This window comes from Spea bombifrons, chromosome 1 (genome assembly GCF_027358695.1).
Source record: "Spea bombifrons isolate aSpeBom1 chromosome 1, aSpeBom1.2.pri, whole genome shotgun sequence".
Classification (NCBI taxonomy): Eukaryota; Metazoa; Chordata; class Amphibia; order Anura; family Pelobatidae; genus Spea; species Spea bombifrons.
In genome coordinates, this window is record NC_071087.1 from 124,694,642 (window position 1) to 124,811,523 (window position 116,882).

The following is a 116,882-nucleotide window of genomic DNA, read 5'->3' on the forward strand; positions in this document are numbered from 1 at the left end:
ATAACAGCTATCCAAAAGCAAGCTACATGAGCACAAAATCTGCAGAAACCAGATACACAAGCTGAAGCCTAAGACAAGAGTATCCAGAGGTCAAAAACAATAAGTTTCGATCTGATGAGGGAACAGAGCTGTGTACCACATCATTTCTGTCAAGCCAAGCATACAGAGCATTGCATACACAACATGAGCTTTAGCCATGTGACATCCTGCGTTTGTTTCTTAGCAGCCTCACGTATCCAACCCGGTCCATCGTGTGCATGGATGTAGCCATACCACTTAGCCTGGGAACAGTTGTGCGTGCATGACCACTCTGATGGGTCAGTAGGCCAGGGCCATGACAGTGAGTCATTTAAAATTATACCATACAGGTGAATGGTCTTCTAGACAGATGCAGGAAACTAAAGTTAGTTAGCTAGATATAAACATAACTTACTATATGTCTACAGTTAAAAATGGGGTACTTCAAGGATCAGAATTAGGTCCACTTCGTTCACCTCTGTAATTCCAGAATGTGTGGCAAGTATTTAATCTAAGAACCTATTCTGGAAAGTGCTGTCTTTATGCACTGGCTTTTCTTCACCATAGAAAGTTTTGAAATCCTGTTTCTGTCTTTAAATTAAGAAATCTAATGTATTTATAATGATATTTTAAGTGTTAATATTAATAGTAATATAGTATTTTATTCTAGCCAAATCTTTTTCTTTCTTGAAATTACGATTCTTTTGTTTTTATAGAACTAATCTTCTCAGTTGTGTCAAGTTGATTTTGGCTCTAAACAGATTTTTTCCATCTGTTTTTCTAGACCATGTCATTTGATGCTTGAAAATTGTATACTTTCTCATTTCTGGTGTCTTGAAAAGAACCCCATCTCTCCTTGGTACAGAATTTTGACCTTGGACGGGCGCAGTGTATAATAAGATCCATTTTTATCTGTTTAAAATACTGTGGTTTATAGAATGGATTCTGGTTGATGGTGGAATGCCAACTTAATTATGGTTGTACAAAAAATGCTTGTGAAGATTCAGGAAGCACTAAGCTAAACACAGGGGGGATTGTATTAGTAATTGAAAAACAAGCAGATTTTTAATCAGGAAAATGTACCTAGTTAATAAAATGGAATTCAATGATTTTTTCCCAATGTAAACGGGTCTCAACACAATTTCAATCATTAATTTATACATACTTCTCTTACATATTGTGTTCCCATTTATAAACTGTTTGGTGTAAATTTAGGTTGTTCTTATGCATCACTGATTAACACCCCAGGGACCAAAGTTTGTATGCCATTTTTACAGTATGTTTGTTCAATCACAATTTATATTTAGTCTGAACACATTATTTCTACATTAAACCTTTCTTTCTTTATGCTATCTTTGTATGTATGGTCCGTCATTTATTATTACGGTATTATTATCTTCAAAAAATAAACAAAAAAATTCTACTTAATATTTTTCCGCAAGTTAGGTGCCCCTGATGAAAACATTCAGCAACATCCTTAACATCGTAGGTTTCTGTAATTTTATAAAATACTCCTTTACATACTATACTATTTTTTATTATTTTTGAATGTGTGGTTTGTGTGGCAAGTTTTTTTTTATTTAGATTTTGTATTGGAAGGGACATGAAGTGTTTTTAGATTATTTAACCTTTTTTTTTTGCCTTTTTTCATTTCTTATTATTTTTATAATTTATATTTCTAATGAAAGCGATATGAGGTGTTCGGGACCTATATTAAATTTTTTACTTTTTTCCCATTTTTATTATTATTATTTTTATATTACTGACACTATAATGAAACATAGATTTTAAAATATATTTTTTTTCCTAGAACCTATCATTGAAACCAGTGACACCCAATCTATACATCTGGTATTGACGCCTGCTAGGGTCATTGGGTTAGAAAAGCGGAAGGGTTTAGCAGCTTATATGTAAATCTTTGCCATCTGATTGAGCTGTACAGTGATTGACATATAACAGTGTGAATGTCATAGATGAGACTAAAACTGTTTCTACTTCTATATATTCACTAAAATATGGGAACGCCTTCCCCCCTTTATACTTCATTTTGGTGATAATAATTGACTATACTTCTTTTTCTCACCATGTACAGTAAGTGAAAGCTATGCACATGTTCTCTCTTAAAGGACCTTACGATTTATAATGTTCCCATCAGTCTCATAAACCTCTGCCAACATTCTTCAAAGTCTTTCTAAACCTAACATATGAAATATTTCTGAACAGATATTATAATTAACAACCAGACCATGACATTTCACGCCTATATGGCATCTCTGCACAGCTACAAATGAAGAACACTTCATATAGGCTCTCGCGTTTTTGGATTATATTTGTGAATAGCTACCATTAGTAAGTAGTCTTACACAAATAGCTTGACAGACTCCAAAAGCCTCTTCAAAGTGAGATATATTCCATTAAAACATCATGCTGTAGTGTAGAATTCTTTAAACTTCATGTGGGATAGACAGACCCAGAACATGAAAATATACACTGTAAGCCAGATAATCAGGTGTAAGAATAAATCAATGTCACTGCATAAAAAGAGTTTGCAGAAAACCTAGTTTGGTGAAGTCTACATTCTGTTAGATTATGAAGCTGCTGTTCCACTCAGAAGTAGTTATTTGGCATATAGTTTTTATTATGAATCTGTGATAACTTTGCAGTGAAGTCACAACAATGCTGGAACTGGGGCAGAGAAGAAATTTCCCATGGCGGTGCTCAGATTTAAACAATTTGGTCTAAAAACATTTAGGAAATCATAACAATGGGTACTGTTTGTAGACAGATCTTTATGAAGAATTTGTTATCTGGCTATATCCTCATCATGCAGTCCTTAGATTATTGCATTTTTGCCATTAAGGGAATCAGGGGACTGTAGCGGAGATTCCCTGGCTGTGATTTCCTTACGGTTCTCAGGCTCTCTGGTTCCAGATTGCTTTTACAAAAGTGTTTCAGCACAGTTTTACAGCTCCCTTCATCGACATGTTCCCTGCTTTTCCCACACATTGGACTCCCAGTACTGCTGGGCCAGTGGCTAATAGGGTTGCATACTGCCACTCTAGTACATAGCTAGCCCACAGCTGCACGTGGATTATTTGGTGATAGCAACTCATACCAGGGCTGTTTAGTCAACCCCTGATTGGTATCAATTAAAATCTGGGGTGAGTGATGGGTGTTAATGAGTTGCATTATACAGTGACCAGATTTCCAATTAATACTTCTTTTAATAACAGTATATTATATAATATAATATATTCATAATTAATATATTTGATTCTAATACCAAATATAAATTGCAAACATACACAGAAAAACACTGCTGCCATACATTACCTATTTTCCAAAAGCCATTGACTACTTTGCAGTATTTTTAGGCTTCATTGTCTTGTGTATATAAACTTTAATGCAGAGCATTCTACATTCTGCCTGCATCTTCCAAACATTCGTTTTTCTCAGGGCGGAACAGACACCTGCCAGGTACAATAGAGCTCTTTGTACAGCACACACTGGTATAATTTCGCTGTATTTAATCGTGGTCACAGCTGTTTGCTCTCCTCCAGACCTGTCCTTCTAAATTTGCATTAGATTTCCAGAGCCAGCAGTTTTGAAATCAATGCTTGTCCTTGTTACATTCACACTCGGCATACAGTGCACCTTGTTTTTGTAGCAGCGTGTTGTAGAAATCACTTGAAAATTATTTTCAGGCACACGTTAATTAAATATTCTTGTTTTCTCTTGGTTATAATGCTTATTAGGGTCTGGGCATATTATTACATCATGTTTTTTTTCCACAAATGTTCTGTTTTTATATTTTCTTTCAGGGTATGATGTGTAACATACACAGAAGTTTCTTTAAAAAGATACTCATTTGATTTATTGATGGAAATAGGCTAGACTGGCTTAACATGTGACTTTTGTTCCAAGATCAAGGTAACGCTATGGGGCATATAAAAACAACTCACCTGTACACAGCTAGAGTGGAACACTGACATATTTTTCCTTAGGCTGATTCATATGATATATTGTTTTGTGCTCAGTTGGACCTTTCAAAAAGTTTAAGATGTTTAATGACATCTTGTCTAACAGCATATTCTTGTCTTCATATGCAGTCCTACGGGTGAAAAAATACAAGGGTAAAAGTGGCAATAAATACTATAGTGTATAGTATTATATATTTAGCATATACCGTATATCATAGCATATATTATTCACTATAGCAAATAGTATCTACTAGAAATGCAAAATATACAATTGTTCTTTCAGAGTTGTAAAAACTATAGTGCTAAGAATTAGAAAGTCAGTTTAATATATACTTCACAGAAATTGGAGAACTTTGATGTAACGGCGGGCATAATATGGCCATATATTGTGACTGAATCCAAAATATTTATGCCTCAGATAGGTGTTTTTGCTGGGTATGTGTTTATTTCTTGTTCTGTTTTGTATACATTGGTTGGTCATTATTATTTTAGCAGCAACCCGTTATCTGGGTGTGCTTCCCGCTCTGTTTATATTAAATTCGCTAACAACTCAAATCTATATGTATCTACTTCAGTGGCTACTTTATTAGATCTAGTTCATAGCTGACATGAGTGGAACCTGTCATGGTCTTCAGCTGCCTTGACATGTTGTGCATGTAGAGCTGTCTTTTTGTCAGGTGTTCCAAAGAGTAATTGAGTGCTTGTGGCATTGCCAGCGCATGGTCAGAGCATGGTCAATGTTGCTTAAATCCATGGGTGTCTCCAGGATTTTTTCCAGGGAGGGGGCAAAATATCCTCTCCAGCTTTCCACTCCCCCACCCCAGTACCTCCTTACTTTATGCACATTGCCTACCATTGTTGGCTCAGGAAAAAGGTTAGCCAATGTTAGTTAATAGGAAAAATTATATGACCATGGAAGTAGTAGCCAGAAGACCAGCCGCACAACCTGAGAACTTTAGTTTACAATATCTGGGGTGGTAAATATTACTACCCCAGTAATGGCTGACTGTATATCATGGGTGTAGGCCACCACAACCCCCATCTGTAACTACAATTCCCATGAAGTTCAGCCAGCAATATGGCTGATAAATATTACTGTTGATGCAGTCAACACAAGTTAGTGTTTGTACTGAAGACTTATTGTACCCCAGAAAGGTTGGAGACCAGAAAAGTTAATGTTGTGTTGTGTATTAAAAAAAGGGAAGTAAAAAAAGGCTTGGAACCAAGGCCACTTGGTAGTTTTTCAGCAGTTGTAGCTGAAGTGCTGTTATTACTTATTGTGATGTTCAACCAACCAAATGGATGAATCACGAGATGTGCGTTCTACAGCTGTTGCAGTGTCAATCCATAATTATATAACTAGGCTTTAGCACTCCAATGGCTGAGTACTTTCCCATGATGCTTAAGACTGGCAGAGAGCAATGGGAGCTGGAGTATTAGCTAACCTTAGCTGCTATACATGAAATACAACTACCTCGTGTCTGCAGCCTGCAGAAATGTGCTCCCTCTTGCTCCCCCACCCCTAATTGACCTTCTTAAATCATGCATCTTCCCCATTCTAAGGTTTAATCAAAGACAACAGAGCCACAGAACCACTTGACCATGTCTAAAATCTTTACATAGTCAACTGCAACTACATTATTCATTCTTTCTTTCTCTAATTTTACCAAGCAAGTGTACCTAATGTAGCAGCCAATCAGAATACATGACCTTAATGTAAACAGGCTTTATGGGTCTTGACCTAGGAAGACCTCAATGGCTTAATGCTAGTAGTAGTCTTCAGCTTTGGTACTTGATAGCTCAAAATAATTTCTCTAGAACTGTACATTTTCTGAAAAAAGCAGATAATTTTATGTTTTGGAGATAAAAGCAGAGCATTGTCCAATTTTAACTTAAACACAAACATGTGTGAATTTTGTTTTTTTTTCTGCAATTCAGTTTGAGAAACTGGAAATGAATTTGAGTAATCTATTAGTCACACCAAGAGAAGATGCATAATTGACTGGCTTCCGTATTAATTATTTCCATGCCACTGGCTCATTATCAAAGGGCAAGTAGTAACTTCAAAGGATCCCAACTTTGTCTTTGTAACCATTTTAAAAATAGGAAGTCTGAGCATCAGCATTCTAATGGAAATAGCAACAATGATCTTAAAATGGATTTACCTAAACATGACCTTATGTCTTTGTGAATTAACAAAAGTTGCTCGTTGTTAAAGTACATTTGGTAGTTAAAAGCAGAGATGGGTATATATGAGCTGAAAGAAGTAACTACTTTGGGATAATAGTACATACACTTGTATGAAGGGGGGTTAAAAAAAGCAAAGCAGCAGCAGTCGAGGTAGGGGCATTTAAGGAAGGATTAGGGGAAATCAGATACTGCCTGTGGTCTTCAGCTATTAGAGAACAAGCTGATTAAAGAGAAAAACCATCATAGGTGCTCTATAGACCTATTTGAAGTAGTCAAAATATAATACCTGGGGTAAAAATATGTACTTTTTCAGGGTTGTCTTCTAATCTGGTGTGGTAATAGGTATTTCAATGTTAACAAAAAAGATTCTAAGCTTGCGGGCAGGTCCCTCTCTATATAATGTATCAGTTTGTCTTAATCTTGTCATTTGTTTTACTGTTAATTATTTTTCTTACATTTTTCTTAACACAGCAATAGTTGAAATGGTCAAGACAAGTATAAGGATTCCACTATTTAAGAAAAGCATTTTTAGCAAGCATTCAAGGTTACAGACTGTGACATATTTGCCCTTTGGCCAGGATAACAGGATAATAATGTCTCACAATTGCTAGGTCAATATTGAGTTTCCTGAGTTACTCTGACTACGAGCACATTATTCCATCACCAATAGCCAGTAATTACAACTTCAACCTATAATTCATCCCATAACAAATCTTTGGAAAACATAATAAATACAAAACATCCAACATATTCAGGATAAAATTATATTTACAAAAATGATTTAAACCTGATCCAACATGACAAGCTTGGGTATTGGAGGACGGGGACCAATTTAACGTAGGCCTTCAGTATATATTTGGTTGTGTTCCAGGTTAAATGATCAATCTGCTTGTTCTCTTCTAATGCATGCATTTGTATTTAAATAAAATAATACGGAACATGCAAGCAGGAAGCTGGGTTGTATAGTTAGAGGTATTAGTAACAGAAAGTGTTTGTGACAGTGTACATTAGTCACGCTGTGGTCAGACCTCACCTACAGTATTGTGTACCCTCCTGGTGACCAGGGCTACTAAAATGATAAATGGGTTGAGATAAAAAATAGCCAGGGAAGACTAGGGGATCTCTGTATGTATAGCTTGGAGGAGAGGAGAGAGAAGGGATATGTGATAGGAACATATTAATACGTAAACAGTTTTAACAAAACATAGGAGGGATGTTTGTTCCACTGGAGAAATGGTAGAACAAGAGGTCATAATCTAAAACTAGAGGGTCAGAGGTTTAGATAAAATGTAAGGAAGTTTTACTTTACAGAGAGAATGGCAGATAAATGGAAAAGGAGATAGGAATAAAGCTATCCCGAATGATTCAAGGCATTCACATTAGGGCAGCCCAGGGAATAACTGCCCCCACTGCCATACATCTCCTGTTCCACTGTAATTCAGTTGCTGAGTTGGAAGCCTACTCCTCATTTTGGTGTGAATTGTTACTTACTCATATATATCTATTCATGCAGAATCTGAATCACTACAGTGACATGCTTCCAGTTACAAACAGATGCGCTAGAATCGGCCCTGGCCTGGATAACCGCAGGTTTTAACCTGTTCTAGTATCCCCATAGCTTCTAGAGCAGTTTGCAACACCTTGGGCAACTGACTATAGAAGGAAAAAAAAGTATTGCTGTAATTGGGACCTCTGTGTTGAACCCAGCTACAAGGTAAATGATTATGAAGAAAGGCAGTTTTCCCCAGTCTGCAGCTGAAACTGAATATTTCTCTGAAATTCCTAGCAAGTGGCGACAGGCTCTGCACGAGCCCTGCTGGAAAAACACTATGCAAGGAATTCATTGTATCTACAAGGGATGAGCTGCTCCGCATTATGTGTGAATGGAGGAGCCTCTGCCAAATATACCAGTTAATTATAGCCAACAGTAAGGTAATAAAGTGTACCATGCCATTTATTGCTCTCCCAATATTCCTGAATCCAGTTGACATTTTCCGGCTGTCTACTCACAATAGCATATTTTATACTATTGCTTTCATTTAAATCTGTCCGGCATTTAGATTTCTTCTATAAATAAATGCTTAGGCTGCAGTTGCATTATAAACTGCGGGACAGTTCTTTACAAAGATCCTTGTAAATAATTCAATAATAATATAGTTAAATAATAGTTTAAATAGCTTAAATAAATTTAGCTTAACAAAAGAAACCTCACTGTTAACTCTAAAAATACATTGCTGACGTATGTCCACTAAATTCCTAGTCATATTGCAAATTAGTATTTTAATGGGTATTTCTTTATATATAAACTGCACAATGTTAGGGGGGGGGGATTTACTGCAAAAATAAAAGCATTAGCAATCACAAGGGATGAAGTGGGAGGAATTCTACCAACACCATAAAAGCAACTGTAAGGGACATTTTGAAGAAGAAAGGAAGGAAGGGAGGCAGGAAGGGAAGAAAGAAAAGAAAGAAAGATGGAATGAGGGGAAAAAAGGAAAGAGAAAGAAATGGAATAGATATAATCTGGTGCCCATTTAAACTGTTGAGAAGTTCACATAAGAAATCACTATGGTAGGCTTTGAATTTTCTCTCAAGCAGAAGAAAAGCAACAGGAAATATTGGGTTACTGATTAAAGTAATATTTCTCATTACCAATGTTGATAGGTAAACTTCTCCCACATTAAATGTAGTATCGTACGACAGGAGCTGTGGCAGTGTAGTGTCTTGATTGGAAACTTGAAGAAGAGTACAAGCTTCCTTTATTATTATTACTAACAAAAGTTATGGTGGGTAAAGGTGATGGAAAACCCTTCCACTTAAAATTAAGGGGGTAGTAGAAGCATTATTAAACAATCATCTACAGACACCAGAAAAGCCAGAAGGCTTGTTTTTTTGCCTCAGAAATCTCATGGCGCTGCCACAACCACAAGGGGTTCTGGGTAGGTGCATGCAAATAAGATCAACAATGATCACCTTTTGCCTCTATAGCCACGTATTAATTTTAAGTTGAAGGGTTTTCCCATCACCTTTTGTTATTGGTATTTCTCGTGCTTCCTCAAGCCTCAAGTATTAAGCCAGTATCACAACTTCACGCTGGCGAGTCCCATTAAGGATGAAACAGCTGTCCATGAGCGATGATCTGGCTACTGCACCTCTTCTCGAGTTTTGTCTAAAGGCTGTCTTGTACAGCGGGCAATAACTTTCAAGGGATCCATGTATAAAGTGGATATAGAGGCAAAAGGTGATCATTGTTGACCTTATTTGCATGGGCTTACCCAGAATCCCTTGTGGTTGTGAAAGCACTATGAGATTTCTGAGGGAAAAAACAAGCCTTCTGGCTTTTCTGGTGTCTGTAGATGAGTGTTTAATAATGCTTCTACTACCCCCTTATTAATATTAAGAAAGAAAGAAAAGAAACCTCCCAACAACCTCATATTGATGTTATTGACAGCTTCAAAATAAGGCTGGAGGCCAAGCGCCTTTAATAAAATTAATTTATCTTGGGATATGATTTATAGTTAAAATATGTTTATAATTAACATCGATGTATGGCTTTTTGCCATCCTGAAACAGTGGCGACTCTAGAAACAATATATAGGGGGGGCACACAAGATACCACAGTCAAACTGGGGGGCATTAATAATTTCCACCATTAAATCATACCACTGAAAAAACACACACACATATATATATATATATTGCCAAAAGTAATGTGCTATGGAATGATACTTTTGTTATTGGACAATACAATACTTGATCATTCAACATGGGAAGCCTGAAGCCACAATTTAGTACGACTAATCCTTGAAATCCTTTAAACAACACAATACCTTAACTTTTGCACTAAATGATTTAAGGGCCTAATATTAGATCCTGCTGCTGATATATATATATATTAGCCCCTGCTGCCCAAATATATTAATATTAGCCCCAGTTGCCGATATATAAATTAATATTAGTCCCTGCTGCCGATATATATATAAATATTAGACCCTGTTGCCGATAGCAGGTATAGATCAACACATTAACACACAAACCCAGCTTTGCATGTATAGATCAATTGAAATTCACTTGTGATCTCAGCACTGAAGGTATATATCAAATAAACAGAATCAGACATACAAATCCTGTATTTGCAGGTATACAATAATAATATATGAAACGTAGCATCGCAGGTATAGATCAAATAAATACATGGAAACAGCATTGCAGGTATTAATCAACTGAACAAGACATACAAACCCTGTATTTGCAGGTATACATAAATAATGTATGGAAACATAGCATAGCAGATATGGATCTACAGAAGAACACACAAACCCAGCTTTGCAGGTATAGATCAATTGGAATTCACATAAAAACACGGCATTAATGGTATATTTAAAACCCCCTAAATTACAGGGATAGATCACAGGTTGCACACCCAGATAACACACATACGATTTGCCATCTTTGTCCCATATACACCCTGCCTGTGCCATCTTGGTCCCCAAGGCTCAAACATCCTGCTAGTGCCATATTTGCCCTTCCACAATTATACATCTATGATACGCACAATCACATTAACTCATGTTCTCCCTCATTCAGACAAATCATCCACATATTAACACATGCTCTTCCTCATTCAGACAATTCATCCACATATTAACTCATGCTCTCCCTCATTCAGACAATTCATCCACATATTAACTCATGCTCTCCCTCATTCAGACAATTCATCCATTTTAAGAAACTACGCCCCTTGGAGCTTCAAATGAGGGGCTACATGTATTTCTAGGACAAAAGTTGAGTGCACAAATAATGATGGAATATGTCGCTTTGGCTAGAAAATATGTTTTTTCTATCCATAGCGACATGTTCATTTGTGTCTAGCGCACTCCATGTTTGTACTAGAAACACATGCAGCCCCTCATTTGATGCGCCAAGGGATGTCGTTTTTGCAAATGTGTACTTTTTGTGCCATAATTTAACTTCCTACGTGAGCAGTAATGCCACGTCAAAGTAAAAATGCAAGGCGCTCCAGGGATGATATGGTTACTCACGTACCGCACAGGCTAAATGGCTGATTTTAATAATATTTGCAGTTCATCAGGATTTCAAAAATTGCCTCCCTCTACCGTTGGCTAAATTTAACCCCATGATCAAAGGGATCATAGGATTAAAAATTAGTATCAGCCATTTTTAAAAAGGGAATGTGACTTTTTATAGCTATATGATCGCTGTGGTAACATTGGCTACCACAGTGATCATTTAGCTAGAATACTTAAACTTTTTTTTTTTTTAAGTTAAACTACTTTGTTTAAATAATTTAATTTGGGGGTCTCTAGGCAATTTTGATCTTTTTTTATCTGCCTTTAGAGACCCCCAAATCATTTTTTTTACATTTTTATTTTTTTAACTTAATATTTTTTATTATTTTTTTACAAGCTATATACCGTTGGAAAGGCGATTACCTTTCCAATGGTATATGTTGGGGGTATGTAGCTGCTTAGATGCCTGAGATACAGGCATCTAAGCAGCATGCCCCCATACCTCTTTAACTGACAATTGTCAGTTGTTAATAAAGTTGCGCGGTGACGTCATCGCGTCATTGCGCGAGACGTCACCGGGCAGATCGGGTGGCTCCGGTGATGCCCTTCACCGGGGTAAGGTAGTGCTAGTGACGGCATGGTGCCGTCATTAGCACCTGACTGGGACTGCTAGCGACGGCACGATGCCGTCGTTAGCAGTCAAGGGGTTACAAATTCGGCGGGGGGGGGCAACAGGGGGGGCAAGGAATAACGTAGGGGGGGCAATTGCCCCCCCTTGCCCCCCTGTAGCGACGCCACTGTCCTGAAACATGCCTTCGGTCTCTATTTAGAGTACAGTGAGGCTTGTCATCAGCCATACACAAGACTATCTAAAGATCATTTTATTGTACTTTAGAGAACTTGAGAATGGTAATACTGCCCCTAGCAGGTGAAACAAAGAAGTGTCCATACTAAATTAAAGTTTGAAAGACCAACCCTTATTAATGCAATTAGTTTATATTTGTTTCAAAGATGTGCAAATAAAGTGTGTAAATATCTCCTGACTTTAGGGTGCGACGCTCGCTCCCCTCCCCCCTTGTCGCTGGGTACGGTTTACCAATGGCAGCTTTCCACCAGTTTGATGTGATTTGGTTTACAATTCCATTTCATTGGCACTGTTTCCATATTTTTTTTGCTTTCTGTTAATCATTAGTGATATCGGATTTGTATGACCTGTTTATTATGCTGTTACCATATTCGACTTATTTGTACTAGATATTTTCCTGCTGCACCAGGAGCTTGACGTGTCATTTTCCCACCTTCCTTTTCTATCCTCTTTTCCTCCCGCCTTTTCCCTCCCAACCCCATTTTCACTCCCCTGTTTTTCCCTTTTCACGTGTACCTATATTTTGTTGAAACAATAACCTTTGATTCACAAGAAAATAAAGAAATATTTTTAAAAAAAAAGTGTATAAATATGTGATATGCAGAACTCATGTTTCATATAACCAAAATTCCCTAGTGGACTAGTAATAGAACTCAAAATATATTAATGCTTAATAAAAAAAAACATTATAATGAAATAACATTTTTACAAAATGTGAAATGGTTGCTTGTTTAATTATAGAATTAAAGTGGCTCCATGAATACGGTTAAATACTTGATTTTTTTAACTGAGATAGCAAGCAGAAGGGTCAAGGGAACATTTTGTGGTATGGTCCATCCATAACACCTTCTTCCATTAGCAGGCAAACTCATTAAGTGGGCTCCACACAAATCATTTACCAAAAAGTTGATCGCAGACTGATGAATCACCAGGGGGTGTTTTAATATTTAACTACCCCCTCATTCCAGCTTTCTTGCTAACTTGCACCCATCAGAGGAGAACTAGCAAGAGGGCAGGGGAGGCTCTTCCCCTGCTCGCCAGGAGACCTCATTGATTTTTGAGTACTTTCCTATGCATCTATGATTTAGGGGGCTTCCTGGGAGACTGGATTGTATCTTTAATGTGCATACAAAATCACATTTTTTGTCAGCTCTCAAAAGCAGAACAATTTTTGAATTGTATTGCTGTGGTCCTGTTGGAGGAAAAATACTGAAGCCTTTTAACGTCTTTTTCCCTAGTAATTAAGAACTGGCTTAAATACATACATTATTTAAGATTTAATAAGAAATGCAATATACAAGTGGTGGATATTTGCTGTAAATGCTACAATTGCCATGAATATTTAAAAGGTAAGCAGCCTAAAATAGTCTCAATCATAGGTTACCTTGAGAATTGCTACAGAAATAAGTGGCAATAAATTTCACAGTACCTTGCACTTGAACCAAAAAGCAATCTAATTGTAGGGCACGTTATGCACCTTTAGCGCCATCTACTGTTTACCTTTATAAGTACATTTTGCGCAATGTTAGTGTATTTTCCAAAGTTCAGATAAGAAAATAATTGCTGGTTATAGATTTACAGGTTTATAATGTTGAACGTGCTGTTTGGTACAACAAACTCTATTTAAATGGGGAAAAAATCACATTAGATTAAAAATTGCATTATTTCCAGGGTAATATATGCAATTATGGGAAGGGCCCTCATCAGCCCACTATTTAACACAATTTAATAATGTCCAGGTAATTATATGCAGTATAAAATATCAACCTTTTCAACGGCCTACCTAAATACAGGCCGATAATTAAATAGTTATTTTAAATCAGTTCTATATGGCTCTAAATCTAGCAAGAGGATTTCCTTTAAATCTTCCATAGGTCTCCACAGAGGTGTTGCTAGGTCTCCAAAACATCTGGGGCTGGAGCTTATGGCAGATTTGATAGAACTGGAGTAAAGAAGATCACATGCTTGGCTGTGTATATAAAGGATATATATAATGCCAATGAGCAATAGGTACATAAACAATGAGCAATAAATACATATAAAGGATTAATATTAAGCCAGTGAGCAGTAACTTTATATGCAAGGTTTTATGCCAATAGAAATATCTAAATTATGTATATGATGCCAAAGAGCAGTGAATGCAGGGCCGGCCCTATAATGGGGCAGACTGGGGCAGAGAGAGAGGGGAGAGAGAGAGGGGCACCGAGTGGTTTTCGCTTACCCGCTCGGCGCCCCTCCCTCTCTCCTCTGCGGCGAGTCTCCCTGTTCGGTCCCGGTGCCGGCTTGTAATGCAGAGCGCCGGAAGTGACGTCAATTTCCGGCGCTCAGCATTACAAGCCGGCACCGTGGCAGAGCAGGGAGACTCGCCGCAGGACTGTTTAAAGGTAAGTACCGGGGGGGAATCTTAGATTATGGCGTCGGCGAAGTTTAAAATACCGCCCCCCCCGGCGTCGGCGGGGGGGTGGCGTTTTAAACTTCGCCCCAGGCGGCGTTAAGTCTTCGGCCGGCCCTGAGTGAATGCATAAATGAAATGCATAAATAAACTTTGTATGGGATGCCAATGAGCAGTAAGTGTATAAACGTTGTATATGATTTCAATGAGACATCTTTGCCCCAAACAGCCTGACTGTGACATCGGTGGCCCCAAACAGTCTGGCTGTACCATATTTGCCATGAAACTGCTTGCCACTGCTCCCAAGCAGCCTGCATCTGCTATCTTTGCCACCAAACAGCTTGTCAGTGCCCCAAACAGCTTGCCTGTCCAAAGTCTCTTGACTTAGGGCTTTCGCCAAGGTAGCCCCTCCCCTAGCGATGCCTCTGGGTCTCCACATCATCCAGCTGCCTCCACACCTATTTTGTAAAATCTTCTCTATCTGAGTTAGCAATCACATTGGTTCCACTTTACTTTTTTGAGGGGGCCTCTACTAGATTCTCAGAAAGAAGCTCTAGTTTGGCCTCCACTATCTTTTGAAATATATTAATAATTTGTCCCCTGTAATGTACTGAGTAAAAGGTAGATTTAGATTTAAAGTATTGGGTTGGTTTGCTTGAACCAGCCATTTCTTCTCTACCATGTATAGAGTTTAAAGCCTATTTAAAGACTATTGAAATGCTGGATACAACATAAATCCCTAAAGCCCATTTCAATTGATGGTCACTCATACATATATCATATAGATGCAATGCTTGAAAAAACTTTTTTTAAGGTCAGTTCTTGTACAAATTTATTAACATCATAGTAAGTGTAAAATAGGTTAAAGTGACCTGTTGGTGCATAGCCTAATCCTGAAGATATCGGTTTGGTGTCTGCAGGAGATAATGGAAAACCAGGGAAACCAGATTACTGGTTTCCTGTTTCTTCTGTCCGGATACCTCCGTTTCACACCTTCCATTATTCCCACGACTCTTAGATTTCTTTTGCGCCCTCATTTTTGGATGGATGATGTGTTTTTTGAAGGTGCAATACTGGAGGCAACCCTTGTATTGGTACCGTGACAAATAATGTAAAAGGTAAATCCTCATTAAATGCTATCCTTTTATTATCAGAGGAGCTCATGTGGAATTACAATAATCTTGAACGGGACCTGCGGAAAGACCATGATACATCCCCTTGCCAGTAGCAAACTATTTTAAGTCCTTCTTGTGCACAGGAAGCGCTTTATCCACTATAGTCACGTATTCCTGAAATTTAATGCCCAACTCTTTAAATTATGATTGATCTTTCAGAGACATTAATTCCAGCTGCACCTCTATAATCTATGTTTTGTAGTATCACATGTTCTTTTTGTTTGTAGTCCAATATGATACAGATTAATTTAAGGAAAACATTGGAAAATAGTTTCATTCCAGTTTAGTGTAAATTCTAGGTCAGTCATTTCAAACGTTGGAAACTTTTTTATTCGAAGACCACTGGGAATCCATCCTTGTTGTAAATACTTTTCAAATGCAACTTTATCCCATAAAGCTTGCCATTCTTTTATCATCACTTTATTAAGCAGTTTTCCCATATTCTGATTTCTGGTAACCTCAGGAATGTTGTCGACATTGACATCCATGCTTGCCATCCTTTGTGAGGCATCACTAAATGCATACAATCCATCCATAAGCTCTGCCATAGTTGCCACAATATGTCACACCTCTTTACACGTTAGACAATTAAGGCATGCCTATGTACTTGATAATTTTGCATCTTATGGTTGTGACTGAAACCTATGGCAAATTGTATTTTTCTTTTGCCTGGCTGACCTCATTGTTCGCAAACACGCCTGGAACTTTAGATATCCATGCTTGAACTCAGGTGGTTCAATCAAAATAATACAAAAACACTTAATTTACCCAGTGTACCCAAAATATTTGTGTAGTCACGGTCCTTGAGTACTGAAAATATGAATCACTATTAAAAATGTAAACATTTAGACCGGTAGCAAGCAGCAGAAAGAGACTTTCATTATTATTATTATCATTATTATTATTATTGTTTTACCAATGAGAGGTGATTTAGAGAGAGAAGCCGAGTCATTTTAAACCGCCTTTCCTGTTTTGCTGTCATGACAGGTGTTAATATTCCTGTCACAGACATTTTGACAGCTATTCCTGTCCAGACATGTTTGTTACACACACTCTGTTCAAGCTATTAATCACAGCTTATTAGGCAGGAACCCTCCGCTTATGATGCCCTTTTCCAGGCGTTATTGGTCTCTCTATCCGTATGAGCTATTACATGTAAATACCCAGTGTGTCCTCTCACAAGCTGGGCATGTTCAACCAATGTACAAATAAGGCCTTAGTTGGAAAGGTGTTTTTAAAAGCCAACTTTACTGAGGGGGTAGTATTGGACAAGCAGATTGTTATCCTAAATCTAAACCGAGTCCAAGGACTGATAAAGGTTTGTGGCTTTGCATCAGGAAAAACGGTCAGATCTTTAGCAGATCTGTAATTTTAATCTTTCCTCTAAAGTGACACTAAAACTCTTAAGCTCTTGCAGTTTCTATGGCAACATGCTATCAGTGCCTACTTTTGTGTCACCTGACAATTTGGGTGTTTCTGTCAAAAATTACAAATGAACCGTTTTCTATGATTAAGTATTTATTACTGTGAAGGGTTTATATATGTGCTAGTATTAAGAATGATGTTTCCAAGGCTGGGAAAAAATGGTTAATCTTCTTGTTTACAAGGCATGTGGTCTCTTTGCAGACCACCCACCAAGCTCAGTGGAGTCACATGGTACATCGTTATGTTACATAGTTACATAGTTACATAGTTACATAGTTCATAAGGTTGAAAAAAGACCTAAGTCCATCAAGTTCAACCAACCCTTCTACCTAACCTTTCTATTATTGATCCAAAAGAAGGCAAAAAACCCTAATTAAGCTACTTCGAATTCTGCCATCAGGGGAAAAAATTCCTTCTTGACTCCAAGAGGCAATCGGATTTCTCCTTGGATCAAGAAGCTCTAAAATATTATTATTATTATATTTATATCCCTGTATATCGTGTCTTTCTAAGAAAATACCGAGGCCCCTTTTGAAGGTATCTAATGTATTGGATAACACTACCTCCCTTGGAAGTGAATTCCATATCTTAATTGTCCTCACTGTGAAGAGGGTGACCTCTTGTTCTTTGTATATTTCTGTTAATGAACAGGTCACTGAAGAGCTCTTTATATTGGCCTATGTAAACTGGTGGTAGTAGTAGTAGTAGCAGCGAGGCAGCTATCTCCTAGCTAGATATAAATCACCAGACACAATGAACAGCATGGCCAGACTGGGGATGACTTGGTGGCCTTGGCACTTTAAGGCCAACGGTCACCAAATTAAGGACATGCAGGCACCAGCTGGATACACACGGCTGCAAATTAAGTTTTTACACTCGGCCGCAGCCGCACACTGCAGAGCCTTATCTTTTGCCAGAGCAGCAGTATTTGTAAGTATGCTCTGGTCAACCATTTGTCCAGTCTGCTAGTTTTATTAGTGGATCAGAGATTTTGGTCCATATGGACATGATGGCATCACACAGTTGCAGATTTGTCGGCTGCACATTCATGATGCGAATCTCCCGTTCCACCACATCCCAAAGGTGCTCTATTGGATTGAGATCTGGTGATTGTGGAGGCCATTGGAGGACAGTGAACTCATTGTCATGTTCAAGAAGCCAGTTTGAGATGATGTGAGCTTTGTGACATGGTGCATTATCCTGCTGGAAGTAGCCATCAGAAGATGGGTACACTGTGGTCATAAAGGAATGGACATGGTCAGCAACAATACTCAGGTAGGCTGTCGCGTTTAAACGATGCTCAATTGGTACTAAGGGGTCCAAAGTGTACCGAGAAAATGTCTCCCACACCGTTACACCACCACCTCCAGCCTAAACCGTTGATACAAGGGCCAATGACCCTGCCATCTGAATGTCCCAGCTGGAATCGAGACTCAACCAGGCAACATTGTTCCAGTCTTCCATTGTCCAATTTTGGTCAGCCTGTGTGAAGTTGTAGCCTCAGTTTCCTGTTCTTTCCTGTTCTGCTTCAATGTTCGACATGTGCGTTCAGAGATTCTGCATACCTTGGTTGTACCGAGTGGTTATTTGAGTTACTGTTGCCTTTCTGTCATCTCGAACCAGTCTGCCCATTCTCCTCTGACCTCTGACATCAACAAGACATTTTCGTCACACAGCCGCCGCTTTCTGGATATTTTCTCTTTTTCAGACCATTCTCTGTAAACCCTAGAGATGGTTGTGCGTGAAAATCCCAGTAGATCAGCAGTTTCTGAAATACTCAGACCAGCCCGTCAAAGTCACTTAAATTATTATTTATTGTTTTATATATTGCGCCATCAAATTCCGTAGCGCTGTACAATGGGTCCCCTTTCTTTCCCGTTCTGATGCTTGATTTGAACTTCAGCAAGTTGTCTTGAGCACGTCTACATGCCTAAATGTATTGAGCTGCTGCCATGCTGCTGATTAGCTATTTGTATTAACAAGCAATTGAACAGGTGTACCTAATAAAGTGTCCAGTGAGTGTATATATATATATATATATATATGCTGCTGTATATAGAGGCTTTTTGAGACAGTTTTGTATGCATTCACAATGTACTATACTGTAGTCTGTTTCACAGCAAACATTCTATAAATTGCTCTGTGACAAGTGGAATACATAAAACAAAAAGAAACCATTCAATGTTAAAATATAACCAAGAATAGACACGGCCACAGTTCATGATGGGCATATTTAAATTGATTGGACTCTTATCAGTGTTTTTTACTCATTTGCCTGCCCATACACATGCCCTCACACACAAGCATCCTAGCATACACTAGCAATTACACAGACATGCCTCCCTAACATTCATGCACTTTAAACATATGCACATTCTCTCTTCCCACTCTCTCTCTTCTTTGTTTCTTTCTCCCTTCCCTTTCTATCTCTCCCCTATTCTTTCTTTTTCTCTGATTTGACCAAGGTGGTCCTGTGTGTGATATAACTTTTATTCCACACGATGCCAACATGTGTGCAAATACAGCGATGACCTGATGCATTTCATTATCAAGACATAGGCAAAGCAAATTCTTTAATTGCTTTAATCTACTCTATCTATGACTCTTTCCTGACTGTCTAGTTACCACCTGACCCATTGTGTGACAGATCACACAACCTGTTAGTCTCTCCCAAAGAAAATAACAACCTAAGGAAGAAGGAGAAGTAAAATGGTGCTTAACATCAGGTGAGTAAATTAGTAGATACATCAACAATGCATGCATAGTTTCCCGAGGCAGGGCTCAGTGGAGAATAAGGTGGTAGTACAGGTTTTGTGTAATTTTGTAATGATCTTACAATTCTCTGTTGTTATGGAGGGACTAGGGGTCTGTTTTTAAGGGAAATAGTGTTTAAAGGGGGACATCTTCAATATCGTTGTGCAATTAAGTTATTTTCCTATATGGTTGTAATTTTATGTAATCATTGCAAAAAGTAGGTTTAATAATTTATCTTTACGTTTCACTCAATTACTCACCTACTCAAGATCTTATGCTATTTGAAAAGCTAGTTCTCACAGCCTGGAACCATCTTGAAGATTGCAACATGGCACCCGATTGTGTCACACATGATGCAGCATGTCACAAATCACATTAATATTTATGCCACAAATGGTGTCAAATATCTTACTCAAACCACATATGGTAGCAAAAGTAACAACAGAATGGCCAGGCTTCATGTGCAGGGTATTTGGCGTCGCCTTAGGCTACTTCTTCCCTTTAATGTCTGAAGTAGCGCTAAGAAAAGACAATACAAATGGCTGTAGTAAACACTGGATATACTACCTCTAAATCATACTGGGGATAGAGAACTAAGGCAGGAGGCAATCATGTGATGTTTAGGTTTTCATTCCACAGTGTATAATCACTATGGTAATTTAAAATGTGGACAGAGAAGAACTACTTGCATAAGCCTATAATTACATTGAGGCTGACAGGTGACATCATTGTTTAACAGACTATTTAAGAATGAATAGCCCTCCATGTGTAAAGCGACAAGCCACCAAGGAACACGATTTATTGATGCTTTTACTAACTCTGGTTTAGTGTCCATGATGTGCTGCAGATCACTGGCCCTACGCCACTAAGTTAGCAAACGTTCTAGCAAAAGGGTTAACATATGTAATAATGGGGATATCTTCAGTACCATGGACAGGAGCTGCAACATATAGGAGTGATAATTCTGATATCAAAATATGGAATATTTAAATGATTAGACTGCAGGGGATACTAGTTTACTACACTACTGTAAGATGCTGCAATTGCCACTTTTTAGTGAAGTTCTGCAGCCACCATTTTTAACAAGAAATTACTTACTGTACGGCAGACGGTATGTTTAATCTATTGAAGAAGGCTGTACTAAATGTTCTGCAGTAAAAGAAAATTGTACGCTTCCCAGAACATGCACTATTTGGAAAAACAGACTAATGTTACATATAACGGCCCTCGTTCCTCAAGTATAGTGTTCAAAAGTGCTGGCGGCTTCCTGGACTCAGCGGCACCTAGAGAGGGATGTAGAGCTACGAGTGAATATGCTAAATGCCTATATATAGCATACTGTCCAATGAGTGGCACGCAGAATTCTATCACAAACGATAATACAGTCCAAGTTCAGGGCAGGCAGAGTACTTTCATAGGTCAAAATCACAGGAAATCAGAATTGGTGCACTCAGAATGAAGAGCAAAACGGGCACAATAACGAGGCTATTGCAAAAGGCTATTTATACACAAATAACGGGAAGTGTTTGTCTAAAGCCCCCCGAGAGACCAGCCGCCAGTCACAGGGCATTGCTCATGAGAGGGAACATGGCGGAAGCTGTATTCAAATACAATATTTTCTCCATTTGAAGCACGGATAGAGCATCTCTTGGCATACAAATAATTCAATGAATGAACCCAGTGAGCCAAGAGAACTAGTTTGCATACGAATGCCCAGCCATCCCCTGGCAGTTTCATTAAGATCCCACTCAGCTGGCAATCTCTACACTCACATGCTTGTTAGAAAGACATCTGCGCCATTTATTTTTGCTTCAATCACTGGACATACGCTAATCAAACCCAAACATGGCTGAAATTTCCAAATAATATTGTTTTGAAAGATAGGAAAACACGGTGTATAACAGCAGTATTTATTGTGTTTGTCGGTCAATGTAAGCACCTGCGTATAAACTGGAGCATTCACTCGCTAATAAATAACTGAGCCACATATTTATTTCATTGTCCTGACTACTCATCATTAAAAAGTACACATATGATAGATTCATTGGATTCACGTCAGTCTGTTCAGCAAGCTAGTGAGCCAGCGGCACTGCGTAAGAACCCAAACACAGTAACTGTTAAGACATTCAAGACCACAATCCCAGGGTCTGTAAGGCTAAAGATTTTTATGACAAAATCAATTCTTTTTTTTGTTGTTGTTTATGTACTTCGGAGCGCTATACACACGCTGGTGTGTTTGATACAAATACCGTATGATTTATTTCTGCACTCAGAAAAGTTATTTGCCATCACTAATGGCAAAGTAAAGACACTTAACAATTGTCACAAACTTGAGGATGAGAATCTGTTAGATAAGTGGAGGCCTGGGAGGAAACGTGGCCCTGGCGCTTAAAGCCACCTTCTGCACACTAGGTGACTGGCAGTAATGGTAAGTGTGCACCACTGTTGGCTTGCCAAAGAGCCAGTCCGTGCCTCATAGGAGCTAACACACTGCAATTACAGCCATAGTCCCGCTGAACAATGGGCTGGTTACAGGGGAGGTCTTTGCTCTCTCCACCCGGCCTTCTTATGCTATAGATGTTGTGCCAGTCCAGCAAACCTCCCTAGACATTCCCTGCCGGGATATGACATCATATCTTGGTGCGCCTTGTCTTAAATGCAAACATGGTAACCACTGGGTAGGGGGAGGCTGGTTCAGCTCCCAAAGTAAATACACGACTGGTCTCGTGTTAGCTTTATGCCTATCCCATGCATTGGATATTTAAGTTCTCTCACTAAATTAGCCTCTACCACCTCTGATGAGAGGCTGCTCCACTTATTTATCACACTCTTGGTAAAGTAAAACTTCCTTACAATATACAGCCAGGTGATGCAAAAATAAATAATAATTATTGATGCATGGAATTTGACCTTTCTGGTTCAGCCCTAGTCTGCCCTTTTCACCAGTATACTCTCTTCTCTCATATCTGAATTACGTCACTTTATAATCCACATCCGCCACTTTACTATGCCCTTTTTTTCACCCATTCACCGCTTTGCCAGAGAAGTAACAGCTCCGGTAAGCGGAATACTCATACTAAAAGCACAAAGAACACGGGCGATTTATTAGGTAACGACCTCTCCTGTATCGGTGCTCGTGCGCACCCTAGCGGATGTCCCAGTCACTGCACATCCCGACTTCGCTTCCTGGTTGAACCCGTTGCCATAGTGACCGCATTGCACCTGAGCCCTGCGCCTGCGTGTTCGCCGAGAAACAACAACGAACCGGCGGAAACCGGGAGCCCGTGAGACCGAGAGAACGCGTCTGCGTATTGGGAACGTGACAGCCAACGCTCTAGAAGCTGGTTATTTCCTAGGACCGGTGCGAACTACAATAAACCGGGAGATCTCCCATCATGCATCGCTTTATTGTGACCAGTCGCCCAGGGAGATAAGGAGAAAGGCAGGCTGGACAGGGCCAGGCCAGCAGACGCGCTGATCCCGGGGGCAAGAGGGCATGACACCGATACCCAGGGACCTGTACAACCCATGTAAGCCAAGGCAGGGTGCATGTCAGTAATGCGCATCTCTTAATACACGTGTGTGTGTGTACAGCAATGATAGAAACCTACATGCATACATACATAAACTGGATATTAGGTAGACATATAAATTTGATAATAAATTAACTGCTAGACACATAGATATACATATACAGATACACTGGATGTTATATATACAATACAGTGGATGTTAGCAATACATAGATATACATGTACAGATACATTGGATGTTAGACACTTAGATATACATATACAGATACATAGGATGTTAGATATATGTATAGATTGAATGTGAGACACATATTACATTACATATATCTATATAGCACCAGTAGATTATATAGCACTGTTACAATCAGTGGTATGTTAACACAATAACAAACTGGAACAAAAGGAGAAGAGGGTCCTGCTCTTGCAAGCTTACGATCTACATATACATTGGATGTAAGATATATGTATACATTGAATGTAAGATATATATATATGTATACATTGGATGTTAGATACATAGAAATGCATATACAGGTACATTGGTTGTTAGATGGATATATTGTATGTATATGTTATATGCTAGCTGTGTGATCTGTTACATGTAGTCATGGAGCCGCTCTTGTATGCATTTGCCTTGAAAATAGTTTAATGTCTCTCAGCATACACTATATACCCCTGCAGTTTTCACATACAGTGAATTTATTGACTTTCACACATGCTGGGGCATTCATAAATGTGTAGATTTGGGGTTTTGGAATCATAGTGACTCCAATGTATGCATTTTAGCTCCTAAATTCAGCAGGAAATGAAATCCACTGCATTAAATTGTAATAAAAATACCAACAATGTATATTATTATATAGTAATATTCAGTGAAATCGTTTGCATTGGCTTAAAAACAAAACCCAGAAATAGACCAACTCAGTTGGCTGTGGCAATAAGTGGCAAGGTCTACAGAAGCAGAGGTGCAAGGGGTTCGTTCTTCATTGAGGATTGAAGATTCTTACGATATTATGTTACATATTCAATAACTTTATTATAGCCAAATAATGCATAGTTTAACATGTCCCACAATCCATATAGTATAGGTCTAGAAAACTCTTGGAGACAGTTTGCTGTGGCACCCATTTACTTGACTATATGGATTTTACTTTCCTTTAAAGGAACAGTTACAAGAAATGTCTTTTTTATTATGATGATGTAAAGAATTTGACATGGTTAACCATTTGTATAGTGGCATTGAAACGTTGAGCTTTAGAATTGACCAGTCCGATACTGGTTTATACTTGAAGTGAAGTCCTTGGTGTGACTGTTTCTAAAAGTATTGTTTTTTTGTAAAAGAACCAGATATCTAAACCTTTCTATCCAAATAGATTTATTCAGCGGTAATATTGCTGTTGTATCCGTTATAAATATTAATAAAGATAAGTAAGGATAATGTTATGGAATTGGAAACCAATACAATAATGAGACAATAGCTGGATAGAAGAACGCATCCAGTTCTGGAACTACATAGGGTATTAGGGGTTGTACAGTGAAAATAAAATCCATTCAGAGGGCTTTCATTGTAGACTTAACAAAGTGTATATTATCCATACTGGAAAACATTTAGAAAGCTCATGAATAATTACTTCCTCTTAGATTTTAGAGATTTGAGTGTAGGTATCAAAGAGTCTCCTCCAAACAGCCAGGCTGACCCTTACTTATTGGAACAATGTTGACCTTTCCTTGCTGAGGATGAAGAAGGCATTACTGGTGGATGGTGCATCATGGTGCAAACCAGGGACAGGGTTTGATGGACCTGTCAATCATATGGTGACTGTTCGGCTGTTATTTGATGCTGAGTAGCCCATCGCATAGTATGAAAAGCTTCATAGATCATATGTGACATTTCTAGGCATTACAATGAAAAAGTGGTTTGTCTTTCACTCTCCTTATGTCATTAAAATTGAGAGAAGTTGGGCAGCCCTGTCCATTTTGGAAACTGATAGTCCTTACAGCCTTTACAACGATGCATATCGAGGTCTGTACCTTCCGATGCCGTCCAGGGGTGTGTGTGTGTGTGTGTGTGTGTGTGTACTTTGCGTATCGTTAGTAAACGTGTAGTTCAGTACAGTGTATCACGTGCCGCGTGTATTTTGCTCCCAGCTTGGTTGTAGAGTGGTTTATATTTGGGTATATAAAGTTTTATTGTTGTTGTTGTTGTTGTTGTTGTGTGGTCCACTGCAATGTAAACATGGGTTTGGCTGTCTCCACGTGTCCTCGGAGAGGGATCGGAGCCCGTGTACCGGCGTCACCTACTCCCCGCTGCACAGGAATCTAGCCTTTCTTCTCCGTTATTCCCGAGCGCCTCGTTGATATTTTTAGAGCCGGTTCTCGGCAGGGTCTGCTTTTCAGCTCTGCATTTGGTCGGGTTCTGCGGGGAGGAGCAGTGTCCTGTTCCCATCTCCTCCTACCCTCGTCATCACTGAGCAGGGCATCGCCTTGAAATGAACGATCCGTGCAGCCCCCCGAGAGATGAAGGGCGTTTTCCTCCTCTGATCAGAAGGGACCTGGAGTCATCACGGTAACACAGGGTGGGGACACTGGACGTCCATCGCCAGCAGAAAGCCCGTGTTCATCCCGAGGATGTCCCCTCTGCGCATCGTCTTCCCGGAGCTGACCCTTTAACACGTGGTGCTGAAATCCCAGAGATCGAGTTATCGGCAGCTAGAGATCCCGGTAAAGTAAAACAACTGCTTGCCTTTTGCAATCTCACAACACCTAGATCCGACACCCCCATAATAGCCATTAACCCGTTACAGGATGACAGCTATTGGAGGCTAAAGAACAGGTATCCGCATTGCAGATGTATAGGAATGTGTCTGATGTCCAGATTGCATCTCCTCATCTCTCATCCGCATCTGCTTTGCTGCTGTGGTGGCAGGGGTGCTGTCTATGGTACTTAATGGCATGTCTCCATTATGTAGGGAGTTGTGATGCTCCATGGAAGCATTTCCAGCTGCGCAGAACCCTAGGCAGAATTACTGCATGCCGATTATGGGTATGTGTTTATGATCTGAGCCATATGGAGTTCTTAGGCACTTTGGGGTCTGTACAACAGGTGAGTTTAAACACTCTTTAGTTAAGTCTGCCTTTCCAAGACTCTGTTTTGAAACTCAGTTCATTCTGATGCCCTGATTGTCTATAATTAATATCATGGGGAGATTACTATAATAAGTAACATGCGTAGAAGCATAAGCGTAGCTTTAGATGCTGAAAGTGTAGGAGACTATGATTCCTGCAGCAATTAATAATTCATGATTTCTTGGAGCATACAAAGAGAGCAGTGATTTAGCCATGGTCATTATCATCTACCCTGCACTCTCTTGGGATTATCCAATGACATCAGCCGTATCCCATTACTTCTGATAATGTATCCTTTCTGTTGTCTATCAGTTTCTCCAGAATTTCACCCTTTCTCCAGGATCCACATTAGATCTGCTTTTTCACTTAAAAGCATTTATTTGAAAGAATAAAAATGTTTTAGATCCAAGTAAAGTCTACAGAACTCTAAATTGAAAAACTTTAGTTTTTTATCTGATTTGGTCCTTCCCTTTGTTAAGTGACAGAGAAAATTAAGACTCAGAGGGCTAAATGTATGCTATCATATTGGATAATTAATGCTGGCATACTCCCATTACCCATCTCCATAGATACACTTGGATGGCTGGGGGGTTAGTGGTCAACAAAATAGGGTTATGTATAAAACTTATTAAAAAAAAAAAAAAAAAAAAAAAAAAAAAGCTTCCATACTGCAGTTGTGTCGGTGTATAAAGTGTATAGCAGCAATATGTATCATAAAGATAAAATGTTACACATCCTCTGTATGCATTTATTTTGTTTTTAGGCCCAAAGCACTGGTGCATTTAACCTTCACAGTGTCTGTATGGCATCCAGACTAGGTGTGTATATGAAAGCTAACATTATGCTGCAAGCCTAAATTTAGACATTGTGTCGGCTGTGCCCTTTATATATAACCTCCAATAGACCACAAATCGCTGAAAAGTCAAAAGAAAGGGACATTCAACACCCATTCTGTAGTGCATAGCTTAATGTGTGGCATAAAATGCTATGTATCAACAGACATTGTGGATGAGCTTGGTAATTTTTGAAAGTTTTGTGAGTTTAACGCTTCAGGTATGTAAGAGCCTATGTACTTAAAAGTGATACTGATAAAAAGTTTACCACCGGAGCGGTCTTCAGGAATATTCTGTTGGTTACGTCTATATCATAACATTTATAAACAGGTCGTATTGTTCCCAATATAGCCAGGATAGGCTAGATAGGCTAGATCTTTACCTTCAGGGAATAAGTGTGATCATCAGCATACATGAGGTCAGGCCGTATAATTTGCACACTAAGTATAAGACAAATTACAGATGCTGACTACCATTTCCCATACCAGCGTCAGTGCTGCTTGTGCCTGTGATTATCTTTTGGCTGAAAAAGGGCAGCCTTTAATCATGGAGAATATGTGTTTTGCCCTTTACTCTCATTGTTCTTGATACCGTCTCTGTGTCTATATGGTATCTGCAGGTTGAAATAAAAATCTGTTCATTAGGGAGTAAAGTGCCCTCTATACTCACAAGAGACAATCCCCTATTAATACATAAGTGACCATGACTCATCTTCATAGTTATCTGTGCACGGTGCGGGCGGATGTGCGCTTCTTCAGCCCTCAAATGTTACAGTTCTAGTCTTTTTTTAAATATGCACCAGTTGTAGAGCCTTTCCCACTAAGAATAAGAAGGCTAATTAAGCTGGGTTTTTTACTGCATGTTTGATTCACGAAGCAATACTTAATGAAGAAGAAAGAGAGTTGACTATTAATATGCAGAGCGTACCGTCATCAAACGTAAAAGTATACAAATTGGGGAGTTGCCTTTCCCTCGGTTTGCAGGTGAGCTGTGGTTTCAAGTCGGTAAATGAATTACGCATGATGAAGAGCCATCCTGGCCAGAGTATAATGCGTAGTTAAATCTGTCAGGTGACTGTCAAGACTTGCTGGCTACAACTCGTTTAATAGATACCACTTCTCACTTTGATTTAGTTACATGCAGTTCTCACATTTCTAAAGTTTAGGGTTGTGATAAGTGAGACCAGAACTAAGATCACCCAGAAAACACCCTCACAATCCATAAGCATTACATACCCAAAGATCCACTACCGATTGGCTACAGAACATAATCCCCATTAATATATTTCATTTATATGGCATTAAACAGATTCCATCAGTAACCAAATTTGAGTTCTTGTATTTGGCATTAGGACCTTTCAGCGATACTTTTTATACTTGTGTTGTTAGTTGTTACATTGTTAACAATCGAATATTCAGCTTCTGCTCAATTACTAACGCAGAATGGAGGGAACATTTTATATACATATACATTTTTGTGTTCCCAATATGTTTTCGTAAGAAACCTTTATTGTTAGGAATAATTAGCAATGGCCCCTAAAAGTTTTACTGGTGGCGCCTATGTTTTTGTTCTTTTCCTTTTGATATCGATCTTCCATGAATGCATCCCTTTATGGCTTCTTTAAAAACAAATCTGTCTTGTAAACTTATAGATTTTTGCTGCTGTACACAATGGATGTACAATATAAAGTGAAACCTAAGAATATGTCAGTGGAAGCAGCAATATACTGAAAGCCTCTGAATACAATATTCCAGTCTCTTAACACCAACAGTCCCTCTAGAAGATATATAATATACATATTCTATTATATATATATATATATATATATATATATATATATATATATATATATATATATATATATATATATATATTCATATAGATACTGATGTGGAAATAACTCTAATTGTGTTGTTGCACTTTGACAATACACAATACAGTAAAATACTGTATAGTATGCTAAATAAGTATTAGTAGATCTGTCATTGTATTCTTTCCTCCTATGAATTTTTGTCCCATGACAATTAAATGCTCCCAGCAAAAAATATAAATAAGGCAAAGTTTTACACAGTAAAATATGTGAGAGGTTTGGATATCCAGCAGTGTCTAAAAATGATATTTTAATGTTGTATTGATGTACATGTTCCTAGGGAGTGACCTCCTTATCACCAGTATTACCATTGTTTTGCACACAGTGGCTGTGTTTTCACTGGTATATGTGATCATCTCTTACTGGGAGGATGCACCACTGCCGTGCACACATGTATCATCACAGGGCTGTGGGAGTCTTTAATGGGTTAAACACGTTTAGCATTATAAGAGTAGTCCTTTAGTGTAGATAAGAGCTCATTTTGACTGTAAATGCATTTTTCATAAGCTCAGAAAGTTACATTATTGCGCATTGAATTCCAGTTTGCAGCTCCGGTTTATTGCCTGGATAATATTACACCGCTGTGTCACCACAATGTCTACTCCTCAAAATGCATTTGCTGAGGACGGAGAAACACATTTTGGCAAACAATCACCCGGCATGTCTTAAAATATTGTGTTCCGCATTACAGTAAAATACGTAGTTACCAGAACAGTTACCAGAGCCAGACTGCTGTTTGTTTCAACATGAGATATATATATATATATATATATATATATATATATATATATATTTGTGTATAACAGATGAGATTTCATGTGTCTTCTTGATAATGATGGCTGTGATATACAATCCCAACACAAAAGCACATTAATAATGTGGCTGCATGTTTCCTCACTTGCTATGATCTCAGTAGCGCTTCTATTTCTGTGACCTCGGAGGGAGCATTATGGAGGGGAGGGGGCCGTCCTTTAATGTCTCATAAGTCGTTTTCTAAAAAAAAAAAAAAAGTATCCGGGAATAGTAAGATATTAATGTGCCATTGGGATTCGGAGAGCTCCGGGGTCGCCTTTCGTTCTTTAATTAGGTATTTGGTTTCTGATGTCACGTATGGAGCTCTCTTTGCACAGTTTCTTTTGTTAGGGTTCTAGATGAAGAACACTGTTTTTGCTAGAATTTAACAGTAGTTAATATATAAAAACGAGTTTATTGTTTCCATAAAAAACGAAACACCATGTGTGCCGATGGTGAAGCGTATTAATATCGTGGCCTGGTTCTGTAACGTTCATCTTAATGCCAACTGCGTTATATTACCCATACCTTGTTACAGAATGCAATGTACTGCGTGGTGTATGGGACAATGGCTGCTGTTATTAAAGTCATATTCCAACATATTGACTGCGGAATGCCTTATTGCAATTTGTATGTAGAACCTTTCGAGTTGACCTATTTATTTAACTCCCGTTTTGATTTTATTGACAGTGTAGTCGAAACCTGGATTTCTATGGCAATACTTTCCCCTTATTGTCTTCGCAAACATTGAGTGAAAACCACCATGGCCACCACTAACCTAGAGATGCAGCTGCACAGCGCCCAGAAGAACCTTCTCTTTTTACAGCAGGAACATGCCAACACACTCAAAGGCCTGCACACTGAGATCCGACGACTACAACAGCATTGTACAGGTCAGAGGCACAACTTTTTATATATATATATATATATACTATAACGTATTACGTGTACTCGTAATGTTAAAATATTTCCTCGCCAAGTCAGTTCTCCATGGGTCTCCAACATTGAAGATTTTCAATATTTTTCCACCCCAAGTACGTACCAAGCTTCAGAGTAATTCCGAAGGATCGACACGTGTAAAAAGGTGCATTTGTAGGGGGGATTGTGAATGGAGGATTGAATTTCAAAACCAAATATAGGTATTAGTTGAAGAATCATGTTCAGCAAAGAGAATAGGATCTAGTATAGGCCAGCGTTCAGTATGAGCCATCACTTTACCAGTATTAACTTTTTTTTTCCTCTCGCAGATCTGACATATGAGCTGATGCTAAAAAGTTCTGACCCAACAGGTAAGACAAGGAAAATACGCACTTTACGCATAATGCAAACTGAATGGTTTCACAGACAACTGTATCTGCTTATCGTGAGCGCTCCATACTGGGACTGTTATGAAAATAGGTTGGTCTTTGTACATCAAATTGCATCTTTAAATGGAGTGTTTATAATTATTTTAAACGTTTCCCAGCTGCTGATAAAATTCTTGGCCATACTACCAGCTGACCATTACCAGTTACATAGGCAAGTTTTGGGGACACCACAATCCAATATCTGATAATGCACTTAAATTACTGGTTTGTCCTGAGCACATAACGTTACACAGAATACACCCGTGTCTGTATGACCGCTTTGCTTTTGCTAAACAAAAGATTAAGTGGAGAAGTAGAAACTGTCAAATGTAAAATGCTATGCAGTGTCCAAGATAATGTATTTAAATCTCTTAAATGTTTGCAGCTCCACGCAGCGTACTTTTTACTAGTGTAATCTTGGTTCATATACTGAAAAGCACAAGAAAGTCTTTCTCCGTCTAGGTAGACAAAGCCTGTTCCGTGCTTTTTGAAGGTGGGGGAACAAAGACATGATGGATAGTGTGCCAGCATACCACTGACTGTCCTTCTTAATTAGACACACTGCTGTCTTTATACTAAAAGTAATTTATTATGTTACCTGCATTCCTTGAACTCTTTGATAGAGCCCATTCAGATTGTTGAGCAATATGTCACACAGGCCAAGGTGCCCTTTTTCTTGGATCTAAATTCAAAGCATAAGTTGTCCTCCATAATGGAGAGTGCCTTGGCTGACGAGTTCTCCTAATCTGTGTTACCCTACATGTTTAATTACCCGTAGTGATTCTTAAAGCCACCCAGCTAGGAGTTAATACACTTACAATGAATTGCAAGTGAGCTGAGATAAATGAAACATTGCATCTCAGCAACATAGCTGTGCATTATGAAGGGCAAATGCATTTGCATAATGCGTAGTCAAATATGTGGGGTGCATCATGCATTGTACATGGCCAACTTGGCCCTATCTCAAAAAAGGTTGGTCTTTCACGACCAACTGCAAATCACCTACAATCCTCAGGTAACTGAATAAAGCTCTATGTCCTTTTCACAGATATTTAATTTTAGTATAATGCATATAGGTTGAAGGTGGATTATTTTATGAATACTGCCTTGTTGCCTTAATTACATATTACCACCAATGGGAACACAAATGGTAGCAGTACATGTAGCTACAGCATCCTTTTCTGGATGCAGCCCACTGTCCAACACCTGGGGACATTTTCAAGAAGTTCATGTACTAGTAATAGTGCTTTACTGAGGTGGATCTGGTCCCCCTCGTATTTAAGAAGCAAAGATAATCAAATAATGTCTAATTTCTGTATAATAACTTCATTGATCGTGTAGCAATTCTAATATTGTAATCTGGTAAAATAAGGCTTTGGAACATCTCTAGCTTTTACTAGAGTGTCACTAATTCAGAAGTGTGCTTTGTATAGATATACTTATAAGTGGTAGATCTGCTATTCCAAATAAGCAACATTGTGGCATACTCCACACTTTAAAAGCAAAACCAGAATCCCTTTAGCAAATAAGAGCCATTTGGAGCAATGGAAGATTGACTGCAATGCGTACATATACATCCTAGACACATTGAATAAGAGGACGAGTAATGGTCTACTAGCTGCAGAGCATATGCAAAGCGCTGCATCTACACTTGTCCTCTGCACATTTTCGTCATTGATTTTACAGGCTGAGCATAAAACTTGCATGTAGTCCTGTTCCTGTGTTTATTGACGGACTCTGAGCTGACAAACTGATCTCGCATAAATACCAAAATTGAACATGAGGAGAAAAATGACCTTCTCGTATTGATTTTGAAGCTATTAGAGCACTCAGGCACACATGGTTCTTTCATTGTGTGATGTGAAAATATTACATTTAATATGCAGAAAAGGGAATGAGGTTATGTTTTATATTTTACATTTTATTGTTCATGTTTTTATTTTTAATTAGCTCAAATATTTGTATGCTGCTAGAGTGATACTATTATATTAGTTTGTGAGAATACATGTGAAATATAACATATTCTTCGAATCTGCAGCATTTGAGTCACAAACCTGAAAGATGAGGGTTAGGGGAACATATGCATCTTGTCTTCTAGTAGGTTAAGATGATCATCTCCAAGTCTCCTTTATATTACTACCTTCTGCATACCTTTCTTCCATAATCTAATTCTGGCTTCTTGGCAGATAAGTACAGAAATTGTTAGGGACTGCGGTTTTTTTGGTACCACAATCCCAGCGTTTCCTCCCCTGATGTCCCCCTTTTTGAACAGCTCAGAACATTGTTATGAGTGTATGATAGTGTCCTACAGCCCTAAACTTACATAAACGTGCATGTAATTAAACCCCATACAAATTTATATTATAATACATCAAAAAGTGTGCGTGTGTATATATAAAATATATATCTATCTATATAAGTATATAATATATACACAGACAAACACACACGTATATGTGTAAAAAGCTTTCAGAGCTGTGATTCACAGTTGGTAGTTGGATATTATTAGTGATAAATGTTATCCTTTTACTGGAATATACCATGTACCATACAACTCCGAACAGCTAAGACTACCACATTTTATCTCACTTTTAGGAAGTGGTATCTCTAGAAGTGATGAACTGAGGATGAAGTGCGAACATCTGGAAGCTCAGCTGAAAAATAAAGAAACCGAGAACGATGAATTGTTGAAGGAGTTGGAGCAGAAAACCGCAATGATTATGGTGCTTGAAAATACAATCAAAGAAAGGGAAAAGAAATATCTGGAGGAACTGAAAGTTAAAAGCCATAAGCTCAACATGCTTTCCAGTGAACTGGAGCAGAGAGCCAGCACCATTGCATATCTGACATCACAGCTCCATGCCACTAAGAAAAAGCTGCTAACTTCAAGTGGGACACCGGAGGTGGCTCCACCGGGGAGTCCAGTGATGTCTAATTACAAGCCATCTCCTCCCAAAGATAAGCTGCCTGATACCCCAAGGAGAAGAATGAAAAAGAGTCTCTCCACCCCCCTCAACGCTGACTTTGCTGAGGTTTACAGGCTTGGGGCAGACGGCAGAAAGATAGTGCTTCGTGAGCCTGTGGACGCCATGCCTGACCCAACGCCATTTTTATTGGCCAGACAGTCTGTGGATGCACAGATTATCAAAGAGAGACCCCTGGTGATTCCGCCCATACGCTCTGACTCCAGCAGCCCAGCCAAAGAGAAGAAACAGAAGGCTCACATTGGTGTAGCTCATCGCATTCCTCACGCAACTGCAGTCCAAAGTCAGCATGTACCTCGGCCAGAGGTAGAAACACTTGCAGTGGATCAGGTTAATGGAAGCAAAGTAGTTAGGAAGCACTCAGGAACGGACAGAACTATTTAAACATAAAAAAGCCCCACCACGCTGAAACTTTGAAATATCTTGCTTATACACCGTGTGACCAGATAGGTTATTAATGCAAATCTTAGATTTTGGTTTTATATTTACTGTTACTCTTTTTTAGTGTTAGGAGGATATGCTAACCTCTGGCACTCAATGGCTTAGATTCCCCTGCATGCCAAATATAAACAGATTATCTGCTGCTCAATTAATAAGTGATGTCATAGAAACCAAAATGACTCAAATACTAGGCTGTGGTGTTATAAGCCTGTATTCTGCTTGCTACCAGCCTTCTTTCTGAAAACCGTATGCTGACAGAAGCACAGGCCTGCAGCATTACCCCATCTAATGTAATAGCACTCAAGGCAGACAGCAGTAATTAGAATCTGGCAGGTTGAAACACTGTGTGTGTGCTTTTCAACACTTACATATGTACCGCTAAAGAACTAATTTCCACACTATATGTAAACAAAGCCTTTTCTTCTGGCAGCACATTAAATAATGCTAATGTATGTATTTGTGTCTGATGGACTGTATGAGATGACTATACTCTCACCGAGTTACTACTTATTATGGTAGTGAGTTTGCAGAATGTACCACGGAGGTGACTGTGAGATTCGGTGCAGGGTTTTTAAGATAAATACATAAATGTTTGTTAAAGGTTATTAGAAGTTCTAAGGTAAAACAATATATGCGACTATGTATACCATTCAGGTGATTTTGTTCCAGTTTAGGGTCTTAGAGAAGATACCACTTAACATAGAAACATGGAATTTGACGGCAGATCTATTTTTCCTTTAGTAAAGGATTCAATCACCTATCGGTCTATGGTCTGCTCCCATAGTGAGGATAGGTTTATTCCATGCATGTTTAAATTCCCTCATTGTGCCTCCACAACTTCTGCTGGGAGACTTTTCAATTCATCTGCTACTCAGTTGGTAAAGTAGCATTTTCTTACATCTGAACCTCTGACCTTCTAGTTTTACAGACATACCCCCTTTCCAGAAGGTCAATCATCATTTTTTTAGCCCCCTGCAAACACATGGGGGTACTCAACTCCCTGGTATGCAGTTGCCACTTTTCCTGCCCCCAGGATATGAGATTGCTGGGAATGTTTCTGGCCTGCCAAAGTCCATTCACCCTGTACTCATCATCAGCCAGCTCCAGCACCACCATGCTTGAGCATTCCAGGGAACCTAGCGGGACCCCCCCACCCCAACCATGCATGGAAAATGCTCCCACTGAGTTCAATGGGAGTCGTTTCCTGCCAAAACATGTCCACAGATGGCATTGGGAAAGCTTTATTCTATATTATTTTTTTGGTATACTTGCTGAAACTTCCCCTTTAACATCAGAGAAACAAATCATGCTTGTTAGGTCATCACTAGCATCCAGAAAGCTGTAAAGATCATGAACATAATATACACACAGATTGTTGTGCAGCAGAAGGAATGTTGACAGTTTAATATTTTATTTAGCTCTTCGGCTGTTATATTTTAAAATATATAAACATTAAGCAAGTATATATATGTATATATATATATATATATGAATTATATTGCACGGGTCTCACATGTTTTAACAGTGTTAGCGCAGCACTTTAGTCGGAATTCAGAGTGAGGCAGACACCCTGCAGCACCCAGTGGGAACTGTGCTTCTTAGTAGATAGATCAGCTTCAAATACCAAACCAACTCCCATGGCGTTCCTCCTCATGGATGTGGTATAAACGGGGGTCTTGAATGTGTTCTGTAATAAGCAACAATCTAGTCTGTTATTCATGCTTTCTTTTTCTTTTTTGCAGAAAATTCACATTTAGAATTTTTTAGTTATGGTGACTTTCTAAAAGGCAATGCAGCCCTTGATTCCCTTAATTAACTTGTTTACTTTAAACTCAACGCACCAGCTACCAAGGATCCTGTCAAATAGAAACACCAACCCCTGCCTAGTTCATATTTGTGTTAACCAACGATCAATTTTTATTCATGGACTTTCTGTTATATTGCCAGCAGATTTATTAATCCCAGGAGGGTATGTAGTTCATAATAAACCATAATTTAGGAACAGGTTTACTGAACGGTAAATATTAGACATAATTACCTTTGGTGAATACGCACTGAAGCACATTTAAAAACATGGGCTACTTATCTTTATGGCCACTAGCATGGCAGATCGAGTACAAGGAAAACTACACAGCTACATGAGTCACAACCAGTATATGTTAATGGGTTTAAGTGCAGCCAGTTCTTAAGAACAATTATTTCCTTACCTGTAGCTTGAGACGATGAGCTTCTATTGGGATGACCTTCAATACAGGTAACTCCACCACAAGTACTTTGGGTTGGCTTTTAATTAAACACGAGTTCTCAATATCCCAATCCGCTCCTTCCAGGTACAGGCCAGAAATAAAGCATCCTACAGGGGGCAACAAGGCAAGCCTGGAATCAGCTGGGTAATACGATGCCTTAATATTGCTATGTTATTGTATCATATACTATGCAGATGTCATTGCTACAGAAATAGTATAACAACATTTTATATAAATTGGGATGAAGATGCATGTTTCCCTGGGTTGGCCAATAAATTAGGCCTAAGACGTCTTGCTGGAGGCTTTCACTTGGGGTGGTCCTAATAGGCCCCCCACTATTACCATCACTAAATCAGCAGGTTTATATGCTGTAACAACAAAAAATGGCAAATTTGCATTTAACTATTTCACAAGCATGATTACCTGGAGGGACTAAAGGTCTTCAGCGTCTGCTATATAGCTGTTGGTACAGATCTGTACAGTGTGCCAAGCAGCTTCACAGACCCCCACTGCACTATACCACCAGCAGGGGTGACAGGGTTAGGGGTCCCCATTGGGCCGCACTATGACCAAAGATGGCCCTGACAATGTCTACTGGATTTTTACAAATTAATATGGATGATCAAGTTCACTGTACAGTATATATACAATGAAGTAAAACAGATAATGGAAAAGGAACCATGCTAGTTTAGTGTGACTGTCAGAGAAAGCATTGACAAGCATTACTTCAAGTTAATGGATCCTCCAACAAATGCAACTAACCTTGTCCAGGCCTTTCAGTTACTTCATCAGCTGCCCTAAATGTGGTTACTTGGGTGTACAGTGTGGAGCGGTCAAGGGGCCAACCATTCTTCCTGCAGGTGGCTTGTACAAGAGCAGTCAGGTAGGACTCCGGGATATGAAGCCCCGACAGCCACATGACATTTGGCTCTCCGTCTTTCACCTAAAAAAAAAAACCTCATAAAGCCTCTTTCATCTCATTCCCACTATTCTGAACACATAATGCAGTATAGGCATATTACCCATGATGTATACTGATTAAACCGCCTCCTGAAGTGGATCATCCAATTTCCCAAAGACTTGAGTGTATCGGGGGCCAGTCTCCGCCATATGTTTGGAATCTGTCCGTTGAACAGTGCTCTGGCCACTTCATCCAATTCATTGCTCATCCCAACTTCACCAGCCAATGCCTGTGCACATTAGAACACGACACTTAACTGCGTGTAACTTATTAAGGGTTAAATGACACTGTCTTTTAATATATAGTAAATGACAATGCGACGATTGGACGATGGCCAAAAATTATCATTGCTAATTAACTTTGCAGGTATATTGACATTATAAATGTTCGTTTTTCACGCAAAGCCTGTAATTGTAAAATTTTACTATGTGACAAACTATCGCATTTACAGTCTTCTAGCAAAATGTAGTCCAACCTTTTTCGATAATACGGGGTAGAATTTAAAGACTCATATAGGTCCCGCTGCTCAAATATGTGTACTAAGGCTGCACCGTGCTGTGCTGTGCTTTGAACCAAGTACTAATATTCTCAAATAGGAACATCAAGAGCAGATCGATAATTCTGATCCTTTATGCGGCAATACTGGGAAAATTGCATTGAAAACAGTTATCATAAATACATTTAATATCAATACCCAGAGTATTCTTAATCAGTGTAACTGTTCTGGAGGAATTTAGTTTAAAATTAAGGGTGTATTGCACCACAGAAATGCTGAGATCTCTAGTAAATTGTGACCTCCACATTAATTAGATTCCTCCTCCTTCCTAAAACTTTCTATGGGATGCGAGATCCAGCAACCACCAAAGAGAGAAGTAACAAAACTTCAGAATGGTGAGTTTCTAATATACACAAGTGTACTACTCACCCTCTGCAGTTCAGCCAGAGATCTAGACATGCGGATGATGAGCTTGTTAAATCTTTCCAGTTCCTGTAGTAGCACCACCGTGGTCGGTGAGATGTCTAAACCAAAATTCTTTCTGATTTGGTCTATATCGAATATTTGGGGTAACTTGTTCTCTATGTCCTTAGCCACCTGCCCGATGTACTCATCTCGACTGATACCGGTCCCAGACTCGCCTGAACAGATAGCAGGAATATAATGTCATAAGATACTCTAGACTTTTTCATCTAGGAGTTGCATTGACAAACATAAAGAAGCCACATAGTCTACCATTAAAGATTTGATCAGCGGCATCTACACATATACTGTTGTCACCATTTCTAGTCCGTGAAGCTGAATAGTAGTCTGCGTTTTCACAGCCGTTTTACCGCTATTCAGTCTTATACCTTTCCCGTCTCAGATACCTGTTTGAGGCTGGAGCTCCAGAAGATGGGACCACATATCTCGAGCTGCCTGCGTATAGTATCCAATCTCAGCATTTGAGTGAAGACCAAAAACTTCAGGAGTGTTTGCGAGTGGAAGGGATTCTATTGTCTCTGTAATACAGTAATATAATATTTGGTTGTGCAATATGACGGCAGATAAGAACCATTCAGCGCTTCTAATCTGGCCATTTTTCCTGATGTAAGACTCAGACCCGAATCAGCCCTTGGTCTTGATTTGGATCCAAGATTTATCCCTAACCCATGCATGTTTTACTTTGGTTTTAAACATTTTTCCAGCATTTCTCCAGCATTTCTCCTCTGAAATAAACCTCTATCCTGTACTTTGGGGTACGCAGCATGCTAATTAACATGCATACTGTAGCATAGATGAAGATGGGACACATTATTGCAAATCTTGGCAAATAACTTATCCTAAAGAATATGATGTTTCTTTACCAACAAAATCATCCTTTGTAGTCCCATTTGGAATTTTATAATCAACTTCCTCGTTTTTATAGAAATGAAACAGTTGAAATGTGTCAAATATAAAGTCGCCCAGATATTCATCCATGTAGGTGGTAAGAATACGCCGATCAAAGCTGTCAATGGCACGTCCTCCATACATAACCTGCAAGGATACACAACACAGCCGGTAATAAATCAAATAAAATGTAATATTCATCTGAACTCTGTGATCATAAAACCTTGTGGATCTCTACATTATGCTCTACGAATATGTTGACCCAATAAGTTATCACAGATGTTTAAAGAATTGGGACCAACATGGCAAAACCTGTTAGTAAAAAAGGCATCATTGATGTATGGTAGAGAGTTACCCCCGATCTCCATTGGTACCACACCTGCAGGTAGGCTTCCATTCACCCAAAAGCTATGAAAGCTGTTCTTGCTTTACAACTTTTTTCCGGAAAAGTGAAAATATTCTTGGATTTTTTTTTTGCGGTTACTGAAAACAGGTGTAAATGCAAGTCTTTCGTAAGAGCAAAGTGGAGTAAAGCAAATTTTTTAAAAGCTATTTAATTACTTCTAAACTAAAAATACTGATCTGCACAAGCTACCACTGTCTGAAAAAGCATTATAAAAAATTCTGTATTTTAGATCATTTTAGATAATAGATGTTTACCTCTCCTATTAAATACTTCAAGCTTCCCCATGGTATCTTTGTATCATTTTGCTGAAATGCTTTGGTCAAATATGTATTTAGTATTTCCATGCAGACCTGCAAAACAGAACAGTTACAAGATAAGCCATAATTAGAACGCAAGGTGGAACAGCATTTCAATGTGAACTGAGGACTACTAGTCAACTAAAAAGTCACTAGTCACAGGAGAACGTTATTATGATTTGGCTCCAACATGACAACATTTTTGAAAGCATTTTATTTATCTGGACTTAAAGTGAAAATAAATAAATAACAAACCTGAAAATCGGATTCATTAAAATCGTAAGGTACATTCCAGCCAATTTTGCCAAATTTCCTTCTTTCTTGCACCACTGCATGGAAAAATGCCAGGACGTATACCAGAGATTTGAAGGCAGGGTGCGGACAGGCATCCAGAGCCTCGTGTGTTATCTTGAAGTATGTTGCCCTCATGTTTAGCTTCAACCCATTAGGAGGCTCTGTAACAACCTACAAGATGTACAAAGGAACTATTATTATCACTATCATCCTGCAAGACATCACTTAAAAAATGATCAATTATTTAAATTTTATTAGGACTTTTCAGGACAATTCCCTTCCCCCATTTTGTGAGAGGTCACAAAAGTACAACAAACACAGGATGTTTTGGTCCGTAAGTGGCTATGGTGTTAACATGTTGAGCAGATGCTGATCCCACATTTTAGTGCCTTGCATATTGTAATGATAGGGAGGAAAATGGTGGAGCTCCAAGATCTTCATCACCTAATAAACTCTTGTTAACCATTTATTTTTATTTTTTCTATTATTACACTCTTGTGTGTATATAAATATTTGCATCATAAAGCAGACATTACCAAGTGATATCATTGTATGTGCAGGTGACACAAGTCATGAAATACCGCACTCTGATTAGGTTCATGGAATGTACCTTCAGGGATTTCTGAAGTATTCCAATAGGGAAGTCCTTGGTGGGATCTGTAGTAAGCCACAAACGGAAGTCTGGATGCGGTTTCTTTATCATCTCCAAGGCCTTTTCCAAATCTTTTAACCACTTTACCAAGAGGTGGCAGTTCTGTAACATCAGCCACTGCCCACGAGCAACTGCTGTCTCCAAAAGCTGGAGAGCTACCTGCATATTCAAGAGACATATATGTCAGATACTTTTACAAATGAATAAAACATTGTGGCTATATATGAAACATTTATGTCTGGAAAAAATAGAAAGGTGTCATAAGGCAAAAAGTTTTTATAATATGTCAATTACCTTTTCCTGACCTTGTCCCATGGCAAGGAACTTGAGTCTGTTGCCTCCAAATCCAGACCTCTCAGCCAACTTCATGAGGTCACTAGCCGGGTCAGAGCCTGGGCTCAGGATAAAGACAATTGGTGAAGTTGGAACACTTTGTTCAAATATAGCTTCAAAGCTTATGACTGGAGGCTGCACGTACCTGAAGGAAGTAATGATACAAAAGTGTGTTTTTATAACAAGGCATTTCATCTCTGCCTTTCTTTAACATCTATATTTGTAGTCGAAGTAAAAATCATCCTCTAACATGGCTAATTGTTTAGAAAGTACACGGAATACTGGTGCCAACTTTACACTAACCAAATAGCAAAATAATCATCTCAGACATGCAATCAATTCTAAATAGAGATTCCTAGCCACTAGTCTCGTGTATGCAGCACAGCTCCCAAAATACTTTATTGTGATGGGTATGGTCATGTTGGCTTCAAGATGAGTGTTCCAGGAAACGTAATTGCATGACATTGAGTTTCATGTCAATTAGCAAACCACATGTCTAACATGTTCAGTAATTGGCTTTTAATGTTATAGCACACACATTTTGTTTGCAGCCTGGATCTATTCTAATGATACACAAAATGAGAAGATGGTTTGGTGACCTATCTTGACCTTCCCTACCTCCAGTAGAACACATCTTATTTGATTTTTAGCCTGTTCTCACATTTTGTGTAATAACATTGTGCTTGGCCTATGCAGTGCTCCCTTAGATTATTTTGCCAACTATTGTCTTTTTTTCTTGATTTAACTTTCCTTTATGCCCTGGAACGTTCTCTTTGGTGTTCACAAATTTACAGAACAAATTCTGCCTCCATGGATCTTTAGACAGACACTAACAGATCTGAATTATACTCTGGTCTGTTCTTGTTTTTGCTCAGTATGATGGAATGATGATCAATAATGCTTAGTTAAATATTTTCATAATTAGTCAGATAAAAATAACATTAGCTATTCTTCAAATACTGTAAACATTTCTGATGCCAATCTGCTGGAGCTTCTCAAGGCCAAGCCAATTTTACAATGGCTTTGCCTTCACTTAGACATCTGATGAACTCATGGCCATAGCAGAAAGACGAATGCCTCTTTCTACTAGAGCTCTGCTTACTGAATGAATAGATGACTTACTTCTCTCCCATGGTAACTGTGATATAGTCTGTGACAGCTCTGTAAACACGATCTACCCGAAAGCAGCGCAGAAGAACCAGTTTTTGGAAGCTGGAAAGCTTGTTGTAGCTAAGAGGGAATGGGTATTGTTCCAACGTGTCCAGGTCATACCACTTTGAAAAAGAAAACACTTTGTGTCACATATTTTGGATCAAAATGATGCATTAATTCTCCTTGGCACACATGTATTTCTGGAATTTTCTTTCATTGTTTTTACTTATCTTCTAACTCTAATGATCTAATAATCCACTATTGTGTTTCCCATTTCCAATATTTAAACCTATACCCATAGCTTATATTTAATATATTTATAAACTCTATTTTGGACCTCTTTAGTGAAAAAAATAAAGGGGAAAGCATGGTAGGAAGATTTCTTCAGATAACATTTTATCTGACGAGACATCTGAAGTGACAAAAGTTATATTTACCATACAAAGAAAAGGAGGGAAAATGACTGTAGGCGCGCTGGCAAATTTCTATGTAACTTAATTACTATGCTACACTCTTTTCCCATGTTGGATTAAAAACTTGCCTGCTTTAGTAATAAAAAAGAGCTGTCAATGTAGATGACAAGGTAAGTATTCAATTACGTAACACTATTCTTTTATTATTTGAAAGACACGTTTTGTTGCGTCACTCACAGCTTTCCAGTCGGACTCATGCTTCTCTACATCATCAGGAAGAGACCCAAACAGCAGTGGGAACAATTCAGAAAGACGTATGATATCTTCCCAACCTTGATCCGACAGCCAAGAACAAGGTTTCTTCCTTTTGCTTTTCTCCAAGGAAATATTTCCTTAAAAAATATAACATATATGCTTTTACTTGAAATTGCTCCAACCCTAGTATTGCAGCAGACTGGATGCCCAAGTTGGGTTTGCAGGATCCAGTCCAGAACTTGTGAAGCCTGCATCAGGCACAGGTGCTGGAACCTGACAATCAGAGAGACTGTTGTGCTTGCAGGGCAAGAAGAGGCCCTTAAGAAGATCCCCCTAGCCCAACGTGCATGGATTACTGTGTGTACTGTCTGGGGTTGGGGGCTTCCAAAGCCTGGCTTAGTTGGGCCTGGAGGGAAGTCAGTGAGTAGCTGAGCTGGCCAGCAAAGTATAGCCAGAGAGGGCTCCAATGGGAGCTAGGCTTTATTCTTATGATTTTGCTTTGGGGATATTGTGCATTTTGTGCACTAGCAAATAGATCAAAAGTTTGCTCTAAATCAGTGTTCATGAGCTTTATTGCCCTAGAGGACCACGCTTATGATCCTTAAAAGTGACACTTATGGCCCTCATACTAACATACATGCATGATGTAGTAGCCCACTGACTGAGAAATAATAACACCAGCACCAAACATTTTGAAAAATGCCACATTCTTTTCATACATTATAGGCGAGGACATACATCCTACCATACAAACAAAGGCATTCATGTCACCCCTGAAGACTGCGATAAAAAACTATCAATAACGCTGGAAAATATTATACTTGAGCTACTTACAAATGTTCTTTTTAATTAGAGTTAAGGCTTTTTAGGTTATTGCTTGATCTTCACATGCACATTGCTAGTAATCGTTAACTGCTGTAATTACCTTTTAAGAAAAAGTCAAGCTCTTCCTGCGGCACTCTGCCATCTGCTTGCTCAATCTTTATAGTCATATTGAAGGAAAACAACAATTTGTGTTTTTCAAATAAACCTGCAAACAAAATAATGAGATGATACTAATCAGCATGCAAATCATTAACACTGCAAATGATTATATTGTAACACAGAAAAATCCCTTCAATATTATTGCTGCCAGTAAGTAAACTATTGTTTTTTTTTAGTGTGTATTTTCATGTTAATCAAATCTGAAAACATTTGGAATAATCTTATTTAAACGTGGTTTTATAGAAACGGCCATTACCTGTACAGCCATAGTTATACACGTTGAAGGTCAAAGTATCCATGATGTTCTTCAATCTTTTGGCCAGAATGCCATCAGGCAAAGATTTTCGCAGAGAGAAATCGAACACAGCCAAAAACGATGACAATGAATACTGATACATTGAGTTGACCAACGCCATCTCCGACAGGACAAAGAACAGAATAGCACCGCGTTTAGCGGCCGGCCTGTAACCATCCCGTAACTTGTCAATGTCAACTGCTGTCTTCTCTGCTAGTTTCAGTTTCTCAGAGACCTGATGTAATACAACATTTTGTTAGTATGATTACAAACCATTCTTTTTATTGAGTCTTCTACTCATATTTATAGGATATTACATGTTTAGTGTCCATGCAAAATTAATGTGTGCCAATGTACATTAAGAAAATCAAGAGAAAAAAAATTGAGGACTAGACCGGCCCTTTTGAAAGACAGTAATAAGCACATCCTAAACAAAGCAAACTTAGCCAAACCTCCCCTGATAATAAAAAAAATTTCAAGCCTTTATATCTTGTGTTGTTATACCCGTATTCCTATACATGATATAGTGTTACCTCGGTAGCCTTGGACTTTGTTTCCTCCAGAGTTTGAACCAGTTCCACATTATCCAGCATGTTACCAGTAGACGTTGCAAGTTCTCGCAGCAAAGAATCCTCCAAGTCTTTTAACAGCTTTTTATTTTCACTGGTTTCTTGAATGAGGTGTTCTCTTTGCTCTTCTAACTCCCTTCTCTCAAAACCTACAATTACGCTAAGCAACTGATCTTCCAAGCCTTTCAGAGTAACTGGGACCAAAAATTGAGATGTGTGAGAATGGGATTTCATGGCCGAGAGGCGTTAATTAATACTAGCAGGTATCTGTCAGATGTCCATTAATAAATGTGCAATATACACAAAGTTTGTAACTTTAACCACATCCCAGAGTCACTTACAGAACAAAAAGGATGTAAAGGATGTAAAGGATGATCTAGTCTATTCTAAGTGGTCTACAAGAGGTCCATACGAGTGGTGAAAAGGAGAAGCAACATAAATAGAAATTGGTTCTTACCTGTGTAATTGATGACCATGGCTTTACCAAACACTGAAGGTGAATACTTGGGGTTTGCTAGTTTAGTGTTTAGATACAATCTGAAGTTTGGGTCATAATCAACTTCCTTGTCTCCCAGAATGATAAATTGCCGGCCTTGAGCACCCTTGATATTCTTCTCTAGCACATTATCAATCACGGGATCAATATACTCATCTACATCTTGAAATAGGAATGGGAAGCCATACTTTATAGCCATTTCTAGTTGTTTTAGGAAATCTGGGTCGTTAAATGAGGAAATCTGAAACCATAAACCATAAAACATATCATAGAGCATTTTTGAGGACATCTGCAGAATTAAATATATGAATAGCGGTCTCTCATATTAACTACTCAGATTGTTTTACAGCTATTCGTTTTTAACATATAATGGTGCGTGATTTACAGAACAAAAATATATAATACATATTATTCAAAGAATCTTACTATGTCTTGTGTGGGGGAAATGTGAGAAGGAGATATGACAGAAACATATGTATACATAAGGAGCTTAAACAAAGTACAATAACTAAAAAGAGTTGCTTGCTTGGACAAGAAGCAATAGCATAAAATGAAAGGCATAGATATGAAGTTGGAAATTATTTTTACATAGGGTAAATTGCTCTTCTCTGCAGTCTGCTAGTGTCAGTATTGTTTTATAAATTTGCATAATGAATGCCATGCTGGACTGATAGGATGATACACCCATTAGGTTATTAAAGAATACCTTGAGGTTATTCTTTTCCTCTTTCCTCTTGATCCAGTTTAATGCTTGCTGCTGAGGGTCTATACACAGGGGGAAACGGCTAGCACGGGTTGTTAGTATACCATTTTGAATTGAGAGTTCATCAGGGGGTAATCCTTCTGAGCCCCACCTGCAAAAAAAAATTCTCATATTTGGTACATTTGGGATATGATAGATTAAATCAGTCAACGTAATGAGAATGACCCAAACTGTTTTATGGGCACTGATCATTTTCATTTACCTGCTTATTTCTACATCATCAGTGAGAAGACTCTCTACCCGGAAAGGTTGGCTAAGCGGAATCTCTCGGTCTTGTATGTCCTGCTGCCAATCAGTGTATACCATCTCTTTACGGAATTCCCAGTTAAAAGCACCTTCATAGCTCAGGAAAGCAGAGCACAGCAAGCAGTCTCCAAGTAGTTTTACTCTTCGCTCCTTTAACTCTTCTAAATCATTTGTCCATCTGGAGGATATAAGCAAGACGTAAACTGTGTGTATCTGTCACTTGTTGTTAGGGTATATAGCCGGTGTCCATGCAGCCTAAGATGTTAATTAGATTCTTTGCATGGCAGAAAAGCTTTTTTTTTTTTTTTTAAATACCGTATTTGCTCGATTATAAGACAAGGTTTTTTCCAGAGCAAATGCTCTGAAAAATACCCCTCGTCTTATAATCGAGGTTGTCTTCTAATCAGACCTCATTCTGCTGGGGCCGTGCTGCTTACCGGGCTTTGATCGCGAGCAGCGTCTCTGCTATTAGAAGCGGGAGAACAGGAAGCTAGCACAGTCCTCACATAACTCTACCTCCCCGCTCCTTCCTCTGGGGGCGGGGCCAGAGAAGTTGCTCGCACAGCCGGGCCCCTGCAGAAGTCTGTAAGTGGGAGATCTGCAGTTCAGGTAAGGGGGTGGGTGGGTGAGGGGTTTGAGCGTTTGTGTGTATGCGTGATTAATGGAATGAATGAGTATTTAAATGTTTGTGAATGAGTGTGTGTGTGATAGCATGGATGTGTAAGGGGGGTGGGGGTGGTAGCATGGCATAGGGAGGCTGTAATCACACTTCTATCATCTCCAGGTTCCAGCATGTACTGGCTGCCTTGGCTTGATAGGAGTGTGATTGCTGTTAGCAGTATATATATATATATATATATATATATATATCTCCAGAAATGCATTTTAACCCCCTATATGCCACTCAGCCCCATGATATGCCTTTTAACCCTTTTTATAGGGGTATAAGGCATATCATGGGGGAGAGGGGCATATAGGGGGTTAAAAGGCATATCATGGGGCACAGTGGCATATAGGAAGGTATAAGACATTTCTGGAGGCAGAGTGGCATATAGAGGGTTAAAAGGCACATCATGGGGCAGAGTGGCAAATAGGGGGTTATACGGCATTTCTGGGGGCAGAGTGGCAACCCTGGGGGCAGATGTGCATAACTGGGGGGGCAGGTTGGCAAATAAAAGGAAATAGAAAATATATTTTTCTCAATCATAGCTTTTATTAAATATGAAAATTAGTTTACATGAATTAAGATTTACTGGTAAAACTTTTTTCCTATAGGGTAGTCTTATATTCAGGCTTTTTGTTTTTTTCCTAAATTAATATTTTGATTTTGGGGGGTCGTCTTATAATCAGGGTCGTCTTATAATCGAGCAAATACAGTACTTACATAAACTAGAAAAATCACTTTGCGGTAAAAAAAAAAGTACAAAGTTCTATGCATCCCAAAAAGGTTTTGTGATTTGAAATTTATTTATTTATTTACAGGGTAAAACGGTCAAAACAACACTAAGTAGGATAAAAGAAAAATAACCAAAGTGTTGGTACAAGGACAAAATCCATAAAGTGATTTCATTAGATGAGTTTGTTTGTCAAACTTGCCTTGTGTTCTCAGATCCTAGACCAGAGATGAGTTTGTCCGCAGCGATCAGTCTGCGTTCCATAATTTCAGCCTCTTCTTGCAGTTTTTGCTTCTCTGTAATCGCAGACTCATACTTTTCACCCAATATCTTCAGCTCACTCTGTATGACAGCTAATTCTGCCTGGATCTTTTCCAGGTCACGCTTGCTCATGTAATAGTTACGCTCTAGTTTTGCCACCTGTTTTGTAAGAAAAATGGCCAGCAGTCAAATCGTAATTTATGCTTCCCAAGCTTATATTAATATATTCTCTATGTTGCAGGTATAAAATCTGACAATCTTTCATGAGTATTACTAAATGTTTTCTATGTCCTGTTTCCCTTTGTCATCTATTATTTCCCTAACTTTTTTTAATAAAAATTTCAAAAAATAAATTGTATTTCATTTTAGAATGTGGATAACATTGAAAAAGGGGTAACTAAGGTTATTTCTTGTTGGTTCCTACTACTTACCTTTTCCCTTTTTGGTTTGATCTCTTTAGCAACATCACAATAACCCATCACAGCTTCCACAAATTTCAGCATCCCTAAGCCTGCCTTACTTATGCCTTCCATGTCTTCAAATGTTGTGTTCAGATTTCTCAGGAAGCCTATGAGGTTAAGAACAGTTATTGTTTCACAAGCTAATATATATATATATATATATATATATATATATATATATATATATATATACACACACACACACACACATACATACAGCTGTATTAGCAGGAAACAAATACCTATAAGTTAGGGGAATATGCATATTTTTTTTTACTTAAGGACCTAAATATACATTTAAATACAGCTCTGCCTTTCACGCAAATTTTGTAAAACCTATATTTCTATAATTATAATATTATAATTATTGTGTGTCTGTATTTTAAACTTTGTCTTCGGCATGTTACCTCGTACTGTTTTGACTTGGTTCGGGGAAATTGCATCAAAATCCATCTCCATGAGAGATTTTAGGAAATTGGGATCTGACATCATTCCCTTTGCACTTTTCCAGCTGATCTCTTTGTACCCCCTCATCACCAAGATACACTCGCACACAGACTGGACTTGCTTGGGGGGCTTGGCAAATGTCCTTTAGGAAAAAAAGTATCAATTTGAATAAAGAGATTACATCGGCACGGGTTCACTGCATACTAGATCACTGCAAACTGGAGCAAACCATGTTGTCAATATGACACAAACATGACAAATTTATAATTTGTAAAATAACTGTAAAGAAAAGACTTGCATTGACAGGGCCACACTGTTTACTTTACAATGCTCTTACAGGCAAGTCAGTATGCACCATGGCCATGATCGACACTGGGAAGAAGAGACGCTCACATTGAAACAACACAACACCCCAAATCATGTATACCTTCACATTTCTCAGACAAAAGTACTTACAGCCTCCTTTGAAAAGCATAAAGTAAAAGAAAGACCTTATTCCACTTGACCAAAAGTAAGTGATAATGTTTTTCACAATATGCATATATTCTACAGGTTCCATTATTTGAGACAATTGGGCTGTTAAATCATAGAGGAGGCCAAAACCAATGGAGAAAATAATTACTTAAAGAATGCAACACAAAGCCCAGATACACCATTGTAGTGTACAGGAGAACCAGTGATGGAATTCACACCAGAAACCTTCTTCGTAAATCCCGTGTTACCTAATCTCAGTGACGTCTGACTTGTCCAGCTTTTGAAGTTCCAACTTGGCAGCCTCCAGTATTGGCAAAGCTTCTGTCAGGGCACTCTCGGCCTCCTGCTTCTCTACCGCGATGACTTTGTTTTGCTCTTCTATTTCTGCGGCCTTCTCTTCAGCAAGCTTCCTTTTTTCCTCAGCTGTGAAAAAAATGACAGTGACTCAATAATATAGACCAAATTAGGTGATTTATGTCGACTAAAATCAATTCACACTACTACTACTAATTGGTGTTTTACCCCACTACCTACACCAGTTTTGCTCCTTAGAACAGTGTTAGTCAAATATTTGTACGAGAGCCATACTTATTATTAGGCAGTCAGGGAAGAGATAATAATATTTAATCCTATACAGAATACTAGAAAATGATCCAGCCTGTAAAATTATGGGAACCATAACTTCTTAAAACAAAAAAAAGATGCAATTATTCTGACCCATAACAGAACCAGTAAAAAGTACACGCAAACAAAATAACACAACATGGTAGATTAAGATTACTCTCATAACTGTGATACAGAATAACAATGCCTGTACAGTGTGAATATAAAACTGAGCTATATGTAAAGGAATGACCCAGGTGCTGGGAAACTGCCCAAAATTGCTACAAATTTGGTTTTGTTAAATGTCTATAGAATTAAAAGTTTTTTCAATGATGCCAATTTAACCCCTTCAATCCCCTATAGACGTACCGGGACGTCCAAAAAACGCCTATTAAGAAACCCCTATGGACATACCGGTACGCCCAGCCTTTCTTGCAGCGTCAGGGACACATCCCTGCCGCTGCACGGGAGACCAGGCTGTCGTTTGATTGAAGAGATTGAAGGGGTTAAAAATTTAATAAACCGTCCCAAATTCTGAACGGAAAAACTGCAGACGTTCTTTTGGCATATTTCTAAGTGGGCTGACTTTGGTATTTTCTCTAACAAGACTACGGTAGGTTTTTTTCAGCATATATATATATATATATTTTGTGGTCCTGGACATTGTGCAGGGGATCGCTTCAGATCCACTTTCAGGATTTAAGCAAGAAGACTTAGGCGGGACACATCAACATGAGCAAGTGACAAAAATCATTCTTCATAAACTCTGTGCTACAATACTCATTATAATCTGCTTTACAAATTAAATATTAAAGTGATATGTCTTTATGAAGAATATATACCTAACCCATCCCTCATTCTCTGAGGGACTCCTTAGACCAATGACCGCCCTAGGGAGCTTCTTAACCTGTTTATATGGTAGTTGCAAATTTGATAGGAACTATCTGAAATGTTCAAGCTTCACCTGTAATTCACAGTTCTAATTGTAAGCCCTGTATATCACTGATCGTCTATCTTAAATTTTTACTACGAAACTAATACAATGTTAGCAAACATTTGCTAAAACAAGTGAGGTGTGTAAGAAAGGAAATTATGTGTACATTGATCATTTGAGATGGTATGGCTTAAGGAGGACAGCCTTTGCATCTCAGAAAACATCATTGTTCCGCTCACCTATTGCAGTATTGACTGAAATCTCCTCCAACAAGGCTTCACAGGCTGAGGACTTCTCTGCTAAAACCACCTTCTGTTCAGCCAACTTTACATTGAGCTCAGCCAACTGCACGGTGGCTTCCTTCAGCTTGTCCAGACCACCTTCCAGCCTCTTGCACTGTGCTAGAGTAACCAAGAATAAGGAAGTTCATCAGCTGCTGCCTATGTATCTATACACAGAACACTGAAATAGATGTCTATAGTGTATGTTTATTAGATAGTAGGAGATTCATTGCTCATAACATAGACTAAGGATTATGGGAGTTGTAGTTCCTATACATCTGAGAGGTACAGTTTGCTTTTTAGGTTTGCAAACAACTGAAATTTGAGGGAATAAAGATAATTACTGCATACAGTATAGATATCCAGATATCATGAGCATGAATAACCTTGTTTACAGAAAATGACTTCGGTGTGAAAATGTTCTGGCAAGATCTCACCGTCAGCTGTCAAAACTTCATATAACATTTTACAATTGTATCGCAATAGTTACAGTTTTAGTTTACAGTAATTGTCTGTAAATAGATTAGTGTTCACTAATTCATCCCCAAGTTCCCATTTTACCAAGGTTAAACTGGTTCTTTTCTTCTAACAGTTTTGAGTAGGTGTTGATGAAGTCCAGATAATTCTTAGGGGTGACGTAGTTACTGCGCCTTAGCTTCTGCTGAAATTTCTTGCTAAACTTTCCAACGGAATCGTGTACCATAACCACATGGCCAATTACTGGCTCCAAGTGCACAGGAGGGATCATTTCATTCTCTCCTAAGATTTCAAGAGAAAAAGAACATAAAAGCTTTACAAGCTACTCACATTTAAAGTTCAAGTTGTGCTTAACACATGGTGCCATGTTTGTCACAATTTGTCAAAGTACCTCCGCATAAAAGGTCTATAAACATATTTGCATACACCAAAGTGGTTTACTCACCTAAAAATGATTTGGCAACTGCATACAAAGCTTGTGGTGGCCAAGGCAGAAACCAATCTATCCCAGTGTTATTTACCAAACCTTTTAAATAAACAATGCATTAAAACAGAAATAAAAATTATCAGATTATATTCATTTTTAGCCATATAATAAATTATAGATAAAGAAAAAAAAGATTTATCAATTACAAACATTATAACCAACCTAAGGCAACTGAATTTTAAAACCACACATTCTAAATTAGCCAATATGGCTAATGACATGTCAATAAAAGACTTATGAAGCAAAACCAACCTCCATCAGTTCATGCGCCCTGAGTTAATGTAAAGTATTTACAGCAAATACATTAGGAAGATAAAGACATGATTTGTGAGAATTACAAATTAACATAATAGAATCCAGCTTCCCTTTACCTGGGAAATTTCTGCATCTCGTCCTCAAGGTGTCACCTACTGGAGACATTCCAAGAACAATGTGTAGATTGTTGGCACTCTTGTTTACAAAGAATTGCCAAATACTTTCTTTAGCTGGGCCGACCCCACATTTAGCAGCTTCATCCCGGATCTGGCCCAGAATCGATTCCTTCTCATCATCAGGGAAAAGAGCTGGAACCATCCCTGTAAAATACGACGACATTTAATATATATTTTCCTGAGTATAATTAGGTTTAACACTGACAAATTTCTCACTACGTAACACAGCTGTATCTTAAACTTGATCATTCATGGGTTCGAAATCAGTAAGCATATTTCAGTTTTGTCAGAAACTTTGACCTTCATTAAGTATCTTCATATTTGTGTTGTTTTTTTATTATTTAAATGTTCTCATTGTATTGTGTTGATGCAATGCTACTATTTTGTATATTAAGCTAAATGATACCGTTTGTTAGTAGTTAATAGTTACAATTTGATCTCTGGATACATTTTAGATGGATTGTAAAAACACAATGTTTATTGAGGGAGGATATGTGATATTTCAAATAAGATATGTTTCGTGTAACAACACATTCCTGATTTTGATTCAGACTTTCATAATGTGAAGGTACATGTAAAATAACAATGATTCTATATAAAAGTAGTACTCTAATGTTGCCCTAGCATCGGACATAACTAAGGACCTATCTATAACTGCACACTCTCCTGAATACAAGTGGTTGCATCAGTTAGTATTAGAAGTGCCATCACACACTACAGTAATTATTACCTGACGTTAACATATTGTTAATCAGTTCCAGGAAGCCTTCTTCTGCCACATGAGCGTCGGTAAAAAGGAAGATCATCTTTTTGTTTTCTAGGCCAAGCTTTGTGTAGAGGGTCTTCAGATCCTCCCGGAAACTATTTTCTCCATAACCTCTGCTTAGGACTATTTCGAAAACCTGAAACAAGCAAAATGCTTTAAATCATCTTGTTCTGGGTGAAGCATTGAAGATGTATACAGTAATAACTATAACACACCTCATATCCAGCAGTAAAAGCAGCAAGACGTGCAAGCGACTGCTTTCCTGAACCTCCTACTCCAACCAGGAGAGCATGTCCTCGGTCCATTCTTATAATGCGGTGGACACGGGTGAGGTGTTCGAGTGCATCATCGAAAAGAACCAAGTTCATTTTGGTCTTAATTTCATTGTACTCTTCAAGAATTTCCTAAAAACAACATTGCTTAATGAATCATACAATTACAGTCATGGAAGCTGACTGAGTAAAAGGGATCAGTAACAAGTCATAATAAAATATTAGTACATACTATATCATATTACCTGAAAGACAGCTTTTGCAGCATCATAATCTTGAATATCCTCATATACCCGAGGCTCTCCCTCGTTCAGCGCTGTCCTGTAATCTCCAAAGAGAATTGGATCCTTCATGGCATTTTCCAAGTCCGCCGGGAAGTGTTCTGCTATTAGGCTCTGAATGTGGCCTTGTACCTTTATATTAAAAAAAATGCCAGGTTTTGAAGCAATTTTTATACATTTTATAAATTATACATATATAAAGTTAATATTTTCATATTGATACATTTCATAAACAGATTATTTTTATAACATTATAATTAAAAATGCATTGTGCCAGTTTTGCAACTTTTTTCATTTACCTTTTTTCATTTCAGTACAACAGTATAAAATATAATATTAAGCTATACACACCACTTTCTTATCATCTTCATTAATAAGTCGATCATGAAAAACTCGTAGGCCCTCATTTCTCCACACTCTCACCATGTGAGTCACAGTCTGGAATCTGGAATCAAATTTTAAATAGTTATTGTAATTGTTGATATCATAACTGTATATTGAGAGGATAATTACCTTTATATTATAATGTGTGTGTATATATATATATATATATATATATATATATATATATACACACACATACATATATGTTTTTTAGAAAAAGAAAAAGTCACCTTTCTGGAGTAGTAAGAACTAGCCCATTGTAGACCCGTGAGAGGTCACGGAGATTAAATATGTAATGGAACTTTGAAGGGGTTGGGGGTAAGTCGCGCACGATCAGTTTGTACAGTTCCAGGGTGCAGAAGGTCAGCTTATCACAGATGGCCTGTACATCCTCATGAAATAGCTGTAATGAATAGAGACAATACGCATTCATACTGTAATTGAGAAATGTAAAAACTGACTTTTTTTTTTTAATAGTTACATAAAATAACTTATATTAAGGTTCATTGTTTGAACATAGATGTTTTTACAGGAACCAAGAATACATGTATTTAATATTATTCACCATACCAAATGGCCAACAAATAACAATGATAACTTTAAGAATGTGCTGATCTGTATCCAAAGTATGTTTAACTTTGCAAGGTGTGCACCTTAAGCTTTTACATTTCATTCATGTAATCTGACATGTAACTATTTTCTTTCCATTTGCTTGGACTATTCATTTACATTCATCTGCCCTACTGCTTATTCTTAAATTACCTTTGTATGTCCTTTTAAAACAGATGAATATATATGATGTAAGGACTCCTCTGAAGGGAATGGGACGTTAAATACAGTGAAGAGGGAAATAAAGCGGGTGTCCACTTCATTACGACCACCACCTGCTTTCCCCATGGCAGCTATGAATCCGAGATCCCTCAGAAACTTGCAGTTGAGCTCTTTGCCACGATCGTACATGCCACCTTTCTCAAGGAGCAGCTTCAGCAGAGCGATGGGCTGCTGGGTTCCATACTCATCCACCTGTGTCACAAACATTAACATTACAAAGCCATTAGAGGGGAAACAAAATGTCTGGGAATTGACTAAAGATTAAATGTGATGTGATGTGATTAGTCCTACTTTCCAGGAGACAAGAAACTAATCAAGATTAAAAAATGCCAAAGATCCAACAGCACCATTAGAAATTATTTCCTTTCAAGGTTAATAGCGTTTGGGTGGCAAATCATCTAAACTAACCTTTGGCATATTCATATCATCCATAAAGACCAGCAAACGCTTGCCCATAGGAGGTCCATATGTATCCTTTGTACGCTTCTCAACATTGGCTTCCAGATTTCTCTGGATGTCCATGGATGTAGTTCGAGAGGAGAAGTTAATGGTCAGGAGCATCTAGGAAAGAATGTACCGGTAGGTCACCATTAAGAGTTGTATCCCATTACTGAATACATTTTATTATAAATGTACATCTTCAAAAATGTTTGGAGTTTTGTGTACATAAAAGCAAGCTTAATGTACAAAGAGCATTTAAATACAGTTTAATATGACATGTGTATACTTTATGGCTATTAAGCCATTATTCCAATCATATATAATTTTTTTTTTTTAAAGTCTAAATGGTAAAAACAATTCTTAATGGTATAGAATTTTGCAAACAAGCACTCTGTAGTATTTGTAATAAAGTGAAGAGTCTGATTAATAAAGTGCAAATATTGCATACACTCATTCATTCCATATTAACTGATCAAAGACGCCTTGGTCATGTTTCAAACACATCACATAAATATGAAAATCTCACATACAGTGGAGTCACTGTTGAGGTTTCTAAGCAAGTTCGTTGTTGTTGCTGTCTTAGAGGTACCGGATTCACCAACTAGAACGACGGGCCGTTTGATTTTGACCATCTGTTCCAAGAGCCACGTAGTACGAGTCGTATCCACAGTAGGAACTAGAATATAAGTATATAAAATTTGGACTTTATCCATCCTATATAGTTAAGGCAAATGTTTCCTTATGTGAATCTCTGCAAAGATAGGTCCCATATTCATCAGCAAAATTTTACTATAATGCTAATAGTATAGTACAAAGTATAATACTTCTATTTTCATATTAGTACAAGTATGCATTTTAAGTATTAACATTTTCATATTTTATAATATGATAAAACAATATTATAGCATTATTATACATTTCCAGATAAAGATCTGCTAAAATGAAGATTATGCATCTTTTCCAACAGGAACGGAAGGAGATTGTTTGAGGCAGATTTTAAAGAATTGTATGCATATTCAGCTAATGTTATTTTTGAGCCCATAATACCAGGACAAAAAAGTGAAAGCATTATTGAACCCTCCACTTACCTAATATATCAATAAACTTCTCATCAGGTTTATGGATATATTGAGGAACCAGTTTGCTCCAAGATATCCACTTGTTTTTCTCTCCATCAAAGTGATAATCATAAATGGTGGACAACTGACCTGTAGAAATGCACAAACTCATGTTTCACTCAGACTGTAAGCTCTAATGTATTTATACCTATTATACCCCAATATTAACAACTGTACAACCATTGTTCATACTATACTACTGCACTTATTCTACCTTCCCTTTATTATACAGTCAACTGCAAAGCACTAAATAAATACAATATACATATGCAGTATACACATATAATATATCTATATGTACATATATATATATATATATATATATATATATATATATATATATACATACATACAATGTCCAAGAAAACTCTTATTTTTATTTAAGTAATTGAATCTACAAGGTAACCTACCTGGAAGCTCTCCCGGCCCAGCCATTTCATTCTCATCATTGACCGATGACATTGATGCCAAGCGTTTAACATACTCATCAAATTTAACCCTTCCTGCTTCAAGCAACGTCCCACCCAGGGAACAATACAAGGCTTCAATAAAGTAGCATTCCAAAACATCCACATCATCAGTTTCTTTGTCAATTAATGCATCCAGCATCATGGACAGCTGAGTAACCTGCAAAGTCAACAACATGAAATATTACTTCCTTATACTATTATTCTATACCCATTTAATAAAATCTTTTACACAATTACCATTTCACACACAGTCAGTAATGCAGTACACAAAACGAGTGTGCGCTAATGTGAACTTTATTCATGTTTATTAATAGTTATGAAGAGCACTAGAAAGTATTATTTATTTTAAGGTAATACCATGTTTAGATCCGTCTGAGGTACGATCGTTTTTAACTTTTCTCCTTGTCTTCCATCAATGATTCCTTCAATAATCATTTCAAGACACTGCGGGACATACTTCTCAAACAAACGATTTAATTCACTTTGTTCTTGCTGAAAATAAAATGTAAAACATAGAAATAGTCATTAAGAATACATTGATAGGAACAAAGTGAAGACTAACATTATAGTACAGACAGTTTTTGGTGCTGATCCAAAGACACACACAACTGAGATGGAATAAATAAATGTATGTTACACAATTAATATTAACTTATGCTAAATGTATTTTTTTGGAACCTAAACCTCACTATTACAAAAGGCCTTAATGGTAAAGAATGTCTTTTCGCAAATGATACAAAGGCCTGCAACGGGGTAGATGTTCCTCGTGGAAGAAGCCAAATGGCAAGTGATTTACGTAAATTAGAGGAATGGTCAAGAGTGAGGCAGCTGCAGTTTTATCTTGATAAATGTAAAATAATATACTTGGGGTGTTAAAAATCCCAAGGCAGAATGTAGCATTGGGGCACGGTTCTGTCTGTGAAAACCGAAGAGAGGGACTTGGGAGTAATTATTTCAGAGGACTTAAATGTAAGCAGACAATGCGATAAAGCATCGAAAGATATATATCGTGAGGCCAAACCTCACCTAGAGTATTACGTACATTTCTGAAAAACCATCTACAAAAAATGGTAAATGGTTTGCGGGATTCCAATAAATCAGGAAAGACTAAGGGGTCTCAATATGTATAGCTTGGAGGATAGAAGAGAGAGGGGACATGTGACAGAAATATTTAAATACATAAAGGGATTTAACAAAGTACAGGAGAGAAGTTTGTTAGAATAAGAGGCCATTGTCTAATACAGGGTCAGAGGTTTAGGTGTTTTCCTACTTGCTTATAAAATAGAGTGCATCTCGTTTCTTGGTCTATTCTAGTACATATAGTAATAAATAATAACCCTATCCACACAAACTCCTGAAAGGTTTTACCTTGTTCGGTCTATTACTGATCCATTTCTGCCAATAAGGCCTGTACTTCAGGTTTTTGGGGTCCACAAAGACCATGCCGCAGCGTGACACAGTAGCAGGTGAAGCATATTGTAAATCCCCAACCTAAAAGAAACAGAGTGTATTTAAAAGTATTGCACTGCGTGAGTACTCTGAGGAGATAATGGGGAAAATCGATACTACGATGAAAATAGTCCGCACCTCGAACAATAATGCGCAGTGTGGCTGCAGCCTAATGCGCTCTCCATTTGCCAAGGTCAATAGCTTGTTGTCATCCATCACAGAATTCATATTTTCCACCCACAGAGCATCCACGTCTCCATCAAATAGTATATACCTGAAGAAGAAAAAAAAAATGACTTGCTCCATGGACGAATTTAACTAAGTAGTGTATTTCAGTTCTGGGAAATTAAATGGCCTTCATTTTAATCCCCCATCTGTTTATTTAGATCAATGATTCTCAGACATTTTAAAATCAGATAACAATCAAAACATATTCTATCATTCCGACAAGGAGTAACAAACGCCTTTTTTAAGTGGAACTCCCACCATTTTTTTTATTACTAGTATTAAATTAAAAATAAGTTTTCAAAATATTGTTTCTCCTTATCTGGGGTAAACAATACAATGGTCTAGGTAGAAAAGGACTTGTTAGAATTGCCATAAAGATTCCGCTGAATGTGGTGAAAAAGTCACCCAAAATATCACATGGATGCACACAACAGCATCCAGGTCTGTAGATAAAAGGACGTTTATTGGAATAAAAAGAGATAAAAAGCTGATTTTTGTCAATGCCCTTCATATGTTAGCCAAACCCTTACCGTCGCTCTTTTTTGTCAGTTGGCTTGTTGATTTCCCTAAATATATTAGACAAAACTCCATCCGTCCAGTCTCTTGTTGCAGGATCCAGGATGCCATACAGCTCAATCACACTCATAGCTTTAGGATTTAGTGTATATAACTTGGTTACAAGGCCAAGCCTAACAAAGAGAAGCAATTAGTTGTTTTTTAATACATAAACTTTGTTTCAACAATCTGTAATACATTGAGGAACAGCCTATGGTGGCGTCTCAATGTATTAAAAACATACATAACAATAGATATACATTTCAAAAAGGAAAAAAAAGAAAACAAGTAATGGAACCAGTTTCAATTGTAAAGCAAGTAGGTACACTTCAGTATAAATATATATTAAATAAAACTGGATATTTATAGAAGCAGGGCATTGATTTTATTGTTCCATGCATAACCGTTGACCTGTTGCCAAAAAAATAAGATGATTTTTTTAAAGAACACTAAAAATTTGCTGTACATATTTAATTGTTTTTTAGACAAATTAGACAAAATTTGAGCGCTGTTTCATTCTTTTATTATGAGGCTTAGAACAAAGCCTGTGATTCATTTACGTGCTGACAGAAATATCAGGCAGCTCTTTGATTAGTAAGTAAATGGAAGCTACAACATTGCTTTAATAAGATTATAAAATATATATATATATATATCTTGTTAATAAATGACTATTATAATACACAGCCAACTTTCATTGCTCTTTTAGTTGTGACGTGCCCAGTATAATCAGTATTAACATGAAACATACCACATTGGACATCCACTTACTTAGTTTGTGCCGAACACAAAGTGTTAATAACGACAGATTTTCCTCCTCCTGTGGGTCCGACCACCATAGTTGTATGTCGTGTTAGCATTGTCTCATACATTTGAACAACTTTATCCACCTTTGGAACAGACCACATGTCAATAATGAACACATTCATTCCTAGACATAATTTAAAACTATAACTAAAACCAGTCCATAACGGACGCAATGCCATGAGCTGAAACATCCGAGAGAAGTGAGCAGACCCACTGCCTATGATTTAATGAAAGGACATCATTGAATGCAATGAACAGTAAAATTGGCATAGTTATTGATTTCGCAATCAGCTATTCATCCTTCTCAGTAATGGCATAATGGATCAAGCAACTTTTAGAAATTATGGAGACTCTAAAGTAAGAAGTATAATGCGTTTAAAAATCTATGTTGACCACTTTAACATGTTAACGAAACATTAGCTAAGTACGCATAAGTTGGAATAAGGCAGGTCAGGTCGACGTTACCTGTGTGGGCAAAAGGACATATTTGTTCTCAAGAAGGGCCTCTTCCACAGCGTCGTTAAAATTAGGGTAGCGAACACGGGGGCAGTCCAGCCCCGGAAACAGGTCCGAAATTAAACCGAGGAACAGAGGAACATCTTCAAATACAAACTTGGGTAGATTCATGTCTCTTAGAGCTCTCATTAATACAACATCCTAAAAATTCAACCAAAATACATATCATTCATAAACACACACTAAAGGTCATTTACTTCTTAAACCTACACCGCTGTGTATTTTCCCTCCCAAAAACCTAGATTTATTGCTATAATTCCAAAATTAAAATGCAGTTTTCTCTAATAAACCATTGCAATGACCGCAAACGTGTAGAACTCCAGCTATTGTGTCGGCTACAGTCACAAAAAATCTCAACAGATCCGGGATATTTAAACTAAATAAAAAGTCCTTACCCTTCCACCCCAAGATTCATTATTTAATTCAGAATATGCACTTTAATATTCAATGGGTTTAAGGAAACACCCGCATTGTTATCTTTAAACACGACTATGACTGATACCCACACGCACACGCTTACCTCACTTAAATCAGGAGACCCTCTTTTCAGCTCCCCAGCCATCACTAGCACAGATTTTAGTGCACGCAAACCAAAGTCATAATGATGCTGCTTGGACAGCTGTTCCCGTGCAAGTTTATACAACACAGTCATCTTTTTAGCCAGGTTCTATAATAAAAATAAAATATAAATTAAAACTACCGGTATATACATTAAATCTGCATGGTAGTTATATATATATATATATATACACACACATCTTTTTACCTTCTGACATATAAAAATAACTATATACTTATAAAGAAATATTTATCACTGTGCCCCATCTTGCAATTTCCATCTATCCTGATTTTGCCCAACTTACTTTGGCTAGGAGAAATCCTTCAGAGAAGAGCATGATTTCGCAGATTTGCTGGAGATCAGGCACAATCACCACAACAGGTCTAAAAAGAGCCTTGACAGATTCCGGAAGCTCCGTACGGCCGGCATAGCCAGGGTTCATTGTGATGAAGATACCCATTCGGGAATCCAAAGAAATTTCCTGCCCTTCGAACTGAACACAAAAAATCCAATGCAAACTTTTAGGAACCTTTGCTGCTTTTGGAAACTTTTGGATCATACCTCTTACCTCTATGCAGCACTTTAGAATACGGTTGTGCCTTATAAATAAAAGGTAGTAATAAAGCATTGTACAGATTGTGGTTAAAACACATTTATACATATACATAATGCCAAAACACTAAAAAGCTAACACTGCTGTAAATGGAGAAAGAACAACCCTCCTCAACTCCAAAATGTAAAAGTTTGGTGCTGCTATATACCTGTATTTATATTCATTTTTATAAATCTGTACGTTCATCTGTGCTAAAAAAAAAAAAAGGTATCCATCCCTTTTTCAAAATGCCTATTGGTTGTGAATCCACTGATATAGTTATGAAGTCTATTGCGTTACACACCTGAAACTTCTTTAAGTGATGAATTAATGCATTTCGTATAGTCTGTATCTGGGAAGAAATCACTGACAGTACAGAGGCATCAATCCGATTGAATTCATCAAAACATCCCCAAGCTCCACACTGCGCAAGGCCAGAGAAGATTTTCCCAACAGCCTAAAATAGAAAACAAAATAGCATATTACTCTTCAATGGATGGTGACAGATCACATAGTGATAGAACTGTCACTGCAGATACAATTCAAATATTTAAGTATAACCAGCGACCATTTTTACCATACATTTTGGGGGGGTTATTAATTTATCAATTAACTCCTTCCATGGTTCTTTTTTGATGTGGATTTGAGGGCATCATCTACAGCTATCAAGACAGTAATTTATTTATTTTTCATATCATCACTTCAACTCTGGGGAGTAGGTGTCCTCCTCTTGAGTAGGAACGTGATATTTTAATTTTCCATTTAAGTTTAGCTAAAAATCAACAGCATCTCAGAACTTAGTGAATACCTGTGAATAGCCATTGGCAAGCGTGCAGCCAAGTTTGTGTTAGCGAACAGGAGGTTTGTCTAGCTAACGCGACTTGGGTACCCTCACGCATTGGTGAATAGCCTCTAAATACGGACCTAGGATCTGTTACATTGAGCATAGCTATGTACATGCAATACAGTATAAAGTAGCACTTTTTGTCCCAGTAACCTCTACTTACTTTGTAGTCCATGCCTTCACCACAGTTTGTAACCACACAGAGTAATCCAAGGGCTTTAGCCAGATCCTTGGTTGTCTCGGTTTTACCTGTACCCGCTGGCCCAGCAGGTGCACCTCCGAGATACATGGACAGGGCCTGTAAAATTAACAAAACAAATTAAACACAAGAAACAAATTATGGGATGGAGCCATTGACAATAAAATTAATTATTGAGTTCCCTCTTAAACGAAAAAATCCAAAACACTTCAAGATAATAAAATATCTCTAAGGCACTAACCATACAGCTTCTATGAATCACTATCTGGTTTTAGCCATAATAATACACAATGTATAACAATATGCATTTAATGGACTAGGACAGCCCAATTCAGCATTGATCTGGTATTCTAGTAGTAACACAACTGATGACATAAAATTGACCAACAGCTCACTTGCTGCAATGAAATAAAAGCAACAGGCATACTGTTGAAAACAGGCTTAAGAAAGGGCACCTGTGTGAGTGTTAGGTATATCCGATCAGTCAGAGGGGTAATGACCAATCTCCCATTGAGACCCATGTACTCATAGCCATAAGCGAATGTCCCAGTACATTGTCTGACATTCAGGTCATCGGGTTCTCGGTCCCAGTAAAATCGCAGTTGGCTTTCCCACTCGAACTCCCGTGCATCCATTATACTGGCAGAGAGAAAAGTCATCCGCGTTAGTGGGAGCCATTTGCGGCACATGGCAATTTCGTATGAAACTTTATCTCACCTGTCCCTAACAAATATGTCCACAATGTCTCTTGCATGCACATCAATGATAAGTACAGTATTGTATTTTTTCCTGTCATTTTTGTCTAACGGCTGGGTGATTCGTGTAACAAGCTCATCAATCTGCTGGTGCATTTTCTTTGCATAATTCTTCATTGCTTGTTTCTCTCCGTTTTTCACTTTGCGGAAAACGTCTTCTACTTCCCAGGTCCACCATACTTGATTACCAGCCAGCACAACCATCCCCTGGTACAACAGCATCCAGTCTATCCTGTGTGATGCAGAGATATGGGATTAGTACAAATGATAGGTCACCTGTCTGTGTATTCATTTTAGCTACATACAATCTACTTCCCAAATAATCATGTTATATTTATCTATTTTGCATATATGCTGGCTTTATTTAATATATACATATAACAAAACTAGCAAAGTAGACTTGCAAAGAACTGGTATTGCCAGAGTCTTGAATAATGAAGGGATGCATTTACAGAAACATACGAAGAAAATACAAGAGTCAAAGTCCACCAAACTTTTATAATGGCTACAAGAGTTGCCCAAAGCTCTGACTGTTTTTGCATGGGTCAATAAAGTAATACTTCATGGTACCCATTACCGGTCCAGAGCATGAAGGCGAGAGACTAGGGGTGGCGAAACAAATCTGTTGCCGTTATTTCCAGAGAGGTAAATGTTGTACCTTAGTTGAATGTGTCAATTTCTCAAAAATTGTGTTTAAGGTTTTCCAACAAGCATTACCAATACTTGTAATTATGACCAAAATACCTGCTTTTGTCCTCGCAATATCTAAAAATGGCCTCCTTTGTAATGAGTCTGTTTGTCCTCCTCATTTCGTGGAGCACAGCTGTCATCCAGTCCTCCACACGCCCTTCAGCGGCGATAGCCTGCCGGAACGGCATCACTTCTCCTTCCGCAGAAATCATGGCTGTTGCAAGCATTTCCCCGTTATTGCCCTCTTGGAATTTGAGGGATGCAATGTTATCATACATCTGAAACAATCGACATGCATTAGCTTCATATATTTTCATTTCCAGTTCGCTTATTAACTTAGAAGTTAATTTTCATTCATTACAATCATGCCAAACATCAAAGTTGTTATTTAATGAATGATCCTCTCTTAAAATAAACCGGAACACGTTCAGAGGAACATTGTATTGTGGTCCTGTTTCCTAAACTTTTGAATTACCTTGATGATGTGCTCCTGGACGCACGTAGGATCGCTGCTCCCAAGTATACTGAGCAGCTCATCGTCGGATATGAAGAAAAACCTCGGAAAGGCGTTCCTTTTAGAGTCCAGGTAATCGTTCAAACTTTTCTGACACTTTTCTAAGCCTTCGCTTAGGTTTTGCAAATCAAAGAGGCGATTAGGAACTTGGCAACATCGTTTGATAACTGGGTCTTTCACAGTTTCGGACATTATCTGTTTATAGAAAGAAACAGTTAGGTTTCCCATCTGATATCCGTGCGATAGTCCTTAGGCTTCGACAGCCACAGCACGTCTTCAGTATACTTACATTACATAGCGTTTGATGCATGATAGTTAAGAAATGATAAAACACAGACCCGGGCAGAATTACAGAGAATTACAGAGCCTGCTTGCCAACTCGTTTCCACAGGCTTCCTTTCAGGACACTTCTATTCAACCTAATGGGTAGATTTGTTACATTTATAAATACTCACCCTTTTAAATATTTTATCAATATTGTCAAATTTTTTGGCCTCGTCTGGGAGCTGCGCTCTAATATCTCCTCCAATAAATATGCTCTCCAGATACATCCATTTTCTCTGAACGGCCATCCACACCTGTGATTAAAGTCAAAAAACAATTGGGCAATGGAATCCCAAAATGTGCTGTTTGTCAATGTTGATGTCTAAAATGTACTACTGTATTTTTTCTGTCTTTTGTATTTTTGTATAAAATCAATACAAATAATTTTTTTTAAAAAAAGTAAAATTGAAACATGATTAACTGGGAAATAGTACGTTTCCAGTAACCTACAAAACATTGTGTTGTTGTATTTACCGCAATAACTTCTCCAATTAGAGAAAGCGTTTTTTCCCACAGTTGCACGGTGTTGAGGAAAGGACCGACAAATCGACTTCCTGAGATACTCTGAAGATTCATTGCATTATCATCCAAGATTTGAAGGATATCATCAACAGATCCCAGGATATAGCCACGGTCTTGACTACCCTTAATGTATTTTTGAACAATGAATTTCATATTTTCCCAGGTGTCTACAATTTCTTTCACACCCTGGTTTAGAAATAAAAAACAAAATAAATCAGTTAAACAACACGGATTGGTTAAATATTAGATTTATTATAATATTAAAATGTATTAGAAATGATTATTAAAATAATAGTATGTCCACATCATCCAACATTACACCTGCTTACTGGCCGCGCCAGGTGGCTTAGAGTATACTGTTGCACTACTGCCAGGAGCAACGAAAGTACAATCTGCATAACAAAGATAAAACGGAAAATATTTGGTACAAATAAAGTAATAGAACAAGTAAAAGACAAAGCAGTACCTAAATATGTAAGGGTCTTCCAAACTTGATGCAAGATCTGCTCTTACTCTGTTTTGCCTCATCCATACCTTCATAATCTTCTGCTTGGAAATCAGATGGTGCCAGGCATGCTTCCCTACTCAGAGGTCACATTCTGCTCCCTGCCCCGGGCTCCAGACCAACTACAGGTGACTCCACATCACCCTTACAGATGGTGGGATTACATTTACTACCATTAGGTGCCTAATACTTAAAGACGATTATAAAATCGAAGAGATATTGGTTTTTTTTGTTCAATTTTGCTAGTAATGTTTACTAGTAACAGCTCTTAAGCAAAAGTTTAAATATTTATGGTCTTTTATGGCATCCAACATTTATTAATTTCTGCTGTACCCAAATTATTGGTCCCAAGATTATAATTCGTAATCTGCATGCTAATGGTCTCAACGTGATAATTCGGAATCTATATACTGCGTCAACCGTTACTTTTGGTTTTCACTAAATGCTTTCCTTCTTCTTCAATTACTCGGCTTGACCGGATATTTACAACATACAGATCCTGCTTAGTTGAATGTTAAACCTACTGCTTGGGATCAAAGTTTAGCTTCAGATACAAACTGTATATAGAATCCTGGCTTCCAGCTCAACAAAAGCTGGACATTATTTTTTCATCACTTACATTTGCCAGTATGAAGGAACCAAGGCCTTCCAAAATAACGCTCCCAAGTTATACCGCTTAGAACATGAGCTGTTCCAGAGTACGGTGAGTAAAACATTGTGTATGCAGAGTTATTCATTCTAGAAACCAATCACCCTGTCCTTAACTTGTGTTTGTTACAAATATTTTAAAGCATCCGGGGACTACAAATGAATGATACTGAAGCTGGCAAGTCAAAACTTTCTACGGGTCTCCAGTTCAGTCAAGGAAAAACAGACTTCAAAATGAGTCTGGTAACTGGATGTATAGGTAACAGTAATGTTTTGTATTTTCATCGCTGACGAAACCCCTCTAGTTGTCAACAAAACTCACATTAAGTAGACAACCTTTTGAATCCAGATCACATGGAACACTAAATCTTACTTTTTTGGACTCATACCCTATAATTTCAAAAACCTTTTATCTACTGGACCTGGGCTTTAATGTGAGTGTCAGTTAGGGAGGAGGGGGTTACTTTAAGTGATGGGTAAGATATGGTCAGGTGATATGGTCAGGCGATATGGTCAGGCGATATGGTCAGGCGATATGGTCAGGTGATATGGTCAGGTGATATGGTCAGCCACTTTATGTTTATAGTACCTTACCTGAAGGCTGCTCTATGAGTCAATCACTTTTGAGGTTCTAATCTTACCTTTGGGTCTTGAATTTCTAATGTTGGGTTATTTGTAAATAATAGTTATTTTTTATTTTTATATAGTTCTCCCTCAACTGGGTTTTGTGTTTATTTCAACCACGTCGCTAAACTACAGCCCCAAAATATAAACTAGGTAGGGTTATCCACTCACTCAGTTTTTATACAGAATAACACCATCTTAGACATTTCATTTCATTGACTTTATTCATGATTACACACAATACCTTCTCAATGCTCAACTCTTTAGCAGCTGATCCTACAATGTCACTGATAACATCTGCATATTTGTGTAGCTCCATTGCAAACATGTTTTCCAAAGTAAATGTATCGGGGTTCATGTCAAAGCTTCTCCCAGTCTTGGTCATAAGTTCTTTCCAATGTCTGAAACCACAAAAAACGTCAGTCAGAAGAAATATGAAATCGGGCCAGAGTGAGTATACTTGAAATGATGGTTCAGACCTGTCTCTCAGTGCTTCATTCTTGAGATCAAGGATCAATGGGATTGAATCTTTGAATTCCTTCATCTTAGATTCAAGATGGAAAGCCACCGACATATTTCGGACATCTTTTGGCAGCTTCCTGAAGGTCTTCAGAAAACCATCAATTCCATCCAGTAGAATCTGAACATTTAAATTTGCCCATAGAGTCTGTGACCATTCTTCCTTAGCAAGCTAAAACACAATACAAGTATTTTTTTTATATATTTGGCACAAAACATTATTGGTTACATAGCCCCTGGGGTTTTCCAAGCCCTTCTTTACAATACGTGACAACTAACCCTCATGGCATTTCACTTGCTGAACATAATATGATCACTTTCTACTTAAGGATCCAGTGATCCCCATTAATCTAACTATTTTAAGGACCAAAATAAAACAAGACCCCCACAAACACGAGTGTCCTCTAGCTCATTCATAAACATATTCCCAATATATTGACAACTTTACTTAAGACATAGTGGGTTGACAAACCTTTTGTGCATTGTATATTTCATATATTTTGCGCAAACCATTCATTTCTTTCTGAACCTCTATAAGATCAGGATACATTGTTATAGGAAGGTCAAATAGTTTTTCAGCATTAGCTAGTTCCTGACGGTTCTTCTCATGCTGTGTGAGATCTTTTTCAAACAATGTAAGTATCTCTAACCCTGTAAAAAAAAAATCAAAGATTTTAAATTGATTCCAAATTGCACCTGAATAATCAATACAGGCAGTCAGTAGCATACAGCCTTTATAACTTACTACAGAAAACCTCATTTCAGTATTATGCATACTTAATCTCAGTATTGCATATGGTTTTTCTTGGTAATTACGCCATGGTGTGTTAAAAGAAAGCATGTTATTATTTAATCTGATTTATAACAAGATCCAGGGTCTAAAGAGGAAGCAGTGCCGAAGTATACCTTTATCAAGGTCACCACCAACCGCTCCTGGCCCTTGTTCACGAAATACAGATGCAAACTGTACCAACTCTTTCCGGTATTCCTCAATCTGATCTTTGGTGATCTATAAAGAATTGTATAAAGAAACATATAAAGTCTCTTTTGTGTCAGTTAATCATAAGGCCATCCAATTTCCAGATGCATAGATTACATGTATTTATAGAGCATAGGCAGTTTCCACAGCTTTACTACAACAGGGGGACAGCGACAACTAAAAACAACTTTAACACTGACGATATATAACTTCACAAGAAAATAACCACATTAGCACATTACAATTAGTAAAGATCTCTACTACGTTTCCCCTCTAGGGTTACGTGTAAGGAGATGAGACAAATTACTGATGATATTTGTACGGTGAGGGAACATTTTGGTGGGCGATTATGATTAGGGAGCATAGCATTGCAATATAGAAATTAACAATCAATCATTGTCACAGTAGAACACAAATAATACCCTACACCGTGAGTCTTGCTTACCTGAGTAAATGTCTTTTTGACTTTCCCAAGACTATGATCAACTTGCTTTGATTCTTCAACAAGGTCTTCCCAAATGTGTGTCACCCTCTCAGCCAAAATGTTTTCTTCTTCTTCAAACTGTACAGAGGATTTAACTTGGTATTAGAAAATGAGTCTATTCCATAAGTACGTTACCACTACCCAGCTCTAATAAAGATATAAGTATATTCAGTAATCGATACATCATTAAGCTCTGGGCACAGGGTCTTTATTGATCCTTTTCCTAATCTGAATAAAAATCAGAATGACTTACTGAAGGATTGTTTTGTGTGTTTTTGTTTTATCCTGCGCAACCAGTTCCTACCTCAGTACATGTTTGCTTACCTCGATATGATACATTGCCAGTGTCCGGTATCGCTCTTGGATGTCACGATAACGCAACTCAACTGTGAGTGACATGTCTCTGATGCTAGCAATGGTGGCAAGAACAAACTTGAGGTCTTCCAGGGTCTCAGGAGATTTCTTTAGATTAGTAGACAGTTTCTGCACGAGAACAGAGTTTCATGGTCAGTTATAATTAAAAAATACAAACCTTACTCTAGTCACAAACAGGAGATGCCTGTTTGCACGAATACGAATGCACACGTCTAACGAGAAAAGAGAGTCTAACGGATGGTGGATCCGGCTTGTAATCTTTTAAAAAAAGATAAATATATATATATATATATATATATATATATATATATATATATATATATCAAAAAGAAGTTAAGATGTTATGACATTTGTGACAACTTGCCATCTCTGTATGTAATTTTATATTGAATGTCTACATCAACAGAGATAAACATACTTCTAGCTCATCCTTGAGGCTGTAAAGGTCTTCCCGGGCTGATTCGTTAAGGAGATGCCCAAGTGAGTTCACCCAGGCTCTTGCATTTTCCTGGACTGTATAGGCCAAAGGTCCCAGGTATAGCCGGACGCATTGCTCATCTTTAATCAAGGGCTGCTGCGTCACCTCTTGAGCTAATCTAGTGTAGAATTGCAGCTTTTCATCAAATGTAACACAGGACGGCTTCCGAGCAGCAAACTTTTCCAAGACAATGGCTTTGTCCATCTTCCAGAGAGGACGATACCTCTTCCATCGGCTCAGATACTTAGTAAGTGAACTGAGCAGTCTATGCATGCTCTGGTTGATGATACGAGCTTGCTCTACAATCTGAGGGATTTGGTAGACATCACTGTAGAAGTTATAGATAAAAGGCTCATCATCATCAACTTTTTGGGGAGGGCAAGGAAGGCAGGTTCCATGCATCCATCGTACAAAACTCTGAAATACATGTAGACAACAGTTATAAGGACAAGTTCTTCCAAATTTATGACATTTTACCTATTACAACCTGACTGAGAATGTAATACACTACGAAAACAGTTAACAAACACTTCTATGTCTAAACAATACAATACAATTTCTTCTATATGTTTTGACCCTCTTCAAGAACCTAAAAGCTTTCCAGAGTTTTACATAACTGTATGTAGATGTACCCATAGCTGACAACTTGCTTGTTTTAATTATTTTCTTTTAAAAGTTTGAATGTGCCTTCTAAATTAGGCACATCTTATATTGTAAAAACTATGGTAGTTAATATATATTTTTTTAATTCAATTAAATACATCTGCATTTATGTCATGTAACTCCAGAGTGTCAAAATCATTTGGGTGGCTTCTTTCTCCACAAACCTATATTCTCTATCTGCATCAAATTTCCTCTAGGTATTTTATATTATATATATATATTCACACACACACACACACACACATACATACATATATATATATATATATATATACATATATCATATATATATATAAATATATATATATATCCAGTTGCCCTGTCCACATTCATCTTTCTAGCAGGAGAAAGACTGACAAGTGATACAATGCAAAAGGCAATATTCTAACTTTCTGCAACATAGATATACTTTCTTAACCACTTGATCATTGTTTAATAGTGATCAATGAAGATTTTTACAGTATTTTTTTTTTTTAATAAAATAGTTTTTTGGGGCTGTTTGGGCAGCAGTTAGATTTGGGAATTGTAGCGTGTTTACTGCATTTTGGGTAGATTACAAATAGTTATATATCCTATAAGGTCTAAAGTGGGGTGGGGGTTGTGTAGAATTGGGAATTAGTTGGTTCTGTGTTTGGGAGAACAGTAATATTTAAATTAAAATGTAAATATGTAAATACGCAAAACATATGTATTTAAAAATATTGGAGACATTTTACGAATACTAATTTATATATGTTAGATATACCTTCAAAAAATATTGCCTTTAAAAAATGAATACATCACATGGGTTTGAGCACGCCAAATAATAATTGAAAGCCACTTTGCACGTTGTTGGTGGATGATAGCTATACCTTTGTTGTCTCCAAGCATCCTTTGTAGCATTGGGTAGTCAGCTTGAAGATTTCATTGAAATTTGGGTGAAGAATTATTTCTGGAGCAGACAGAATTGTTTCAACTTGAAACAGAGGTACATCCCCCAGTATGGAAGTATTTAAAGCCTGGAAATTTCTAGAAATGATAATAGAACATATTAGCACAGCCCCAAAAACACAATTCAAATTAAGTAGACTTTGAGACAATTGGAAAGATTGTTGGCTTCTTAAAATGTAACATTGCGTTTATCTTCTAATTGGATAACTAATAAAGACATTTTATGTGGACTGCTCACATTTAGCATACTAAATAAAATTTCCTATAACTTTAATAAGTTACTGCTCACCTTTTGGGGAAGCTGATTGATTTTTGCAGCTTTTGTAAAAGTAAAGAGTAGCAGCCGGAAGAGAGTTAATATTATTACTATTATCTTTTATTTATATAGCGCCAACAATTTACACAGCGCTTCCTTCACAGATCTCCAAAAGTACAGGCTATAGGTAGCTTTAATAATAGACTTTATGTGTGCTAAAAGCTGACAGTTTCCTCTTAAGAAAAACAATTTTCTTTGGACATTTCAATAAACGGTAACTTCTTTACCTTAGGACCATTTTCGTCAGAGAGTTGTAAACTTTGCTTTCCCAGTACGCATAATACGGAGCCATTTGAGGGTTTCTTCCAGTGTTTGTGTTCACAACAAGACCTTCGATTTTTGTTAGAATTGACCCTATTGCGGAATACTTTCTAACCATTATAGCAACATCTTTGGAGCGTTCAATTTCAATATATTCAAAGAATTCTTTCACTCCTACAGGACAAAGAAATTTCACTTAAATTATAGTTGTTGCAAGTACAGTATAAATTCTAAAATACAGCATAAAACGTTACATATTATGAAAAACACGGTATCACAACTATATGTGCTCAGAGGTGATAGACCATATTTTTTATTTAAACCATTATATTATTATATATATTATTCCAGCATATTATACCTGGAATATCAGTTCCAGGTTTCTTTGGTATAAACTTAAAGAGGTTTGCAGACTCAATAGCGGATAACTTGGAATCAATGTCATTTGCATTCTTTTGTATTTTATGGACCAGTGATTCAAACTTCGAAACCGCTTGGGTACAGCGAGCAATGTATTCTCCAATGCCTAAAAAAAATTAAACAATATATTTTTGTGTTATACGTATTCCGATTATGCATGATGACACAGACTATTTAACAACATATACATGTATAAATTTTATAAATACAATTTCTCATATTTAGCTGCCAACAGGTATTTGAAACAACGTTGGTAGCTTCTATAGCGCTGCACAAAAAAGCCAAATATCATAGCAAAGTACAACAATTAAAAGGTGCAAATTACCTAAAGAGTTCCAGTTTAGTCTTCTATAGCCAGATCGAAAGACTTTCAAAAGATCCCGAATATGCCTATCAAGGAGCTGGATTTCTGCTTCATTCAGTAGCCCCATCAGTCTCTCATACGATACCAGCACGTGCTTCATTTCATCTGTATACCTGCAAAAGCACTTACTAAGTCATGCTTCACAAAACTGTGTAGATGGTACAATATGTTACGTACTTGTGCACTGATTTGCAACAAACCCGGCTCTATAAAAAATATGTGAAGAACTGCACACTTCTGTAACCTTGTCAGCTTTCTTTAATATAAGTTACAATCAGATTTACTGGAAGGGCAGAAAAGGCAGATTTTGTTGGCAATCTAATACCTCTTCCATAATAATAGATGATGTGCCTGTCAATAATATATGTGTAAGTGTCCTGCGCAATTTCATTATATATATATATATATATATATATATATATATGTTCCTGAGTCAATAGAAATAGTGGTTTGAAAACTTAAGTACCTTAAAAACTTGTCTTCTTGAAGAGCAACATTTCTTGCCAAATCTCCAACTGAAAAGCCCAGTTGCTCCATGTTTTTGGTTTCTGTAATAATTTCTTGGAGCTCAGGGGCAAAGTGTACAGCATAGCGAACAATCCTGTGATCAATATCGGCCTCAATGTGGTCTACATTCTGTTAAAAATATAATTTAGTCCTTTCATTTGGATTTAAAATGAAAAAATATGCAAAGTTTATAAATATATATATATATATATATATATATACCCAATTAAAGATTGAGAAAAGTGTTGAAAATGAGTTACAAAAATACATACATCTGTTAACATACATGAAATTGCATATGGCATCTATAGGAGCTAAAGTAAGTTAATATATGGGATGTATGGGATCCACCATCTTTTCTCATGCAGAAGCTCTGTCATGCTATTTGTAGCTTAACAATTCTCAAAATACTGTATTTTGTAATTTATGCAAAAAACCTGTCCATCAAACTTTTTTGGGGGAATTATTAAATAGACTGAATTTGATGACACATGGCTAGAGAGCCGTCTCACCCAAATAGCCTGGCACAAGTTAGAAAAGGAAAACTGTTATTTGTCTTTATAAGAAGAAAAAACAAATACAATGCTGTATAAACACCTAAAATTAATAACGTCCAGATATTTCCTTTAATTGAGAATGCCCACTTCTCCCAAGCATCTTAATAATCAGTTTATATAGCAACTCATACATACTTCTAATCATTTTCTCATAATTCTTGTTAATGTGAATTTTAAGAAGCATGTAAACGAGCCAAGAATGAGAAAAAGGATAGTTCTTTAGTTGTGTTACCGATTCTGAAGCAGATGTATTTCCCTGGACAGATCCTGATGGGTGAATGTTAACCAGCAGACTTCTTTTCAGCAGAGAGGGCAGTATCTGAGCAGTATTTTCCCTCCACACCTCATATTTCGTGTCTTCATACTCCTTCATTCTCCTTGCCACTTCTAAATATTTTGCTTTTGCCTGGGAAAAAAACAGTGTTTTATGGCTAGTGCATTATAGATGCACTAGCCTGCTAAACGTTCTGCTAAACCTAGTATTCCTCCAGTTATATGTGTATTCCACTGCTTTATTTGGGTGTCCAACCCTAGGACCATATTTTCCAAGGTGAGCCAAGTCTCTGGTGCTCCACTGCCTGCACACACCTGATGTCTAGCGTAGGTAACAATGACGTAACGTTGCTGTTTAAACCTGAATACTTACCGCCTTCCCACGCTCAGATGACAGCATCTCTTCCATCTCCAAGAATCGGATAATTGTGCGTTTGATGCGGTGGAAGAGAGACCTCTCCCAGTATATGGCACCAGCCACAGGAGGGTGGTTTTTGTACAGTGGGGGGTTATCTTGATGTTTAATGAAAAGCTTGTTCACTATATCAACCTGCCAGAGAAAGTAATATATATACATAAGAAGATTAATTGCAGCTTGATTTTACAAAATACATTCATACAATTCATTTCCGGTAAGTACACAAGAAAAGATCGGCTACTAATAGTACAACTGAAGTTACTTCTTGTATGTTCTTTGCATGTTCGTATATTAAATATTCCAGGTGGATAATTCCACTAGCCCACCAGCCTCTAACGAGCGAGCGTCTGAATAAGAGAGGAAATGTAACTTAGAATTGACTGAAAACGGACTGAGAGACAAGCATGGAGATATCTTAGCAGTGTAGGTCAACAATGGGTTGACAACTTCATTGGCTAGGATTCCCATGATGCAACTGGACTGACATTGTCCAAGTCATCTTTGGTCCAGAAGAACTGGGTTTTGTTTATTTTTTTTACTTATTTGGTTAGTTAAAATGTTCATTTTGTAAAGAATATGATGTGATCAGAAATACACACACGCTAATCAATATACAGTTCTGTAATAAAAACATTCTGTTAAGCTATAGATAAGTATGTTGTTTCTCTAGGAGACATGAGATCGGTGTTGGACAATACCTCTTTACAATACTGATCCAGGATATCATTGAATTTCATCATCATTTGCTTGTTGATGGCATCCCGGGAACGAATGTGCTTGAATTTCAACAGCATATCAAACGCTGCTTCAGCTGACCGTAGGGTTTTAAAAGATTCGTCTATGAAGTTTATGGCTTCTCCTTCAATTGCCTGTTTTTAATTTAAGGGGAAAATAGATCATCATATAACCTTGAAATAAGTGACCTGACACTCTGGCTTCTTGAAAATATTAAAACTATGACCATGACCATGATCATAAAGTGCTAACAGTTTTTACAGGTAAGCAGGCAATGCAATAAAGCGTCGGAAAAAGCAAGTAGGGTGGTGGGTTGTATAACTAGAGACATTAGAGAGAAGCAGGTTCTGCCACTTTACATCTCAACTAGAGTGTACAGTCCTGGAGACCCCATCTACAGACAGGGAGTTCAAAGGAGGGCTACTAAAATGGTAAATGGTTTGCACAAAAGACTAAGGGAACTCAATATGTATATCTTGGAAGAAAGAAGAGAAAGGCAAAATATGATCTGATAAAAGTATATGTTTATTTCAAAGGAGGAGAAATGTCAGAACAATAGGTCATTATCTACAACAGGAGGGTCAGATGTTTAGATGTAATGTAAGGAAGTTTTACTTTACGGGAAGAGAGGAAGACAGATGGAACAGCCTCCCATCAAAAGTGGTAGAGGCTAATATAGTGAGGGAATTGGCATAAAGCTATCCTAAATCTAAGATAAGACCACGGTCTGAGTCTCTACATCAAGAAAATTGGGCAGATTAGATGGGCTGAAATTCCGTTTCTATGTTTTACACTTATTTTGACTCTACAGGTACAAGTAAAAAAAATTACAAATTGATTTTTAAAAAAAAGATTGATCATAAAGACAGTTCACATGAAGTCAGAGGTGGATTGAGGATTGCCCTGGACCTATATGTGTGAACATTTGCTCTGGGCCTATATGTCACATATTAACAATGATTTACTTCTAGCTAGCTTTTTTTTTTTTTTACAGATACTCCAAATTCACAAGGGGATTGGACATCGAAAATAAATTCCACCAGGACTAAACATATCTTAATCTTTGTCTGCTCGTTGCTGTGACGACGCGAAAATAACATAGAGGAACAAAAAGCTGATTTTCCACATGAGGTAGCAACTATTACTCTCTGCGTTAATACATCACAGTTTCCAGATCTTTGGAGGAAGGAGGTATTTTACCAGGACTTCATTTTTAAAGTCTTCCATAACAAGCCTCCATTGCTGTGTATTTTTTATGTTGAAAGGATCAAAGTTCAACGTTTCCATTGGCTTTATGAGACCGTCGACTCTACTCAATACATCGTCAATGCGCTTGGGGTCACCAGTCACGGCTTTCAGTTCCGGACCGAAAATGTTGTAAAACTCCTCCAGAACCTAGCAGTTAAAAATGTTAAAACAATTATATATATATTTGTAACATTGTGCAAAATATTACATTAATATGTTGTTTTTCATCTAGTCACAACTTCATCATATTATTAAAACAATACTTTCTGTAAGGTTTTAACTCTCAAACCATGGACAGCAAAACAAGTAGCAGTATAATTACATGCGGAAAACGGTGGTACAAAAGAACTATAAAAGAAAGTGAGAACCCATAAAATATCATGTGCATTTAATAAAATTATAGTAATAAAAAAAATACTCCCTTGTTCAATATTTAAAGAGATATGACTAATAGGTATCCAGATTTGATAATCATATATATTTACTGGTGAAATATATGCCCCTCTGACCAAAATCGTATTTTTATAAAATGACAAATGTATCCGCGGGTGTTTTTTTCTATTCAAAATCATTCATTTTTGGCAACTAATAATACCTGCAGAATATTAAAGAGGTCCTGGCAGATACCAGACAAATAGTCTGTTTTCTCAAACAGGCGTTTTCTGTCAAACTCCCATCTCTGATCTCTTCCCGAAGCCTCAATCTTGGCACGAACTTCAAAATAGGTGCTTTTCCACAGCTCCAGAGTGCGTTTGGCCTCTAATGCCTTGGTTTTTGCAGTTTCTCGGTTCTCCCTGTTAACAGAAATACACTCTTGCAGTTACAGATAAAGGCGATACGATGCTTAGGAACCAGGGTACCTGGGTACCATGTAACCCAGCGTTTCAACAGTTCCAAATGTTAGGTGCATGTGTTTTAGGGGATTCATGTATATGACCTTTATTGCCCTTTTCCTCTTTTACGGGTCTTGTTATAGGACTTTGGTTAACTATTGATATTGCACATTGTCTTGGTCATATCGTTTTGTCCTAGAGATGGACAATGTATTCTCTGCAGTATCAGGTTAGTGGGCAAGTTTACTGAACCAAAATTTATTTTTTACATTCTTAAGTCCATGCTTAAGGGAAAGCCTCTGCATGCAAGTCTAGATCAGAGTCCCATGTTCTTCAGTAAAAAGAAACAGGGACTTCACGCCCCCGGGGACAGAGCTCACCTAAACAAAGAGTGTATATTGAGAACTCTGCAAACACGTTCTGCAATTTCCCAGGCGATTCTCTCCATCAATGGTACCATCCTTTCATCCTTGTTGTAATGGCGAGAGATAATCCATACCATTCTTAATGCATTCATCATCGGCGGAATAGTGTCCATGACAACATTAAACCCTGTACCATGGGTTAAGTTCTGCAAAAACAGTAACACTCCATTAACTAAAGCAACAAATACGATTGGCTTAATTATTCTGTATGAGAAACCCAGGACATGGAAATGGCGACACATTTATATGAATTCCTCTATGTTAGATCCTATAGGTTCTTTGCCAAGTAGGCATTACACATATCTAGCAATTAAGTAGTTGGGAGGTCAAAAATGATTCAATAGAATGAAAGAAGGTCAAATAATTTATTCCCTAGCGGGGGTGAGGACAGGGGTCTACATGGAGTTTCGACAGAGTTTAGAAGAGGGCTACTAAAATGGTAAATAGATATCAGGAGTGACTAAGAGATCATAACATGTATCGCTTGGAGGAAAGAAGAGAGAGGGGAGATGTGACAGAAATATTTAAATGCTTACAAAGGGATTTAACAAAGTACAGGAGGGATGTTTATTTCAGAGGAGAAATGTTAGAACAAAAGCGCCGTAGTATAAAACTGGAGGGTCATGTAAAGAAGTTTTACTTTACAGAGTGTGGTAGATACATGGAATAAGCTTTCATCAGAAGTGGTAGAGGCTATTACAGTGAGGGAATTTAAACATGCATGGGATAGACATAATGATATTCTGAATCTAAGACAAGACCAAGGACTGATTCACATCTGAGAGTCTTTACAGCAGGAAAAAAGGGTCAGGCTAGATGGGCCGAGTGGTTCTTATTTGCTGTCAAATTCTATGTTTCTATTCTTGTCTCAAAGAAGGAGAAAAAATAGCGCTCACATGTTTTAGAACTGGACAGGTGGATGAGTATTTTTCCAGCATTTTTCCTAAAGAACAACAATGATTGGAGGCCGCTCCCTATGTTTAGAACCTTTCCATATACATACATATACAGCCGCTAGTATAAGCCTTTGGGGTAGAAGTACTTGCTAAATCTCCAGAATTTCTGGAGAAATTGGTAAGGGTTTTGGAATCATCAATAAAGCTTTATCTGCAAACACTGTTAAAATTGAAGTCAAGTGAAAAACGGACCTTCAGATGACGTTCCAAGGTGGAAAGGAATCTGACGTTATCTGCAGCCTCCACATGGTACTTCGCAAGCTCGTTGACCGTTAGTTCCAGATTTTGGACCACACCAGGGTCAGAGATGGACAGAATGTTCAAAACCTTCCTCACGGCGGGGAGCTTCAGCTGCTCACTTAATGCACTTAATGTGGCGTTTCGTTCACGCCAGAAATCCACCTCGACCAGAGGGCCATTACCCTATAAAGAAAAACAATGTTATTTTTTCAAAGCAACAATGAACACAACAGTAAACAACAAAAACAAACATACTGTGTAAATAACCCTAAATAACGTTAGGAATTATATTTTTATCATCATCTAACCTACATTTCTAGATGTCGCTTTCACTGTGTTTAAACCTTTGCGATACATCAAGATTTATTTATTTTTGCCCCATGAAGGTTCCAGTATGGTCCTCTTACATCATACACATAATATATGAGGTTTAGATTGCTTTAAACCTCTTACTCAGCGTTTAGTATACCAGGTTAATGTACATGAAGTCATGCAGGTAATACGGATACCTGGGGTTTCTTCTGTAGCAACTCCTCCAGAGCTGCAGACATTTGTGTCTGCCACTTCATTACACATTGCTCAAGTTTTTCAACGACAGATGCATCTGCAGCTAAGATTGCGGGTTCATTGTCTAGGTTTATCTGCGGCATTTCTAATTTAATTTCTCCTAAAAAAGAAAAAAAAAGAGGGGAGTTAAAAGGAATATCCGTGATTACATTTTTGCCAGGTGATGGAGGAAGTAACACTATACATCTATGATGAATGGGTCAGATTTGGGCAATACAGAACATTATTTATTGTCTATAATTTATTACAGGAAAAATGGCTCAACTGGGAGAAATATAACCCTACGCAGAAGCATAGCTGATCCCTTTTTCGTGTGAATATTTTGCGCATTGAGCACACTGGAGTAAATAGGTATGGGCTTATTTAACTAGCGAGTACAGCACTGTAGATCTATCCAAATGTTCATTAAAAAGATATATTTTTCATTGTAAAAGTGCACAAGACTCAATGTGTATGCATTGTTGCAGGTATCGCCTAATGGGAAATACAGCCCTATAGATATACTAGGGCTCCGATCATCTAATATGTGGACAGTCCCCAAGTCACCCTATAGATATACTAGGGCTCCGATCATCTAATATGTGGACGGTCCCCAAGTCACCCTATAGATATACTAGGGCTCCGATCATCTAATATGTGGACAGTCCCCAAGTCAGCAGTGGCATTTGCTGGTCCATCCAGAGCCCAGCCAGTGACCCATTTGCCACCAGGTAAGTAAGCCCTAACAATCTGCATGACCCCTTCAACAAATGCACCATATTTAAGTTTGAAATAACTCACCCTCAAGCTGTTGTATTGTTTGCTGAATATGGTTCAAGAACTTCTGCATATTCATTAGGAATTCATCTCTAATGAGCTGAACACTCCTTAGTTCTTGGTTGGGTTGTATGGTGTCAATGTCAAGGCCGTTCAATTCTACATCAAGCGTTTGCTGTAGCTGATCCAACTGAGAGGAGACATCTCCATTTTTGTGTTGATTGTACGAAAGAAGGGGCATGAAAACCTAAGTAATAAAAAGGTTAAAAACGTTTTATTTGCCTTCATCTGCATACCCCGATCCATACTTCTTTCCTTTCATACTATATTTGGCATGAGGATGAGTAAACAGATTATATCATCACCTGAGAGAAGACCTGTTTCAGCATCAGCAAAGTGTGTCCATTCAACATCCCATACTCCAAGAACATAGGCAAGACGTCATTGGCCTCCATAATATCATTAGGCTCTGAGATAGTTTCTAAAAAACAACACAGAAACAACATGTCAGTTTAAATATAGTGGACTAATGCTATGTACTATGTACTTCACTAGTAATGAAGGGGAATTGTGGATAGGATGGCACCAAAAGGACAATATTTTTAACAAAAAAACTAAACGTGCTTCCAAAAACATGCTATTAGTGATTTAAAATCCTACTGATAATGAAAATAAAGAGTTGCAATTGAAGCTTATTCTAGATAGAGAAGCAGCCACAAGTAGCAAGAGCATCCCGTTTAATGTTTACAGATAAGAAACGTCACCTTTTGTATTTCGGAGGAAAAATAAAGCATTGGAGTTTGCGAATTCCTCAGGGATGCAGTTGAAAGAGACATGAAGAACCGTGCGGTAAACCGTTTGCTTGATAATTTTCTAGAACAAAACAAAAAAAAGGAAATTATCAGAATGCAGAATTCAAAAGTAGTAACAATTAAAATGAATAAAAGGTATTTTTGACTTTCAGTGGTAATTTGTTAACTTGATAGAGCAGGACCCTCTTCTGTTTCTGTACCAGTATGTAGAAAGTTATTGTTAATTATATATATTGTCGATTCTCTTCTCTTACCGTGATAATGCTACAGAATCACTATTTTTGGTTTGTTTATCGTATTGGCTTGTTTCTTCTCTTTCTCTAACATGAATAGCAGATGGACTATGACTATATATCTAGTTTTCTCTATCTAGATAGATAGATAGATAGATAGATAGATAGATAGATAGATAGATAGATAGATAGATATAATTATTTATCATTTTCACACTTGTACTAACATGAAACATCCACCCCATCTCGCAAACCAGAAATATAGATTGAATTCTGAACCATAAACATATACAATAAAATAATAGACTGAAGGTGAAAAGCCACATCCGTGGATCACGGGCAAACACAAACGTGAATGTTAGGTACGCGTACCTTTCTTTTAGGTTCGGTGTAGTTAACAGTTCTATATGATGTTTAACAGACATAAATACTCACAGTGAGGGGAGTGTAAGGGTAAGGGTCCTCCTCTTCTTCAGGGGTTTCTCCACGAGCTGATTCAGTAACACTTCCTGTCTCTAGAAGGGCCGAGTTTTCTGCTTTCACAACAGCCTTTGCGTCTGATTCTTTGTTTGGAGTAGTGATGTCTCTCGCTGGTTCCTGCTCTTCTTCTAAATCAAAGGGGAAAAATCAGTTATTTGTGTAATAAGAACACATGAGTTCACATATCATCAGATCTATAGCCTGGGTGTAAAGGATAAAGACAGTCTACTGAATTTCATTTAAAAAGAGAGAAACCGGTGTAAATTAACTCTTTACTGGTATGTTAAATACTTTTCAAGCCACTTACCACTTATTTATATTTAATTTCTTAATCATATCATACAAGGAGAGTGGTTTCTCTCTCTGTATGCCCCAACCATGGCATACCCAATAAAACATTTCAAGTAAGGTCTCCCATTATTATATACCGTACACACTACTAGAAATGCGTATCGCTAAGCTCTATTATTGAAACAAACTAAGGGGTCGGTGTTTGTTTATCCGAATGGCACAGCTACAGACAATTTCTGCTTATTCCAGTTGGATCAAAGTGGGCAAAGCCGCTTTATAAACAAGCTGTCTACCAATACTTTGCAAATCCTGTCTTTTCCATACTTGTGTCAGGCCAAAGAAAAGGCTCTAACAAGAGTTTCCAGACATCGAACGGTTTTCAATGCTCAGATTGGGAAGCATGAATATTATTTCACGTAAAGCACAGACTCCCAATATCTCATGATGTAAATCCTTTACTTTCTATCCCCAATGACTTAAAGACTGCTAAGTTAATTGCGTTAGAAAAATCAGGCTGTGATGATCCTTACTGCCATCGGATGAGATTGGTAACCCGGACTCCTCTGTCGGCTCTTCTGTTTCCGGAGAAATGTTAGCGTTTTCTTCAGGTGGGGTATCGCTGCCAAGCTTCAAAAGCTCTTCTGGCTCTGGGAGAAGAAGTACACACAAACAGAGCAACACTTTAACATGTCTCTCATCTCATCCAAATCATACGGAACAAGCCGAACGCGACTGCTCCACGCCATACATTTCCGTGCGCTCCTGCACCAAAGACAGGTAGCACAGTCTAGGCTACCTTCTGTACGCTAACATTACATGAAACTTTGTCAAAAAGTTTTTTTATGAACAGAGAAAGGGCAATCATGGCAAACTTTGTCCTCTGTCTAAATGCTGTATCTGACATTAATGTAAGTTGCGTAATATTACTGTAGGTTGGGATACTCAGTGCTGATAATCGAGTGCTTATTAGGGCCGATTATCTATTTCTCGCTGCGGAACCATCTGCTTCTATGTACATCTCCCGCAAACCATATCTTTCACTAGTACTGTATCAGTGAAATGAGCGGTTTACGTGACAGGGCAGCCTTTAAGTTTTTAGATTGTAAGCTCTTTTGAGCAGGGCCCTCCTCATCTGTTTCCGTATGCCATCTTGTTATGTTATATACTAATTGTTATGTCCTGTCTACGCTTTGTACAGCGCTGCAGAATCTGATGGCGCTATATAAAATAAATAATAATAATAGAGGGGCTTAGAAAAATATTTACTAAACTCCCATCTCTAATTCTAACATGCATTTTTATGACGTGATTAAAAGAATAAACTTTAAAGAACCCCAAAAAAACTTTATACCATTTATAAGACTAAACTACAAAAAGCTTTCAAGTTTCTCCTTCGGATGGAAAAAGAGACTTCTGAGGTTTATGTGTAGGTCTACGTGACATTTTTATTTTCAGTTAATCTATACCTATGTCTAGTAACATCATTACTATGGTTAAGGTGGGATACCGTTCCTATAGCCACATCTTCCTGTAGATTGTGAGCTTCATTAAGCAGGACCCTCCTAACTTATTGTTCCTGAAGTTTAACTTAATATTTTTTTTAGATGTATTGCTTTTCCATTGTACAGCACTATGGAATATGATGGAGCTATGTAAATAAATACACAATAATTACACATAAATAATCCACTGTCAAAAATATAAGTGTTTAGAAAAAGTATTTCTAAACATTTTCTTTTAAGATTATATATGTATCAAGGATGTTCATTCTTCATAGAAAACACATTAGAGATGAACTCCCATGGAGCCAATGCAGGTAAAGGCAAAGCAGGGAGCCATACTTGATTCCTATGTCCCCCGATATTTTTAAAGCCCTTACTAAACAGCGTGATGGGAAAACAGCGCCCCCTGCCTGTGGCGCGCATAGTTCAAGCACCAACAAGACCAGTAAGTTATTCCATGTTTTTATTCGCCCATGGCCAGTAAGTTAATGCAGAGGAAGCGTGATGTCTCTTCTGTCTCACCCACTGCTATCTCCACGTCCACCTCTTCTTCTCTGATACTCTTAAAGAAGAGCAGGGCTGAGGCACCCTCCTCCTCGGACGTTTCGTTCAGGAACCTCAGCAGTTTGGCTTCGTGTTCCCCGTCTTTTCGGTTGAGCAGCTCTTCAAAGCAGGCCGGGTCGGAGAGGCTGAACGCACAGTACACCCGGTCCCGGATCCATTCCATGCGTGGGTCGTCCAGGGCCATCTTCTCAAGCAGAGTGTCTACCAGTTTGTTGTTGCCCCGGCAACGCCACGCTACCGGCACTACATCCTACATTCCGTCTAAATGCGCGTACATTAGTTTTAGACTTCTCCGATATCCTTACACTGCAAAGTGGACTATATCGCGAATAGAACTTTGTATGTAAAAACACACATGTGCACATGCATGCTCACACACAGAAGTGGACATGCATGCTCAAACACACACAAAATTACACATCTATGATCACACACACATATAAGTCCACATCCATGATTAAACACACACAAGTGCACATCCATGCTCACACACACAAGTACACATGCATACTCACACACACAAGTACACATGCATACTCACACACACAAGTACACATGCATGCTCACACACAAAATTACACATCCATGATCACACACACATACAAGTCCACATCCATGATTAAGCACACACAAGTGCACATCCATGCTCACACATACAAAGTACACATGCATGCTCACACACACAAGTACACATGTATGGTCACACACACAAATGCACATGCGTGCTCACACACACAAATGCACATGCGTGCTCACACACACAAATGCACATGCGTGCTCACACACACACAAGTGCACATGCATGCTCACACACAAAATTACACATCCATGATCACACAGACATACAAGTCCACATCCATGATTAAACACACACAAGTGCACATCCATGTTTACACACACATACAAGTCCACATCCATGATCAAACACACACAAGTACACACACATATATATACATGCCACCTCCCGCCCGGCCCCGCTTCTCACTGCTCCTGCAGCTTTCCCTCTGGATGCTCGCACACACAGTGCAGAAGCCTGTTTCACCGCTGGGTCATGTGATGTCACATGACTCCCGATACGCTCCTGTCTCCCCCTGCCGGTTCAAAATAGTTTAGAAAAGGGCCCTTCTGACCTGGGTTGTGCGGTCCAGGCCAAAAGGGCCCTTCCTAAACTATTTTGAACCGGTACAAGGAGACAGGAAGAAGGAGTTGCACTGGGCCCCCTATAGGCCTGGGCCCGGTCACAGCTGCGACTGCTGTAGTTACGCCAGTGCTTATAACGACTCCTCCGGTCTCAAAATTATTCAACCCCTTCATTGCAAGCATCTTTAGTACTTAGTAGAGTACCCCTTTGCTTTTATGACCTGCTGCAAAGGAGATGCATAGCCAGACACCAGCTTCTGGCAGCGTTCCTGAAGAATCTTCGCCCATTCCTCATGAGTCATGGCCTCCAGTTCAGAAATATTCTTTGGTTTGCGTGCTGAAACAACCTTCTTCAAATCCCACCAGAGATTTTCTATAGGGTTAAAGTCAGGTGACTGTGATGGCCACTGTAGAATCTTTCAGGGCTTCCTCTGCAACTAAGCCTTGGTAGAATGAGAGGTATGCTTGGGATCATTGTCCTGTTGGATGGTCCATAGACGCCCAAAGCTTCAGCTTACTCACAGATGGCATGAAGTTTTCTCCTAGGGTTTTCTGAAACTTCAATGAATCCATCTTGCCTTCCACACGCTGCAGGGTTCCAATGCCATAAGATTTAAAGCAGCCTCAGAGCATCACCAAGCCACCATGCTTAACTGTAGGCAGAGTGCTTCTTTCTTCTTCCTCCAGACATACCTCTGATCCATCGGGCTGAAAAAGTTTCATTTTTATTTTTTATAGCTTCACAGAACAAGATCCCAAAACTGCTTTGGCTTTATATGACTTTTGTGTTTTTGGGTCAGTAGTGGTGTACGTCTTGGAGTTCTTCCATGGAAACCTTCCGCGTTTAGTATACATCTTACAGTGCACACTGAAACCTCAGTGCCTGTTGCCACCAAGTCTTGCGGCAGGTCTTTTGCAGCCACGCAAGGGTTTTTCTTAACCTGTCTTCTCAGAAATCTGGTTGCAGTCATTGATAGAACTTGCAAACTATGCTTCCAACGGTGTCTCTAGGAACATTCAGTGCCTTCGCTATCTTTTTGTACCCTTGGTTTTTTTTTTTGCAAAAGGCAGTGATCGCTTCTCTTAACTTTTTGGACCATACTTCTGACATATTTCTAACGTACAGTTCAAACAAACACCTAGGCAGTTCAGGTATTTTATGGGTTCCAGCCGGTGCAACTAATGAAGCCCTTGCTTAGTTACACCAAGTGTGCTTCATACAACATCTGATTTGCATACGTGTGCTGTCGTGAGGGATTCTAATCAGGGGGTTGATTAATTCTGAGACTGGAGAAGTCGTTTTCAGTTGAATTTGGGTAAACCACTTTTGTTGTGTAAAGCTATTTCAATAGCTTTTATTTTATTAAGCTGAATGTCTAAATAAACCTGTCAATAAACCTGATTTGCAACGGGGGTTGAATAATTTTGATTGCGACTGTATTTACTGTCGAAATCTGTGCATCCTCATTGGGATAATAAATATCACCCTAGTGAAGGAATCATTTTCAATTTTTCAAAATGAAAAGCCATCATAAGCTAAACTTTATCAGTACTATGCACATTTTAGGAAGTTCTAGCCTAAGCCCACCCTAAAACCTTAAAGAGAAAAATATTTATCATACCACAAATAAAGCTTATTATTTACCATTGTACGTTAAGATACGTTTCTGATGATTCTTGCAGTAGTGTGTGATGCGTATGCGTAATATAGACCTATATGGACCTTGGTGTATTAGCAACAGCACCCTAAGTCTGCAATTCTAAGATCTCAAGTCAGCTTGAAGGTAAATATCAAACTTTTTTGTAAAATTTGCCAGTATGGAGAAATCTAAACATAGCTTAGGGTTAAATAGCTAATAGAAAGCCAAGCTAAGATCCCAGTATCATAACTTAAAGGTAATTTCTACCCTCTTAATACCAGTTTCTCCATAAATAAAATAAAAAAGACAAGTGCTCTTTCAAATGGCAAGCTGTTAATTTTATTTAACCGATTAGACCGGGGAATGTTCACAGTTTGGGATAGCCAGCGAGTAGCTGAAATGGGAAATGCATACAGTATATGGAAAACCCATAAAAATACGGAAGAAAAAGTTAAGGACAATAAAAAGAAACCGCAAGACAGAGCAACCAAAGGAAAAGTTCTATAAATCACATGAGCTGTATAAATCTTATTCGCACTTGCTCGTAACATTACAACTGGAAACCCAACATAAAACGTTTAATGGAATGTAAGCTGCAAGTTAATCTGTACAGTGGTTACAATTGATACATCCGTTAATGGTCTAAATTGACCATTTGAATTGTTATCCATGCTTAACCTTTACCAGGAAAGAAATACATTGGCATCATCATGTTTGGAAAAAATACTGTATGGCGGAATTTGTTTACAGAAGCAGGCATTTTTCCGATGCACGCAATCTTACAAATATATAAAATTCTGTTCCATTCAAACACACTGTCCCAATCACAATTCATCATACAGTTACTCTAAGATTATAAATAAAATAATTAACATTAAAATGAAGTTATCCAAATGGAAGCTAACGTTAGGCACGGAATAACCTTGTAATTGCTATTCGCCTGATGAAACAAACTTGGTTCTGTCATCTCAGATGAGGCTCTGTGTAATTGAGGTAGCACAGCTGAATGCTTGTACCAGCTCAGGATGTCCTCTGCTCCGACAAGATACAGCTTCAACGTCTGAAGATTTGACCGTGGATATTAACACAAGAAGAGGCACTGGCAGTTTAAAAAAATTGAAATCTACAACCCAACGATGAAATCGAGCAACTGAATAAATCAAAAGGAATGATTTGCTTAATATCGTCCTACCAACTTATCAAAACAAAGTCAATTTACAGGTGTGTATGGGTTTATAAGTTAAGAATTAATAATTTACAAAGAATTGTATCTATAAAGCCAAACATGGACTTAAAAATAAAATGAAAGACATATCGCAATGCATTGATATGTAGCATTTATAAGTCTCTGTGCTGCTACTAACAATGCAGTCCCACACGCTGCACAGCATTGCTTTTACATATGGTTTTTACACGCAACTTGGCTTGTCCCGCGCCACGCTACAGGACATGCTGTCCGTCAAGGTGTAAAGACAAGTGATGGAAGGAAAAGGGAGTAAATTTGTATCCTGTGCCAGAATAAAACTTCTTTTGAAATTCCACCCTGTTGAAAGACAGAAACACACGTATGTACATATAATCTTCACATACATACAAAAACTGGACAATCTGGTTATCATTTCAGTTATTTTTATTCAAACAGGAATACTCTTTCGTACGTGAACTAGTCTTGTATTGTCTACCAAGGATATTTATCATTTTGTCCGAAAATGTATTAAGCACTCCAACTCTGAAAAGTTTTATAATAAACCAATGTCTTTGCCAAGAAGCTGTATGGGGGTGCACATACAAACAGAATAAGAACCCACACAATATATTAGTGAAATTTGTAGTAGTGAAAGGGTAATATTTCTGTTTGAAGAGCACCCTCTGATGTCCCAAAAGCTGTACATATTTTTCTATGATGGCCCAAAGAAATGTATTAAGTTTGAGTAAAGATGGACATTTTCTACCTATATGGTAATACCCATTTTCCTTAATAGATAGATATGTAAAAAAAATGGCTGTACAGCAGACATTTCAAATCAGGTAATTTACCAATAAGATATTACAGGTAAAAATTATGAGAAAGCCCACAGCCCACATGACATCTTAATAGTTCTTTGTACAATGGCCCAATATAGACAATATAGGCTCTGTAGTACTGAATCACTGATGTTTTTTTTAATCTAACCTCAAAACTAAGTTCCCGTAAGAGTAAACTGACTTTCCTATGTATTTTAAAATATAGAAAACTCACCAGTGTAATCGAAGTGCATGTAGGAAAGCAGAGAGACCCTCCATGAGGAGAAGAATAAATACGGTCAACACCGCAAAGACAGCCACGGTTGGTACGAGCAGGAAAACCCCAACGCTAGGTGAGACACGGAGACCCATCCTCATTACCATTCCCCATAGGACCTCTGAAAGCTCTGAGAAGGCAACATGTAAAGGTAGTAAGTTCGCTGAGCAGAATTAGAAAGCACTGGTTTCATTCATGTGTGTGTGTGTGTGAACATGTTAGTTTTTAAGCCTTTTTACATCAAATAAAGAATAGAACATGAAAAATGTGCCTTTGCCCCCATTAGTGACCATCTCAAAATACCTTCAGGCATTAATTTCCAACCTTACGCTCCCCATCTGCTCACTCCTACAAGACTCTAGTCAGCAACTGATCCTCGTCACCACTTACAATTTTACAAGGCCACTTTTTCTCCATCTTCCACAAAACTACTGCTAGCGATACCAACCAGATTTACAAAATATCTGCAATCGGGGCTACGAAGGACAGCATTGTCCAAAGAGCACAGCCTTGCTGCCTATTCCCCCCCCCTCCCGGGAGCATCACTTCTCTTTATTTATACAAGATCGAGCGCACTCGAGCCAACACTTCTTGCAATACAAATCTTCCATGAAACTGGTGAACTGGCCCCTTAGGTGAGAACGCTCCACTCTGAGACTTATAGTGAAACCGCTGTATTTTTATTTTTTTGGAGGCAAGCGAGTGGGACTTTTTTATACTACCTTGAGATTTTTGTTATATGCCTGGCACCGTCACATTATGAGACTTATCCAATATTCACAGCACATTCTAGAACAAATCTGTTACTTGAATTAAAGAATATGATCAATTTGTTGAAGGCACTCATGTACTAATGAACTGTTGAGCAGCTCTTCTATGGTTTTGATGATTGAATATTTGCACAAACGTAAGGGGTTACGTGCACAAGGAAGCTTCCTTTGATATACTAAAGGGTTTTTTTCAAGCATTTTCCTGAATTATTTTGAGTGCATATCCCTCATTTGAATCTTTTGTTAACAAAATATCAAATTCGGCTGAATTAGTTTCTAAAGGGTAAGAGTAGCCGGCAATGTCTTATTTTAAAAGGTATGCTTTTGAGTATTTTCTGTAAGGGAAATTCAGCGGTTGCTTTCGAAAGGCTGTCTTCCAGGAGACGGACTTACGAGCATGAGCCAAGCTTAATGCCCAGAGCCGGAGGTAGGAAGCAGTGTTGGAGATGCATCCCAAGCAATATTCAATGGTGTGAATGGCCTGGTGTATGAATACTTCAGCAACATCAAACTGCAAAACAGAAACAAATGTTATAATGTGCTGTTCGGCCCCCAATTCTGCTGAATAACTAAATGAAGAACTGTAAACATCATTCCCAGCTACGATTACCCACGCTCACCCTGGAAATAATGCTCTCATTCTGTAAAATTCTAAATCACTCAATTGTTGGGGGAGCAGGTACTATCATTGAAACCAAAAAAAAGTCAAAAAAGCTTCCGTGTAAGAAAACATTCGATAGACGAAAAGGACAAATCATGGTTTGTCTGGTTAACATGAGAGCACGATTTAGACATGATCCCGTTATCCATCCGTGCAACAGTAAACAGTAAATGAAAAAGGCAATTTTATAAAAAAGTAAACCTTCCTTAGGAATTCTATGCATTAATAACACTGGTGCATGGAGCGTGACGCATTAGCACCTCGCAAGATGATCAAGTTTTCTTGTGAGGCACAATAATTGGTTCTTAGTGGCTTTAAATTAGTTTTTTTTTTGAACTCCCATTATTGTAGGCTTCTTTAAGTAGCAAAAAGAAAAAAAGGTTATTTTGCATGGTTTTGTTCAATTTAACCAATATTTTATATGGCATTATTTACTTCAACACTGTACAGATAAAGTTGCTTACTCGATTATCTATAAAAAAAACCCAAAACAAAACAAAAACCCTCACCTCTTCTTTGCTTCGTTCTCGCTGTGCTTCGTTCTCAGTATGGTCCTCTCCTTCTTCTAAATCATGGGATCTGAGCAGGGAAATATCCTCCTCGCTTCCTCGACGTACTAAGGTATATCCATTCTGCAGACAAAGCCAAGTATCAGCGCATATATGCCAACGTAGAAATAAAATGTGATTTAGGAATAATTGAATTACATGTTAACACCTACTCTGTAACTTGAAAAGGTCTGACCTCCATGGTGCTGCCAGTACAGATATATGGGCTTCCCAAGCAGCAAAACAGGTACAGACAGGAACACTATCACCATCAGGAATGCTTGTAAACCAAACTAAGATAAGAACAAGAAAGTTTATTAAACACAGCAATCTAGAACATATAGAAGTAAACTTCTTTCAAAAATCCAAGATGGCATTATTTCAGAATCATTTTTGACAAGCTAATTAACATGATCCACAGAATTCCACACTATCTTCATAAAACAAAACTTGCCGAGTCAATTATTAAATATCACATCTCTTGTTCTAGCTTGAAAAAGAAAAAAAAAACAAAAAAAAAAAACACACACATTTACAAGGATTACCAAAGCACTTAAAAATCACCAAGAAGGGCATGTTTCTTTGCAAGTCTTTTAGGTCTTCACTCACCTGTCCTGTATAAAGAGGTACATTCTTCTCATCCGTAGTAAACATGAACATGTGTATAAAGTGGAGCAGCACACTTGGGGCATACTTTGAGTCCACTACAGTCCACGCTATCCATTTGTACACAATCATAAACACCAGGTAGCCAAAGATTAAAGTGATGAAGATGAGTTCAGGGAGGAAGACCAGAACCACACTAAACATCTTCTTAAAGTGCCTGATAATACAAACATTATAAAGACATTTTATATAAACACATTTCTTACATACACATATACACACACACACAAACATAGAGAAGCTTCAGGCTGGACAAAGTAAACGCAAGACACATTTCTTCTACAATAAAAACAATCCATAAACAATCCACATCTCTGCTGCTATCCCATCTTAAGCACAAAAATCCAAAAGCGCTATTTCCTACAGAAATTACTTACGTATAGTTAAAGACACTCAAAACGACTCCAAAGATCATATGCAACACTCCAATAATGATGGACATCTTCATCTTGAAAGAATTCAAAAAAGTGAGGCGGTTTGTGGCCAAATTCCAAATCTGACAGGGAAGACAAGTGGTCAAGCTTTACAGACTTCTTTAAGAGCAAACGTTAAATGTGTCAGGAGACTGGTTAGGTATCCTGAAAATGGCAACAAATTAAATGATATTGAGGTCTATCTAGTGCTATAATAAGACAAATGGTGGAAACAACATAATAGGTGCCAAGGGATACCTGCATCAAGTAGAAACTTAGCTAGTGACATTCAAGTAAAGCGAGTTCAGATTACTCACTGGGTCTATGCCGAAAGGATAAACACCATTCAGTACTCCAGTCACGTTGGGATCCAGTGTCAAGTAGGAGTTTGTTAAATCTGCATCACTTGAGAAAAATAAAATGAAACGTTTAAATACTTTTATAGCTATTTCTCTACATTTGGAAAATTGCGATACACCAACATTTTATTGCCAAGTTCAACACGTTTACTATACAGCTATATGTAGAACGTACAGTATGACAAATTCTTACACGGAGGCAACCTTTAAGTTGCTGAGATAATTAGACCGGATAGTTTCCCCTTCTAGTACAAAATTTAATGCGGAGGGGACCTTAGCAGATATAGGCTAATTATGGGTATCGCAGCTAAACACACAGTGTTGGGCAAACTGATATACTTAAACACATATACACTGCTTATCTATGAACCTACTCAAAGAAATATTGCAGTGTTAACAAAATAAACTTACACCATGTATGTTGTGATCAGGCCAATGGAAGCCTGCTGTCACACAGGCCACAACTGCAAGCAGTGAAGAGGTCTCTGTCTAAGGTTTACTAGGTATACTCACCTCCAACCCTCATCTGAAAACATTGCCGACACATTCCAACTGGAGCCAAATATATTCATGGATTTTGAAAAGCAGTCATTGTAGATCAAACCGGTGTAAATGGAGAAGAGTCCCATAAGTAAGATGATGTAACGGCCCTCAAAAAAGGTTTTCACAAACTGCCAAGAGCGGAATAAGACAGGGTGAGCACAACGGATGAACCAAGTCATTGTGTTATCAAGCACTTTTAGAGAGCGTGCAGTGTGGTACGTGGAACGCAGCGCTCGCGGAATCTATAGGATAAAAGTGTTTACCTCATCCTGAGTACGTTGTAGTTTAGGGTTGGTTTCAGAGAGGACCAGCCAAACGGCGAAAAGAGTCATGAGGATTCCATGGCCAAAGTCCCCAAACATGACCGCAAACAGGAAGGGAAAGGTGATGATGGTGTATGGAGCTGTAATGTTAAACAAATGCTGTTACAACCATACAATACTTGTCAGCAACATAAAGCAGACACCATAACCCTGCTTTACCCCAGCCAGTGACTCACCTGGATTCACTTCTCTGTAACTGCCCACCCCATAAGCATCCACAATGTTCTGGAAGCCTGATGTGAATTTGTTGGTACGGATTAATGTTGGTGGGGTCTCGGTGCTGGGGATCCGGTTAATAAATGAAGGGACAGTTGCACCACTCTTCCTCTGAAAGGCATAAAAAAAGAAAAAAAAAATTGAATGAATGAATGATCCAAATAATAAATGTGAAAAACAAGTCAGTAATAGCAATGCCATATTAATGCTAACAGTAACATTACAAAGGTTAAATGAGGTGCAACAAAGAAACGCATACAAGATAGTGGGCACTAAACACACTTACTCACTAGTCAACGAGAATTGTAACAGTCTGACTTGCTTACCGAGCCCTCCTCAAGCCCTCTCCTGAGGTTTTGCAGATCAGCCACAGGACACCAAACCTCAGCAATAAGGCACTTGTTGGTAACATCAAAACTGCACAAATTGAGGACATGGTAAATAGCTTTCATCTTCTTGACCTGCACAACCCATTTGTATACAGACTCGGATGCCTTGAACAGAACCTGTTTCAAATAATCTTCAGTCTGAGAGATAACCTGCATCACAAAAAAAAAAAAATCAAACGGGAAAGAATTGCAAATTAAAAAGTAAATAACTGTTTAAACGGGATGCCACATGGAAAAAGTGTTTTGGTTTTTTTCTTCATTTTCCGGGCAAGAGATTAAAAAGCAACATGCGCAAGGTTTACTCACCGTATGCAGATCTTGAATACGAGTGTTTAGCCCTGTTATTATACCTTTTCGTTCTTCTACAGAGCTTGGATATGGATATATGTGACAATGATAACTTGAGAAAAGTAAAAAAAAAATGGGTTATCACTGTGGACCTTTACAACCTTTGCCTTAATTACCACCTACTGAAAAAAAGACCCTTCATAAATATGGAAATGGCACTAAAAAGCAGTAACTAGTATAAAAACATTGTTAGTAGTAGTACACAATTAAAAATAAATCAATTAAAACAATTATTACAGGTTTGTGAGATCCCAGCATGCAAGTGTAAAATTAATAAAATTATTAAACAATTCTAAATAAAAAAATGTTTGAATGGAAAGGTTTTTCCAGAGAAGAGCAAGAAGACAAAAGGGGTTTCTCAAGAAGATGGGATAGTCACGATTCATCTGAGGAAACCATTAGTGAAAATTAAACTACTTAAGTACTAAAACCCCCCAAAAAATCAAATATACAGGCAAAAAACTCAAAAGCAAAACTAGATCCCATGATGCTCTGATGACACTATATTATTCACAAGGATGAGACGAGTGAGAGAGCGAGCGATCAAAAGAGAGAGAGGGAAAAGAAAAAAGGACTTTAGAATACTTGTAACATTAACACTTGTCAATCAAACATGCATCCATGTATGGAAACGAGCCCCAATCATATAAATTAAACTGAAAACGGCATTCACATAACCAGTTAATATCCAAAGGAGAGAAGCAGGTGGTAAGTATTTCCCTTCCTTGTCCTTCTTTATAGTAGCTTTATCAGCTACCCTAATTTAATTTTACTCCAATTATTATTAATAATGGTAGTCAAAGGCAAGAACTGGCACAAAACGCAAGGCACGATTCAGTAGTCTCTGAAAAACTGTTGAAAAACGGTATTTGCTATTACTTTTTATCTTAACCCTTAACCACCATGTACTACATTGTTGATAAAACTTCACATTTAAAAAGGAAAAGAAAAAAAAACCACACATAAAACAGAAATAAATAGATACGCAGACTTCAATATTTCACTTACCATTCACATATCTTCCTTACTTTCTGGCCAATTTGGTCTCCCCAGTAAGAAACTAAAAACACAAACCATTTCGTTGGTTCTTCCTACAAAAATAAAATCTAAGTTGTCATGAGCGAAACTAAAACTTAAAAAAAAAAAGAACAGATGCACAGCTGATTGTATTATTTTTTCATACATTACAAATAATTTCTCATAATTATACACTATAACACAAGTTAGAGAGAAGGAACCAAAAGGTATTAACATACTTTATCATACATACACGTATGAGTAGAATATGTTGTGTCTACAGATATCACCTATTTTTAAACATTTCACTAAATAATTGCCACTTTAGAAGTTCCTTTGAAGTAATGACTTATTGGAGTACCTGGTATTTTTGAGCTGCTCTTTCTAGAAAACAAATGCCTTTAAGATGCCAGATCTACTCCAGATTTCCAATTTAAAACACCATTGCTTAAGCTAACCATGTCATATTGCTTGTTACAGAGATCACAGATTAATGTGACACCGATCATTGCACTGGCTGCTGAGATATACCTACAGCAAGTGGGTATAAAAGGGTTAAGCGTAAGGTGGAAGAAACACGGTCTACGTGCAAACATTGGGGTAGGAAAAACAAACACGCATGCACTTTATGCGGTAAGCAGAAGAGGGTTTACTCACTGTGTCTGGGTCTTCCAAAAACTCATCGAGTTCTTCATATGTAAGAATAGTATATCCTTTACACGCTCTCCAGAGCATTTTTTCAAATGAATCCCGCTTGGCATAGTGAATTAAACCAGATATGAAGCTGCAGCACAAAAGAACTACATTAACCATAAAACGAAACACTAAACAAAAAAAAACAAACATGCCCGCCTCTCCATCTTTGGCCTTAACAAACAAGTCCATGGGCCATGAAGCGTAATATATCGTTCCCAGACATCCTCTGCTATGTTATATGAAAAAGGAGTCTGGTAAAGGTATATAATGGAATGACAGACGCAGCAGATCACAAGTGCCCTTGTTTGCAAATGTACGGTCTGGATGAGAATGGAACAGATGGGATGCAAGTACAGAGAAGGGGTTGTACAATAAAAGTGACTTTTTGGTTTGTAGTTGGAATTTGTTGAGTATTGAGAAGGGCTTGTAGACATGTAAGCTTTTCGTAAAAGATGGCTTTGTGGTAGTCATTGGAAAAAAAATAGCGAAAGAACTAGGACTGAATAGAAATTAACCAGGTCAAAGCGGAAGAGAAAAAGCGTGATGATCGGAAGCAAGTGAATCTTTTCTAGGATGAGGTTTCATTTAAGGATCATTTTGTTACCAACTTTAAAAAGTAAAATACATTATAATAAATCCTTAGGTCTCCCTGCCTCCTTGTGCTCACTTTGCCAAATTCTGTACCATTACAGATGGCAAAGCTCCAAAGTGTGCTATCGCCACATGGACACAATCTGATAAAGTAGACAAAGCTGGCACAGTTGACAAAGTCACTCATCAGGTCTTCTCTAAGACATAATAAACTGCCTCGTCTGGAGTATTTTCTTTGTATCAAGAATTGGGAACCACGTTTCCATACAAGTGCATGGTACATTGGAGTCTGATGATAATACCGTTGGCTTGTTAAATTACAAACAATGGAATTTTAAAAAAAAAAACGACATTGCTACTCACCCAAGTTTTGCACCAAGTCTTTGCATACAAGTATAGTCCATTAAGGAGTCCTTTTCTAGAGTAGGGAATTCTTCATAGCTGGTGTGTGATGTTGTTTCACACTACAGCAAAGACATAACACAAATCAAACTGGTGTTTATAGGAAGATAAACCAATTCAGGTGGCATAGAAAGGGTTACAACATTTGTATTTGGTTATTGTGTCCTTAATGTGCTCTGGTTATTTACACAAATGCAAAAACAAACCAAAAAGAAAATGCCACGTTTAGCACAATTTTAGTGTTTTCTTTAATTTGCTATGGACATCATAATGATTTATTTCTCTTCTGATTCCAAATTTCTAGACTAGTATTTGTAATAATTTTTGTTTTAATAACAGACATATTTGTCACATAATTACAACCGAGTACCTCAATAGACCTCTGCACAAAGTTCTGGGTCAGCCGGAGCATGTGTGTATACTCTGTTAACTCCAGGAGGTTTTTCCGCAGTTTTTCCTTGTTCTTATTAACCTCTCTTAGTTCTGCTTCCAGCTTTTGCAGTTGTTCCTGCAATCGGAAACAAGCGGATCATAAACACATTACTACATCTGTGATCAAGAGACAACTGCAATTTAAAGAGACAGACATGCACAATTTTTACCACGCAATTTACCTATAATCTCTATTGGGTATCTATTCATGTGAGTGAACAAGCACTCAAGCCAACCCAGTTAGATCCCGTTAATGTCACAAGCATAAATGCTGGTTTTGGCTCATCCCTGGACAGCCCTAGATCCATACACAATTAAAGATGTATCATACACGCTTTATACTAAAAGGTTACTACAAAAGGATAAAAATGCCCTAATAATGTTATGAACATGCCGCGGGTCACAATGAATAGTTATCAGTGATTCAAACTCTGTTCAAACTCTGTCCAACGAGGACAGACACTTCAATTTGTTAAAAAAGAAGAAAGTTTTTGAGCATTGTATGTATATTTAAGAACATCAAGGATAAAAGATGAGAACAAGGTAACTTTTTTAATGGACAACTTACTAGTTCCAAGGGCACATGAAAATGTACCTTGAAACAAAAGAACTGAATAACTGATATGTTACTGTGTTATGGCTCAATATTAACAAATTTACGACTGGTCATCAGAATAAACATCGCGGGAGGATCTCCACCATGTCATTAATTATTGTCGATCATTTGGAAGTCATGCTGCTAATACTGCAGAAACAAAACCAATAACATGGGCACTCTCATTCCACATGTATATTTATATATATATATAGATATATATAGAGATTATATATAGATAGATAGATAGATAGATAGATAGATAGATAGATAACTCTTCAGCCAAAGCAAGAGACCAAAATAGTTCCCCACACTTCTAGCAGAATATGTATAAGCATATCAGAGAAAAGCGACGTAGAATAAGTGACCATCTTCTACTTTGCCCAAAAGACCAAGGAAATAAAGGTTTTATTGTGTCAGCTGGATCTGATCTCATAGTAGTAATGTGATCGCAAATTGAACGACAGGAAGTGAATTATATAATCTCCTTTCTCCTATTTGTGTATGGTAGCTGGTCATGAATTACAAGTTTATAATAAAAAGTCTATAAAAATCTAAATAGGCATTACCTGAATTTCTAACACATATTTGGGAGCAGGGGCGGCTGGTAGAATGGCTCCTTCAGGAACATATATATCTGCTTTTCTCATTTCTTGGACTAAATACCCTGTAATCATAATAAAAATCATTATTACGTACCCAGAAATGGCATTGCACTAATCCTAGTAACTTTAATTATGCAACAAAAGTACAAAGATTAACACAAAATGTCAGACTGTAAATGTTCAAAGGTCATGAAGAAAGCAAGTAAAGGGACTGGGAGCCGGCTTAACGCTAATCACATGATCCAAACCCTCTAGGCTGTCACGGGCAACTAATCTTACAAACAAATATGTCCACTATCGTGAAAAACAAGTATCGGAATTGCTTTAATATACAACACGGAATCCACATGCTCTGTTATACAGAACATATACAAAGAGATACTTTTCTTTAGTAAATTGTGGTAAAAGGTTCAAATGTATTTCTGACAGTTCATAACTGCTGCTAATATTAAGATTTAAAAAATACTTCCATGGCTTTATGCCTTATACCAATAAAATAACAGATAATGCAAATCAACTGATTTATAATAAATACGAATAAATGGCTAGTTTGTGTTCTGTAATCATATATGTGAGGTTTCCATGTGAAATTGAACTGATTAGATAATGAAAGTCATACGCTTCCTTCAGAACAGAGGCTTGTGACTGTAATCAATGGCAATAAAAAGAAACAGAACTAACAGTTACAAGCTTGCAAAAAAAATGCAATATTATATTTAATATTATCTTTGTATTGTGTCATTTCTTTTTTTTATAATTGTATCCTATGAATTTAAATAAAACAGCTGAACAAAAAGATACATTAAAACATAAGTACATCATATGTCTGAAAGTTATTCTTCATAGAAGAGGACTATTGTTGCTTAAAAAAAAATCCCAAAAGTATGCAGAAAGATAAGTGTACAATTTATAGATACCAATAGACATGTCTTCTCACTCCCCACATACCTAATATTCTCTCCAGCTCTTCACACTTCTTCACTTCTCCAACAAACTTTCTTTGAAATACACTTACATTTGGATTTAGCTGTTAATAAAACATACAGAAGAATTTTATATACGATATACACACACACACACATATACATATATATATATATATATATATATATATACACACACACACCTATATATATGTATATATACATATATCACCATACAGTTACATAGGCATTTTAAAACTCGAGCCAGGAATTTACGTCATTCAATTGAAATTCAAGGCTTCCATGAGTAATATGGATATAACCGGTTTACGCAAAGTGCGTAAGAAAATTGAATAACCGTAATCTCTTAGTTTAACCCTTAGAAAAGGAGAGCAATATACGTTTTTCACCCATATAACTCTAATAGCTAACTCTTCTGCTGCCAGTGATGACTACGAATCCCCTTCCAAAATTGGCAAATACTGCCAGCTCCGTAACAGCCGGTACCGAGGCATACTCACATCTCGGAACTCAGCCAGCCCCATCTCCCCCAGCTCGCTGACACAGTCATATGCCGAACCGGACTGCAGAAAGAGCTGGGCCAAACACATATTCTCACTCCGAAACAAGGAGCCCATCTTGCTATCAGATGAGTGGAGCGTTATATAAGCAGTCACACACACTAGTCCCGGGGGTAATTCAGCGGAACAGGTAGCCGGTAACACCGCTTCATAAAGGCACTTTTAATCTATATGACACATCCCATTGAAGTTTTCAGTCAACTCTTTCCACGTCGCTTCCTCTGCAGGTCCGATCCTCTGGCTGCCCTGCACACACTTCCGGGATCGAGTGACATCCGGCAGTAGAATTCACGTGGTGCTCGGAACAGCCAATCAGGAGGCACACATGAGAGACGTGAGGAATGTCTGTGTAATGTGCATCAGAGTTTAGGATTAAATGCAAGTGAATAGCGGTGTCCCTAATGATTGCAAAGCATAGCATGTTCTTTATAGGTGACCAGTGTGTGAAAAGTGCCTCTGGTGCAAACATTAATTTAAACCAATTACTGAGGCGGCCAATTGTATGTTGCGATGTGGTGGTCCATTCTATTGGTTGCTATAGTGATAACTCCAGTTTTTTCTACAGTAACCCTAGTGGTCATCGTACTGTTGACGATAAAGACAGTTTGTTTTTGCTGATCCCTGGAGAATGGACATGGTTGACAATTTAGATTGAATCTGACTGCTTTACTTTGGGGCTGATAGTTTTGCACATAAGGTTAATAAAGTGGCACCTTTTACCCAGGAGAGATACAAAAATGAAAATAAATTGACTCTGACTGTGTACTGTTAAGTAAATAAATCTTAAAAACATAGAAATACAGAAACTCTTAAGAAGCTTTTTCAGTTTCTATGGCAACATCCTATTCATTGCCCTCCCTGCCATGCCCTCATAATCTCCCACCTTGATTATTGTAACCCTGATTTATTTAGCTGATCTCTTACCCATCTCACCCCTCTACAATCCTCCATGAACGCTGCTGCCAGACTTATCTTCCTGTCCCATCGCTTTACTAACGTCTCTCGCCTGACTCTTAAAGCTCTTCACAGCGCTTCCCCTGCTTACATGTCATCACTCAATACACTCCTAACCGGTCTTTTACCTCTATAACACACCCTAGATTGTAAGATTGTTTATCAGGGCCTTTCTTACCTGTTGTTTCTGTAAGTCAAAATGTTATGTTATATACTACTTGTTACGTCATGTCTACCCGTTGTACAGTGCTACGGAATATGATGGCGCTACATAAAATAACCAGTGCCTACTTTTGTGTCAAATTCCCTTAAAAAGTTGAAAAACTGCACATGATCAAAGAACGTTTGAGAACGTTTAGGGCATTCAAAAAATTAGTGAATGGTGTTTCTTAGTTTTAAAAGTATTAAAGTCAGCACTTTTTATCATTTCAAGGGATCTAGGTGGTGGGGAAACACTTTATCATGTCTGATTTCCATTTTAGCTGATATTTGCATGCTATTTGAATCAACTTGGCATAATGTAGGCCAGCTCAGCCTTTCTTTTAGGCTGGCCCTTGATAGTCACACCTGGGAAAGTCTCACCTGGAGACTCTGGGTAAAGTGCTACATCTCCTGGTTCCGGGAGTGGCATCGCCGCACGCCGCACTCCACGCCCACTGCCCCTACAACAATGGCTCCTTCCTGCGTGTGGGGCTAGACCTGCTTGCAGTGTCGGCGGGACCACCTACCGATGTCAACAGGACTGCTAACCCGCATCCTGCAAGGGGAGGGGTCCGGGTAGCTGGAGCCAGAAAGTTCCCAGGTATGTTGACAAGGCGTAATAAGTTCTCTGATGTGAAATGTTCATAAATCACAAACGGTGTATACAAGACCGACAAGATGTTTAAAAATGACTGTCCATGTATTATTTTGTTACATTTCTTTATTGCATTAAAACACAAAGGGGGGATTATTTGCTAAAGGTAGAGTCGTGGGTTCACTATTCATTACAAAAGACCAACACTGACAGATTTCTCCAGCAAAATGGCAGAGCTGGCCCTACATAATGTATAATTTAATGAGTGAGCAGACTGAATCTTCACCTTTACATCATCAGGGCCAACCAAGTTCTCTATGCAGCTGGAGCTCACTGGGGTTGGGTCACTGTAACGTATAGAGAAGTCAAGGAACTGAAGCCGCAAGTCTATCGCTCTCCCTTCAGTGAACAGATCCCAAGATACAGAACATAAAAGCTCACATGCCCAGAGACAGGACAACTTTTAGTGAACAATTTAAATTTAAGAACAATAAACACACATACTGTATAAGGCGTACACCCTATAGGCTTGAACAGTGTCGTTGTTTCTTAGTTTTGATGACAGCATAGCACCAAGCTGCCATCTTGGATTTGTTCATTGACTGTTGGGAACTGACTGTACAGTGAGCTCTCCCATTGATTGTCAAGAATAGCGGGACCACAAAGGAGGAGGGCAGCCCATCTTCTACCTCAAGTCTTTGTTTATTTTGTTTTTTTAGAACAGTTATGTTTTTTGGATTGTAAAACAAGAGATGTGAATAACCAAAAAATATCAAGCGTGTATCTTTCTTATGCCATGTTAACACCATGCATATCTATGAAAAGAAACACATTTGACAACAACCTTCCATTACAAAAATATATTTATTTACAGGTACATTGTAAAAATATATCAACTGTATAAATTTACAGTATTACATATTTCCCAGCAAGACACATCTAGTAAAAAATAAATAAATTCAGTCTCCTGAATAAACACCACCTTATTTGCTTTTCTTTACCTCATCGAGGCATTACAGCAACACCGATTGGGTGCAGAAAGCGAACATAGATCGCTTTCTACACCCCTTTTAAGCCATGATGGACCTGGCACGTCAATTGTCGCTAACTGAATGTTTTTGTGTGCCGTGCCTGGACCATCAATTGTCATCAAAGAGTTAATATTGCCCCGATCTCTTTAAATTAAGCATCTCCATCACTAAACACTCACACACAATAAATACTATGGGGTCATCCAGAAGGATACAATCACTTTTTTGACTAACAAATGAGGGACTAGAATAATATAAATGTGCTTACAACTAAAACACATATGGTTCTATCCATAAGTCCTTAAATCCTAGCTCCTGAGTAAACTGTAAATGCTCAGCTGACCAGACTTAAATCCTAATTTACATTACTGAGGACCCAGCTTTTTGCAGAAGAATTCAGGTGCATGTCATAAATAAGATGGGGAAAGGCCTGGCAAAAGGGTCCAAGGGACTGCCAGGCCTTGCTTACTCCGGCTGGTAAGTCAGGCTATATTGCTGGCCAACAGTTAAGATTTTGTGCATACGCAAGAGGATAATTTAGGGAATATTTCAAGTGCCAGGTACAATTTGTAACTTTGAAAACTAATTTTATTAGTCGGCCACATAACTAGGTGAAATTGATCTATATGATCAGATAACAAACTCCTTGACCTGATCCGCAGAACCAAAATCCTAACACCTTGTAAAGATGCTGAAGCCTCCCTGAATAAGAAGCGGTCAAAGTACTACCCATATTTAGTAGCAAAAGCCAAGACTAATTTTGAAAAGATCTGTCAGTGGGCAGACTATGAACTAATCTTTTCCCTTTCTATGATCTGAATTCTAGCAGCACGCCATGATTACCACTGGGGGGAATGAGTCCAAGCCCTACTACACTGGCCCCAATTTTAGGTAAAGTCCAGTTCATGGAGAAGAGAGACAGGACACTGGGAATCCTTAAATGGGCTTACAGGGTGCAGGGTTGGCCTTTTTAATTTAAATATCCCAAAAAGGTTCAAAGTGTTGTACTGTTCCATGCTTTACGGATTCTGTTCCACGGTCCACCCAGAACTGAGGCAACTATGAAGAAAAAAACCAGGATCATTCCTTTAGCCAGAGTCAAATGGTGCGGTTCCCCTGGAGAAAGTAAAAGAGAATTGAAAAAGAAAATTATAATATTTATTATTTTAGAAGCACGCGAGTATTCTGTTCTAGACACATAAGAGATCCCGACTTCAGCAAGTGATTTCACATGTTTAGGGATTGTGTAAACATCTACACCTATTGCCTGGATGCACATCGTGACTGCTCCGGCCAACCTAAATAGAAACATAATAGGACAGCAAACAAGAGCAATTTGGCCCGTCTAATCTGCCCATGTAAGACTTCGGCAAGACTCAGACTTCTCTTAGATTCAGGATAGCTTCATGCCCATCACATGCATGTTTAACCCCTTCTATACCAAGGTTTTTTTAGCACTGTACATTTTTTGCCATTTTTACAATATGCTGGTTTAATCAAGATGCCCCTTTTCCATGTTTGATGTTTCAGATGAAATAGGGCTTTTGTTTAAAGCCCATTGTACAGCACTACAGAATTTGATGGCGCTATATAAAACTATAAATAATAATAATAAATAATAAAACAATAGAAACATGCAAAAAATAACAATTGTGAGTGTCAGTATGTAAAAGCCTAAACTAAAAATATTTTTTGCAGATTGCCTTAGAATCTGATGAACAATGATCCAATTTATCCTCGGTAACATCCTCTGTTTACAGACATACATTTTTTATGTTCTAGAGGGCCATATCCATCCCTTACATAGTATTTTTAACATTTCTGGCTTAAGGGGTTTGAGGATAGTTCCTTGATCGCGCATTTCCTATGTAACAGTCCTTGATCTTGTCTCAGATACCTTTACCCAATGCCATGCATGTTTAAACTCACTTACCAGTGGTTACAGTTAAACCAATCAGTCGTGGGAATTAATCTAGTCTATGCAAAGCTCTTTTGGCTTATTATACTTGTTTTATTTAAGGGATGTCTTATTGTTAAATGTTGACATTAAGTATAGTATGTCTACAGTTAGCTCCGCTTAACCAGTTAAATGGTTCCACATACCATTTCATATAAGGTATAGTCGTTATGAGTTGTTATATGCAGGTTAAAGCAATGTCCTTTTTACCTGTGTAGTACTTTGTCAGTGGATATGCAAGTTGCTGCCAACATACATCATTCTTCTCGCAGTCATATTCTGTATAATTCATCCGAAAACTAGAAAAACAGACACACTTTTAGCTGGGATGAACCACAACATTATATGGACACATTATGGATTATTATTCTTTGGGTGTAAAACATGCATATATTCATCTCCTGCTAACTATAATCCATGTTTTGTTTTGTTTTTTTGCTCTCTTGTGAAATGCTTTTATTATCACAAAATACTGACTTCAATAACAAAGTCTCATATATACAGTAACTCTTTGCCAAGGAAAAACACCGACATAGAAGTTGCCAAGGCACTTTTAATATATATTGCAATGCCTGATTCATTTAGTCACATGTCAGGTTTTACCTTGAAATCCTCGGTGCGGGTTGTGCCGGTACTTTGATGAACTGCACAGAACTGCTCAGTGGAAGGGACAGGGTGCAGGCAGTGCTGCACTCAACATTCACTGTAGAAAAGCTAATGAGGAAAACAACAGCAAAATGTTATCGCTATCAAGTACGGCATGTTTACCGCGGGTTTTGGGATCAATCTTGCAATTCTGGAATTAAGTATGATTTGTCTACTTTGTAGCCGAGGGTAGGTAAATGTCAAAGGCATACCGGGAATTCTGATGATTTGCTCTATACATTTGCATCTATGCATACAAAAAAGTTAATACTTAAGAGCAAGCTTCTGACACTGGTAGGAAGGGGGGGATATATAGTGTGAGTCAATAACTAATTTAAAAAATGCCCTGTTTTTTTATACAGGCTTATGCAATGTTAATATTACTTGACTGCAGATCATCCTAGAAATCCAGAGGAACTTGCCTTATCCTGGCTCCAAGGATCTCTTCCTGGGCTATGCCCTCCACTGCCCCAGTCACTGCCGTCAGCATCTGTATGTTCATGTTAACAGGAACCTTTGAACACATCACATTTTCTACCAAGCAGTCTCCTCCTGAGCACGTGGCATTATTATCTTCAACTGTATGAACACAATAACATCATAATAATATCATAACTGTTAGCCTTAGTTTGGAGAAGAAAACCTGCGCTCCTTAAATGGTTTTAAAGATGGCAAGAACAGCCGCCTGTTGCATCTGTCATGGTCATACAAATAAAGTGGCTTTTCCACAGAAGGTCTTCTTTTTGAGAAAAATGCAAATGTATAATAACCATTTGATTACAGATGGTAAGATCCGCTACAAAGTATTATTTCTTATTTAATAATAAAGTTGCTCATATTGCGATGTCATAACTTACAGATAATGGGTACCCATTCACTCAGGTCGCTGACATTAGAGTTGCCTCTCATCGCTATATAATTAGCTGGGACTAAGGACTTGAGTAGAGTAGTGACAATCTCCCTGTAACAGACAGAGCAATAAACAAGTCAACTCATACATTTTACTTACAGATACACTCCTTAAAGGGACAGTTTACTGATGAATGCATATTAAAGTATGCAAAGATCACCTTAAAATGCATTATTCAGAAAGGGAAAAAAAAAAACCTTTTTCTTTGGTCAGACGGTTTTAGCTTCAAGCAGCCAGTCAGTGGCAGAAAAGCACTCCTACTGAAATCAATGTAGGATCAAAGGGTTCTGAAAGGAACCCACCCATAGCCAGTGCAGGAGCTGACTGGAGACCAGTATATAACTGGGGGTACCACAACATTTTAAAGGGGCCAGGCAGCTTTCATTTGCATTAAAAGTGCCTATGATGGCTGGAGTGTAACTTTAAGGTTCTTAAAGCTTCTTTTCCTCTGGACAGGGGAATGACATTTGACCGTGCAAACTTTCCACCCCACTTACACACGCATCCACTCCCCATCCACTACAGGCTTGCCTCCCCACTGCCCTGACTAGCTCTACTCATTCATTAAGGGAGAGAACTCTGGTCAGCCTACCCTACAAAGTTCCATATAATGGGTACCCATTGAACCTGAAACATTACAGGATCTAAAGAACACAATTATGCTTTAAATCGTTAACAGTCTACGGATCCCTCATGTGTAAATATAGTCAGGATCTAGTGATCAGTTGCTGTTTAGTGGACCATTTACATAATTGTGAGCCAGATTATTAAAACAACAATAAAGTGGAAATCATTTTCCAGCCTAGGCTGCCAGTTCTGCAAGATAATATGCATAGCATGAACTGATCACAGCTTTGGCTGCCTTTAAGAAGCGTAAAGGTATGAAGAAGGACAACTGTGACTAGAGTAGCTAGAAGTCTTCTCCCACTTTTAAGTGTATTGTATCAAGGACCTTAGACAACAACAAAAAACGTATGTGAGGAAACAGCCCGCATAAAGGGCATGAGAGTACTGATATGCTTATAACAAGCCGATAAAGAAAAACCAACCTTAGCTGATTGCAATCTTCATTTACCACCTGCAAAATACACCCAGAATAGGAATCTTGTCCATACAATATTGGGCTTTGATTTGCAGAAGAGCAAGAACCGTCCCCAACTAGAATAAAAACATCACAATTAAGAACTGGACTTTCCAACAACATATCAAACTAAAAGATAAAAAATGACTTCATGTAATTATGTTATGGACCTCTAAACTAACACACACACACTTCTCCCATATAAATCACAAATCTTTACATACAAATTTACAACCTATCTTTCTTATATTTTATGGAAGGAATATAATTTGAAATTATATCTATATATCTATATTTGAAACAGAGATCCGTATGATACTTTTGAGCAAATTGAAATAATCTTGTACAGTACCATTTCAATGCCAAGGAAACAAGCCCCACTGCTCAAGGGTTTACATTTAAGTCTTGAACTTCCCCAAACTGTTTCAGTACGGTTTGAGTTAATACAATAAAGCAGCAGGTTAAAGCTGATAAACCCTCATTTTAAAGTTTCAATTAATAGCCTATCATTCTGGCAATGGACGAATGACACATCATATCCATTTTCATTTTTTTTTAAACTAAATATTACCAGGTTTCCATAAACTGATGGTCGTTCTAGTAAGAGGCGAGCTCCCATTGGCTGCTATCACGGGTTTGCCAATTTGGTAACCTGAAAGAGACAAGTGGCATTTAGTTCGTACAATCTCATATCTAACTAATTAATCTGAAGTTAAAAAAACACTTTATGCTGAGCCAACACATCTACATTCTGACGCGTCTTATTGGATTCTCTTTCCTTTTTTCTCCTTAGCAGTCAGTTCAGGTATTAAATGAATTCTGGCATTAACCATGCTCAACGAGGCGGTACGGCCAGATTAGGGACACTTACTGAGTTGTATAAATAACAGTTCTTGTTTGTTCGTTTGTAGTGATGGAATGGAAGAGGATTCCAGTGCAATAAATCTATGACTTTCATACCTCTCTCTACCAAGGAACAAATGATCATGCACTGAATAATCATTAGAACAAAGAAGACGCTGGCATCTTTGCTTAATGTTTAGGACAAATATAGATTATTTGGCTGCTTACTATTTAAAGGGGGGAAAACAGATTGAACTATACATTATAGAAAAGATGTGATCCCCACCAACTCGTATATAAAAGTGCAAAATATAATTAAACCCATTTGGCGTTGTTTAATGAAAGTAGCATCTCATCTGACATCACCTGGTTACTTCATCTTCTCGGTAATGCTGTCTTTGTCAGAATCTTTTCAAATTGATTTCATTCTTGGAATACCCGTTTGGAGCAATACTAAAGCTATATGTTCTTTAATACATGCATGAAGCAGATTTTATTTAGTTTTTATGCACTATAGCCTAAACCCGCTTTTAGTACTTTTCTTAATATCATAATCTCAATCATATGTATAGTACAGTGTGACCATAGCTAACCTGGATTTCCAGAGAGAACATTTATTACGCCGGCACGGTCGCTGGTAAGGAAAGTTGCTGTGAAACGCTGGGTTAGTTGTGCTATGGCAAAAAAAAAAAAAAAAGCAAGATATCGGTCCGATTAACAGAATATTGCAAATTGTGATACAATGCTAAACTTGCTTGCATTGATTTTATAGATGTTTTTCAGTATACTCGGACACTCAGGCCATTTCATTTGCAAAATCAATCCCCTTCGTTCATTAACAGACAGGCTACTACTAGATGTTTGGCTCTGTTCAATGACCCATCTGAACATTAAACGGTGTTAGGTGGTTAAAACGTCATGATTTGCGATTTAACCCACTGACACATCCCCATATAACAATCATTAATTCTATAATGAACTTACTATCACTACCTACTTCCAGAAAGCACATCAATGGGTGCTGCATGGATTAATACAATGTCCGAAACAGATCAAGTAATCTTGTTGGTTTTTGTAAGGAGACGAAATAATAAGAAAGCTAGTTACCCCGATGAGTTAGATTAATGTCTGCAGTGACAATGGTAACATTAATTGCCCTGAGGGTGCGAGCCTCCCAGATGAATGTATAGTCTGCAGATATTATAACATCCCGGCACTGTACAACTGGGGACAAACTGGTATCTGTAAAAACACAAAAACAGAAATTTTTCATAAGAAGAAGAATATAACAATGCAGCGTATCTCATTTAATCATGAACTACAACCTCTTTGTATCAGTTTTTAACTAAATCTAGTAGGGCTAGATTTACGACAACAACGTAAATGCGGACGGATAGCAGGATATGAAAGTCCGCATACATTGTTTTTATGTTCACGCAGTGTGTAGCCGCACATATCCAGCCCGGTATCCCAGATCGCCATATATACAGGGCTACGGAATATATGATTATATATATATATATAATATATAGATATATAAAATATAATAATATATATATAATCTCTTACCTGAATATATAATGTAGTTGTCCACAGTAATGTTTTGAACATCTGTTGAGGGAACAATTGTACCTAAACAGAAACACAATCAATCAAAAAAGTGTTTTGACAGCAATAGCTTAAACTAGTTCCCAGATCCTAACCTTGCAGTTCTATACATTAAATAAAGCTATGCAACAGATAGCAAGGTATGAGGGAAGGCAAGGTATGAGGGAAGGCAAGGTATGAGGGAAGGCAAGGTATGAGGGAAGGCAAGGTATGAGGGAAGGCAAGGTATGAGGGAAGGCAAGGTATGAGGGAAGGCAAGGTATGAGGGAAGGCAAGGTATGAGGGAAGGCAAGGTATGAGGGAAGGCAAGGTATGAGGGAAGGCAAGGTATGAGGGAACGCAAGGTATGAGGGAACGCAAGGTATGAGGGAAAGGTAACCCAACATATTTCTTACCTCTCACGTGTTACGTTGTTGTTTTAGATGGCCTTTGTGTGTGGAGGGGGTACTTTAGGACAGTAAATTGCTTAGTGATGGCCCTGCCATAAACTGCCCCCAATCCCAGCATCCACAAGGTGAACTTTTAAACTAAATCTAGATATACTAAAATCATAAAAGGGGACGGTTTGTCTTTAATAAGTGAAACCTTACCTCCATTGCCATCTCTTACAGGCATATTCAAATTAGGGATCAAAACGTCTGCGCATGTATTCACGTTACTAACACACGTGGCAACGAAGTTCTGCAGATACGCCACGGGGGCATTCGTTTCACATGCGCCATTTGTAGATTGCTGAGATAGGAAAAAATACTGGTTACAGTGAAAAGGTGCAGATAACAGTGGATATTCTGTCCATTACCAAAAACACACAATTCTTTTTACAAAATTGTACATTTTTAGTTTGTTTCAGTTGTATTCCTAGCACAACATTCAGGACGATACCTGCGGGATTGTGAAATATTCATTGACGCCATTCTGATCTATTAATATGGCAGCCCCCTGTCTATATCCACCAGGGGAGTCCTGCACGGTGGGCACAGAGTTCATACTGAAGGCAGGTCGCTGACCTACAGATCTGAAAAACATGATATCAGGCAGTAAATTATCAGAGTGCATTATTGATTTTATTTAAACAATTATCAGAATACACACACATATACATATATATATATATATATATATATATATATATAATTATTATAAGTGGAGAAACCACGTATTACTAATTTCATCTAAAGGATGATGATGTACTTGATTATTAATGTATACAAAATAATTTTGATCAGCAAGTGTGAATAACCTGAAATAGAAATTTGTTTTCCAATTTACCAATAAATATTGGTTCCTTTATTATAGAAAGTGTTATATTAAAAATTCGAAGTTAAATGCTCAAGTGACAGCACATACACCACACAGCTTATGAACACAAAAGTATAACATCAATAGTCAATGTGAACTTTTTTATTTTTTTTTTACATATTTATTTATTATTAAACAAAAAAATAGGTTGGGTATAAGATGACAGAACCACCACTCCTGGGATGTCAAGAAACTAAACTCATGTGCAAATAAACTAATTACCCTTCAACGAATCACTTCAAATGCAATAATTGGCACTTACACGACTGAACCTTGGAAGAAATATCCCAGAAATGGTGAATTGTCAATAGAAGACTGAACGCAGAGAAAGGGATACCAGTCTGGAGCCCGACTCTTTTCTTGAACACTACAGAGCTGGTCAAAAGCTGGGGTCACATTTCCACCAAAGACCCCGGGGTAACAGAATCCATTAAACAGTTCTTTCACGCTTGAACTACATTCCTTTAGAAGAGATGACGTAAAATTAGGAGAACAGAATGAACTAGTTTGCAATACTTAGAATCAAGATCAGTAAATAATAAATATACGGTCATCGGTCATGTAGGAATTATCCCCTGGATGGATAGCATTTATAGTTACATGGGGAGTGATGACAGAAAAGAACCGATGGGTCTACAATGTTTGCATCACATTTTACTCATTAAAGCTGTAGGCACTACCCAAGATTTCCTGAACTCCTTTACTATGTTTGCCTGTACTACTTCCACTGGAGGTATATTCCGGGAATCTACTACCCCTTTCTGTAAAGTAAAATTTTGTCATGTAACATCCTAAAGAGTGAGAAGACTTTGCATACCTAGATTAATGGCCCTACCCCTTCTGGAACATTTGTAAAGTAAATACCTCATTGTACTGATACTCTACTAAACTAACTAAAAAGATCAATACATTACCATATCACAGCAGCAGCCAACATCACAGGCTCCAGCTGTTAGATTACAAGGACATGAGCCGAGGGGCTGGTACGCCTGATTCAGGATCACTGTAGCATTGTCTGTAAAAAGATTTTGTAATCCTGCTGAATTATTGTTTGTTATGAGCTTTAAACCAAACCTTAATAGCCATCTTGAAAATATCTTCATCACACCGGCAGGGTTAGACCCACACTAAAATCTACATAAAGGCTGTCAAATCGTGTCTTATGTACGATTCCAAGTCATTGTGAATTGTGAAAATGCTACAAAAGCTCTTCTTCACAGTAGATGCTTGCAGCATTCAGCAATAAACACTTATATTGTGGGCTATTATTCAGTTGGATGCAAACTAGTCACCCATAGGCACTCTCTTCTACATCGTGGACTATTTCCGAGTCTAAAGAACTTGCTAAGAGAGTGTATTTCCACCTGTAGAATACATACGTAATGTCTGTCCAACTTCCTAAACTCTAAACTGAATACATTATTCATTTTAAAAACATTCTGTAGGGCAAGAGGAGGCTGCGGAGATTTCAATTTCATTATATTAGGAATTATTATTAATAAGAAAAGTATTACTGCTCCTTTCACAACAATCTAGAAGACAGGGTAATAATGACATAATTATATATGAATAGCAAACGTACCTGAAACGTTCCCGGAGAAGGTGGTGTTGACATAGATTTCCGCTTGTAGGAGCAGACTTGCAACACTCACATTATTCACACACGCAGAAACCCGAAGGCTCTCCGCTCGGCACAGGGACTCAGCGCAGCAATCAGTCTCATTCACGGTGCAGAGAGTCAGCGTCTTATTCAGAGCCAAGGTGACTTTATATACATTCTACGTGAAAAACATATAATAACAATACAGTGAGGATTACAGACATTGGCCCATTCATTTATTTTATGTAAAAGAAAAAAAATGAAATGTTACTCTTCTGGGGTATTTTTATACTATTTATCTAGCTCAACCAAATTTGCTTTTTCAGACTTATTTGTCTACTTTTTATTGACGCTGAGTAAATATAAAATACATTTTAAAATTACACTATCCTGACAAACACAAATTCAGAACAAAAAGTAGGTGGGCTAGCCTGTGACTCGGTGATAGATTACAAATCTACAAGGGTAAGATCTTAGTACACAAGTTTAGAGGACTTGATGATTGGTATGTGTTTATATAGTACTGTGCAAAAGTTTTAGGCAGGTGCAAAAATTCTGTAATGCAAGATTGGTTAAGCGTGCTTAACCTGAGACTAGCCAGACCCTCTTTGTCTAATTGTAAGCCACGCTTGACATATTGACCGGATAGAAAGGGTCCACAAGAGCACCCACACCCGATCACCCTAGCCCAGACAGAAAAATAACTCACCGGATTAGAGAGCGGTTCCAAAGATGTTAACCAGTCGTTGATGTTGCTACTCCCGCTGCAGCCTGCTGTTTGCACTGTTGCTAATTTAAAACAACAAATCAGATTTAACATTCAAAGGAAAACACAGATCTGCTGCAAATCCTACCCGAAGCATGTGGAATTCTAACTACCATCCTGGCATGAAAACACTATACAGAGGCAAGGGAATGGTACAGGGACTTAAATCATTCACTAAATAAGATATAAAAACACTTTCCAGTTTAATCTTTAGCTCAATTTGTGAACAGTTTTCTGTCACTTTGACCTCTTGTGTTATATGTCCTAAATTTAGATTGTAAGCTCACTTGCACAGGGCCCTCCTCCCTTGCTGTTTCTATAAGTCAAATTGTTATGGTATATACTACTTGTTATATCCTGTTTACCCACTGTACAGTGCTACTGAATATGATGGTGCTATATAAAACAATAAATAATTAAAATATCAATTAACATAAGGGTTTTGGAGGTAGTGGAAATTATTTGCCATCAGACGCACAATAAATAAATAAATGTGATCCTCTTATTAACATCAAATATATTATGGTGAAATTTAAAATAATAGTACTTGATCAATTGCGAGGATGACATTTTCTATTGAATTGATTCTATTCCTAGAAACAAATACTAGGGGTAAACTAGATAATATTAGAATTGGTTATAATTGCTATATGAATTCATGTTAGTTTAAGGATCCATTAACTTACTGGCATCTGTAATCTGAGACAGAGACAATCTGACAGAAGATGAGTTTGTAACAAGGAATGATGTGGCTTGCAGCCCAGTGAGAAGAATTCTAGAAGGAAAGAATCCTAAACAAAGAAATAAAGCATTAATACAAAATACTTAAGTATATAGTTACAGGTTAATTCACTATACAATAAATAAAATTATTTTATAGCACACTAGTGCACAAATGAGACGGCAGTGCAGGCCAGACATTGCGAAGCCATCTATCTTCCCGATCAATCCTCCGTCGCTCTCTGCATACGCACCCGCTATGTTCTGCGCCACCGATGCCGTCGTTAAAAGGATGCAGCTAAACCAGAGTAACCCACGGACCCCAGAAAGGCCCATCGTGTCCAGCGATCTCAGGCCCGGACCTGCGCTCAATCACGTTGCTAGGACGCCATATTAAAAGGCGCAGTGCGTTACACGGTAACCATGGTCGCTCCACCAATCAGTGAAAGGATTTTAGACACAAGATTCTTGTGACGTTGCCCAATAGAGTTAATGTTTCTTCTGTAGGCGTTCTTATCAGACGTGGGATTGGCTGAATGTTGTTGTGTCGCGTTTAAATAAGATATTATGAAAGTCATTTGGTTTGGGGGTTTTGTTATATAAAATCCACTCTCGACCACTCTGTGTTCTGCCCAGTGTGGGGAAGCCACTGGGCAGAACGTGTTCTTTGCCGATGGCTGGTCATGCATGGTTGGTGGATGTAAGTGTATGAGAGCTTCTGCTGCCCTGAATGTCACAATAATGTATTTATTAAACAATCTAAACAAAATTCAGCAAATTGCTTGTCCACCAGACCGCACCGACTGAAGCTATAGTATCTTTTTTACAGAGGTACATTTCAGCCTACAGCAAACTAAGCGTAGGGGGCTGGGGGCAGATCACAATATTGGGTGACAAGGCTGCACGGCTGCTAAATAGGCGATTTACGTGGGAGAGCTATAATGTCCCTAAATGACCAGTTTACACTACGAAGGGTCTGTGACTAGCCAACACAGCCTCCATAGCATCTTCTTCCCAGGCGACACACATCCTTAATAGACCGAACACCGGGATATGACGTCGTATCCTAACGCTTATACATAATTTACACCCTAACTACATCCCATATGTGCTCCTTAATACACAGAATGCCAGGTTATGGTATTGTGTGCGCAGCAGTAAGGACTGCGGACTGGGCAGGTGGGGTTTGCTGTCCTGGGTGAGGCCTAGGGAAGTGTTAAA

At 38.0% G+C, this 116,882-nt stretch overlaps 4 protein-coding genes across 7 annotated transcripts; 1 reads left to right on the top strand and 3 right to left on the bottom strand.

Moving 5' to 3' along the window:
* Positions 1 to 23,081: 23,081 nt before the first annotated feature.
* On the top strand, positions 23,082 to 35,206 carry CCDC92 (coiled-coil domain containing 92). 4 transcript variants are annotated; one of them, XM_053472035.1, is made up of 4 exons: positions 23,082 to 23,359; positions 30,674 to 30,876; positions 31,231 to 31,272; positions 33,925 to 35,206. In XM_053472035.1, exons 2-4 carry the CDS (start codon positions 30,747 to 30,749, stop codon positions 34,695 to 34,697), a joined length of 945 nt encoding a protein of 314 aa, XP_053328010.1. In that variant the 5' UTR covers positions 23,082 to 23,359; positions 30,674 to 30,746; the 3' UTR covers positions 34,698 to 35,206. The 4 variants fall into 4 exon arrangements, with proteins under 4 accessions (XP_053328010.1, XP_053328032.1, XP_053328018.1 ...); XM_053472057.1 differs by having other exon boundaries at positions 30,679 to 30,876; XM_053472043.1 differs by lacking the exon at positions 23,082 to 23,359 and adding an exon at positions 25,947 to 26,083.
* A 962-nt stretch (positions 35,207 to 36,168) lies between these two features.
* DNAH10 (dynein axonemal heavy chain 10) lies at positions 36,169 to 85,504 on the bottom strand. Its single transcript, XM_053471889.1, has 79 exons — positions 85,271 to 85,504; positions 83,777 to 83,893; positions 82,911 to 83,083; positions 82,195 to 82,303; positions 81,796 to 81,911; positions 81,455 to 81,677; positions 80,617 to 80,774; positions 80,060 to 80,290; positions 78,867 to 79,057; positions 78,249 to 78,447; positions 77,606 to 77,800; positions 76,369 to 76,539; positions 75,626 to 75,802; positions 75,266 to 75,385; positions 74,382 to 74,551; positions 73,877 to 74,028; positions 73,493 to 73,657; positions 73,098 to 73,305; positions 72,476 to 72,632; positions 70,902 to 71,378; positions 70,433 to 70,591; positions 70,070 to 70,186; positions 69,552 to 69,654; positions 69,118 to 69,296; positions 68,606 to 68,817; positions 68,371 to 68,527; positions 66,302 to 66,535; positions 65,959 to 66,081; positions 65,465 to 65,698; positions 65,044 to 65,267; positions 64,262 to 64,531; positions 64,000 to 64,183; positions 63,509 to 63,643; positions 62,806 to 62,958; positions 62,214 to 62,402; positions 61,871 to 62,017; positions 61,300 to 61,491; positions 60,799 to 60,917; positions 60,003 to 60,161; positions 59,383 to 59,518; positions 59,164 to 59,286; positions 58,153 to 58,287; positions 57,736 to 57,952; positions 57,296 to 57,415; positions 56,738 to 56,883; positions 56,175 to 56,327; positions 55,698 to 55,958; positions 55,166 to 55,338; positions 54,903 to 54,996; positions 54,516 to 54,683; positions 54,214 to 54,402; positions 53,963 to 54,134; positions 53,173 to 53,376; positions 52,760 to 52,840; positions 52,399 to 52,596; positions 51,796 to 51,957; positions 50,268 to 50,442; positions 49,506 to 49,687; positions 49,069 to 49,205; positions 48,579 to 48,796; positions 46,939 to 47,160; positions 46,680 to 46,827; positions 45,935 to 46,214; positions 45,442 to 45,671; positions 44,870 to 45,143; positions 44,555 to 44,659; positions 43,612 to 43,766; positions 42,932 to 43,083; positions 41,771 to 41,954; positions 41,435 to 41,635; positions 40,786 to 40,995; positions 40,489 to 40,584; positions 39,804 to 39,975; positions 39,327 to 39,458; positions 38,887 to 39,098; positions 38,023 to 38,190; positions 37,763 to 37,943; positions 36,962 to 37,107; positions 36,169 to 36,441 (listed from the first exon to the last, which is right to left on the bottom strand). Exons 1-79 carry the CDS (start codon positions 85,494 to 85,496, stop codon positions 36,295 to 36,297), a joined length of 13,884 nt encoding a protein of 4,627 aa, XP_053327864.1. The 5' UTR covers positions 85,497 to 85,504; the 3' UTR covers positions 36,169 to 36,294.
* Positions 85,505 to 89,497: 3,993 nt separating this feature from the next.
* Positions 89,498 to 101,713, bottom strand: ATP6V0A2 (ATPase H+ transporting V0 subunit a2). The gene is made up of 20 exons (XM_053471974.1): positions 101,392 to 101,713; positions 100,896 to 100,974; positions 99,912 to 100,009; positions 98,686 to 98,823; positions 98,277 to 98,377; positions 97,284 to 97,410; positions 96,618 to 96,700; positions 95,568 to 95,661; positions 95,199 to 95,411; positions 94,833 to 94,983; positions 94,597 to 94,736; positions 94,304 to 94,461; positions 93,749 to 93,836; positions 93,396 to 93,514; positions 92,962 to 93,175; positions 92,526 to 92,645; positions 92,314 to 92,436; positions 91,537 to 91,654; positions 90,332 to 90,503; positions 89,498 to 89,635 (listed from the first exon to the last, which is right to left on the bottom strand). Exons 1-20 carry the CDS (start codon positions 101,506 to 101,508, stop codon positions 89,533 to 89,535), a joined length of 2,556 nt encoding a protein of 851 aa, XP_053327949.1. The 5' UTR covers positions 101,509 to 101,713; the 3' UTR covers positions 89,498 to 89,532.
* Positions 101,714 to 105,215: 3,502 nt separating this feature from the next.
* Positions 105,216 to 116,048, bottom strand: TCTN2 (tectonic family member 2). Its single transcript, XM_053471981.1, has 18 exons — positions 115,916 to 116,048; positions 115,628 to 115,732; positions 114,885 to 114,964; positions 114,158 to 114,353; positions 113,490 to 113,590; positions 112,838 to 113,037; positions 112,159 to 112,291; positions 111,867 to 112,008; positions 111,238 to 111,300; positions 110,776 to 110,910; positions 110,262 to 110,342; positions 109,397 to 109,477; positions 108,794 to 108,902; positions 107,692 to 107,795; positions 107,257 to 107,413; positions 106,793 to 106,903; positions 106,400 to 106,488; positions 105,216 to 105,348 (listed from the first exon to the last, which is right to left on the bottom strand). The coding sequence occupies exons 1-18, from the start codon at positions 115,995 to 115,997 to the stop codon at positions 105,227 to 105,229; spliced, it is 2,091 nt and encodes a 696-aa protein (XP_053327956.1). The 5' UTR covers positions 115,998 to 116,048; the 3' UTR covers positions 105,216 to 105,226.
* Between the last annotated feature and the right edge of the window lie 834 nt (positions 116,049 to 116,882).

Coding starts and splice junctions, on each gene's coding strand:
- TCTN2 (XM_053471981.1), bottom strand. CDS start 115,997: ATGGGCCTTTCTGGGGTCCGTGGGTTACTCTGGTTTAGCTGCATCCTT. Junction 115,733..115,915: donor GGTGGCGCAGAACATAGCGG/GTGCGTATGCAG, acceptor TTCTTTGTTTAG/GATTCTTTCCTTCTAGAATT. Junction 107,414..107,691: donor TGAATGGGTACCCATTATCT/GTAAGTTATGAC, acceptor GTGTTCATACAG/TTGAAGATAATAATGCCACG.
- ATP6V0A2 (XM_053471974.1), bottom strand. CDS start 101,508: ATGGGCTCCTTGTTTCGGAGTGAGAATATGTGTTTGGCCCAGCTCTTT. Junction 95,412..95,567: donor GTATTCAAGATCTGCATACG/GTGAGTAAACCT, acceptor TTTGTGATGCAG/GTTATCTCTCAGACTGAAGA. Junction 93,515..93,748: donor ATCCTTTCGGCATAGACCCA/GTGAGTAATCTG, acceptor CTTCCCTGTCAG/ATTTGGAATTTGGCCACAAA.
- CCDC92 (XM_053472035.1), top strand. CDS start 30,747: ATGGCCACCACTAACCTAGAGATGCAGCTGCACAGCGCCCAGAAGAAC. Junction 30,877..31,230: donor ACTACAACAGCATTGTACAG/GTCAGAGGCACA, acceptor TTCCTCTCGCAG/ATCTGACATATGAGCTGATG. Junction 31,273..33,924: donor AAAAAGTTCTGACCCAACAG/GTAAGACAAGGA, acceptor TCTCACTTTTAG/GAAGTGGTATCTCTAGAAGT.
- DNAH10 (XM_053471889.1), bottom strand. CDS start 85,496: ATGGCCCTGGACGACCCACGCATGGAATGGATCCGGGACCGGGTGTAC. Junction 47,161..48,578: donor CTAGGATCTGAGAACACAAG/GCAAGTTTGACA, acceptor TATATCCTCCAG/ATGGACAAATGATTTAGAAG. Junction 39,976..40,488: donor TGAAGTATTTAATAGGAGAG/GTAAACATCTAT, acceptor GTATCCTTGCAG/GTTATGTATGGAGGACGTGC.